Here is a 144,179-nt window from a genome sequence, read left to right on the forward strand (position 1 = left end):
CATCACGCGCTGCTTCGGACAACTTTTTTATGCGTTTTTTACATAAACACCCCGTGTTACTTATTGAAAAACTTCCGGATAAAAATGAAAAACCGTGAAATGTGTCAGAATGATTGCGGGTGATCCCGGTATTTATTTATTTTTTTTTATTTCTCTCCCCTCGTGAACAATGAGCTCTCCCCGCTCCTGCAGTCACTCTCCGTCGCGCGCTCCGCCTGATGCGCAGCGCCTCCCCAACTGCTCCCTCACTTTGACAAATTCCTGGACGTGAGCGGGTCCGCCGAACGGCTGCGTGCTGCTGAGGATGATGCCCTGAATATTTCAGAAGTTGAGCAGCCCTGACACACTTCCCCCCCGCCGGCTGAAGATCAGATTCGGAAGAACACAATGGGACTTTTCTCGTTTTGGAGTTTTTCTCTCTTGGCTTTCGTGTCGCTCTTCCCCTTTCACCCCAAGTTTGTGGCTCAAGCGGAAATAACTTTTCCCAGAACAGTCGACAGATTTTATCGCCTGGAGGTAACGCCGTGGGAGGCAGGTGTGACCACCGTGACAAAGGAGTTGAAAATCTCACTCGAAGTCGACAATGAGACGAAAGTTTTAAGCGCTTTTGAGAAGAGGCTGAAAACGAACAATGGCCAGCAAGTGGGGACCGAGGCGCGGAGTGGAAGTGATGCGCCGATCGACACCGAGCCAAACAGCCACGGCCATTTCCAAATATCTGTTCAAAAGTATGGCAAAATATTGGAGGAGAGCCAAGAACAGCCGGCCGTCAAGGTTGTATCTTCTGCCGGAAGAAAGAAGGGGAAAAGGAGTGTGAGCGCAACATACAGCGATAACGCGGAACGGAGTATAAGTGGAGAAGCGCAGTCAAGGGAGATGTTTGTGGAGACTGTCCAGGGTGTTTCCAACCCCCGAGCCGAGTATCGGCGCTCCGGGGAGGAAGCCCGAGGCTCTAACCAGAGGCAAAGTGAGCCACACCTGGACACTTCTACTTTTGCTCTGTCGGGAGACTCGGCACACAACCAGGCGATGGTGCACTGGTCCGGGCACAACAGCAGTGTGAGTTTCAGTTTTACCGAAACACATCATGTCCAAGGTTGCTTAGAACACGAGAATATCCCACAGGGTATTTTTTTTTTAATGTTTTTCTCTGCTTGAGATGTAAATTTGATATACGTGACACATTTTTACGCACAGCTGTTTCAGTGCGCGCGAAGGTATTTATTTACTGTGGATGAATAATTCTGGTCTAAAACGTGATTGAAGTGAATCGTTCATCTGTTCTTTTTTGGATTGGTCGTTATTTCCCCCCCTGGTTGCCTTGCAAAGGTCGTGAATGTATGCGCACTGCGCGCCTTTTGGCTTTTACGCCTGATGGATGTGACTGCGCACTTGCAGGATTCCCTCTCACCCACTTCAGCTAGAATATAATCACTCATTCCAACAAACTGTTATTCTCTTGAACTCCAAATTAAGAGTTTACCCCGCAGGTAGATTTGATATGACACTGAGAAGGTGCAGCATTTTGGCAGCAATCACGAGACATTAATTATTTATGGGGTAATCAAGTAATGCCTCTCAGGAAGGTGTAGTGGCTACAACTTAAAAAAGATTCTGTCCAGCTTGGCCCTTAATGTAATGCAGAGGGGACACTAAGTGACCTTTTGCCAAATTAAACAAGCTTTTGTCATTGACATTTAACTCACACTTAGCGGTTGTCCAATTTTCTGGGTGAATGCAGTGTTGCAGTGTGCTTGTTGTTTAATATGATTTCAAGCTTAACATTCTGAAAATGTTTAATGAGAATGTGCACAACTTAAATGGGTGACTGGACATATCAGTAGCCATCCAGGCTTGTTCATCTGAACCACACACACACACACACACATACACACACACACACACAGACAGAGAGAGGCATATCCACAGCACAGCTGCATGCACATGCTCAGGTTGTGGTTGCACAACATTTTACCATCACAAAGACAAAGCCATGGAGATTTTATCTTACTTTACATACACAGCGTGCAAAAGTGTTTGCAAGCAGCAGCATTTATCAGGCACAGAGATCTTAAAACTACAAAGAGCCCTGGACAAAAAAAAAAAAAAAAGCTGCTCTGCATTTTTACTTCAGGTAATTTAGATCACCTTAGTTTGCTGGGTAAAAGGGTGGGAGCATTAATCTCCGGCCACATCTAAAGATTTCAGTGTCCCAGATAAACAACGCAAATATTTTTCATTTCCGAGAAATTCAGGCATATTGTACTGGCTGGATTGTATAATGACGCCTCTAATTGCATGTTCTCATATGTTCTGTCTTGTCCTGCCTGTCACAGTGATGGAGGCATCACAGATGTGAGCCATGTGGATCCGTCCAGAAATACACCTTGTAAAATCTTATTTGAGAGTTGCATGGTGAAATATGCCTTTGGTATGAGATGTCTTCACCAACGATGGCCTTTTGTACTGCAGGACACTGTTCACTGGATCATCACTGATGGGCTTGTCACTGCAGCCAGTCAACATCTGAGATTTATACAGTCTGAACTCCTGTCCGTGCTCCCAAAAGTACGAGTGAGACTGCAGAGCATAAATTGATGGCATTTTACGACTAGATGTTAGAGCTCGGGCTGTATTAGATGTAAATGACTGATAATAAATCCAATCTTAAAGGGACATTTGAAGGAAAATTACTTCATTCTGGTGGTGTGGGGTAGTTCTATCAAATATTCACTTCGAGACTTTGCCTGTGATCTGGCCGAGATGTAAAACCCCACAGGGAGTTAAATAAAGAAAAGATGCAGAAGGTGACGGTGTAACCAAACAGTGGGGGAACTCCGGAGTTTGGATTTGATCAAGAAATCCATCTTTTAGAACCTTAAATCTGTCTTGAAAATCAGTCTGTCAACTATTATTAGATTTTTTGTGATTGTCAGAGACATCAAAAGCCTGGAGTCATCGCTCTCTGGCTGCAGGAGAGATAACATCGATTGGACTCGACCATGGGAATAAAACATACATGCAACACAAAATCATTTTTAAATCCATGCTTCTTAACTACATGTGGTATCGACTGGCTGTGCCTGTTTCTTTCTCCTCCCATCTGTTGTGAATGTGAACGAGCACGGTGATATGAAGTTGCCTGATTAGTAGTAATAATGTGTGCTCTGAATATGTGCAAAGGCAGAAATTAGAGTAATTAAAATACTTCTAAATACGCTTGGCTGGGGATGTCCTGCATGGCAAAACAATATCTTTTTTTCTTTTTTTGCTCAAGCTGCGGTATGTCTATGTTGGTAATCTTTTTAAGCAGATATTGCGGCGCGCCGTATACTCCAGGGATGCAGAAACACCCCACCCCCCTGGAGGCAAAAGTCTTAGTGTGCGAGCCAGCTGGTGATCGGGGAGCTATTGGCTGCCAAATGATTTTCAGAGTACTGACTGACCATTTTTGCAAGCCCCTCACACACGACTGACCAAAACTGGGACAGTGTGTTGATGCTGAGGACGGTAATGAGGTCTTTATCGACTGCACATCTCATGAGCTTCCAGTGCAGAACGACAGCGTGATTTGTGTGAATTAAGCCCACATACCGTGAAGTGACGTCTGCCCGTCTTCACTGGCCCGCTATTAGCAGAGGGGGCAGACCATTGATGAGGCCAGATGTTGTTCTTGGCCACAGAGTCAGTCAATCTTCTTGTTGTTGTTGCTTCTTCTGGTGTGGCTGTAGTCAACCCGATAAGTGAGCTTGGTAGCGTTGCCTTTTTTGCCGTGATGGACTGAAAACGAGACAGGCCCTCCGGGCCGTGTTGTTGGCGTGCTTAATCAGAATGAGGCCATTATTGTTGCACATAATCTCATTGGTATAAATAGATAATAAAAAAAAAGAGGAAATGGCACTGCCCTGGGGGACACCTGTGTTAAAAACCGGTTCATTAGACAGACAGCCTTTCCATTTAACATGCCAGAGCTGGTTGCACAGAAACTCCTTGATCCATAAAATCAAATGGAATTTGTTCCCAATTCACAAAGGCATTTGACCAGAGTTTGAGGCGAATTACAGGATGATGAAAAGTACATTAAAAAGCTGTCACTGCTCAAGCGCTTTGAATGCAACAAATGAGAAAGTTGCAATATGTGTTTGCTTCACTCGTAACGTCCCTCATTCCACATTTACATTTTACTAACACACATGCATTATTTTTGCTTTTACCGTCATGATGTGTGATGAGGCCACAGAAATAAACCAATCGCGCGAGCCTTGGTTAACGGCGCTTCCTTGTGGCCTTGTAAAGCTTTATGCATGTTTTATCCACCCCCCAGTTTCAACCCCAAAGGATTTTGATCCATGCTATGTTTGATGAAACTAAAAAGAGTTCATTTTCTCTAATTGTAAACAAATTACTTCCTCACTGTGCCTCATTTTTGCAGACTTTTGAACATTAGGGAATGTCTATTTTTATTCATAGACAGCTCTCTTAATTGTGTTTGTTTGCTTTTTTTTTTTTTTTACTGAATATGGATGTAAAAGTTGCAGCCTCAAACCAAAAATGAACAGCATGATGTATCAGTTATTTTTTTCCAACTGATAGCTTTTTTTGTTGTCTACCTGTTTGTTCCTGGAGGTGTCGGTACCACTCGCCTCTTCATTAATCCAGCCCGCCTCAAGCCTTTAGGGGTGCACTGTCCACTGATGTGATTGTAAGTTGCTGATTGAAACCGCAGCGATCCCTTGTACTGCATAAGAGGGCTCGAGCCAGGCTCTCAGAGCAGACAGAGTTAATGGCGCCGGCCGTGAGCCTGAGTGACTGACGCCTTTTCTCATGTGTCGCAGTTAACCATGGCTTGAATGATATTGGTAGCACAGGTTGTTCTGGTTCACTGGAGATTGTTGTGGTTGTGTAGTCAACACATTCAGCCATCCGTCATGTTACTTTCGCAGCGACGGTGACTTGAGACGGGGTTGTGACAGTCCGGAGGCTTTAGCAGTGGCGTGGAAATGTAACTTTGGCTAAAACAGCCTGGTAAAGCCAAAGGTTCGGGACTTTATCCTGGTGCCTCTGTCAGATATAATGAGCTTAGGAGGCCGAGAATAGCTTCATCATTAACACAAGGCCATCCAGACAGTTCCCACCAACATGGAGTTTGGTTAGCCACAATCAGAGCTGTGATCACAGAAACAGGAGTCTCCACAGCTCTTTAAACCGCTGAACCAAACGCCACAATCACAGATAAAGCCAAAAACACATTTATCTCATGACAAATGTTCATGTTTGGGTCCTGGAAGTGCACACAGTCGGTATGTGGGATGCATAAGAAAGGGGTCATTGTAGAAACCGGAGCAGCTTTGCCCAGAGTTGAGTTATTGTGTAGCCAGATGTAGCCTCATTCGGTGTCCGGGTTGCAGGGTGTTCCTCGTCTGCAGCGTGAGATAGAATGGGCCGTCTGATCTGAGGTGATTCCAATCCAGAAGTGTTCAGCTCTTCCAGGCTCTGCTGTCAACGTTTTGGCACCAGATAACACACACAGCACCTTCAGGTGTTCTGTAGAGTCAACGGCCCGACGGACCACAGCTGATCTCATGGCACACAAGCAAATGACAGGATGTAAATGGAGGACATACACTGCAGTCCTGGCCTGTCCCAGACAAAAGATAAGCAGCTGTAACAATATTTCTAGCTGTGGGTTAAAATCTGTAGTCTCAGGTTGTTTAGTGGGAGGGGTTGAAATATTTACCTGAGATAATCTTTCGGCAGTGCCAGAGATTGCACTTGGTACTCTGCGACGAGCTGCAGCGACCAACAACCAGTAGAAATGCAAAAAAATGTGAGTTTTGCAGATTCTCAAGAAGGTCAAATACTGGCTCATGTCCATATTCTCCATCTGCTTCCAAACCTGGTGGCAACAGCTGGACAGCAGCTGCCAATCATGTGAGGAAAAAAAGGGATTTTATTGATTTAGTTTAGTTTTTTTATTTCATTAAAGACGTGTCTTCAAATATATTTTAACTCTGCCTTATGTTTCACATAAAAATTTCAAGTCCTCACTTACATTTATGTGTAAGTGAAACCAAATTATCTCAAACACTCTGCTGCCTGGGTGTGTGTGGCGGTGACCCAGGTCACAGCATGCAGCTGTCAATCACAACCACACCACTTTTTGTATTAATAAATAATGATTCTCTGGTGAAGGCATCGAGATCAGTATGAGGAAAAATGGCTAAAATCATTTACCTTTTACTAAATATTTTACTTTTAAATGTACAATTTTCGCTTCAATCAGGTGTGATTAAGATGTTTTGATTTCACACTTGAAGTCTTGTCTTGAAATAACTGATCTGAACAGCAATATAGTAACAACATTATTAAGTTAGAATTAATTTCAGTAATAAATTTGGCAAACATGAAAACGTATAATGTCACAGCTAATCAGAAAAAGTAAGATTTCTACAAACACAAATCTACCAAAAATAAAACATGACTTTGATATTTTACTGGTATTTGTACATAATGTAGAACTATTAGAACTATTCAATATAACTCGCCAGTCTATAATATTTTCATTTGCGTTTAAAATGCTTTATTACTCTCACCACCAGTATATGATGCTTTGATTTGACAATCGGCGTGCCCCGCCGTCTCATAACATTTATACTCTGAGCCGCCACACGCTAAATGACATAGCAGCGTAGTTACATGTCAGCGTGGTTACCATATCTGTTAACACTCACATTAAATCTGTCCTACGCAGGGCCGTGGATGTGTTATTTTCAGCTTCAGACCTGTAGCTGTGCTCGCAGCAAGGTTGCATCTTGCAGGAGTTGGAGCTTGACCTCGCAGTTTGTTCGAGAAGTGTTCGGGATTGACCATTTTTGACCACATGCCAAGAAAAAAAAAAAAGAAGCATTCATAATGTTATCTAATTTTTTTCCTCTTTGCCTCAGTTTTATTTTATTGCACACGGGATACAAGTTCCAGCCTCTGTGTAGTAATAATTCAGTGAAATCCCAGTTTTTACTCCTCAAACGACATGCATGTGTGCCCTTTTTGTCATGAATCATTTGTGCTCGGGGACCATAATGCATCACATCAACATATCCTCTCAGCACTTCCTCGGCACTTACAATTTAGTTTTGCCTCACAAAGTGCATTTTAAGCAGCAAATAAAGGCCCGCCATCCGTTGTACGTTCAAGCCCACTACCTCTCCCTTATTTCTTTATTTCTTTCACCCTCAGACTCCTTATCACACACACACACGCACACACACTGTTATGTCTCAACTTTAATCAAACAGACGAAGCGGGTGCAGAATCATGTTTGACAGGTTTGCATGTGATTAATTAGTTTAATAAGTGTCGCAGTGAGGTAGACACATACTATAACTATGATTAGGTTATGAAAACAAATTTATGCATTTTCTGATTGGGGAAAATAATAAAATTGAAATTCAGATTGGGAGACAAGTTTATTAATCATCACGGAGATAGAGCTCAAACAAGCATTACCACCGAATGAAATAAGCTTTGATTCCTAAAGGTCACAGCTAATTTTATCTCAAGTTTCATCACTATTAATGTTAGTCAAAGTTAAAAACAGAGAGACTCTTCTTTGGTAATGCTGGATTCTGAGACTTCCTCCTCCTTGTATCAGTGGTTTGCTCGCAGCAACACGGCGGCGGCGATCACGTTTAAGGATGACTGGTATTGCTCGGGTGGCAGTCGGCTTAAATAATGGCTCGACTCGGCACTTTACAGTGACAGAAATGTATTAGTCACAGGGGGAAAATGGTTTTTTTTGCTATCTAGCGAGATACAAAAGACCCAACCTAAAGCACCACACGCACCGTGCAATCAATGGAGATGATGGAAAACTTCCAAACACAAAATGACACATTTGGAGAAAAGCAGAATACTCACTCAGTGGGTATCCTCTGACAAATCCTCTGAAATGACTGGCTGCTTTCACATTGTATGACAACAACAAACACACACAAAAAAAAAACACCCCAACAGAATGACGACAGATGATTTTCACAATGGAGCACAATATAAACAAGCAAATAAATGGAAATTGACGTGTGATGATATAGAAATTCAAATCCTGGCTGAAGCTGAACTTGACCAAACCTGATAGAAGAGTTTTTCACGTTCTTAATTCAGTGAAAATATAAGTACTGAACTTCTTTTTATACTTGTAAAAGTAAGTTTTGAAATGGAAAAAGTAAAAAAAAAAAAAAAAAAAATTAATCTCTCTTTAAACCAAATTCCTGCTCTGCTGTTATCTTTTTACCTATTGGAACAGACAGCGAACACCTGGGTACAATAATTCACTGATGAAAGGAGGAAAAGGAAGAATTTGACTTGGACGAGAATCGGCGTTTTGTAGCATGCCCACTTTTCATTTAAAAAAAAAAAAATCAGTGATAATTACAGATTGGTTAAACTAGTATTTATATTCCATTAAAAACAGTCACTGTATTATGTTTGATCAAAAACCCTCCATTGTAAAATTGGATTAAAATATTAAAGACTAATTAAAAGCATTCAAATAGACTTTGATATATGATCATAAGTATGGGGGGATAAGATAATTATACGCAATAAATACTTCGCATCCATTGACATACCACACCCCAGATGGTTATCTCGGGATGTTTTAATATCTTAAAGTCAGTGTACAACACCCCCGTGTGCCCATTACACTTAATAAAACCTGGTGAATTTCTGTAAAAAATTGGCTCTGTGTTATTGATCATCTCTGTCCTGCTGCAAAATCCAGAAAGTCCAAAATTGCTCATGTGTTTTTAAATGTACAATGTTTTCCATAGTTAGACATGTTTGTGGAATCAATCAGGTGAACTAAGTGGAATAACAAGAAGTTTTACTAAGATTATACAACAGTGGCAAGAATGTCATCAGTGTGTAGTTTCTAGTTTTAAAGAAACAGGCAGAAATGCAGAGGAGACCAAATATAGTCACTTGCCCAGTCAAGGCTTAACAAGGCAAAACGCTTTGAAATACACAGCTTGATTTCCATGCAAATTTGGAATCAGAGTTCTATTGTGAAACATCAGAAGTTCTCCATGTCGCTGGTGTTTTTCTCTCACTGGACTCAAGGTCTTTTCTCCACAACTGAGAGAATAGTTGAGGTGTGAGGCATGAAAAATTAAAGCTACAGATAAAGGCCAAGTCATTAATTCCACCAAGTTCTGCTCCATATGATAAAGTCCTTGAAAAATAAAAAAAAATCTACATGTTATATAGTTTGAGATAAACTAATGTTCCTGTTCTGCTTCAGCCAGGTTCTTTCATTTCTTTATATCTGATAATAATGATTCTTTCAACACAGTGATAATGGGCAAAGGTAAAAAAAAAAACAAAAAACAGGTGAATTATGTACACAGGAAAAATAAAGCTGCCACCTTTAAATAACAGAGAGCTATATGCTCCTATATACATTGAGTTCATAATTTCTCATTTAGCCTTTGTGTCACACAATCCAGGGCGTGATGTAAATAGTAGGAAATAGAGATATTAGGTTTCATGTGCTGGGGGAAAACAAAGTACAGAGACGTGAAAAATCCTGAGTGGAGAGTGTGAGAGTGTGCGCTCGCTCGCAACATGATGATTATATTGAAAACCCATGCAAATTGTCATCATTGCGATTGTCACGAGGAAATAAATTATTCCAGCCACTAAATGAAATCTCATTACAGTCATCATTTCACACCTCCTCTAAAGCCAAAGCCAGTAGATTTTAACTCCTGATTTCACACTGTGATCTTCTGATTGGTGTACTCTCTATTTGTCAAACTGTGATGATCAGAATATTAAAATGAGCATCATTAATAGTTTTATTTTTTATTATTATTCTTTTCCAAATTAAACCTAGTTTTTTTTCCACACTGGGATAATCTAATTCCCCTCACATCAGATTGTGCGTTTGTTCCCCGCCATGACTCAAACAGGAGTCGTTCTTTATGACATGCAGATGTTTCTGCAGACAGACGCCATTAGGATGCCGCGACACGAATCAGCCGCTCTCTGTAATGAGCGCGTTTTGAAAAGTGGGTCCCCCGTACATGAGTTTAAACACCGTTAAATGTGATTGTTTTTAAGGAGCAAATAAATAATTCACCAAAGCAAACAGTCAGATCACTCAGACTGTCACACTGTACACATTTCACGCCGAAGGACGTCACTGCAAGCTGCAATTATTCAATGAGCATGTTCTCAAATTCAGTTAACGCGATGAACAAAATGGTAAATAGTGCTGGATAAACTATCAGTCATGTGATCTGGAAATTACATTTGAAAAAAAAAACATCAAACAGATACAGTAGGAAAGCTGGATGGGAGACTTTTTCACTCAACTCAGGAATAAACCTGGGCTTCCTCTCATATTCGAGCTCCGTTTTTAAATATGAATGCAGTGTTTAAACAAGCCTTAAAGTTCAGTTATCTACTTTTTTAATGCGGTATTAGTCCTTTAAAGCCAGAAACTATAATTAAATTCACTGCAACAGATGATTTCTATTTTAAGTACAACCTCCCGCAAAGATTCAATCGTGACACAAGAGCTGTCTGTCGCATTTAACTCAATGATTTTATTTGGTAACTTCTCAGTTTGTCTGAAAATACCGAGTTATTGACAGCCTCAGAATACATGATTAAATAGTTGTGCTAAGCAGAAATAAAGGTGTTTGTATGAGCTTAATATTTGCATTTCTACAAACCTCCACCTCTACAAACATTGTTGCATTTAATCTCTTTATTGCTGCTCAGTGTTTCCATTGATTTGAACTTGAAATGATTTATAAACTGAATATGAGAGCAGAGCTACGAGGCTGACGACTGCTTTTTCATAGTACTGAGAGTGAATGTGTCCACCAGGGTTTCCAGTCCCTGTAATAATGTGGTAAATCAGGTTGGGAACTGCTGATAGAGTACAACTCAGGTGCTTTAATGCAAATATCACATTATTATAGGATAGCAGGCCTCCAAAGGACAGGATGTACTGTAAAAACGGCACAGTGCATTTATTGTGTACGGTAAATCCAGAAATGTATGTCATTAGTCTGGAGATTTTGTAAGCTTAGGGAAATATGTGACATTTTTGCTCACTTAGCAACAGATTTCAGTGTACGGAGTTGGAAGATACTGGAATCTGCGCTGCTGGTTCGAGTTCAGGTTGGCGTGGATGTCTTTCCTAGTGGTTCATGAGTTTTCTCTGAGAGCTGCGGTTGTATCCCACTGTCCAAAAACACACATTTGAGGCTAATTAGTGAGTCTAAATTGCCTGTAGGTGTGTGTGGCTGTGCGTGTTTCGCCCAGGGTGTGCCCTGTCGTCACCTATAGGCAGCTTGAAGTGACTCCAGTAACTTTAATGCAATTCATCCCTGATAAACATGTAGAGAAGACGAATGGATAATTGTAATGGTTTCTTTTTTTTTTTTTTTGACTTTGTGACGTAACAAATATCTATGTGTGTGTGTGGCTACTCCACGGCTTAATGCAATCAAATGTGATATATCCATTTAGTTTCCTGCCGTGCTGTTAATAACTGAGGAGGAAAACAGGCGGCTTCGCTAGACTGCCTGTAAAACTTTTCACTTAAAAAAAAAAAAAAAAAAAAAAGCCGAATATGGCAGGGCAGCCAAAAACCAAACTTACCCACCTAATTAAATTAGAAGTAACCCAACTGTGCAGAAAACCACCGACCGCCACTCTCCAACCGCCTCTCCGTCACTTCGCTTCACTGTGGGGACGTCACAGCCGCAGTTCCTCCAGACGCTAAAACAAACGTATCATATATATAAAAGTGTTTCTCATGTCAAACAAACCTTAACAAGCCGCCGGTCCCTGTCTGCATGAAAAATGCAAAGAAGCGACGGGGAGGAGAGACGAAATGAGGATGCGTGTGACACATTTAGCTCATGATCTGAGTCTCACAGCACTTTTGGCAGTGAAGGGGGTCATTTTAGGTGGAGGGCTTCTCTCTTCCAAAATCTCAATTTGGACTCGCCGGCGCCTTTGGCTCCAGCTCAGACCACCCCGGGCAGAAGCCAAACCATTAGGAGCCAGAGCTGTGAAGGAACAGAGGAGACCAGAAGAAATGTCTAAATGACATTAACTCCAGACGTACTTCTCTAAAAACGGGAGCCAGTTTCCAAACTCGTCAAAAAAAAAAAAAAAAAAAAAAAGAATTATTTGCAATTAGATTTCATAGTAATTGACTCGGCTGCATTTTCCATCTTGGTTGTGCTTTATGTCTTAATGAATCATGGGATTTATCACCAGCCAGAGAAATGCGGTCATGCTACTGTACTTCCAACCTCTGAACTCCAAATATGAGAGATATGAGCACGGCTCAAAAAAGGAAAAAGCTGCCAAGGAAAAATGTTAATGTTGTATTTTTTGGCTCTCCACACTACTTACAGTGCATCAAATTAATTTTAGATTGCGATGAACGTGCCCGAAACTTTGTCGGATGTGTCAAAACATTTAAATGTCTTCTAAAATTGCCATCAAATTTATCCTTGAACGCTGCGTTTCTTGTTTTCCACCTTTTTAAGTGCGAACTGCACCGGCGCGACAACATCAAAACAAAAGACAGGCAGAGAACACGGCACACAGACGGCAGTTTACATTTCCATACCCACTCCATTAAACAATCCTCCCTGACTTTTTACTGCAAGCTTTCTTTAAAAAAGTAATAATAATAATAAAGCAGACCAATCATAATCTTGTTACTTACTAAAGGCAAACAGATTATCCTGTATTGTTGGCAGCAGGAAAAAAGTACAACATAGCCCCACAAAAAAAAAAAAAAAAATCCTCACAATAGAGCTGTATTCGAAGTGAAACCCTTTTATATTCAGCCCATTTCATTAATTTCCTCTCCATAATGGGCTGAATTGATTGGTGAAACCTCTCAAGCTTGAAGCATCAGGGTTATATGACCAAAGCTCAGGACTCGGCTGGATAAGCAAACATACAGACAGCAGACTAATGCACGGGGGACGTTTCGCTGGGGTTTACTTGATGAAAGCTGCATCCCCGGAGTATGTTTTCACCCACAAAAGTACAAACAATCAATTTGGCCCACAGATAAGATGAGGACAGAGTAAGGCCTCTCTTCGACCGAACCATTTCTCTTAAAAGACATTTGTCTCTCTGCTAAGTGCTCTGCTTGGGAGACGTCCTCACCGAGCCACAATCAAGATGTTGTGTTTTTCTCCCTCCACCCACTTGCAGTGCATCTTGATTTTGCCCTCGCTGCTGTCAAGCCTTAAAGAAATTTATGCAAATTTGCAACCAATACTGTGTTTCTTTTCTCTGCAGGTGTTTGCGTCAGATAATTTCTAATGGATGCATGAATATATTAATCTTTAATCTTAGGGAGGAAAGTGGAATAACAATTTATGACTATCATGCTGGAGATGTTGTGACACTTAAGTGTTCAGCTCATTTTGATGTACAGATTACTTCCTGCGTCTGCATCGGTACTCGGTTTTAAGCATGTTTTTTTTTTTTCTTTCTTTCTTTTTTTTTTTTTCCTGAATCCCACTTGGCTTAACAAAGGAGACAATACAATCAGTTTTTATCGGCCGTGGATGGTGATCTTCTCCCCTCATGGCACAGGAGATGGAAATTAACTCTGATAGTCGGCGACAGACCTGAGATGTGTTCCGGTGCGGGTAGCAGATCTGAGACATTAATTAGATAGTTGACTTAAGGAAAGCGCGGTGTTTGTCAAATTACTCAAACGACTCTTTCTCGCCCTTGGTCTCTGTCTCCTTCCCCTTAATGAAGCTGAGAATGTAATGAGCTTAACAACAAATGAAACAGGTTTTATTTTTGTGTCCCCGGGATGGCGTCTGCGTTAACAGGACGGTGAATTGCCGTGTAGTGAGGTGAACAATGGAGTCCCGGCTCGCTCCTCTCGCTCTGAAATGCCAGTTTTTGCTGTCTGATAATGGGCAGGATGCATTAGGGGGTCTCCGTGGATCAGCGTTATTGGGAAGACTTGGCACCTCCAATCCTGTTGTACAGGTTTTTTGTTTTTTTTTTTTCATCATCCCGCCTCCACCTCTCACACCACTTCCTATACTTTATGTAAAACTGTAATCGGGGGAGTACATTTGAGGGTAATCGGCTCCTGTGCATTGACATGTAAAACATTAATAAATTATGTAAAAAGTAGACATCTCAAGGAAAATAATAGTCCTCATGGTGTTGCAGCAAATCTTCTAGAAATACCTGTAAATCTGTAGGTTTTTTTTGTGCTGCTGATATGATTGTGCACTTGCTGTTAATCATATATTTCTTCCACATTGTTTTGTTGCACACTTCTTTAATGTACTTGTTCAATAATGGTCTATAGCACGACCAAATATTCAAAACCGATTTAGTATATGGATTTAGGAATTTCCCGCAGTAATGATACGTTCATAGATTGGATATTTGACCTTTTGCTGCTGGATGCTGGGCTGTTTTCAGCCAGCTGTGTCGATCTGGTGCCTGCTTCTGAGCAGGTAGTGTGGAGGAGTAAGGGTGGGTGGGGGGGGGGGGGGCAATATCGTGGTTGCAGAGCTGCAGGAGCTACAAGAGCAAAGGAAAAAAAACAACCCAAAAACTAATTTCGTCATCCTGCAATTGAAATAATGTGTGTGAAATCATTATAATCCTTCATGGCACCCTTTTGTAAAATTAGCAATGAATGTGTTTTTAAAAGTTGCAGTAAGCATGAGTACTTACAGTGTAATGAATTTAGTGGTCCTCTGTGCCTAACTGACATAAAATTACACTTTTTTCTGAATTGTTGCAGCTTTACTGAAAACTTACAGTAGGAATGGATTTTTTTTTGTATGAGTGTTTCTTTATGAATGGATAAACACACGGCCCCATAATTTCACAGCAGCTTTGCTCAACGCAGTTTGACTGCGGGTAAAGACAATGCTGAGCGTTAGTTGTAAGAATGAAAGAAGGAATTTAAGATCAGAGGAGAAAATTGAAAAGAGCTGCAAAAATATATACATTGTTTTCTAACTTTTATTATAAATGTGTTTTAAACTTTGCTTTGAAACATAATGTCACCTCAGATGGCGTTTTGATTAATAGTTACTCTGATATCAGTTAAATGATTCTGCAGTAATTACATTTTTAATTTGCTGCTGTTGTCTAAAACCAACATTTGCCACATTTCACAACAACATACTGTATTTACAGCAGTTTGCTGTCATCTTCACTGGCTAGATAACATCTGTAATTTGAGCAAAGCAAACATAAATTATTGCAAAAAGTTGTTTTTTTCTGATAAAACAGTGGGTGAATGTTGTAATTTACTCCAGAGGTGGGACGGAACTGAAGCACAAGTGCTCCATTATAAAAATTCTCAAGTAAAAGTACACATTTCTCTTATTGGAGATTATTTAAAGAATCAGGAACTTTTTAACCACATTAGACTTACTCTGATCCTATGTAAAGAGAGATTTCAGATGAGGTTTTCACACGTGTCGTTGCTTGTGTTGGTCATGGAGTGACTGGATGGAGCGCTGAGTCCAGTGTGAACCTCCTCTTTGAACACGTTAATAAGAAGCACAGCACAAACGCTTCCAGAAGCTGTAAATCACAATGCTCACTGTAAATATGAAATATTACTAAAAACTGCTTGTGACGTGAGATGCACCTCGCAGCCTGTGAGCATTGTCTTACATGCCTGTCAGATTCATTCTCATCACACAGTATCAAATATGTGCAAACCTTCAGATCAGAAGGCAGATGATTCAACAGTATTCAAAGGTCAACTGTTTCATAAACATGTGCATTATATAGCATGGGTGTTTTTTTTATATATTTCTCATTTTACAAGTAGATCACCTGGTGTGAATTGCACTTATGTACTTGATTATAAGTGACAGTGAAAAATACACAAAGTGCCACTAACTGCAGCTTGATTAAAGCGACGAGATTGTGATTTAGCTCCACTCCTCAAACAACCTGCACCATCAAGACTAAAATAAAAGTTAAAAAAAAAAAAAAAAGAACTAAGGAAGAAAGTTTGAAACAATGCTGTTTGGAATTAAAAGTTCTCTAATTGGAAATGATGATTGTTTTCATTTAAAACAGTGAAAGAAACATTTTTTTATTTTTATTTTTTTTTTGGCTATACCGCTCATCCCACGTAAAAGCAGTGTCACAACCAAAGAAATTCTCTACCAAACACAAATTTGCTCCCTGTTTTGTGAATAGTATTTTTTTCCTTCCATACTTTCACAGGCCTTTGTTGGAAACATTTGTTTTCCAGCTTTTAACTGTAAACAATTGTGTGAGATCTGCTCTCTGCAGGTACAGAAGGAAAAACAAAAAAGCTTGTCGAATTATATTTGACTGAACCACTTGATGGATTCAAAGCCTACCTACATTCCTCTTCTTCTATTCTGATAAGATCACAGAAGCGACCTCTTCACAGCTGCCAGAGGAAGAGAACATTTGGTCAAAATCAGGCCCGAGCAGTAATGCTCTCTCTCTCTCTCTCTCTCTCTCTCTCTCTCTCTCTCTCATGCACTCTGTCTCTCTTTCCTCATGAAATTTCTTTAATTAGTGAAGTCACATTTCAGCGGGCTGTCAGACATTTTGATTTTGTGGTTAGACTCAGAGGAACGAACATAGACAGGGACGAGTCCCAGGAGGTGGCTCTTCTCTGTGTATGGATGTGTTTACAGTGCAACATACAAAAGCTCATGTGTATTCATGAGAGTGTAAACACGTATCGTTTTGATGGTGAACTTTTCACAGGATTAAAAGGTAAGCATGGTAAACCAGAGTCAAGCCTTCTCTGAGCATCAGCTGTTAGCCATTTTATTAGAAGGAGCCTTACATCATTCACTGATATCAACTTTGGGGGTCCCTTGGAAATTAATTTAGCTCATTTCAGTCATCCCCTCTGGTTAAGTTCAAAAACAGCGGCGGATCCACATGAAAGTGGCGATATTCCTCGCATTGCCAAAGATTGTTCCTGCCTGCCATGATGCGTTGCTCATTCGCAGAAAAGAGATGTTGTGGAGGTGTGATGTTTAGAGTACGGGTTCATTCTCTTCCCTTGGCTACCCAATTAAACGGAGCCAATATCTGAGGGGTGCCGTCGTAACGACGCTATACCGGCGGCTGAATAAGCAACAGGTTTCATTTGAAGCCTGCTGCTGGAAAGCACAATATCGCTGGGCTGATGTGCAGCAACAGTGTATTTCATTTTATTAATAACCGTATCGCGGTACAGTATGCAGAGATGATTCATATCTAAATTGCGAGCTGTGTTGAAAATCTCCTGCCCACCATCGCAGTGTTGAGATGCCTCTCACGTCCCACAGAGACTCCCTAAAATTTGAGCGTTTTTCTCTTTAAAAAAAAAAAAAAAAAAAAAACAGAGAGAGAGAGAGAGAGAGAGAGATTGGATTGATATGGACTTTGTGAAGACGTGATCCGGCCCAGCAGCCTGCGCTGCACGGCTGAGCGCCTGTGCGAGCGCAGTGTGCAGGCCTGAGACATTTGCGTCGAGCCGATACAGTATATCACCGTGACATTACGGCTGTAGCACCTGCGTTGCCATGGAGGCGGATTTTTTTTTTTTTTTCAGCTGTCTGAAGGGGTCAAAGTTTTAAGACGGTACACGATGCCCTGAGTATCGTGCCTGTTTACATTCTCTTCCACATATAGCGCATGAAATACGCTCCGTTTCAAACAAAATACCTGGTTTTAAAAGGATGACATGCTGAGTAGAGTGATGGAGTGGAAGTAAAGAGGAAGTAAAGAAGGAAAATAAAGTGACAAGAATAGAACGTCGGGATAAAAGGATGACTAAACCCAACTCCTCTGAGGGTGGGAGCCAATCTGAAAAATGATTGGTTGACTTTCCTGGGGCAAAGCTCTCTTTGCTCACATCAATAAAACATAAACATGAATAAATGCACTGCTTTTGGCCTTCCAGGGCCCTTACTTAATTTCATGTATGCAAGTGAGCGATGATATGCATGGAGAATTGTATTTACCTAGAAGGCTCAAAATAATTCTGGAAGCCATTTTGTGTTTGTTTGTTCCCAGTATTTACATAAAAGCAAGGCTGCACCATAAACTCTTTAGACTTCTGCGTCGAACGCGGCTTTATTTGTCGGGATCTCACAGGGTAAAGTCACACATCTGGCACGCTCTGCCGACTGGTCCCAGCATTTGCATGTATAGTAGCTGCTCCCCTTTCCACGGCGAGCCGCAGACGCACAGCCCATCAATAACGCAGAAGACGTAGGAGCGCATTGTCTCCGGTGATGTACTCTTGATGTATCCACTTAGGGACAAATCATCCAAACAGTCATCTGCCTCGCTAGTCTGTCGGTCCCTGAGGTGGATTCTCACTGACCCGATTCGCTGGGTCAGCTTTTGTTAATGAGCCAACCGCGCAAACAACGTTGACGACAGTTAAGGGGAGATCTCCTAATGGCGATCACAGCTCCACCGCCGAGAGGAGGCTGCTTCCAACTTTTTTTTTTCTTTTTTTTTGGCCATTCGGGGCTATTTTTCCAGCTTTTAAAAACATATTTAGCGACATTAGTGAGCACTTGATGAAATTGGGATGCACGTGCAAATTGGTACAAGTGATTGAAACCCATAAAACTGTTGGTTCATTCAGTTAATTTGCTGCGGTGGATATTTGAATCCCTGTGGCAACAAATGAACTGCCTCTAGTTTGACACTGATTAAATCAATTCCAGATTCAATTTACCTCTTAGTATTTATAATGTCCCATGACACGGAGCCATTGTTGCCACCAAAAGAGAGCCGAGGAGACAAACGATCAACAGTTTGGCAGAGTTTTTCTCTCGTATCTATTTTTCAAAGCAGGCAATTAGGCCGAACATCACAGCCATTTAACTAAGTCTGCACTCCAAATTGATTCAGACTCTAGCGTTGGACCTTGCAGACATGGTGCATTTAGTTATGCAAATGCTTATCTCTCTGTGTGATTGGTTAATTAACCTGTAATGCAGATAGTCCCAGCCATGCACAGTGGCCGTTTGATGGCTAAGTTGTGGGTCAATTGGGTTTTTAACATTTTCAAAGCAGACTTACAGGCGTGTCTTTGTTCCACTGAGTCTTGTGTGACTTTTTCATGGTTTAATGACTCGTTCCACGGGTCCCCTAAGGTTAATGTGTTTAAACTGACTGTAATTGAGCTTTTGACCCATCTTTCATGGCTTTCTTTTTTTTTTTTGGGGGGAAAAATCATCATATTATGTCATGTTTCTGCGCCTTGATTGTTATTCTCCGCTCTTCCTTCTTCCTTTCTTCACGCATTGCCCCAAACCCTCCACCCTACCCCTCTTTTTCCATCATGTGAGTTATGAGCATCCCCGTGGGAAGTCATTTATAATGCCATTGGAGTGACAATAATGCGTTTGCACACCATTTCACTCTGCCCTCTGTGCCTTGGCAGGCTTTTATTGGCCACTGTTTTGTTCCCCAAGAATCGCATTGTCCAACCATCCACAGAGAACATGCAAAATCATTTAGCTCCAAACCAGAGATGCAGTCTCCTGACATTATCAACATAAGTGACACAACATGTGCCGTAAAGCCGTTTAAAATTAGATTTGTTGATGCCGTCGCGGACAAACTAGCTGCTTATTGTGAGTGCAAAAGCAAGACCGAGGGGAGAAAAAAAATAAAAGATGAGAAAGAAAAGAGTAAGGAAATGAAAGAAGGTGGTGCAAAATAGCTTCTGACTACATTTCTTTTCATTGTTCACTGAACAATTATGTTCAGAGTTTGCTGTCATGTAGATATCATTCCACATGAGATGCAGACACAACTCCTGACAGCCCACATGGATATGAAAGTGAAATCCTCCCACCAGTAGATTGACATCCCCTGACAACATGAGGATCACTTGTCATTGGGATAACATACTGTACCAGGCAGATTTTCGTATAAAAGAAACGCAGCGCACGTGTTGTACTCATTCTGCGTCATTAGGTGTAGACAGCTAATGTGTGCTCTCATTCAAAAGCTTCTTTAATGCAGACTTTGGCAGCTAATGATATGTGTCTGTTGCTGCTGTGCTGCAGGTGATCTTGATTCTGACGAAGCTGTATGACTTCAACCTGGGGGCTGTGACGGAGAGCTCGCTCTGGAGGTGAGTTGCTGCGACTTAATCCTTGTTTTTCATTCCATCTAAATCAGGGCGACATGGATTGCTGTGAAGGCCACGGGTATGTCATCCTCACTACCAGGGTCAAACTGTGTTACTGCACTTCATGCCTGCTTATGTAATGAAAAGATCCGACCTCATGGCTCAAAATTACACATTTCTTCCTTAATATGCGTTTAGTAACAGCAGAAATTTGAATTGAATATCTACTCCAATGTGATTATAATGCATCTTCACCTGTTTGATGATTGATTTTTTTTTTGACATTGGCCTGCAAGCCGCCGGTTTCACATCTTTAATGTAAGTAGAAAGGTTACCACATCATTGCAGGAACTTTATCAAGATGCAAAAGCACAAGCGCAAAAACAATAAGAGTAATATATTCATAGATGGGGCTGTATTGTGTAAGTGTGATTTATAGTGCTCTCTCTGGATGGGATATGAACAATCAAGTTTCAGTGGAAACCAATATGAAGTATGTTTTAATAAAGCGATCTGGAAGTAGTTCAGATTGAACCCTCCTCTCCGCGCCCCGCAGACCCATAAATAACAAAACTAACACCACAACATTTTTTTTTTTACAAGAATAGTCCAACCTGTTTTCTGTCTATCAACAGATAAAAAAAAAAAAAAAAAAAACTTTTCTAGAAGCTATTTCTGAAAGAAAAAAAAAGAGAAGTTGGCTTTGAGGGATTCTTTGTTTGACGCTGTGATGTTTTTCCTTCTGACCTAGAAACTTTCTTGATGGAGTTTTTGATTGATTGTCATCTGTAACCTTTTGTTTCAGAAGCAATTGACATGCAATTGCCACTATATAGCTGTAGTAATTTCCTGCGGTATGTATTGAGAGATGACTTACAGTGCCCTGTCAGGCCATAAATAAGAACGGAATTCATTAAGGGTTATACCATCCAGCCCAATCCAGCTACTGATATGCCTTTTCTCTCACCTCTCCTGAAGCCGGCAGAGAACTCATTCCACTCTGAAATGCACGTGGAAGGGAGACCATCAGTCCGCCAAGCATAGAGTTTCAAATTAATATCGGTTTCACCAGAGGCGCCACGAAGATTTACACCCGACTTGACACATTTTGAAATCCCATATTGTGTACAGGAGGTCTTCCATCATCAAGGTGTCTGCTTAACAATGGCACCAGGAGTAAATTAGAGTGTACCTCGGGGGGAGCACCGAGGCTTTTAGCATGAGTATTAGAAAAGCGCAGATTTGAATGTTATGAAAAGGAAAAGGAGTAAATTATTTCTGTGATAATGCAATAAATGATTTATGGCGACAGCTGCCGGGGCCTCTGTTGGTGGCAAAATGCAGCGAGCAGATCAATGAGTTACTTGCAGAAGCCGTCGAAACACACATCAAGTCTCTTTTGTGTTTCCAGATGACTAAACCACCACCACCCCTCCCCAAAAAAAAAAAAAAACCTTCACAATGTAATAACATCCTTTAAGAGGCTTTTCAATCCGCTCCACAATAGGAGACAAATCTGCCAACCAAAAGGAGTGTTTAAGCATACATACAAATGTGTTTAAGGGTAAGTCTTTGAAAACAATGTCAACAGCAATTGGGATGATTCAAGTTAATGCACAGACAATGATCGCAGACACTGGGTGCCTATCCAATTATACAGCGAAATTACATTTGGAAGCACTCAGGTAGAACTGAGAGCGAGGACTGGGTGTTTGGTGGCGAGGTGAAATATGAGGATCGGGATGACAAACACATCTACCCTTGTCACTCGACGCAGCTATGTGAAGTGCAGCTACTTTAGCATTTTCTGACACGTCCACACGTCTTCTTTTAGTTAAACACCAGCCCTTTAATTAATGACACCAAGGACAGGATCAATTACTGTCATATATTTTTCTTTTTTTATGTGTCTTTTATAACATATTTCACCTTAAATTCCATTTAGATAATTTGTTACTCTGTAGCGAAAGTATACTGCACTTCAGCTTTTCCCCGCCGAGAGGGAAGCTGGCTAAAAGGGAATGAAACTAAATATCTAAATCAGTTGAAAGCAGAGAGAACAAAAGGCTATTCTGGCTGTAATTTAAGATAAAAAGCTATATGAAAGGGGATTTCACCCTGCACTTATAAGGATGTCTTCAGAATTCTTTGCTCACAGTTTTTAATGCGTGAACGTCTCCACACATGAAAGCTGGGTTATTCCTTCTATACTACAAGCTTATAGTATTTCCATCCCTCTGAAGGATGTTATTTTCACAGACGATGGACATACTTAATGGGTTTATCCCTTTGACTACAAATTCACTTATGCTACTGCTGACCATTTTGCAAAACAGACCTGAGTCTTTGCAAATTAATTTTCCTCAGAGGCAGCCACTGGTTTCATTGCGCGTCGGGGTTGCATGAAAATGAGCCTGCAAACACTGGTAAACGCTCGGCTGACATGTGAAGAATGGATGTTTGGCGTGTGCGCGATGTGTTTGTCACAGCCGCGGCCGCCGCCGTTGTTGAGCTGGAACGAGATAATTAATATGCCAACCTTTAAAATTACGAAAATTGAACAAACTGGGCTTATGCGTCTCCTGATGACCATATTTTCTTGTCCTGTGAGCATTAGAGCTTGTTATACTTTACACGCGGCAGCAAGGCTTTGAATTAGCCCCAGTATGGAAATAAGCACGTTTAAATCTTTACTAAATGCTAAAGGTACCTTGTGGAGTTTTTTTTTTTTTTTTTGTAAACACAAAGAAATTCTCACCAGGGGGCATGACGCACCTTCCTGAAGCATGAAAAGCCAATTGCAAGCTTCATCTATCCCATCAACTGTTTGCAGAGCTATTTCTTAAGCATTTCCAAAGCTGGACTCTTCATGCTAACATTGATTTTGCACCGTTTATTTTACAGGGAAACTCATCATCAATGAGACAAATGCATGAATCTATCATTATCACTGCTCCGTGACATGTGGCGTGCACGTGCATCACGACTGTATCGCCGACTGGTCACAGTCAGATGTGCCCACAACACATTTATCTGTATACAAGTCGACCCTCCAGCTGGTCGTACCAGAAGACACTGAGGAATGGACTGTTCATATGTGGCGTGCATCAACTTAGAAGGAATCAAACTGATCACAGAAATTTGGGGTTCGGTGTCCTAAAACTCGATAGCAACAAACTGACGAGACGACATGATGATAGGTAAATGAGCGATTATCTGGAGTATACAATGGAACTGACACAAATACAAAGATTTATGTCAGTGGTGTTCGTGTCTTCGTGTTTTAGGATTTGCTCTTCTCAATAAAAGTGACTTTCTCTTGCGCAAGTAGCAACTTGTTGAATCTCTTGTTTATAAACAGGTTTATTTTTTCTTGATTTTCCCTCTGCTGGAGCCCTCAGACATGAAATAATTAATGCTGTTCATTTTTTTAAATTTATTTTAAAATTAGTAAATCACACAATGCCTGTAATTTAATCCTGATTAATGCCACTTCACATTTCAGCTCATCTTTTCCAATCTGTCTTTGGCAGATGTTGATACTGCAATAATGATAAATTTGTAAGATTGAGACAGATTTTTCAGTCTTTTTTATACCATGCAAAAATGTCGTAAAATTGAGTAGAAATAAAAGTAGAAGTAGGAAACACTTTATTAATCCCAGAGGGAAAACTTCAAACATTCATTTTTATGCAGATCAGGAAGATTATTTCTGTTTTTCCCCAGTCGTTTAAAAGCTTATTCGTTCCTAAAGACATATTTTATTGTCATTTCAGTGCGTATGTAATTCAATACCATGCTATCTGTTGAAGTGAATTGCTGTTTTTACCAGAATTGGTCAATGTAGATTATGGTGGCCACCAGACGATTTTCACTTGTAATGATGACCCCGCACTAATTTGGCTACTAATGTTCCTTTAAATTTTATTTGAATCTTGTCATCTATATCTTGGTTTAGCGGTTATTTAGAAATCATATTGAAGTTTGGTTAAAATGACTTTATCACTGAGATGAGGTGAAGACGGGGTCAACCAGTTGCCCATGTCTGTTTTATACTTTGCAATTTATACTTTTGATTTCACTGATATTGACATTTATCGTTTATTACAGGTTCAATACTGTTTTCCTTTTTTTTTTTTTAATTTGCATAGATTATTCCTCGTGACATCTCACTTTAGAGTCAAGCTTTAGTCAGCCGAATGAGGACTCGAGGAAAGATTTCTCCATAGTGGTCAGTTCTCTTTGGCAGTGATGTTTCTTTATCCGACTGTTTATACAACACATTTCAGCTCTGCCACGCTGACTGCTTGAAAGGTCTGCTTTTTTATTCATCTGCCACCCACCGCCTATTTTACACATTTGCTCCTTTTTAGAATTTGAGCACATACTGTAGACAGACTAATGGACTAATGACGACGCACTTTTTTTTTCTTTTTTTTTCTTTTTTGGTGTAGCACATTTCTTAACACAGTCACAGTAGCAACGAAAACACATTAGCATGAAGCTAGTGTCTGCAAGTTGTTTTTCATCCCTTAAAGCAAAAGGCTGCCTGAATGGTAGAAAATCAATCTGAAAATGTATGATATGCTCCGGAGAGGCGGTCTTGTAAAGAACGACTGATCTGCAGTTAATGGGCTAAAACATGCCAAACCGCTGCTGTGGCGCTTCAAAATCTGTCCCTAATGGATTTTTGTCCTCAGACATGCCATGATGTTTTGGTTTTGTGTCCAGATCAACGGATTACGGAAGCACCTACAGCAAGCTGAATGACAAAGTGGGTTTAAGGACGGTTTTAAGCTACCTGTACGTCTGCCCCACCAACAAACAGAAGGTCGGTGTTTCCCTGCCGCTTTTATCCACCCCCCACCCCCCCCGCCTTCGTCTGATCTCTCACGAGCTTAGTCCTGACATCAAATTACAGTTTCTTAAAATTGCAGCCAAATGACAGTATCGCTGTCTCTCAGTCTCGCTCTCTCCTCTCCTCTTCTAATACTGTATCCCTCGCCTGGCCCTCTGTACTTTAGATAATGATGCTCAGCGACCCAGAGGTAGAGAGCGCTGTTCTCATCAGTTCAGATGAAGGGGCAAGCTTTGAGAAGCATCCCATTAACTTCAACATCCTGAGCCTGCTCTTCCACCCTGCACAGGAGAACTGGATCCTGGCTTACAGTCATGACAGCAAGGTAACTTCAGACCGAATCCTCAATGAACTTTTCAAGTAAAAAAATAACTTCATACATGATCCTGGACGCGTTGGCGTCTCTTACCGTCGCGTTTTCATGTGTTTCGGATGTGAGTCCGCTCATTACCAAAACCCCCCTCCTGAAACTTTAATTGTGATGGAGACTGGCCTAATTTTGTCTTGCAGCTGTACAGTTCAATGGACTTCGGGAGGAAATGGCAGCTCGTTCACGACAACGTGATGCCAGGCCGATTCTACTGGTATGATTACTTGCGTCACGCGTTCCGAGCCGTTTTGTGCCGCGACTGATCGTGATTTGCATAATGATAGTGTTCATGACCCTTTTGCTGTAGCAGGGATCCTCTGACCTCCTGTCAAAAACAGATCCCTCCGTCAGCGCCAGTCACTGATTACATTCGCGTCACGCACACCTGAAGGAATAGGATGTGTGTGTGTGTTTTTTTTTCTTCATAACGCTAACATGACATGCTGTTTTTGTTGCCGCTGTCATTTAGTAATCTCGGCTGCTCGGAAAGAAGGCTCGAATATTGATGCAAACCCGTTTATCCCTGTTTGTCATGGTATGTGTCAAACCGAGTGTGCTTTTCAGCAGCCGGCAAGGAAAGGACAATGGTTTGAGGACACTCTCTCCACATGCACGGACAGTGTGACGCTCGATAAATAAGATAAGCGCAGTGGGTATAGCGGCACCCGAAACAATGAATTATCTGTGCTCCTGAATACTATTCCTTCATGCGCATTATACCAAATAGTTATTTTTCAAACCGCTGTTGCAGCCACCTACAATTTCATAACAACACACATTTGCCATGGTAGATATTTATGGGGACAGCGGATGTTTTGTCACCCCCTCTCCTTTGTTGTTTCCTTTGTTGATGCCTTGGTGAATTGAGATTAATTGCTGCTGGTGGCGCAGATTCCACACTGACTGATTTACAGGATGATAAAAACACATTGTCGCGTGTTTCTCAGGACAGGGATGTCCATCTGCAGCGGTGATGCCGCCTCCCTCTCTTCTCTTTTAATCTCATTTTTCTTGTTCTCACCCGCCACCCTCCTTCTGCTTCTGCCCCTCTCCTCTCTATCTTTTTCGCCACACTTCCAAAGGGCGGTAATGGGGCTGGACAGAGAGTCGGACGTCGTCCACATCGAGACGCGCATCGCGAAAGGCCGTGAGTGCAGCACTCCTCTCTGTTGCAGTAGCAGGACCCTCAGGACCCCTTCGCCTCTCATTTAGAGCGAGGTCACGGGCAAGATGAGACTTGTTCTGCTCTTCATATCGGTCCCTGACGTCTAGTAAAGCAGCAAAGGTGTCCGCTGGCGAAAACGGAGAGTTTTAGCGAGCTGATGGATGGTTCCTCCCCTTAATCTGTCCCCTGTGTTTCATAGACAAACCTCAACTCTCCCTTTCCAAACGGCATGGCGCGTTCTGTCAAACCAATTACAGGAGTTTCTGTTGCTGAGGAAAAAAAAAAAAAAACAGTCACATTCCTCCTGTGGTGAGAAAATCGGTGTCTGAATTAGCATACAAACTCGCAATAACATCTTGAACTTTTTGTTGCTGCTGTGGTCTGGAGTCTGAGCTCGTTTGGATTTTGAAATTGTCAGCTGATTAGCGTCTGTGGCCGAATATTATTCAAGCCTGAAACAGCAGAAGTAGTGAACTTGGTGTGGATTCAGCGTATACACTGAACATCCGCAGCAGCTCCAGTAAAGACGGTTTTAAGGGTGAATTGCTGTACTTCTGATCATTAGTGAATAATAAAGTTTTTGCATTTTCTTAGTGCCCTGAAATCAACTTTGAAGGGATGTGTACTGCAGTATTTACTTACTTTCATTCAGGCTGATCAATTTTCCCATAAAAAGACGACACTAGATACATTATTTACTGAAAGATCATGTATCATTTTAAAATATTCAAAGTGTTCCTCCTTGTATAGACATACAGTTCAGCTGTGTGACAAATTAACAGTTGTCTACAACCAAATTCAGATCAGGCTTGTCAGGGTTTACTCAGCTCCATCGTGTTTAACATTCAATTATAGAAAAATAAACTCTGTGATTGAAATGAAACAATGCTTCTTCTGTTTAGACAAAGTAATTGCTCTCTTTTCAAGTCTCATTGGAAAAATGACTGAGAAAATATAAAATAATGTTCTCAAAGGTCTCTTGCGTGACTCCAGATCTGACCACATATCAGATTGTAGCTTTGTAAATAATAAAACTGCAGCAAACAGCAGCAGTCAGTTTAAATACATGTTAACAATCACTGGAAAAGCAATGAAAACAAGAGATTTTCATAACTGTATGAACCCGAGACAGAACATCCATAGTGGACATGTTCAGTCAGGTTAATGTTTCTGTACATTTCACACCTTAAATATTTATCATGCTCACTTATTTCAGCTTCCACAGATGATAATTCTGAGTTTTAGTGAAAGGATCAAATTAGCTGACAGGACAAGGTTTCAACGACTGAAGCTACAGATGGATTTAACAGTGAGGAGCTCCATCATTATTAGTTGAACACTACAACTTCAGAAACAGATTTGAGGTTTCTAGTGTTTCATTTAGTGAATCCGTTCAAATTTTTTAGTTTGGAAATGTGGAAAATGACTCTGCCTTTACTTTATACTGTGATAAATGTGGAATTGTGATCTGTTTCATTAAAAATTTCAAACACAGTGGATTATCTTTTACTTTTTGTATTTGAAGTACATCTTAATTTTACTTGAGTAAAAAGCCGATCATGTATCTCTCTTCATGTTTGTTGTATTCTGAGGGAGCTTTTCTCTCTTTCAGGCGCTCAGTATGTGAAGTGCAGAGCTCAGCGGTGCAGCGAAGGCTCCCGACAGTACCTGTTCCCCGGACACGTAGACACCAACTCACTGGTCGTGCAGGATGAATATGTTTTCACTCAGGTTTGCACAGCGGCACATGACTCCTCCTAAACACACCAAGGCAGTTGTCATCTTTTCATGCAAAGGCTGCTGTCTCTGTGAACTTTGACTTTCTTTCTTTTTTTACTCATCATTTTCCTTTTCTTTTCTTTCTTTTTTTTTTTTTTTTCTTTGAGCCCCTCTTGCGCACCCAATCCATGCTTTTCCATCAAAATCCATATAATGGCTTTCCTCGCCACACCTGTTCCCCCCGCTGGCCCGATGTGCGTTTTGATTATGTTTTGTCTCGTTCATGTCAAGGCACGCTCAGTGTCTGAGTTTCCGCACAGACATGCTTCGTGCCTGAAAAATGTGTTTGCTCGCTGAGTGCACGAGGCAGAGGAACTGTGAATAGACAGGTTGGTGTCCTTATTACCAGCCGCTCTGACTTTGACTCCAATTAGACAGCTGCAGTCAAGGTCATTATTAGAAATTTAATTTCCAAATGCCCTCCGCTGTCATTGATTTCCATCCACAGCGAAGTCATTTTCCCTGCACTGGTCAGGCTTGATGCGCTTGTTCGACTGCAGTTACATTTCAGGAAAATAAACTAATAGTTTTCCGGAGCTACATGCTTTCATTTTGAATTCAATGTTTGGTGTTGGTTTTATTTTTAATTTATTTATCCACAGATTTAATCTTTTGATATGATATGATGCTGCAGCAACGGTACTTCAGCAGTGACCCAGTTTCACTTTCAACACGCTTAATCCACAGACTCGATTGGAATGGCTGCGATTTAAGACTGAAAATGTATGAAAAAAAATGTATCTCAGTGTGATTCAGAAATGGTGATTGGATAAAAAAAAAAAAAAATGCCCAAATTGCATTTATAGCAGAGTTGAGATTGACCGCCGAGGCTCAGGCAGACGTGTGGAAGACGCCGGCGAAAATAACTGGACACACGGAGAGTGTCTGCACGGGGCTGAGGTGGCACAGATGACTTTCTTGTGACTTTCATTGCTCGGGGCAGTTGGATTTAACTTGACAAAGAGTAATGAGGTTATCGATTGGGCTACAACGAAATAAGCAGTCTTCAACACCTCCAAAGTCTCTTGGGAAAGGAGGAACAGCCAAGTGCAACATCCTCAAAAATGTGGCCTGGGAAAATGCAGCTCATTGATTTTCGATAGATTATTCCATTAGAGCCCTAATGTAGTGTGTTGGGGGACAAACACCATCCTTCTAGTTGATTAGAAAATAAGCAATCAAGTGGCGTTGGCCTGCCTGTAAGTGGATGGGAAAGTGGTAGTGCATTAAGATCTTCAAGACGCACTGTAGATAAAGCCAACACAATTTGCACAGCCTCTCAGCTTTGGACTAATTGAGATAATGATAATAATTTCTGTTGTGGCCGTGATTTTAGGTTGCTTTTCACACTGAAGAAAGGAGAGTAAAATTGCAAGCATTTTATCAAGCCGGTCATGCGTTGCGAATTAGCGCGCCTGCTGCAGGAGATGCTTCTGGTCCCCCCGTCTCACAATGGAGCTGCGTTCGGGACGCAGGATAATTCACGTGCATCATTGTGCCACTTATTAAGCAATCAAGACGTTTAGATTCTTATTGATCAGAAATACAGTCAACAGGGCTTCTAATTGAATCCTGGGAAAGTATCTCCTGTGCAAAACGTGGTCTGAAGTAACACCGAGCCTCAGTGAGCTGAAGCTGTGTGAGAGCGTAAGCCGCCCACTGAGTGGGTTCCAGGGAGAAGTGCAAGTTTCAACATATTAGATTTTAAAAAAAAACACCTAAGTATAGCAGCTTTGAGCGTTCACAGATCAGCCAGAACATTATGACCTCTGACAGGTGCAGTGAGGTCTTTTTTTCATGTTTGAAAATGTCTTTTAATTCATGTAATCTGCACTGAAGGCATGGCAGTGCACAGTAAATCACTCCAGTTCACACACCTCTAGTATCTGTACTTCCATTAGATTAATCCGTCAATTTGGAGCCAATCCACGGTGAAGACGGCGTACACCCCGCACAGGTCTCCAGCCCTTAACAGAAGAAATACAAAGAGACACACTCTGGGCAGTATTAGCATTAGCTTTTTGGACCGTGGGATAAAACGAGAATAGAGAGAAGTCACACGCCGTGAACTAACCACTAAAACACTGTGTTGCCCCCATTACGTTCCTTTATGTCCATATACAACAAAATGTCACTTTAAGACTCTGTAATTATTCATAGAATATAAATGTTCATGAATTATAGAGTCCACTCTGAGTAGCGCACATATATTTACTTGCAAATCTGAAACTGGCGCTTGTGGAAAAGTAAATACCAGACAAACACTCTGCCAAAATCAAACATCTGATAAATAAAATAGCAGTGTAGAAAAGAGTTGTTCAGCGCAGAATTTCAGGTGTTGCCTTGCTGTAGATTTTTTCAATAATGCTAACTATATGGCTTTCATCGTAGAATCATAGGTTAGAATCAGAAAATAAAACTGGATTTGAGTGAATCTGACAGTGGCCTGTTGCTGATGTGTTAGAGCTTCATAAAAACTGCAGCTCGTACGGGACGTCCCCAGTCCCATGTGGTCAGTATCTATTAAAAAGTGGTGCAGGGAAGGAAAAGTTGACAGGGCCATGGGTGGCCGAGGCTCGCTGATGCATGCGGGCCTGTGTGGGCCGACCCAACAAACAAGATGTGGGCCAAACTTTTACTGGAGTTTATCGAAAGCTATCAGAACACACAGAGCATCTCAGCTCGCTGCATATGGGGGAATCTACACGCTATATACAGCACGCAGTGGAGGAAGACACCACAGATAAATCTGTGACACACCGAGCAGTGGAGTTGCTGTTCAACATACAGACATCTGTTCATATGATGGACGATGCTGTGAGTTTGTTTTAAGATGATTACTGAGTAATTTTATAATATACTGATGCTCTCAGACATCCGTCACGTTCAGGCAGATGTGCAGAGAAGCTCGCAGTCCTCACCGCCGCTCTCACAGTCGCGATTGTCATATTTACCACAATTTTGGGCAAGTGGTCACAATATAATAGCGTATTCAGCTTTTGCACGGCTCAGCATGTCCCGTAAGAACATCCCTCTCCATTTTGTGTTATCACAGAAAACTCTGCTGCCCACAGCACCACGAGAAGTCAGAATGCAGAATACACACGAACACACACACACACAACATTCAACTGATTAGAGAGTGATTATATTTCTTGGACTTTTTATTTTGAAGGTGACCAAGTCAGGACGAGCGAGCTACTTCGTCTCCTACATGAGAGAATCCTTCAAGAGGATGAAATTACCTAAGTATTGTCTGCCAAAGGTAAGAAAGAAAGAAACCAGAAAACAGCCTGAATCGGATTTGTTGCTTTTTTTTTTTTTTTGTTGGTGAGACGTTGTACAACCCTTGTTTGTAGAGAAATGTCACTTCGTAGCTCTCGTTGTAGCTGCAGCTCTGTTTTGTTCGCTGGCTTGTAGCTGTCATTCAGGCTCACCTGGTCTCCCCTGCAGGACATGCATATCATCAGTACGGACGAGAAGCAGGTATTCGCCGCCGTCCAGGAGTGGAATCAGAACAACACTTATAGCCTGTACATCTCCGACTCCCCCGGGGTCTACTTCATCCTCTCATTAGAGAACCTGAGAACCAGCCGGGGACCTGCCGGCAACCTCCTGGTCGACTTTTATAAGGTGTGTAGTTAGCTTTGCTCCCGGACCCCCGCTGCCCCTCATCCCCCTCCCTCGTCCAACACACGCTCTGAAAACGCCTGTCAATATACCGAGCTGTGATTATAATTGCAGCGGTTCTTCATTGATCGGAAGCTTTCACAATAAATGCCATAACAGTTATGTGACAGTGTAAAACGCAGGTATTTGATTTTTACGTGACGTTTCTTATCTACATTTATTCACTGGTTTCCAGATAAAAATTTAAGATTTTTATATAACGTGTGGGGACATTTTATAAAATGTAAGGCAGGAAAATCCATTGACTATAGATAAAATAAACACATGCAAAAGCCAGTGGTGTTTTTTTTTTTTTTTAGTTCTACATATAGTTTGGCACATTAAGACTTACTGAGCTCCAATATTAATGCATTGTTTTTGAGATGTCATTTAAAAAAAGCAATCACTAACATAGTTGTTTCTAAGCTACGGTTTTCATTCAGTTGTTTATATATATATATATATATATATATATATATATATATATATATATATATAAATGAAAGACTGATTGACTGTATTCATGTATTCCAGTATACCAGCACTATCATTCATATTACATTCCTTTACAAAGGTAAGACAAACACAGATGGTATAATGTTGCTGAAATATTAATTTAAGCAAAAGCAACAGCAGCATAAGCCATCTAGTGTTGATAAATACGGAGCTGTTTTTTCCCCATAATTACAGTTGTTTAATGGTTGGATCATTTCTTTAAAAAAAATGTGTTTATACTGAGTCACAGATAATGGCGGCTAAATTCCATTCTGTGCTGATCTTTTCACCTCGAAGTCTTCAGTTTGCAGTAGAGTTGAACTGCTGCATTATAGATTCTGCCCCTTTCCTGTCTGTTGATTGAGTTGTCTAATGTGAGAAACACCTTCGTGCACTTCACTGCAGCAGAACGCTCATATTTTAGCAAAACCGATGTGTGGGTTCAAGACAATTTGTCAAACATCTTTACTTTGCTTATCTTGCTGAAGTTTTTTTTTTAATCCTCTGAAATATTTGTGGATTCATTTCTTGATCTAGACGTCAAAATCGCTGAGATAATAAAGCACCTTTGCTGTTTTCCTTCATAGGTGGAGGGGATTAATGGCATGTACCTCGCCAACAAACTGGTAGATAATCACATCAAGACTTTTATCACATACAACAAGGGACAAACCTGGGCCCTGCTGCCGGCTCCCGCCACTGATGTGGCTGGAAATAACCTTCACTGCATTCTGGTGAGCTTGTGCCTTTGGGCAGGACTGAATGGATGCCTTCATTCATGCAAAATTAAGCTTGTGACATATATCATTCATCAAATGTTTCAAGCTCATCGGCTGTGCTTGGGATGTTCTGGGATTCAGAGCCATGTTCTGCCTGCCAGGCGCCGGCTTCGGCATCGGCCCGTCTCTTTAGCCTCCTAAATGACCGGAGAGATGCTCAGCTGGAGGATTCTTATTATCGGTGTGGCGGCACAGGGTGCCGCCGCGTTACTTTTCAGGGGTCCAGACTTTCCATTAACCTCTGTGATTTCAATTTACTACCGGTAGTCACGCTGGACTAATGAATGTTAGATTACACTGAATTACATTAGGTGGCCGTATTGTTATTCAGCAGGTATTATATTCACCTAATCCAGCCAGTATGTTCAGCGGAGTCTGAAGTCATGTATATCCTTCAGGTTACAAACTTTCGTTGTGTCGTACACGACCACTCTGCTCCCGCCTGCGTTCTGAACCTCCCCAACCTCGGCGCTTTGAAAAAAACTTATTGATGTTTTTCTGCATGCTTTAGTCGGAGAGATGAGTGAAACGATTTGAATCAATTTTGCCAGTTTTATCAGTGCATCTTGGAGAATTTTAATTACATGCCTTGTTTGCTTTAGAATGAAACAATTCAAATGCCCTCTGTGTCCTCTCAGCCATTTTCTCGCTTTTTCTTTCTCTTTTCTTTTTTTCTCTTCTGGCAGAGGAGATGAGAAGAACAAAGTATCTTTGTTTTATAAATGGTCTCTGAAAATGTTCGCACTTTTCCTCTCAATGGGAAGAATGGTTTGAAAGCAAAGCTAATTATAATTGCTTCTGTCGAGATCTGAGATACATACTGTTTCAACCTGTGCTATATTGGAATCCATTTTGTTGACAGCCATTCTGCTCGCTGCATCTTCACCTGGAGATGTCTGAAAACCCCTACACATCCGGACCCATCACCAGCAAGAAGTCCGTCCCAGGAATCATCGTGGCTACAGGTGCAGTTCACCGAAACGACTCGTTTAACAGGAGTTTAGTTCAATCGTAACAGTTAGAGTTAAATGTCAGTGGCTCTGTGTTGATGTAGCTGTGACAGCGTGTTCATTTTGTTGATCGGTTACTGCCGCTGGTCGTGGCGTTACTGTAACGTGTTACTCTATCATGCACTCGTCCCAACGCTGCTTGTTTCCCGGGGTGAACTCACAGGAGCGCAAACGCACAAATGAATCACGCCGTGGCCTCTTTCTGCCAGTAAAATCGAATGTGGAAACTCCAGCTCCTAAAACTCGTATTTTGGGGCGAGATGATTAGGTTGCACAAAAGTCATAAACTGGTTTTCCAGCTGGTAAATGAGAACACATGCAAATTCAGGGAATTTTATCAGCTGATTTGGACATATAGGTGTGTTGTGGAGGCTTTGCTATGTAAATACACACCCGCTAAAATTATTCATGTGGTTTTTCTGGTACTCAGGGAATATCGGAACACAGCTGTCCTCCAGCAACCTTGGGATGTTTATAACGTCTGATGCAGGAAATAGCTGGAGACAGGTGAGAAACCGTCTGCACTTAAAGACGCGCTGTTTTCATGAAACGAGTGGAGCAAATCGCTTCTGTTCTCTGTGTGCCGATGCAGATTTTCGACGAAGAGCACAATATTTGGTTTCTTGACAATGGAGGGGCCCTGCTGGCTGTTTTACACGCAACAACACCGATTCGACACTTATGGTAGGTGTTGCTCGTCCTCAGCAGCCGCCGGCGCCGTAATGACCGTAGGCAGGAGCTGTAGGTGTTGGGAGTTGTAGTGGGAAATTACCTGGGCGCAATTTAGCTTCTTCGGTGTTGGTTTGATGCGGCGTGTGATTACATTTAATGTTTTGAAATGCTGATGGGCCAAGTTTGCATGATTATTGTATCGACAATGCAGCTTCAGAAGCGTCAGAGTGATTTCCAACAGAAGAGTGCGCTGAAGCTTTGTGCTCTTGGTTGGATATGATGGTTTGAGTGCTTTTATGTAAATGAGTGAGAAACAGGGTGGAAATATGAGACTGAGAATGCTCTCGTAAGTCCCTCGTTCTATTGGAGCTTTGTAACACCATCTACTTTGATGTCCCTGCACACTACAGCCCTGTCAAAAGTGATTAAGCTCAGAGAAAGGTGATTTGAAACCCGCCCAAATCTATTTCTAATGCTACAACCTGAGTCATATCTCTCTCTCTCTCTCTCTCTCTCTCTCTCTCTCTCTCTGTTTTTTTTTTCTGTTGTGTTGTCACCTTCAAAAAATTTACTTGGGCCCGAGGAACATTTGTTCTGTTGTTCAGCCTGTTGTCGAGATAATTTTTCACATTGAAGAGAATTCAAGGCGCTTCATTTTTCAGCCGCAGCCAAAGCTAAACGACCTCAGATCTCTCACCATATTTCTTTCTGCCTTGTTTTTCATTGTTTAACCTGGGTGCTTGTGAGGTTTGATGTTACAGGAACAGAAATAAAGCCCAACATATTCATTCACCGCGTGTTGGCAAACAGGAATAGATAGAAATCCATACATTGACATTTGTTTTTGGCTGTTTTTATGCAGGATCAGCCTCGATGAGGGAAAGAAATGGGACCGCCACAGTTTTTCCTTGGCCCCTCTGTATGTGGACGGAGTTTTAATGGAGCCAGAATCCGACAATCACATCATCACGTAAGCAGAGACGCGCAGGTACAGTCCGGGAGGAATAAAACAAATATCAGGCTTGACGAATTAGTGCCTCTGTTGATGTAAACAAAGGAAGGTCCGATGGATTTTCCCCCGGCGACTCCCGGCACTTGATCAGCGGAGACGCCGTCCCGTCTGTCAGCCTAAATGACAGATTTCAGTTGTGCAGGTGCTGCCTGTCGCATCGGAAATCTGCGACATCTGCGTCACCTCATATTCTCTGCTGCTGCTGCTGACATTTGCTTTTCCTTCCAAATGAATGTCGTTGTAGCTTTTTTGGACACTTCAGCCATCGGTCAGAGTGGCAACTGATTAAGATCGACTACAAGGGTCTGTTCAGCAGAAGATGCATGGATGGAGATTATCAGACGTGGTATCTGCACAACAAGGTAACGGGAATCACATTTGATATATTGCTGACTTCAACAGATGCACCTTCTGAGATGGATCTTTGTTTCAGCCTCTTTTTGTTAATGATCTAAGTTTGTTGCTCTAATCTTTTTTTTCTTTTTTTTTTCTTTTTTCCTGTGGTAGGGCGAGCTGTGCGTCATGGGTGAGAAGCAGATCTATATGAAGCGCAGGCCGGGGAACCGCTGCATGTTGTCCCAGGACTACTCCAGGATTTATTCCTCGGAGCCCTGTCCCTGCACAGCATACGATTTTGAATGGTAATGATTTATTCTCCACATCTCCCAGCTTGGATTGTACCGTTCCTCATGCTTTTTTTTTTTGTTTTTTTTCTCTCCCCAGTGCCCCCCAGTTTTGTTTCATTACATGTTTACCAAACAGCCCCTCCGCTGTGAACATGTAATTCAATTGTACTTAATCAGAGCCGCTTGTCGACGTTTGTAATAAAGCACTCCGGTATCAATTTGCAGAACTTCACAGGCCTTAATATCTATCTTCTATCGCAAATTTACTGGATAACCAATATGACTGCATTCATCCAATCTAATTATAGTTTGAAAAATGTGGATGGGACTTGAAAAACTTTTCATCACGCTACTGTAATCTGCATAACGTCAAGTGACTTATTAGAATTCAATTAATAATAAATCGTTAAATGAATTTTAAATGTCTTTTATCCATCTGTCTGAAATTCCGTTTGATCCCGCTTGTCTGACAATGTTTCTCGTTCTGGTCTTGAATTATGCTCCAACCGCAAAGCGTTTGCCCCACTACAAGCGCTTGTCAGAGCCAGATTATTTTGAGTCGCGCCGTTTATCATTTCATGAAGTGCCGTTGTGTTTTGTTGTTTTATTTTACTTTTTTTTTTTTCCTCTTGGCAGTGATTACGGGTGGGAACGCCAGACGAATGGGAAGTGTTCCCCTGCTTTTTGGTTTAATCCAAATGGTGTTGCTAAAAGCTGCAGCAGCAGCCAAACCTTCCTTAACAGCACCGGGTAAGTGGCCCCCAATGTTCAGCCCATCACTAAACAATATTATTCCATTCCACCTTGTTTGTCATGGTGTCCTGAATTTCAACAGAAAACGCTACTTCGCTACCTCCTGCCTCAGAAATAAAGCACCGAGAGGAGGGAAAGAAAAAAAAGTGCCGTCGCTCACACCGCGCTGCGATTCTGTAATATGGAGTTATGCACAGCAGCCTTTGGTCAAACTGGTGAAAAGTGACACATTTTCAGGAAAGTCAGTGAAGCTGGTGTGGATGCTAAATCTGTGTGTTGTTGATAGACACTCTCCATCCTGCAGTGAACTGCAGAAATTAAATTGAAGAGCTGCTCACAAGTTGAAAATATTAACGGTGGTGGTGACACCTTCAGGAACATTTTTAAAAAAAAAAGTGTTAAATATTTGTTGTTTTTTTTCTGTGCTAAGTATATTTGACTGACTGGCACCAGTCTTGTCTCTATGTTTGTGCACTTGCTGGTTTATTCATCAGGTTGTACTCTGATCCAAGAGTGCTCTTCTGTCAATTATACAGTTGTTACAATCGTGTTCCTCTTTGAATTTATTATGGAGGCTGTACTTTTCTGTGCTGCTGCTGGGTTATATTAAGTCAAGGGAGGTTTTTCATAATTTTGTCTTAACCTATCTGAAAAGGGGAAGAATATTCAAAACAAATTTCAGAATAACACACTCAGGAATGACACTGACACCCAATAACAAACTTGCTAATTAAAAAAAAAAATCCTGCTTTTTATATTCAGTTCACAGCAGGACTGCTGCACTGGATTGTATTACATTATAATAGGGTTCCTGATGAAGTGAGGAATGGAATCGCTAATATATGATGAGCCTGAGCATCAAGATCACCTTTGACCTCATAGCGAGAACATCGGCTGGAGGGTTTTCTCCTCCCACATAATTAAAAAAAAAAAGTATTTTATATGAAAAGATGGATCTATATTGTGAATCTGAATGTGTGACGGTTTTTCTGGGATTACCCTGTGAGGGATTGACCCCTATCCAGGCTGCACGCCGCCTTCACTGACCGTCAGCTCCATGTTGGTTAAATCAGTTGCTCATCTGGCGACTCGGACCGCCCAGATCAGCCGTTTGCTGCAGCCGTGGTCGGTCATGATCCCGTCAGCCGCTCACTGCTTTTAGCTCCCCGGACCATTTATGATAGATACTGACAACTGCAGAATGGGAACAAACAACAAGAGGTTCACCTTTTCCAGAACGCTCTCATCCAGCTGTCCTGGCTCTCGTCAAAGTCGCTCCGATTCTTACACCTGTCTGTTTTTCTGCTTCTAACACAGGAAATGATAAACAAGCTGAAGATAATCAGTGTTATTCACTTCACTTAAAAGGTACCGTAAGGTGTTGTCCAATAACTGTAAGGAGGGAGGGAAGAACCTGTACTCGCCCAAGAGGGAGGCCTGCCGGCCCAGACCGCCCCGAGGCCTCCGGCTGACCACAAGCCAGGGCGAGCTGAGCGCCGCCGTCGGGAGCAACGTTACCTTCATGGTGTATCTCGATGATGTGAGTCACTTAAGAACCACTGGAGAGTTTTCAAAAAGAAAAAAAAAAAAAAAACCTGATGTAATTCTTTGTGCCTTAACCCATTAAGAACTGGAGTAAGCGCTCCCTTTCCAGCCCGGTGTGACACCAACATTACACGGCACTTAAAGAGCCATGACCGCTGAAGTGCTCTTTGAACTGCAGGAGTGCATGGGAAAAAAAGGAGTGAAATCTTGTTTCATCCAGCTATTTTTATTGTACAGAAGGTTATGTAAGTACCATTTAAAAAAAAAAAAAAAGAAAAGGAAAAAAAATCAATGAATAAAATGTTGCAAAAATAATGCAGGGATAGATACAAACATTGCCTCAGGTCTTCATGGGTTAAGAGTTCTGTTCAGTTAACTATTTCTGTATACTGATTTATGTTTGTTTGCATGTTGAATCGTGAGCGAGCTGCTTGAAAGTTTGGTTTAACGACGGCACTGAATGGCAAATTGAAGTTTTTCCGTCTCATTCTGAAGCGACGACGACACTACAAATGGATCTGTGGAACCATCAACAATCTCCGAGATTTGTCCTCAGTCTGTTTAGCAAATCTGAGATTTATCACAAGGAAATCGAAGAATTTGAAATCTGAATTTGAAGTACTTGTAAAGCGTTCTTCTTCTGCAAACTGTGTAGATCTCTTCCACATTTTATGGCAAAGCTTCCAGCATTTATTGAGCCGTTCATCCAAAATCATTCAGTGTGCATTAAATATCTCACTTTTTTACTAACGCCTCATGTTCGTTCTGTAACCAAACAGAAACAGTGTCGCTACCCAGGATAATCCCATCACAGCTGGAATTATTTTTCTCTAAAACAGTCAGAAATCTGCTGAGCTGGCGGTTTGCTCCAGTGTCATTTTTCACTGCTGTGAGCACCACCTGCTCCGTGCTCACTTCAACTGTTTCTCCAAAGTCTGGCTAAAATAAAAACCAGGCGCCGGCGATAGAAAAGTTTGTGAAATCAAACAATCTGAACTTAAATGAATTCAAAAACTGAACTCAACATGTCTGGAGATTAAAATCACATCTCCAGCGTGTTCTGCAGACACACCTCTGCAATCAGCTGAAGGAAGTTATACAAGGACTCATGAAAACTCAAGAGCCAAATCCAGAGGATTTTCTTTTTTGTGGGAGTTTCCCAAAAGGAGAAGTTGAGGTTACCAAAACTTCTGAATAATCAAACATGTTTCTGTGTGACAGGCCAAGGTTATTTTACTGCATTCTGTTGGCAAATTTTAGATTTACCTGCAGCAGAGTTACTTTACAGTAATAATACCAGCGATATCCCCTCATCTGCTGGATGTGCCACGTATTCAAGCAGACGTTCGCATGTTTCCCTGATGGAATACGCACTTATTAATGTTATTCCACACATTCTTCTTCTCAGTTACTTATCTATATTTATTTTGTTTTCCGCGATTTTATGGACTTTCGTGACCTTCTCCTCCACTGCAGCTCTCTTTCCCCATTTTCTCTCTTGAATTTCTGTCTCTTCCCATTCACACACACCCATAAAGTGTTTGTGACACCGCTCATAAGACGTCTCTGCGCCGGCACTTTGGCGGCGGCCCGAGCCTTCTCCGCTCGGCTGTGGCCTGACTGAAGCGTCCTGACCTAAGCCGTGTTGACAGATACTGTGTCATACCTGCCGTCCGCAGGGAGACGCGCAGAGGACGAGCATCCAGCTCGACTTCGGGGACGGCATCAAGATCACGTACTCCAACCTGAGCAGGACTGACGACGGCATCCGGCACATCTACAGGACGACCGGGATTTACCGAGTGACAGCCTCGGCGGAAAACAGCCACGGATCTGACAGCAGCACGCTGTTTTTACACATCACCAGTATGTGAATGAGAAGCGTCATTACAGATTCTTGTGGCGGTGCATATAAGACAGGCGCTTCCTTCTTTCATTCCCACTCGGGTGGATTTCATTTCAGTCGTGGCTGTGTTACCTTTATGCACTTTAGCCCTGGAAAATGCAAAGAGCGCACACCTGAAGCTAAATGTGCAACAGCTGCCAGCTCAGTTCGGCTCGCTGTTTTCTGCGTGCATTCATTTGATGCATATATGGATATGTGCTTGTGTGTGTGTGTGTGTGTTGTCGCCTCAGGTCCAGTCGAGCGCATATATCTCTCTGCTCCGATTGTAGCCATAAGGGGGAAGGAGGCTAATCTCACTGCGTTGGTTTGGCCGAGTCACACCAGAACTTTGACCTTCTTCTGGTGGTTTGACAACAGCTCCGAGGTGAGAAGCTCCTCCTCCTCCTCCTCCTCGTCCTCCTCGTCCTCCTCCTCCTCCTTCCTTCCTTCCATCTTCTTCCTCTTTCCCACTCCTCTCCTGAAGTCCTTGTGTTGTTGTTTGCAATCCAAAAGTGTAAGTCTACAGAGCTTTCACACAAATCATGTAAAGTGGTGACTGCACGTGCGCGGCCCGTGTCTTCCCGGATGATGCGGCTTGGATGGCTGGTCATATTTATTTATCACGTTGATTGTGTTCGCTGCAGCAGCCTCCTCCTCATTATACAGTGTGTCAAGGGCTGCTTGTACATTGCGTTCTGTATTCATCTGAGAAGACGCGGCTTTTCCTGTGCGATTCTTTTTTGTTTTTCCTCTCTGCATTCCAGCCCATTGTAACCTTGGAGGGGAGCATCTCGCACACGTTTCAGAAAGTGGGAAGAAACAAGGTCACGGTCCAGGTTGCTTCTGGGAGCACCGTGATGCAGGATTCAAAAGATATAACTGTTAAAGGTGAGCGGGGGAGACGGTCTTCAAAGCGCTTTAATTGGGGAGACGCACGTTACATGAATATGCAGGGTGATATCTGGGCGGGGGGGGGGGGGGGGGGGGGGAGTGCGACGCGCGTCTCGGTCAGCGCCGCGCTCCGCCGATGTCAACGTGGACTCATCTAATGAATAAAGTGTCACGGTGTGCGAACACGAAATCTCAAGGAGCAATTAACTTCACAGCGCATGTCGGCAAATGAAAAAAGACAAAACTGAACATCATATTAATCAGAAACTAAACTGGAAGCAGCGTCGGCTCATAACAGATATCGCTTCACCTCTTTTCCCAGAGTTCTTCAGGTCGCTGCTGTTGTCGTTCTCGCCGGCGCTTGATGAGCACAATCCTGACATCCCCGAGTGGAGGGAGGACATCGGCCGCGTGGTGCGGACAGCTCTGTCACAGGTACATCCAGTCCCGGGAGAGCTTTCCTGGAGCCCACGTCCAACACAGGTCACTTTTAGGGTCATTACTGTTTTATGCCTGTACGCAGTCCTGACTCGGCGGTCCTGACTCGGCGGTCCTGACTCGACAGTCCTGACTGTCCAATGAGATCCTCTATGACGACAGTCGCCACGCCAAAGCAGCTGATCTGAGTTTCAAGATTTCTAAAGTCCAAACTCTACGATGTCTGCTGCAGGTGTCCGGCGTTTCTGAACATCAGCTGCTGGTGTCTCTTTACCCGGGACTCCCGACGACGGCGGAGCTCTTCATCCTGCCTGATGAACACACGTCTATCGAGCACAAGAGGAGGAACGAGGAGGCTCTCGGCACGGTGGGGCCCTGTGTTGGACTTATTAGATACACAACACCCCACAGACGTGTTTTAAAATGGAAACTAAAGCCGGAACACAGTGCAAACCACTGCGCCATTAAATGTTTTGGACTTTTTGAAATTCTTCTTTTGTTTTGCCAAACATTCAGCTCTTAAACCTATTAAATGGCTTTGAAGGTCTGCAGCTAGCTAATTTAATTAAGCACGCACTGGACACAAAGAGAAAACATACAATAAAAGTATTGGGATTTTATGGCTGCGTAAACAAAGCAGAGTCAGGCTGAGATTCACAGAGGTGGAAGACAGAGGAGCTTCGTGTATATTTTTTTTACTTGGACATATTTATGGTATTAATTTTGTTTTAATATTGCTCGACAGACGAAAAAGACACCTTCCATAATGTATCTTGTTTCTATGGCTCCAAATAGTCTAAATTTCTCAGTAACATCCTGCTGTCGTGTACGTTACACAAAACCCTGTTATCCAAAAATAATGGACCTTAAATGAGATATAATGCTCAAATAAGCACAATGGAAATGGAAACCGCGCGCGGATTCTGTGACTGTCATTAGTGTACTATTGTTAGATTGAAAGAAATGTGGCAGTTACCAAATATGGTTACTCGCCTAATAAAGTTTTAATTTTAACTGACATTAGGGAGAAATTATGGAGTCATTGCTTTCCTTCACACTAGCGCTAATTTCAACCTACATGGATGAAAAAACCTCACAGAGAAAGAGGTCCTTTTTTTATTTCAGTGAGTGTTTTTCATGTATATGGTGACAAAAAGGGCATCTTTCCTCTTAAAAAAAAAAAAAAGCAGATAAGAGACACAGATCAGATCTTGAAGAAAAATAATGTGACTGCGTCTTTTTCCGGGGGAGCCAGCGATAACAGCCAAAACAGATCCATTTAGCAATGATGACGAAAGACATTACTCATCCATGACCCTGTTTAAGTTTGAGGAAGTGGCCAGCGGAGATGTTTTTCAGACGTCAGATCATGTCCTCTTTTTCCTGAAGTGGCCATTCTTCCTGAAGTGGTGATGAAATGGGTCTTATCTGAACTCATCTCCATTAAAATCGAGGCAGATTATAAGAAGTTGAAGACATCTTCAGTAAAAAAAAACAAAAAAAAACAAACTGTAACTAATAGTGATTTAACATAAACTGAGAAAAAAAGACATAAGTAAGAGTAGCCTGTTCTGTTAATCCTAATGAGTTCCTTATTCGTGTTAAAGGAAAAACAAAAACTATAAGAAGAAGCATTATAAACGTGTCCGAAACTGAACGTTTGGTGTTATATTCAGTAAACTGGCGTCACAATCACGTCGCTTCTTTAAACTCTCTGCAAAGAAACATTTTGTCCACATTGTTAAATTCATGTTTTAACAGCAAAGTGTAGATTAATGGTTTGTGAATTAGTGATAGCATCATAAAATGCTATAAACTCATTGCAGTATCTGTTTTTTTGTCCTTTTTGATACTTACTGACAACAGATCGCAGATATTTTCGTCACTGCCCTGAACCAAGGCCTCATCCAGTTCGAGCTGAAAACTGACATTCGTATTATTGTGTACATGACTCAGCAAACCTTGGGTAAGTTTTTATTTTTCCTTCTTAATCCTGCTATTTCCCATCACCATCGCCTGTATTTGCTCTTAAAATCCTTTTTCCAGGTACATAAAACAAAACATCCAGATAGGCCTTAGGCTTAATGTATGCCAGTTAAGTACAGCTTGTCTTCCAATCTGCAGTGCATTTGTTCTGCTTGCCAATGTGTGAAAGATAAAACAAGTCTTTCTTAGAATAGTTTGACATTGAGTTTTACTTAAGAGCTACAAAAAAAAAAAAACAAGGGAAAGACAAAGAAACAGTGTTTCTGGACTGAGATTTATACGATATTGTAAATCACAGCTTTCAAACATCCTTCACAGCGTGCCAGTTCTGTACCTGAGGCTGTGAGACAGCAGCTCTCTTTGAAATCCGGCGATCAATGACGTGATTGACGAAGGAGCCGTTTGGTATGCGCCCAGGAAATTGGCAGGGTCACCGGGTCATTAGCATATCGCAAAAACGTGTCGATCAAGCCCACCTGGCTTTACCCTTTTCATCCACCGATGGATCTGTCTTCATTTGTGTCTGCATACAAAGGTCTGGGTTGCCTTTAAAATGATCCGGAAAGGTCACAGACTTCATACGCTTCCTCTGTGAAGGAGAGAAAGATGGGCGGCCAGGGGAAATACTTTGAATATTGCATCTCAGCATTTAAAAAAAAGCCATGACTATGCATAGGCTACTGCGTGCATGACGGACCCCTGGGAGACGGAGCGGACCTCCTAAAGGTTCCCTTTAGTGCCCTGAGGGGATAATGTGCAGGGAACAGCTTTTGAAACTGTACCTGTGCTTTTTTTTTTTTTTTTCTCCAATGCGCAGGGTAATGAAAGTCATATTCTTTGAATAACACATGGCTCGCGCACAAAAGAAATTGCTTATCACATTTGTCTCGGTCTCTCGTTTGATGTGTTTGCGCTGCAGCACCACTTGTGGACTCAAACGCCATCCACAGCGGGTCGGCCATGCTGATGCTGCTCAGCGTGGTGTTCGTCGGTTTAGCTGCATTCTTCATCTACAAATTCAAAAGGTGAGGGTAAATTATTTCAAATTCGCCGGTAAATCACAAATTACTTGTATTTATTGCGCCGCTGCGTCCTTCAGGAAAATCCCCTGGATCCACGTTCAGACCGAGGACAGCCACGAGAAGGAGCCCGAGGTGATCAGCACGGTGGGGCAGAATGACACCATGTCCAAGGTCAAGCTCAGCGAGTTCCCCTCCCCTAAAGAGCTCATGGAAAAAGAGATGGAGGCCAGGAGCAGAGGTACTGCTTCACACTGCGCTGCTGACAGACACGTCTAAAACCCACAAAGAAAAATCAAAGTTTGGATAAACTTAATTATGCTATTGAGGTTTTTACCCTTTTATAATCAAAATTACATACAGTGCAGCCAAGCCTGTTCCTGTGACGTCAATAAAACAAACTGCACAAGAGGTGTGGATCTTTTTTCACCTGTTAAAGTCCATTAAAATTCAGTGGTCAATTATTTGGTTTTCATAATGCATCTTGATGCTGATGAATCTGTTTTTGGAAACAAATTGTCATTTTATATCTGGACATCAGTCTCATTTATTTACGCATAGATGGAGGATAGGCGCAAAAAACAATGAGTGACTATCTGGATCATTTCTTTCTCACAGGAACAGTTGCTGTGTGGGGCATATTTTTAATATTTTGTCCTCAAAGTACCGTGAGGATTTTTTGAAAGGTGATGGCTGGAGGACTGGGGCAGAGCTTCTCTAATGCTGTAGCTTCGTGGGGTGTTTCCAGTCTGGAGTGATCAGCATCAATCAGAAGTGGTCCAAGGGAGAGTGATGAAACAGCAGCAGGGTCGCAGGGGGGGTTAAACCTCATTGACGCATGTGAGGAGAGAAGACTGACCTGCGTGATTCAATCCAACGACAGGACAACCGAGCCGCCGTAGCTCAAACTGCTGCAAAACATAGGAATGTCAGAGTATGGCAAGTGGAGAGATCTTAGCAATATTGGTCATAATGTTATGGCTGTTTGCTAAAATATCGCCACAAAAGATCAGAGCACACCAAGAAATCCAGCTGTTTGTTCAGCATCCCAACATCTGTCATCCGGATGTTCAATGACGCGAGTTTATTTGAATTTAAGAGGAATTAGTTTTCTAATTCTCCGATGCTCTCAGATATCCATCATGTGCAGGCAGTCGGTCGCTGGTCGCCTGGCAGCTGCTCAGAGAGCAGCGTCGAGTCTTCACTGTCATTCACCGGGTTCCCACTGCAACTGTCACATGGCCAGGAACGATCTACCTGGTTGGGTTTATATAATCAGCTGGGCAGCCACCCAAACGCAGCCTATGTGGAAGAAACTCCGGAGTTTGGCGGCATTTCGTTTCGTAACTCCATTGATGCAGCGTCCTCCTTGTCCGCACTGAGACTCTCTGCTATTGAGCCTCGGTTGTACATAAAGGCAGTATAACACAAAAGGTGCACTTTAATGTCAAGGTGAACTCATAAGTTTTCAATTCCTCTCCTGCGGTGTACCTGTAGGCACCGAAGAAATGAAGCACAGCAAAATGTAGCGGTGAAGATAAATAGTGGAACGTGGAAATGGTTAATAATGTCAACAATCTGCCAAAACCAGTGTGTTTCTGCAGTGAAGCAAAGTTTTAATGCCAAGGCAAAGTTAAATTCAGAATATTAATATGTTTGAACAGCACTGATTCTTTAATACAGGATTTAAAGGATGACTGTCACTGCAAGAGACTGAAACCGATTAACATTTTATTGCCCCCAAAAACACACCGCCGAGCATCTCAATGCTTTTTTGACCATGTTTGGTGTCGACATAAAACACGGTGACGTTGTCTCAGCCCTTCTTTTTTTCTTTAACGGCTCCTCTTTGAGGGGAGGCTACCGAGCCGCGCATTGGCGTGCAGCGCACGTTCTGAGGTGCCGGAACATCTTTATCACTGCAGTGTGTCATATTTTTGCAAATTGCACATCGCGAGCACAACTGCAGCATCTGCACAGAAAACCAGATATCACAGTGACAAGTTAACTTTTTGATTGCCGTGCCTGACATCCGTTGTGATGTCTCTTAGATGAGTATTATTCAGTCCCCGCAGACGGCGCGGACTATTTGACAAAAGTAGCATTGCGGCGCTCCTGACACAGACATGTGGGCTGCAGGCCTTTTTTCTGGTCACTCAGCACTTTGGCTATTCTTCACTTCTCAGCTGTTTCTACCTCTCCTGGTCCTTGCTGATCTGAAACAAATTAAGCCCCTTTTGGTTGCTTTCAAAGGTGTTTATTTACAAAAGGGGCCGAGCGGCGCGGGGTCTGTGATCCGAGTCTTGGTAGATTAATGGAATTTCCAACCTGCTGTACAGAGATTATATTAATACTTGTCGGCTTGGTCACATTTTCAGCCATTGAGATTTTGGCTGAGATACAAACGCTGCTCCAAACTGGAGAGTTTTGTTTCTAGCTTCTGCTATTTTACAAAAGCATCATATAATGTGGACATTTTGCTAATTTTAGTCACTGCTCATTTACTGGATTTTGCGTTCTTTGAGAAATCAAATTTCTTCTGACTATTGCATCCTGGGCCCGCTCAGATATGGATTTAAAGCTTTGAGGGGCTTTTCTTTAATATTTCTTTCAGACTCTAATGATAAATCAATGGCAGTCAGAGTATATTTGTTTTGGCCAGGCATCCTTTATGCCCTATTAGTGCGCCACTGTATCATTCTGTGCATCTCGGAAAGTTGTGTTGATGTGAAAGTGAGAGATTCACCCTATTTAAAGAGCATTTTGGGCTATCGATGTGAAAATACTTGATTTTGGTCAGTTTTATGCTTTCCACACCTTTTAATTTATAACCTAAAACTGCAGGTATTCTTTATTATATTAAAACCATTTCTAAAATATTAATTAACACCGTGAGTTAAAACCTTACGTTTCTAAGTATTTTCATTGTTGCCTTTAAAGACTTTGCTGGATTTATAAACACAATATCCCCTCAGATGAATGTTTTCAATTTTCCCCTTTTTTTTCACCTTCTTTTTTTTTTTTTTTTCCTCCAGCCTGTGGGAAACATGCCCCCTACTAAAGGAGAAAAGCATTAACTAGTTCTAATTTAATTAATGTCTGGGTTCAGTGACTTTATGTCTCCTCATTTTGGGCCAAATGGCTTTACGAGCTCGAAGAAGAAGAAGAATCTGCTAGTTGTCGCTGTGCTGCCAGGGCAATTAAGTAAAATTACAGTCAGATCTCCGAAAACTTGCGACAAAGACTCGAACATTTCGAGGAGGATCAACAGACCAAAATGAAAATTTCCACGTCGGCTTAGCGAAAGATCACCGTTTGATTTATGTGGATGCCGAGTTATTAAAATGACACCTCCAGTTTTATTATGAGCAGAAATTTACAGTGAAGCTGAAGTAAGGATTAATTAAGCTGCGGAGGAGACCGGGGCGTCTGTACGATAAATCGCGGCGGGCAGGAAGTTGTCAGGATGGATCTTTTTAACAATCAGAGTGGTGAGTCGAGGAAAACGTTCAGTTTCCTGATTAGGATCATCACTCTCAATATCCACGCTCCGTGAAGCCGGAGTAAACTTCTTTGAGAGGAGTCAGGTCAATATTATCCTTCCGAGTTTGCTGACTTGCCAGACTTTGAGCTTTATTAGGAGATAATATTGAGCAGGACCAACTTTAAGAGCAGCTGACGTCCAGTGACTAAACTGACCGCATAAAGGCTGAGAGCACAGCGGCAGTGTTGGGAGCAAAGTCAACAGAATCTCAGTTACACGCAAAAACTAAGCAAAGGTGTGTTTGGTTGTTTAATTCTTTGAATAACTGTTACACCAGTATAAAGATGGAATGTTCTCCTTTCAAATGGTGGAATATCTGTTCATTTGTGGGATGAGCGGCAGAGTCGAGTCTGTTGGTTACGCCTTTGAAAAATTGACCAAATCTCTGTCGCCCTTGATAAAAACAGCTTGTCTTTGGTGTTGACTCTTGTTTGTTGCTGTTTGCTGGATTGGATGGTTAAAATTTGGGGAAGAAAAATAAAAATGTGCCAAGATGTGTTCTAAAATGCAAGTATCGGATGTTATTCAGTCAATCCTGCGTTTTTACTTAAAAAGCAACAAAATAAAATAAACTTGTGTCCATTGGCTGGTTGTACATTTATCTCCTCATCTGTGTCGAATAATTGATTACAAAACTGTACAATAATGTGAAAAGTCCAAATCTGGAGCGCACCCAGTCTACTTTAAGAGCTTTCATTGGTCACACGTAAATAAACAGAAATTTAAACTCAGAATTTGTTTCAAATTGTCCCTTAACTTCAACACAGTGACAGATGCTATGCATTAGTAATTACCATTTCTCTTTCCGGGTAATTATTGGATGGCTGTAATTAATCATTTTGTTCCCCACAGGGTGAAAAGAGGTTGTTCCTATTGTTGAAGCTCCGCTGAATTAATATCTGAATCTCCAGCTGCTCTCAGATTTATGTTTATCATTTCGATGTCCAGTCCACAACTTACACATTTTCATTTACTTTCACTGTTCCCACTCACTGCACAGCACAGCAAGAAACACACAGTTGCAAACAAGATGATGCAAATGGTGTATTATTCAGTAACTGGGGAGAAAAAAGCTAAATATATATGTATGTAGATTGTCCACGTCGAAAATAGTGCTTAAAGAGAGTGAACACTGGTGAACACGACTTGATGGTAATGCTGTGTTGTGGCATGTTGGTCATAAAAGAAAATAAGTTAAGTGGCGCACACAGAAAAAGGTTGTTGCAGTCATATCCATCCATCTTCTGTACAGTTTTATCCAATTGAGGATTGCAGAGGCTGGAGCAGATCCCAGCTGACTCCGGGTGGAGGCAGGGCACAGAGTGAGCAAATACAGAGAAAACGACAGACACACATCCCCACCATCATCTTAGGGCCAATTCAAAGTCACTAATTAGCCTCAGACGCACGTTTTTGGACTGCAAGTCGAAGAAAACCCACACGTGTTGAGTTAGAATGAAGCAAAAATGTAAAACAAATCTGAAATGAGGACAGAAATTATCCAGGAAAACTTGTCTGCAGTGTGCCGCCATGAAAAACAATTCTTTAAATTTAACTATTACGTTTGTGAGTTGTAAAAAGTGAAAAGACTCCAGTCGTGCTTTGATTTGTAGACTCTGCTGAGTTTTACAAGACAAACATGACATTTAACCTCTCATATCATTTTGATCTTTTTTCCCCCTCTTTACACGACAAATTGTAATTCTGAAGCAGACCGCAGGGATTTTCATTTTAAAACATGCTCCTTGTAAAAGGCAATCTAAATCTCATAAATCATTACTCCTTTCACAAACCCGAGCCGACAGCCGGATCTTTACGTTGATGGATTTACTGTCAGGTTATTAGTTATACGGGCGAACATGAAATTAGCGTCACGCTGCTCCCCTCCGAACGACCGAACCCGGGCTACTGACACAGTTGAGACGTTAAAAAGTTCCACCTTTGAAAAAGCCCGTGTCTGCACAATCTCAACGACCCCACTTGTCACGGCGATCCCATCTTATCTGGCCCTTCCATCGCCAGCTCAGCCCGGCGCCGATAGACCGCGCTCCTTTGGTGTGACAACAGGCGGCTTTTCAGCCAAAATGCACGGCTGATGAATTTGTAATTAAGTGCAAAAAAAAAAAAAAGGCCCTACAAGTCATTTGATCTCCAAGTGAAAGCGATTAGGGGAGACTGCGTTTAACTTTGAGCCGTTTGGTCGATGTTAAAAGCTCCCAAATGTCATCGGAGTGTCATGTAGATAAAGCCGAAGTATCTGATGGCAGCGGCCTGTGATGTGCGTGTGGTGTCAGATCAGCTGATTGCCCCTGTATTGACACCGTGTTGTGATTTGTTGCCTTGTTTCCAGGAGGAATGGGAAGAAGTATGGAGAGAATTGTAACCAGGGAATTTCCCAACTGTACTAATGTCTAAGACATGAGCTGTTACTGAGTAAGTACAGATTGTTGTGTTTCAATTGTGCTGAAATAGTTTGCAATGTTGCCATTTGTTTTTATTTTTTTAATTTATTTATTTATTCTTTTGTTCATTTCAGTTACTGATTTCACGCTAATAGCTGCTATTGTTCAAAGTCATGTTTTTAATTCACATGGATAGAGTAGGCATCTAGTTTACGATACTTGATAAGGATCAATCCACTGAGCCAGACTCCGGGCCGTCTAGTTTCAGGGCTGTGAACTGCTGAAATTAGCTGATAACAGCACAAAATGTCCAAACAGCATCAAGACTCCCGAGCTCTTTACCACTGCCATGGATCTCTCATCGCTAATATGGGTATTTTATGAATATTCACATGACGACGTGCATTGTTAATTTCATTTTTTACTCCATTTGACACGTCTACATGGCTCCTCATTTGGATAATCGACAGATAACAAGCACTGAAATGAAAAATCCCAGGAGCTTTGACAGTGCCGCGATGTAGAACAGTGGTTCACAATCCGGGGTCCGGGACACCCTTGAGATCATTTAGAAGGTCTCAGAGCTTCGCCTGCTCTGGGATTGCTCTCACATGTCAAAGAAAATTATAATAAGACACTTTGTTGAATCCAGAACAGATCTGAAAACAAAAAAAAACATTCGGTTTGTTTTGTGGGAGTGTCCCCCTGTGACGTCTAGGTAAATCAAGAATAGAAGGGGACGTCTCCGCCCTTCCTTCAAGGCGATCCGGGGGTCCCTGGGGAAATAAAGTTGGGAACCACTGCTTCAGAAAACACTCTGAGAAAAATAATGACATGATGTACATATAAGGAGTAATATCTTTTTCCAGATTTAAAAAAAAATGCAGGTTTTATTGTAGTAGATGAAATCAGCATTGTCCTATCATGACATGTTATGATAGTATCTGTCCTTCGAGGGACATTATGTTGATGACATACAGGATTTTAAATGATGAATTCCAATGTAATAAAACACGTTTGTTTCCTCTATCTGGTAGCGCTTGTCTGAAATGTTGTCCTGCCGCTCTTATAATTGCCACTTCCACTCAAATTGCTAAAAGCGATGAAATCTGCCAAGTGTATTACTTTTTATTTCACATTCGATAACTTGCCGTTCCCTTCCACCCTGAAAGGATAATACAACCAAAGCAACAAAGAGCTGTGGGTTAAACCACTAAGACCTGTTGGAGCAGCCTGAGTGTAAATCTCGCCTTCAGAGCCGTCAGGAGCGCGAGCGCTTTCAAACGATGCCGTCATTTTTTAAAAAATCTCCAATCGATGATGCGCACCGTGATCTGCGGGGAAACACGTGGGAATTAAAAAAAAGACGGTGAAATCGCATCGTGTTCACCTCTGAAAGGGAGAAGAGCAGACATGTTGAAAACAATCATAAAGCGATGAATACAAATGTTGCCTCAGGTCTGAATAGTTTAGACGGAATACAAATGGCTCCGGCTCCATAAGACAGAAATCAAATAAACACCGCGGACGGGAGGCGTGGAATTATTACGCATTTTTTTTAAAGTATGTTCTGAATTTACATTTACTGCCCTAAAACTAGATGTCCAGACTCGAGATGTAAATACGATATACTGCATTATCTGAAATGTATTAAAATGTCCACATGAGACTGTGTTCGGTTCTGTTCTTGTAAGATACCACTGCACTTTCAACGACTGTTTCCCAGATGATGGTTCCCAACAGGAAAGTCTGGCTTTTCACAAGTGGACATTTTGACAACTTGTACATAAGAATAAGAGGGAAATTTAAATCCTGTACACTAACTTCGTCATATTTCATTGTAAAGCCAGCCAGCAGCCGTGTGTCCACGACTTTAAAGTCTCACAACAACATGTACGTCCCTCTTTTTTAACTCAGTATTTTTTTCTACAGTAGCATGCCCTAATTATCTGTGATGGAGAACTATAAAAGATCATATTGGGGTGAGCCAGTACTGTATATGTATCATGGTGATTTTAAAGTTTACTTGACTCATTAAACTAATTATTAAACACCGTGTCTGATAGTCTAGTGGTGCAATTGCTCAAAAGTTGTGCATGATATAATCTATGATATTGTTCCCTTTTGTTGATTATATACGAATTTGTCTTGTTTTCAATCACATTTCTTACTGTGAACAAATTGCCATTTTGAAATTGTTCAAAAATAAATGTATTTTTATAAGAAGAAATCCCGCTTGTTTCTGTTCCTGCGTGCTCGTGCAGTCTGCGTGCCGGTGGGGAGAGACGGATTACATGGTGATCGCACGCCGAACTCCCTGATGAATGAATGAATGAAAGTGTGTTTTCATTACTCAGATTTGTCAGCGTCACCACGGCCGTGTTCTCCGAGCCACAGGTGCCCCGTGGCGGCCTCCGCACACCGCTTTTAATGATCCCACCGAGGCTCTGGAGCCACCTTTAATAGGAAGAAGTGTGATAACACCCATGTGAAGGTTCCCATCTGACATTTAGAGTGAGCTCCATTCTACCTCTATCAGTCTATCACTCACGTTGCCCATTACTGATGGTTTCTGTTTAATGGAGACAATTACCGAGGCTGTTGTGAAGTGATGAGACACAGATGATTTGGTGAAGAACCGCGGGTATTAGAGCCGCTGCTTGTCTGCCTCCTGGCCTCGAATAAGGCATTTGAACATCACACGCAACGAGGTCGGAGGACAACACTGTGCAGTTGATTGGCTGAAACGTGTCTTGTCTCCACACACACACGCACAAACACACACACATACACACATATACGCGTGGCTGCAGCAGGCAGGCCGGCGCACGCTCGCCTGTTTTGCATTTTGTTTGCCACTTCAACGGCTCCGTATCTCACACCAATCTTCATCACCCGCGCCAGCCATCAGCGCCCCGAGAGTCTTATTCTCGCTCCTGCTCTCAGTCTGAATTAACACCAAGGCCTTTTCTCGAACTGCCCTGGGATGTACGGCGGCCCGCAATCAAATTGAACGGTGACAATCACTAATGGATGATTCGCTGCAGCCAGACACTGTAATGTAGCACTCAATGAAAGGAAACATGCTCATCAATTTCACACTGTGGCTAACACAATATTGCTGTGGGTTATTGTTGTGGGACATTTTTCATTCAAGGTGCTACCCAGACTGGGAAAATCTTCCTTGTCGAGTTTGTGTGTGCGCGCCTGTGTGTGTGTTTGTGCGAGTTGATTTCCTGGCGAGGGGATAATTAATTTGTTGCACAGTGGGAGAGGCAAGGAACCAGCCCATTAGAATCACTCCAGGCTACTTGGTGCTTTTCATTGTCCTCTTCTCACTCAGCCCCCATTGTATCATGCAAATAGCTGCACTGAAACTTTCGGCATGCTAAGCAACACTTGTTAAGAGACAAAAGCGGAAAAAGGCGTCTAATGCCAGACCGCGAATACGCAAATCCATCAAAAACCGGCAGCTGAAGTGCAGACATATTGCTTTAAAAGCAGTGGTGGACCGAGTATCACGGGCCAGACATCAAAAATAAACTGTTTATGTTTTTGGGAATGACTTAAACAACCAGCCACACTGCTTTATTCCGCAACCATGTTTACTTCTGCAAGATCAAATGAAAACACAGTAACAACCCACTGAGCAATCACATCACTTGTAATGGATGGCTGGTCTAGCCTCTTGATAAACAGAAAATACTGCAGTTCACATTTCTGACATTTTCTTTTTTTTTTTTTTTTTTTTTTTTTCCTTTTTCTAATTTTAAGTAACCGGAAAGAGGAGGGAAAAAAAAATAAACCCATCATGCAAATATGTTCACAATCATATTCACAAGTTAATTATCGGGACTTGAAAATCTTCGCTGAATAACAAGCACAAAAAAAAAAAAAAAAAAAAAAAAAAAACTCTTCTGATGATCGTGTGAAGAAAGAGAGTTCGTCTGAACGCGAGTTTATTTATGCTTCAGGCTCAGTCGGAGGGAAGAGGTATGGAGAAGCCCGTAGTCAATTTGTCTTACTGACATATGATGCTGACAACACTTAAAAAGAAAAGTTTGATGAAGAAGAACTTCGGTACTTATCCCAAAGAGACAGCAGCTGACCGAAGCTGTGTGCGTAGGCTGAGCCTTGTTGACAGGAGATACGTCTTCTCTATCTCTGTGTCCCTTGCAGCGGAGGAGATGAACAAATCTGCAGCCTTTTGTCCGCCGAGTCCTTGGGGGCAAACTTTAGGAGAGGCTGCAGGCTCCTCTGCGTCACTGTAAACTGAGGGAACGTCGTGCGTCGACGCCGCCGCCGCTGCCTGCCGTCTCCGCAGACAAAACACTCCAGAATAAATAAAATGACTTATAGCGTAACTCAGAGAGAGACAAAAGAAAAATGCATTCAAAACCCGCTGTAGGCGCCACAACGTTCACAGTGAAATCAGCTCAAAGAAAAGATGACAAATGTGTAGTAACTGTGTCGAGGAGTCTGTGGCGTTGCACTTAGTGTCGCCGTCATCTCAGGTGACAAATAGCAACTGGATCCCTTCCCTTTTTTTTCTTCTTCCAAGCACAGATGTGGCAGCGAAGCTCTTTCTTTGCTGCATTCCAGTAACTCCAACTCTGTTGTCTACATAGGAATTATTCGAAAAAAAAATTTACATTTTGCTTTCAATATAGAAACCAGAAATGTACATGAAATGCTGCTGGCAATGAAGAAACACCGAGCACAAGTTTAAAAGTCACAGCATTGCTTAACAGGCGAACTGGCTGCGTAAACAACTGAGAGCCTGCTGCTGCAGCGCGAGTCCATATGAACGGTCTCCGTTAGCCAGAAGGTTTTCTGCATAATTGGTGTTAAAGTGGATTTAACATGTTATGAGGTCGCCTTTCAGCTGGGAGTCCTTCAGTGCCTCTAAAATGGCACATTTCAGTCTCCTGAACAAAGCCAGATTGCTCCGATTCCCATCTCTCCTGCGCACACCTATCTACTATAATCTTCTGTTCTTATTTTGTTATGACATATATAACATTTTTGAGCGGCACAGAGACGGGCCTGATGGAATACACAGATCTGGGACTAGGAGCTCTCCTTCATCTCCTGGATATTGCAAGCTTTCATTTGATGAGAATCTGGTGATAAGATTTACTGATTATACAGAGCTTAATGAATCTGCTTCCCTCACTGTCTTAGTCAGATAAGCCATTTCCACATAGTTAAAGTAAACTTCACAAACACAAGTCTAAAACAGAAAAAAGAAGAGTATTTTTGAGATATTATTACACATCACCCCCCCCCCCCCCCCCACCCCCCGCCTCCATACTGCAGTTTGATTTTTTTTTTTTTCTTCTCATATTGGAGCAGACGTAGCTGTAACCAGCTGAGACAAATTACTTATACTTCTTCCATTATGGATGTACATTATTTACATAAAAAGATCAACGTCCTTGCAAAAATACAAGTATTTCAGTCAAAAAGTGTTCCTTTTCAAGAAGCAAGTATAAATCTGTACAGACTCCTCGGAGGGATTAGGCAGCACAGTGTGAACTGGTCCATCCATGCATGGGTAGCAAAACACTCGAGACCATTCATTGTGACCGTGGTTTCATAGCTTGCTGGAAGTAACTGCCAAAGAAGATGTATTGCTTTCGAGTCGGTCATAGACTCTCAACATTAAAACACATGGGGCGCTTCATCAGAGAGCTTGATGTCTGTGTGCGATGGCAGGTAGCCTGGCGAGGGAGAAGAAAGAGAAGAGACAGAGGAGGAATTTTATGTTGCTATTTGCATAAGGGTGTATTTTTTTATTTATTTAGATCTCTCCTTTTTTTTTTTTTTGCAGACAAACACATTTATCTTGGACGGGTCGATTGTTTAGCTACGGGTGGAGGTAAATCAGCTGGAACTTCATAGATATTCCTTGATGAAAATGCTTTCACCACTCTGCGACTTTCCTGGTGCACTAATTATTTTATTGGGTCAAATAATTCACCTCGACAATCTCATCACTTTAGCTCTCACTTGATTGTGCTTCACTTTACTTGTGCATACTAATACCTCGCCGTGGAAAACTCAGGAAGGCAAGCACATTAAAAAAAACGCAGCATATGATAGTTTTGCAGGTGAGGGGGATATATGGCGAAGAGGAACAGCTCGAGTCATGTTTCACCTCTCTGTCAGCGAGTGTCAACAATCTATGAACTTCATTTGCTGTGTTAAATACTTGTTTTTGCAATAAAAGCAATGTGGTTTGCAGAAAATGTGTCACTTATGACGTTAGGACAATGGCTGTCTCCTCACTGCCACGTTACTGTTTTTAATTCAGTGACAAGCCAAACATTTAAATCATCTAATGTGACAAAGAAAGATACAGAGCGATATCTAACAGCATGTCATCTTGCAAATTAAACAAAATGTTTATGTGCGAGCCAAAAGACAAAACTGTTGCCGCTAGGAGCAGTAATTTACAGAGTGTGAAAGGTTATTTTTCTCTCCTCAGTCTATTTTTTGCTGCCAACTTTGTGTACAAGTCCTGCTTCTCAAATGAGGCTACCAGTACCTCTAGGGGTGTCTAAGAGTACTGCAGGGTGAGTGGAGGAAGGAAAAAAACACTACTAAACTATAACTTCTGAAATAATTATACTAAACCACATTCAACAGGGCTAATAGAACAGACTGAAAACAGTCTGACAGCTGTTTAATGAAAGGAAGATTCGTTTTCTCATATTCTGGCTGTAAACTTCACACTTCCTTTGTTTTCAGTTCTCAGGTCAGTTATTGAGGACGACGGAGAAACTAAATGTTTCAGCTATAATCATAAATTGCAGTGCAGCTTTGTTGTGTAACTAAAAAAAAAAAAACAACCTGTAATATGATGACACTGAATGTTTTCCTGAAGGGGATCATTGGATTATCTCAAGTAAAGTAATGAAGTTTTGCAGGAGACGAGCCGTACACGTTTTAATTTTTGTCATTTCAATTTGCATCATGAATTGTAACCTAGACACCGTCATATCAGAAATACACCGATCAGCCAAAACATTATGACCACCTGGTTCGAATCTGTTATATCTCCGACGTGTCGTTACAATGCTTAATAATAGTTAACACAATCTGCTGCAGTGACTGACATAAGGATGTTAGCAGGGGATCATTTGAGTGCTGTCAGTGGTAATGTGACGCAGCCCACGGGACCCTTTTCCTTAATGAGCCGTCGCTGTCCATAAAGCTTCAATGCTTTGTCTTCCTACACTTCTGCTCGAAGCTGACGGCTGCAGCACAAAGTTTGGAGACACTCCGGCCGAGTCGTCTAGTCAAATTGCTGCCTGTCAAATTCACCCTCGTGCTGATGTATGTTTCTGTTTCTCAAACACAATCTTGACTTGCTGAGATATATAGTCCTCCCACTAACGGGTCTGAAGAGATCAGCGTTATTCACTTCACCTGTCATGATGTTTTGACTGATCGGTCCATCAAACGACACGATATCTCCCAGAAAAAAATGTACATTATACAAATTGTGTTTTGTGTGTGACTGGCCAAAGCTGTGTACTGGTTCTGAAATCACTAAAACCGAGTGTGATGTTTTGAGCAAACATTTGAAACTTAAAGAACTAATTACCTGCTTTAAAAATGATCCATTTACGGAGTTTTCGGAATTACAAACTTACAATCCTCTTTGGATTGAATTCCACAGAAAGATGTGGTCGGAAGCTGTTTTAAATAAATAAAGTCGAAACTCCATTTCGCTACACGAGTTGAGAAAGCAGAAACCTGAACAGACCCTGAAGCTCGAACAAAGCATACAGACACATAGATACCTCTGCTGTTTGAGTCCAGCTGTACGTCCACATGGTCCAGCGAGGTCAGCTTGTCTCCCTCAGGGTTTGGGACGGCGATGGAGGTCACTGTCGGGATGACCTCTTGTTCCTTGTCGGGCTGCTCGGCGGTGTATGTGTTCATCCCAGGGATCTTCCTGCAGGTCATGCAGAGCGGGGAAGAAGGATTTTCACCAAAAAAAAAAAAAAGGAGCAACTTAATGGAAACCTGCCATCAGGTCTGTTTCGCTAATGCTTCCACTAAGCATAATGTGCCACACACTATTTTTAACTGTTAAGGATGGGAGAGGATCGCTTGAAAGCCGGAAACTGGGGCATTTTTTTGCATTCCGCCGGGCATTGCTCTCTCACTTTCATATTGTTCACCTCAGTTTTCAATCAATTTTTCATCCCCTCAGATGCATCCCCAATTCTGCTCAAAACCAACATCTTGCATTTCTAATTTCAGATTCCCCCCCTTGTGATTTCTTGCTGCAGCTGGTGCTGTGACATTTGAGGAAGTTCTCAAAACTCAAAGCTGATTTCTTAATGCAGTAATTACAATCCAGAAAGTTAAGCAATGTTTTACTTTAGCATGATTAAAATTCCACGCTGGAGAAGAGGAAAACCGGTCAGGCTGCCATGATTGGCATGGGATTACCTGCAGCGGAGGATGCTATTTACTGTATGTCCCTCACTGTATAATATATGTTGTCTCAGGACTTATCTCTTCAACCTTTCCTGCCATTCTGCAGAGTATGCCTCACCTTGAATGGCTGTGTTTAGCATTTCCGAAAGGTCAACCCTCACATTGTCAGATAGATGAATATTGATAACTGCAGGACCCTGACACCCATTCAGCACTCAAACAGAATTGATTAGACTGTCATTCCCTGTAATATTCTCCGGATTGAGACAGAGGGGAAATTGCCGTATTCCTCAAGCTATTATTGTGTTGCTGCTGTCCATAACTCTGAATATGACGAGACGGGATGGCGGAAAGTTCCCGAGCGGAGGATATCTTTTTCCCAGAAATTTCCACTGATGTTTCAAAGATTCATTTCCCTTTGGCTGAGCCATGCGGTTCCCAGCCTGCCGTACCTTTTAAATTTATATATTACAAAGACAGCCAGGCCCATCAGCACGACTGACACCAGCATGATGACTGCAGTGCCGCTGTGGGTGCTGTCACTGCTGTCCACCAGGGGAGCTGTGAGGGAGAGAGAGATCACAACGGTGTGTCCAGGCGCACTTCAGAAAAAAAAAAAAAAAACCACACACACTTAGCAAACATGTTGAGCCATGTGGAAAATCATAAAATTGAGACCCGAATATCCAATCAATGCTTAGATTACAAAAAAAATGTTTGATGCAGTGTGTAGAGTCCTGAAATGCACCATTTTCCCCTGACCCAAAAAAAAAAAAAATGTCTGGGCCTCCTGTCATGGTTCAGGCAGGTGGGTGGCGGAGACGTCTCACCTGGAGACAGCCGCGTGGCGAAGACGTTCACCTGCACCCCCGGCTTGAGTGTGAACTGGATGAGGTCCTGGTTCAGAGCACTTAGCAGAACCTGAGAAAGCTTTAAGGAGGAGTGACAGAGGAGGGGAGGCCGTTAGCTGCAGCATCTGTACAGCAATAGTCCGCCGTCATCAATATTTCAGCCACAGTCATTTCATCCAACAGCCTGAATTATGAATCGGAATTTTTGCTTCCTTCTAAAGAGGAGCAAATGTTGGTATGACACAGAGAGAGAAGCCAAAACCTGCTGCGACGACACCTGATAGGCTTTTAATGGCGAGGGAGAACCTGGCAGGTAAAAGAGCGTCCTGCTCCATGAGGAGGCAGCGACATTTAAATAAACATATCATCCCATCGTATTTAATCACAACAGGACATTTCCCCCGCCATATTTCTATTTTTTGGTGGTTTCCCCATTTAAAAGTTCGGTGAGATAACATTATTGGAAATCAAAGTATGTTCTAATATCCTAAAATTGCTGTTTTAATGGTTTTTTTTTCCTCCCTGAGGAGCCTGAAGTCCCCTTGCTTTTCACACCTTGATGAAGCAGTCATTTAACAAGAGACCAAAAAGCCTTCCCAGTGCCCATTTGAGTCCTTAGCCATGCCTCACTAATTCCATCTCGCTCTTTCTGAAATCTTTCCACTGGTTAAAATTAGACTGCTCTACACAGTATGAATAATTACTTTTTGTTCTAGTGGCATATCAGGGTCAGTAAATCTATTACACATTTTAATAAGCTGCTCCGCACATACACTCAACACGCGCACGTGTGTATGTGTGGGTGCCGCGCTCACATAATGCCTCCACACTGCAAGTCATTCACTGGAGATGAGAACGGTGAACTGAAGATTTATTACCCTATTGTCTCGGAGGTTCTGCCAGGTAATCAGACAGGCTTTAGATAAATACATCTCTTTAATTCCCAATCCAGGCCGCCTGCCCCAGTTTGCCTCCTTTCTCGATGGTGCCAATTATATGATGCATCAATGTAATTAAATACCTATTAACTTCATTCAAGACTGACTGTGAGCCAGCAAAATTATGTTTACTTGTGATACATTGTGGCTCTCTCCCCTGTGATAAATAATTGAGCCGGCCCGGCCTGTGCTTCAAAAACTGCTCTGCTTTATGCTTTTGTTTACCGATCGGACGGCTTCGTGATAAAAGACGCATTTCCGCAAATCTTGTTTTGCAGGAATACAATAATAACTTAAAGTGATGGTGTTATCTTTGCCCAAAGCTCTATGCAGGACTTCTCAGAGATTTCAGGGAGTCTGTGATACCTTGCTGTGATGCATGGTGTTGTGATGGGCGCAGAGCTTCCTGTGCTTTTTTTGCATGGGAAGACAGTGCCCTCTAGTGCTCATTTGTTGTATTACTCCTTGGGAGGGATTAAAAACAACTTGTGGAACTGCTGAAATATTCATCACTTTAGTCATAAAGACACAAACGTCTCATCTGTGAAGCAATAAGAGCAATCAAAGAGACAAAAATAGTTTTTCCTCTAATAAAAAACACAAATCAAGAGTTTAATTCTGTGTGATTAAAAGGCAATGAATGCACAAAAACACTTGGAAGCAGCTATTTCAATAGGGGAGCACTGGTATATTCAGCAATTAATGATGGCATAAGAAAGTGTGGAGTTGGTATTAAAAGTATTGAGCCTCATAAAATGTGACTGAGCTGATGTACAACGCCAAACTACGAACAAAGGAACTATAGACAACATTTTCTCTTCTTCTCTCTGTTTTCACTTAATGGAGCACATCAGACTCTCAGAGTGTTTTAGCCCAATTACCACCTAAAAATGTACAGTGCTCATTACTGCTGACCTTTTCCGAGGCACAACATGGTGTTTTTCCTCCCCACCATGCAGCCAGTGGCATCCACTCATTCCACTGTGATATGAAAACACAATTACGCCGACTTTAAACTTGGCTGACTCTGGTAATCCATCACCGTGAGCATCATGTCCGCATTTATTTTTCTCAAAGTTAACCTTATCGTTGAGCGCCGACACCCTGAATCAAGATGCATTTAAAACGGCGTCATTGCGCAGCGCTAATGCAACTCTGACAGAAATAATGGCGGCTCACTGTGACGTTTCGCGCCACCGCAGCAAGTTTCAAGCCTCTTATGTTGATTTTACTGACTGCCTGTAAACTGTAAACCATTTAACTTCGACTGGTGACTGTAAATGGTGAGTGTGTGTGGCCGTCGCTCTGAGTTTCTTTTGTAGTGGGTGGCCTTCGCCCATAACTGGGACCAGTGACCTTTGACCCTGAGCTGGAAAAAAGCAGTGTAGAAGATGGATGGGTGTTTAAAAAAGCAGAGGAGGAGTGTAGAAATGGAAAATAAACAGTGAAAACACTTAAAAGGATGACATATTTGGTCTTTTGAAATAGCTGTTGCATAAAAACAAACCTACTCAAATATTTTTTTCAATAATAATCACAAATTTGTTTCAGTGAAATTGAGCAAGGAACTGGGGGAAAATGGGGGAATGTGCATGGGTTGGGAGACGTCATGAGAAAACCTAGAGTGACTTTTTTTCATTGTGCATGTGAGTAGGTGTCATTTGGTTTTATGGCTGTTATAATGTAATGGAAATCAATGTATTCAGGCAGTTTTAGGATTTCTAATTAATTAACCAAAAGCCTATTTTTAAACTGTAGGAGGAAACTGAGATACAGGTGGAAAACGTCTCACAAAGCACAGGGAGAACATGCAAACCCTCCTAGAAAAACCCAGCCAGGCTCTAACCAGGGACTTCTCTCTGTGAGGTGAGAACAATAACCACTGCTCCACTGCGCAGCTCTTTGTCTTACTCATCATAGCATATTGATGCAAAGTTGCAGAAACACAATTAAAAGTTTCCCAAAGAAAAGATCAGAAGACATCACACACAGTAAGGTTCTGTTTTCCTCCCTCTCTCTCAGAACAACTGTCTAACACACATATTGAAGTGCAGACTATGTTTGATTTTTATCGAAATGTGTCTCCTAAATAAATAAAGGGGGGAAAACTGGGTCAAGTTACAGTATTCTCATCTCAGAGTGGAGGAATGTAAATCTAGTAATATTATGTAAACTTGTAAATTTAGCTCTAAATTGAAGTGCACAAACAAAAGTATCCTTCTGTTAAGTGAAACATCATGAAAGCGGTTTTCTTTTCAGCGCAGCGATAGAAGGTGAAGCCCGGCGGAGCGGTCTGACACTCTAAAGTAAAGGATGAGTTCTCCGGGGACGCGCTCCTAACTTCTGCAGCGAACCACACTGTGCCGAACATCTGCCAGAGGCCATTAAGATGATTTGATGAGACCGCACCTGATCGAGGTGCGCCCACTTCTCGTCCGAGGCTCCGTCTCTCGACTTCCGCTCGGGCACGATGAAAACCTCAGCTGTGGTCGGCAAGCCCGGGAGCACCGTGACCAGGAGCTGATCCTCGCTGATTCCTGTGACCTTTAATAACGACAACAAAGCCTCATTAAAAAGCTTCTTTCTTTATTTTATTACACTGTCATGGTTTCGGGTGAGTTTTTTCCCCCCCTGCACGCCTTAAAGATGGCCCTCCTCGGCTGTATTAATAGGTAAATACTCACCTCTCTCTGCTTCATATGTCATTTGCCTAAGTACCAGTCACTGTCAGGGTATAATGTGGGTGAAGTGAAACATGCAAGTTCAATTTGACAGTCTTTGGTAAAGGCCAGGGCTTTTAGTGCATTTATGCCATAACCAGAGGTCTGCTGTCAGTTTCCGGGTGTAAAGCAGGGTAATATCTGACAAGGCAGAAGGTCAAAGTGGATGTTTCATACTGAGGGCTACTGTAGGATATATATAGAGCTCAGTATCCAGGTCTTTTACATAACCTGCTGCTTTTCCTGACATTACTACAGGGAAAACCAGACATATTTAATCACTATTACATCCCTTTTACTTGCGTTTTTGATATTTTCTCAGTAGTATTTAGCACTTTAAAGAGCAAACGGCAGCAGCCATAGCCTTGCTCTCACTGCCCTTTTTACAGTTTTGACATGTTTAGAGGAAAAGACTGCACTCGGAGTAATGATTTCAGGAAATGTCAACATCAGCACGAAGAGGTTAACAGCTAATTACACGGCAAGGGCTGGTTAAAGACGCCGCAAGAAGCAGAGCGAAACACGTGGAAACAAAACAAGAGGAATGCTATTTCCTCCCGTCAGACTGGAAGTTTTAAACTCTGCTGCTAAACTGCATGATTGAAATGACACTTTTGTAAAGAGAGGATGCGTAAATCTGCAGACCTCACCTGAACCATGCAGTGCTTCACGACTCTGCCGATGTCCTCCCTCCACTCAGACACCCCCGGGTTCAGATCGTCCAAATTAGAGGAAAAGGCCAAAACATGTGACCGGAAATAATCTGAAAGCCAAGCAGAGACAGATAGATCCCCTGTTTATCTGCGAGAGACAGAATGTCACTGTACAATAATGCACCTGGTGTACTTTGCATGACCTTTACCCCGACGGTGAGGCCATCTGCACCGAGTCAATACTGTATTTTCATCAGAGGAAGCGGTCGCAGAGGAAGTAAAGACGTGTTCCCGTGTGAAAGTTCACTTCCTTCTGCACGTGTTTTCTGCCTCTGACCTTCAAGCTTCATCCGCAAAATTAGTTTGATGATATATGTGCGCGCACCTTTAGCGACTACTAAATCCTCAACTTTGTTTATCAGGGACAGCGAGTCGGGACAGTTGGAGTTCCCATGATGAAACGTATTGATCATGCACCGCTGGCAGAAAGAAAATGAACTGCTGCTCACTGGAGACCCGCTGAAACTCCTCATCAGCCGCAGGATTTTGCAAAGTCTGACTTCTTTTTTTTTCTTTACGAATCAGATTTTCGGGAACATCTGTGACGTATTTTTAAAAAGTAGCCAAAGAAATATGAACGCTGATCTCCCGGCCCGGTGTCACCCTGCATGAAAACAGCTTCCAGTTTTATGATCCTCACACGGATTGATTTTGTCAGGTTCCGTAGTCGGTGTTATTAGGAGTGAGAGTTTTTCCATGAAATGGCTTTTTGGCTGAAGATTGAATTCCTTCATCATCTCAGTGATATGAAAGACTCAGCCACGTAGCGGGAGGTGTCTCTTTACAGCTTCAATTCTTAGAAGGTTGAACGATTTATTGAAATGAAATGGTAAAGATTCCCCAACATGATCAACCAATATTTTATTCTTTCCAGCAGAGCACAGGCAACATATCAACTGTTTGCAATCAGACAATTTATCAATAACAGAAACAACAAAACAGCCATTTTTGCTGAAAATGTAGAATCGAAAATTTTGTTTCACAAGCTTCGAATATCATCCCTTTAAGGAGTTAAATGTCAGTGTGTTTGTTGTACAAACCGCCAAAAATGTGACAAACATTTGAGACATCGGCTCAAGACAATACAACTATTGCTCAAAGTATTACACTTTCCATATTTAAGTTTTACTGGCAACAGTAAGATGAGTGGATATTTAAAATATATATATATGTCGAAGTTTGAAGAAATTCAATTAAAAGTTTGTAAAGGTCAATCGGCACCTTTTCTGACACACACACTGCTGCCACATGCCACAGAATATGGTAAAATGTGTCACTTTAAGCAGCTATCGGTTATACTCATATTTATAGAAAACATGATTTACACTTTTTTGTTTTTTGTTTTTTTTTGCAAAAGTTAACCAACTTTATAGACAAAAAAGCTCGAACTGCTCTTAGTGGCAATGCAACATGTTGCAATAGCATAGATTCTGAAAGCATGAATTCAGTTTTGAAAAGCTTTGAGAGTTATATATTTTTTTTACCTAATATAATTTTTCTATCAGAATTAAACCACTCAGGTATGAAAAGCCCGTGAAATGATTGTGCAGGTCGTTGAAAAAGCCAGTTATTATGATGTTTACAGATTTACACGAATTAATTTATTTTTTTTTTCCATTTAATATTAGCAGATTGCTCGGTGGCAGTTGTGTAAATAAATCAGTGACATTTACCATAAACGGCTATCTTCATGTGGTCCTGATGGACGGTGCTCCCAACTGAAGCCTGCACCGTGACGGAGTGACCCCCCTCTCTGGAGAAGGTGAAGGACATGGTTCCATCGAGAGTCACGACGGGCTGAAACACAGAGAGGAGCCCGGCGATTTCTAACTGTCCGCTGTTAGTTTGCTGCGCCACAGAGCAGGACGCGAGGACGAAACTTACCTCCGTTTTGTTGTCAAACCACCAGTAATAAGTAACCGTTCCCACATTACTGGGTTGCAGGATTGTTGTGAGGTTCACCGCTTTGTTCTTGACAACCACAGAAGGAGCCGAAAGCTGCACCTGCTCGAGTTGACCTTTGAGAGAAAACAGAATACAAAAAAAAAAAAAAAAAAATCACACCTTTTGATAAAAATGTGGCAAAAAAAAAAAAAAAAAATTCCCTTCCACTTTCAGCAAAACCCACGTGTTTAATGATATTTTTGCCTGCTTGGAGCACAATGAGAGGCTGTGTTCAAGCTGATCACACTTCTCTTTCAGATGTTTTGATGCTTTCTGCACCCTGGAAAATGTCGCCATTACAATCCATTCTAATGAGCTGAATCCGAGCTGACCACTGCCGCTCTCCTCCGTCAACGAGGAGACAACAAACAGCTGTCGTTTCCACCCACGCAGCCTGAACGACCTCTCAAAGCTTATAGAGATTCTGAATGGAGACTCGCATTAATGAGCACATTTGAAGCTGCAGAGAGTCATGAGCCAATTTGCTCAAGTGTTTGTATCTGTGTCTTTCCTCCTAAAGGCTCGCAAGCTGAACGATGTTGACCTTTGTGAACGCTGTTGGATTTGAATTAAAAAAAAAAAGAATGAAAACAGAAGCTTACAGTGTAGCTGTTTTAAAATATCAACCATATTAGAATATTTCTGAACTCACAGGAGACGTGGAGGTAGAGCGTGACCCGGTCTGACCCCAGGCTGTTGCTCGCCGTGGCAGAGACTTGGTAGATGCCCACTTTGTCGTACATGTGCTTGACCCCGTCGTCGATGGAGCTGATGTTACCGTAAGATATGGCCGTCCCGTCGCCAAAGTCCACCGTGACGCTCGTCATGGAGCCGAGACCCTGCAGAAGGAAAGCAGGACGCTGTCACTCACGCCGCAACCCCACGCGACCACCGCGCTTTCCTGAACATCCACCGGAGCGAGGTCGTGTTGTAAATCATGTCACTTCGCATTTATTTGATACGCCGGTGCCTCAGCCCGTGCGCCGCTTTCCTGTCAGCACCTCCCTCCCTCCACGGCGCGCTGAATAAAAGGCGCGCGGCCCGTAAGTATCGCGTGAGGCGCGGCTCAGCGTCTGGGTTTCAGCGGAGTCAGCACCTCTTCCAGAAAGACCAGGAAGGTGACGTTCCTCCCCAGAGTGGCCACCAGCGTTCCCTCGCTGGTGAAGAGCTGGAGGCCCCTGGGAGCCTGACTGGGGCATTTCTGCCGCCTGGGGCTGTACTTCAGCAGAGTTCCCGCGGTGCAGTTGTTAGACGAAGCCTTCCGGTATCTGGAATTCATGTCGGGGAAAAAGCAGATACATACAACGATAAGACATACGCGGCGGTCTCTATAGCTCCGTCGGATTACAAGTAAAATCATTTGAAGTGGCTGTTATTACAGCTGTGTCAGTCTTTATCATTTAGTTCATGTTCTGTTTCCTGACTTTTCTACTTTTGTGATTCTGATTCTGTTGCGACCAGGAATGGAACGATGTGGGAATACAATCAAAGGCTCCATCCCATCAGCCAAATACTGTATGTTAACTTACAGAAAATGAATGTACACTGGAAGGAAGCAAAAATCTATTGCAATCCTTTCACTATATGTATATTATGAATAATTGATAATGCGGTGATGAAAGATTTGCCATGTATTGTGGTGTGATAACAGGAGAAACAACTTCTTCACACCCTCACCATGTTTCACAAAAGAAAAGAGCGGATTTTTCAGTTCTACCACAAAAACAACCTCTTTAATCTGACAATTTGCATGGAATAAAATGTGCTTTACTCATGATAATACTGACAAGAATAATGAACAGTGAAGCATTTCAGTCTTTACTTCAGCAATATCACCAAATTCACACGAACATTTATTCTCTTCCTGCTGAAAAATTTCAATCATACCAAAAACGGCCAGATGAAGGTTTTCTGTTCCTTTTAGGGCAGATAAGGATTATGCAGTTTATGCTTTTATGCTCAACATTTTGTTGAAGGTTAAGAACTTCTCATGGACAGTGCATACTAGTATGAAAACAATTTCCACAGGAAAAAAAAAAACAGCCAATTTGCCAGAGAGTTGAGCTTAAACGAAAGCAATTAAGTGTATGTGTCCAACGCATTTTATTTCTCTCTCTCTCTCTCTCTCCCGAGGGCGGGAAACGAATCAGGCGTACCCGGTGGTGTTCAGGAAGCTGTCCCCGGTGATGCAGTCTCTGGACGCCGCTGATGGAACAAACCAGAAAGCCGGAGTGCAGCCGCCGTCGAGCTGCCTCTCAAACCCATAGTCACTGTTCCAGTCGGAAAAAAAAAAAAAAAAAAAAGACACACGGCGGTCAGAGTGATCAAGATTAGTTATCATTCGTTTAAAATCACATATAGAGACGCTCATCTCCGATCGAACGCGCTTCTACGAAGCGCAGTGTTCTGTATTGAATTTCTGAAGCACAAAAAAACATTGTGTGTGTTTACACAAGATGTTATTATCTCTCGGCAAACTCAGTTGTAGCTGTCAGATTTCTCTTTATCGCGATCAGGGAAGGAAAATGTCAGGAGCCGAAAAGTCTTCAAGTACTAAAGCAGTGTTAAGCTTGTAGCCGGCGAGATGAGAGCAGATAAAAGTGAGTCTGAGACAGAGGGATGTGAAGGTATTAAACTGATACTTGTTAAACATATTAAAGAAGCCCTCCGAGAGGATGAAAAGACAATTAGTGTCTACATTCAACGTCTCTGATCAAGTAAGTTAAGCGGCAGGATCCAGTTTCAACATTTTCTCTAATAATCAACCAGCTAAGCTGTGATGTGACCATAAGATCATGAAACTTCGCTGTGCTGTTGAAGTCACTGATTCCGGTTTCAGCTTGTTAAAAAACTAATATTTCCACATGAGTCATAACCACAAAGATGTTTGTTAGGCTTCTGCCATGAGCACGAGAACCAACCAGCAAACAGGGAAACATAAAATACCCAAATCTAAAACAACCTTTAGATTATTTTTAAACCGAGGTGCGTCTTAGCCACACAAATACACTCCAGAAATAAGAATAACAAGTTGTGAATCATGAAATACACCATCATGAAACAGTGTTCTTGCTGTGCCTTAGGTTTGCTTCAAAGACTCTGCCCCTGGAGATTGATAAAGTGTTGTGCATAGGATTTAATGAAGTGGAAGTGAGTGTAGCTGCAGAGAAGGGAACTCACCACTCAAAATCAGCCTCTGTGCATGGGCAGGAATCTGACATCTGGGAAATATACTGATCTCTGGCCTTGACACATCGAGCGTTTGCTTTCAGTTTTTGGAAGATTCTCTTCATTCCCATGATGCACACTTCTTCCTGTGATGAATAATGCATCATAAACATTTCTGCAGCTCTTTTTTTTTTCTGTTCTTCTTGCTTTTTATTGTATTGCTAAATCAAAGGGACTCTCTTGAGTTTAATCAGCGGCTGAATTCTTTTAAGTCATCAGCAGTCAAGTAGTACAAAGTTCTGCTTAACCTCATTATGTAGCTGCCACGTCAGATAATCCTCAGACGTGCACCGGTGTTGAAAGATGGATCGGAAGTCGATCTTGACGAGCTGCCACTCGGACCGATGGCTGAAGTGACCAAATATTCTGCATCAGCAAGAAAGAGAGAAAAAAAAAACACTTCAACAATATTATATATATGAAAATCTCATAATCATGAGAAAGAAATTAATTTTCTACATCTTGGGCTCATGGAAACCACTTTATTTTCATACACTCAGCATTCATGACCATATTAAGCTGAGCAATTATCCAGCACAGCAATTAGCAGCTGGAGACATGTAATCTGCTCACGGTTCCTTCATGTCTTACGTCACGATGAGGGTGTCCTCTCCAGGCTCCCCGAGCACCCCATCCACAAAGAGCGGCGAGGAGGTGAAGCTATATTTGTCCCAGTTTCTGCCCTCATCAAAACTCAGCCTGAGGGGGGAGAACAATGGTTGGATCAGAGACAGACCAGCCACAAATAGAGCCCGACTCAGGAAAGAAAAAGCCCCGGCAGGGAAGCAATCTCGCTCCCCCGTTTTGAAGATTGAATGCGGTCTCTATAAAGATGTGGCACATCCTTGGAGAGCCTCACCAAATGTGTCTAATTGGCAGAGGTGTGTGTCGGATGGCCACCAGAGATCCTCCTTGATTCAGGAAAAACACACTGTACTCCTCCTGAAAAACCTGCAGAGACAATCGGCTTCACTTTATCACAGCGGTGAAAAATTGAAGTCCACACAAAGCAAGATGTCAATGACAACATAAGGATTATATATGCTCACTCCTACACAATAAACAAGATCAAAACCACAATCGGTCTTTACAGATTCTTAGATGTGTGAATAAAGGAAAGCATCAATCCAGTTTTGCTTTTTTTGCTGATTTTTTTCTTTTTTTTTTTTCTTAGAGTCTGAAGCCAATGGCAAAAATCTGCATGTTCTTTTTGTATTATTTGTTTTTTAAAGATCACGGACGCACAAGGCTGGCTGTCAAACTCACTTCTACATTTCATTGCAAATGTGACTACAGCACCAACAACTGAAAAGCGAGGAATAAAAGTTGGCACTGAAACCTCACTCTGCTTCTTTTTTCCCTTTCTTCTGTTTCTGTATTCAGATGAAGCTTGGCTAAAGTCAGCTTTTATTTATTTATTTTTTTTTTTCTTATTTCAGTCCTGTATTGCATTGACTGGAGGTTCAAGGCAAACTCATTCCCTATTTGGCTGAAAGGATTTGAAGAATGAATGATTATTCTGGCCGCGGTGATGTGAGCAGTGTACCGGTGACGACCGTCACAAAGTGAACGCCGTCTGCATGCTGTACCTCTCTCCAGGTGTTTCCAGTGTCCGACGTGATAAAGACGCTGATATTGGTGGAGGTGAGCTCAGGCCCGACCACACCTGCAACGTAAAGGGCCGTTAGTCAAGACAGGACTCATTTCATGCTGTTAATTGTTCAAATATGAGGAATACGGCGGTCTGAGGAGACCAGATCAAGACTACGAGCGCAGACGGATATGATCAAAGAACCAACACGTTCAAATTGGAGAGCAAATCAAATAATCTCCTCACCTGATGCTATTATAATTCCTGGAGCCGAGTCTTTGCTGATGATGTTACCCGAGGTGTAAGGGCTCTCCGACACATGCAGGTGGAGGTGCAGCGAACAGTACGGCTGCGAAAACACCAAGGAGATTAGTCTGCCGGAGTCAAAACATGAGAATAAAACCCTCCGGTATCGATCGGACTCCAGTGAAGTGTCCCACAAACGCGATACCTGCACTCATTAACTCTGACCCTTTCACTAACGCAGAAGGTTTCCTGTCACGGTTCTGGCAGCCCGAGTTTCGTTTCACTCATTAGTCAGTGAGAATAAACTTTTCAGGTGTGCAAACATTTGTTTTGACAGTAAACTGGACTGTTGGAATCAAAATAATAATAAAAACAGGAAACAGTAACTTTAATTCTTTGCAGCTTTAGCACAGCCGGAACAGACTAATTAAGGGTAAGTTTCAGTTTAAGGAGCTCAACATTTCCCTTTTTCACTTTGGCTTACTCACACACCCAACACAACACAATGTGTGTGTGTGTGTGTGTGCGTGTGTGTGTGTGTGTGTGTGTGTGTGTGTGTTTTATTAACAAGGTTGGCTTTATTACAGCTTTCAAAATTAATTTGTCGGAGTGTTAAAGAGCTGGAGCTCCGTATTTAAAAGAGCAGGAAGGTCCTGTGGTGGAGATAGCATCTTCTGAGAGGAACTGCAGGAGATTAAAAGGCAGTCTGGATGATGGGATGTGTACGTGGGGCCTTTTTTCCGGCCTCATAAAATAGATGAAGTGCCCGTATTTATTTCATTTATGGCTACTAATCTCCTCCATCTAGGATTGTTGATTTGAGTCTGCCATTTTTGTTTGTGCTCATAATTACATCCACCAGGTCTTTCAGGAACGTTGTTTTATTTGTTCTATAAGGTGATATGAAGCTCTCAGCTGTTGATCACCAGTTATATAGCGTAATTTATCAGAAGAGCCTAAATGTACTGTACTTCAACACAACAAATATGGTCGAGAATGTCATCCATCCACGGCGGGTTTTTGCAGGCAGGACGGCTGGATCTCCCTTTTCTATTCAGCGGTAGATCAATCTCACAGTTATTAAAGCCGCATCACAAGGAGGCCAATAAAGCACATCAAGTGAACGTAATTCAAAATCCAAGTACAGTATGGGTGACAACTCTCACTATTACATCCAAGATCACACGCTGCGCCCACTTTGCCGAGGAGAAAATGTTGGCTGACGTCAGACGTTCTGAAGAATTTCACAGCGCCGCTGGAGGCTTGCTCCTCACAAGCTTTCCCCTTTAAAAAAGGGACGTCAGGCTGCAGCCATCAGGATTTACAACTTTTTACACTGTTTTTAGTGTTAATTTTTCCCTACAATCTGAGGATGAATCAAGCAATCAAATAGTTTGTTGTTGTTATTACCACATATAACCAATAAGCCAAACGTTCCCAACCTGGGGAAAAGGAAACCTTTGTTATGAAGGTCGGTGCAGCTGCAGATCATGTCAGACCTACTGTGCTACGGCACAGGCGGACTGGCTGTATCTGACCACAGCGTGGTCAAAACGCCGTCGTTTTGAGCCCGTATGACAGAAATCCAAACAGCCGGATCCGTCTCTCGTCAGTGGCCCACTTACTTGTTCACAATAGACCCTGTTTCCCTGGAGATCGGTTGACGGAGCCCGAAGAAGACGCCAGTCTCTCCCCTTGTTGTACGTGATATAAGTTTTCACTTGGTTCTCAACAACTTTATTTGACAGGAACACCCCTTTAATCCCGGCAACCTACGAACATGAGAGAGGGAGAGCGGCGGGGGGAAATAACAAAAAAGAGGGAGAGAGAGAGAGAGAGAGAGAGAGAGAGAGATGGGGGGAAAAAAATAACCGTAAATTATTCAAACTTAAGTAAAGCTGAAGACCTAGTTCGGAAAGGAAGAGATGTCTGAAGAGATAGTTTTTTTGACATGGAGCACTATTTTGGACCATCTGTAGGACTCTGCAGAATGAAAACAACATATGGCACAGCCCTGAGATATTCCTTGTTTGTATTTTATGTGCGCGGAGACAGAATCTCACATGCGGCTTAACGTCTCAGTTTGTTTTTCTCCGTCCTTCCATTTCGACGAATCTTTGTCAAAGGAAGAGGGGCGACTTGTTTCCGGGGTTAAATCGTGTGTGGAGGTCGGTGTAGCCACTGCAGACAGTTAGTAACACTGTGATGCTTTTACTGCTGGCTGGAGATGACAATAATTGAGAGTGATGAGCGCACGTGCAACCTCAAAGATAAGCCCGCGCATGTGAGGACACATGTTCAGAACACAAGTTAAAGCTGCTATTTTGCCCGCCCGGGGACTATGAGATTTTCCTTTCTCTTCGTTTCTTTTTCTTTTTCTTTTTTTTTCCTTTCTTAATGTGCGCTTGGATGGAGCGTTATCCAAACACTGAACCAGCCAAATGCTCTTCTGCGCACCAATAATGTCACATGAAACAGAAGATAATAAAAGCAGCCGTAAAGTGGATGTGAAAGAGACACTCGGATGCGGCGGAATGAATACAATGTACCAACATCTGTTCCATTATGGTGAGGACATCCAAGACATCTGAGTGCAGGGTGAGCTTAAACAAAAAACAAAAAACAAAAAAAAAAAAACAGAAGAGAGGAAAATCAAGAGTAACTCCGAGGAAAGTTTGGAGCTGTCTGTTGGTACTTTACTTGTCAGAGTGTCTTTTATTGTTAAAGAAAGCTCACAAACCAGGAATTTAAATTTGCATGGCGCTCCGAGATAAACTCGGTGAATGGGAGCTCTTTGTCTTCGCTCCACGATACCTTCAGCGTCCTCGACCAGAGGGAGGACACGCAGACAAAGGAGGCGAAGGTGCCAGTTCAGCAGTCAAATAAGCAAATTAATTGGTAAAGCTAAAAGTTACTTTAATCGTACTTCACAGCTGAGATTAAACCGTGTGTTTTTTTTGTTTTAGATTTTTTTTTTACAGGTAAGTGATCATTTTAGTTATTTAACTAATATCAGAAAAGGCCCAAACCAAAAACAAAATTGGAAACATGTTGCCTGGAGCTGCATTTCAATTAGTTGAGAAAACAGAAAATTAGCTAGTGAGGAGCGAGTATTAAAATACATATATCTTGATAATCACAAAGAAAGGAAAAACACCAGGAAAACAAAAAACACCTACACTTCACAAACAGGAGTGTAACTGTGTAAACATGGCAGCAAAGCTAATTAATTCTATTATCCTAGAGTTCACTGGATTGAAAAAGCGAGGCATGTGGTGATTTCACCTATCCTGCAGGATATTACGTATATTTCACTATTTCTACAATTTTCATTTCTTCATAAATTTCTTCATACTTTGAATTCTCCCAAAAATCTGAGTCATGTCATTTCAATTTTTTCACTCTGAGAAAATTAAAATGAGATTGAAGACAAGTGATTCTACTGGTAATGAAAAAATACCCTTATTTACTATTTCCACATTAGATAATATGTTAAAAAGTATCATACTGACAAGTATCACTCAAATTTCAGCTTAAAAAGTGTCTACATTAGTTCTACTTATCATTAGATTTATGTGAAATACTGACTACAGCGTATCGAGAATCACCGTCTCACTATAATGTATTATTTACACACACAATGGCTCTAACCATGGCCTGCTAAAAGCACTGGGCATATGTTCGAAAACTTGCACTATTTTTATATGTACAATACTTTTCTTAAGCGCAGTCTATAGTTTATTTACCACATTTCCAAGTTAAATTCATCAAAAGTGACTGAAAGGAAAGCTGCCTTGCAGGAGACAGAGAGCAGCAGAAACTACTGTATTTTACATAACATAACAACTGAATCGTGCAGGGTAAGAATGTCATCAATGCAGACTTGGAACATGACCAAATGCATTTATATTAAATAGCATTATTTCACTGTTGTTTTGCTACTAGCTGGTTTTTGTAGGCGTCGTCTCATCCGCCTTATGAGATTTAATGTCAAACACAATCAGAATATGGGGACAAATAATCCTAAACATGAAGGAGCATCGTCTCTTCAGTTGAACTAGCCCAACAGGATGATTGCTTTTACAAATACATTGAGTGGATTCATTTTGTTTTTATAGTTTCAAACTTTTCAGCGCTCTCCCAGAAGACATGACGCTTCTGCCCATTTGACTAAGACCGCATCAATTTTCAATATCTGGCACCTTATTATTCTTGCGTGTGTTTTTGACAGCACCAAGAAGCTGATGTTACAAACGTCTGCGAATCTGGTCTGCAGGCCACTGTGTAATGGTCAGTGTGAAGCTGATTTTTCAATTTTCCAGAAATGAAAGGCCTCCGTGTTCTGGTAACGAGAGGTACCGTCAGCGGTGACGCCGCAGGAGTCCACGGGTTAAGTAGTGAGAAGACATGGCGCCAGATGAAAGGGATCTTCACACCCACCTCGTAGAGGTCGATCATGATGTTGCCCTCTGGACCGCCGCTGCTCATGACGTCGGCCTGTATCAGCGTGAAGAACAGCCCTCTGGACTCCGACATGTACAGGTTGTAGGAGTCGTTCTGATTCCAGTCCTGAATCGCCGCCACCACCTGGTTGTCGTCCGTGCTGATAATCTGCAAGTCCTTGACACACACACAATTCATGAGAAATTATTAAAAAGGCTAAAACAAAGAAGTGTGAATCCTCAGACTGGTATCCAGACAGAAAAGGGCTATTTGTCACTTCTTGACATCCTGCAGTCAAGATTCTGCAGCAATTAGACCTCGGGCATTTCATGCTGTGCACTAAAAATGAAGGCAGGCTGAATTTGATTGTACTAAAATCCATAACCGGAGTGAAGCGTGGTGGGCGATGCGCGTCCGTCTCGGTGAAGTTTTCACTGTGCACACGGCTGGATGGACGGAGAGGCAGGTTTATCGGAGCAGCAGTGTGGGCATTCGCTTTTTCCTGTTGTTACGACGCGGTTCCTCAAAGCACGAGCCCCCCCCCCCCCCCCCCCCCCCCACCCCCACCCCCACCCCCCCTCCGCCCCCCCGCTGTGCTTATAGTGAATGAAAATCACTGCCGATTTGTGCCGATGCAAATTGACTCTTCTGCCTGAAAAAGTTTGTTTTGAGTCGAGGAGGAGCACTTACTGTGCAACTCCACAATCCTTTTTTTTTTGTCAGTAAATTTCTGCTCATGCCGATGAGAGGGAAACCGGAAAAAAAAAAAAAAAACGATGAGTGTGCCGTACATAAACAAACATCTCAGGATAAAATTATGCAGGACTGAGTCAGTTTAGTGGTGATATAAAAATGGGGGGAAAACAACTAAATGGATTAGTCAAAAAAAAAAAAACACTACAGCTTGTACTCAGTGAAAAATCAACCCACATAAAGTCTCTGTGACAAGATCTATTCAGCTTGTTAACTGTGTGGCTGAGCTTTGTTTGTGGGAACAAAACATCGAAACTTCTCTTCAACTGTTGCTCTTCCTTGACGAGAGTTCCTAATAACAATGACTGAATAGCAACGTTATAAAACAGCAACATTTGCATGTCTGAAGCAAGAAGCTCATCGGGGACGATGGCGCCCCAGAGAAAAGAAAAGTGAGGAAAGCCGAACATCTTTCAGGACTTCATGTCCATGACACCCTAACGAGGATATTTCAGTTGAATGGCAGAAAAACTGGAAAAACTGTGTGACTGTCTGGGTCATATGAAACTGAACCTTCCAGTAACTGAACATATAAACATACTGGACCAGATAAAACTGTAATCACTGATGACATTGTGTGTGTTTCACCTTCAGACCAGAATTTCTATGAGGCCATTCACTCTTTATATAATAGGATCATAATGAGGTCTTTATAGGATAAGAATGTGCTCCTGCTCATTATCCCTGTCTTAGCCAGAGTAAATGAGCCTTTTCAATTATTTTTTTCTGATATACATATTGTATTTGTATGTTGTTTTTATGTGTTGACCCTGTTTTGAATCCAGGTGGGGGAAAAAGAGCATACAGCATATAAATTAGATAAAATTGTTGTGCAAGCTGCATCGAATTGCTGCGCTGATACCAAGGCAGCAGCCACAAATTAATAATTGACATTTACGATTATTTTCACTGTTATTACTGTTATCAGCAGTAGCATTAATTATAAGAAAGCCAAAAATGTTCCTTGGTCACCAGATGGACCTGTAAGTGTTGTGTAATCTGGGAACAGATCAATACCGCGGAGAAGCTCGGTGCAGACAAATCAATCAGTGAATCATTTTTACAGGAAATCATCTTTTTAGCATTCGTATTACAGCAGGGTGAATACAACCTGTTCCTCTGCATGCACTTTCCACCACTGAACCCCCCCCTCCAGCGCTCTTACCTTTGGCAAAGTGTACTTGGGCAGCTTCATTGGGTAGAAAGCATTTCTTTTATAGGACACATAATGGACGGACTGGCCACCTACCGGCACCTACAAAAGTCAAACGGGGAGATTTACTGATCATCTCACTTCAGGTAAACATTTATAAACATTACCGCACACAGCGATCGCTGTAAGCTTGCATCAGACTATTTAGATTGTCATCAAAACTCAGAGATTGCTACTAATTGGGATGTTTTGCATTACGGCAGAGTGGAGTTGTAGTAATGCACAACACAGTGATTTCGATTTCACCCCATCCTTCCCCGGGATAATGGCCCCTTTTAGTTAATGAAAAACATGACTGTACATTAAGATGCGAGTGGCTGCATCGGTTTTACAGCTTTTAATTGTATTTTAATGAAGCTGGGCTTTGCAATAAAAACCCACCTGGATGAAAACGTATTCATCCTGAACCACGAGGGAATTAGGGATGATAAATCCAGGGAAAGGCTTGCCCTTGTTTCCATCAGAGCAGTTCTGAAGTTTACAAGTTATGTACTGTGACCCTGCGGGTAAGCAAGAAAAGACAGCTAAAAATACAACAAAGACAGAAACAAACAACCTTCTGGAGTCTGCGATCAAGGTTCAGCAAAATGCTCATGGTATTAAGTGAGCCAAATTTTGGAGGCCAAATCCTTATTCCCACTAATAGATAAAGTAGAGAGAGCTGTCCCACTACGTTAGCATCAGCCAAATGAGGCAGTCTCCCCAGGGAGAGGGCATTAACACACAAGGCCTTATGGAAGTGGCCCCCTCTCTCTGCACCGTGGCCAAGAAGAGAGCCAAGTCACAGCCCGGCCCTTGAAAAATGAATTAGCTTAATCGTATGAGGAGTCTCCGCGCAGCCTTCTCACAGACAGCAATCTCTCAGCAGTTTTAAGTTCAGGCTTAAGCATCGCGGCTCATTTTGCTAATCTGATGTAAAAATTTGTCCTCGTTTGTCATTTTCACCATCGTGCATTTTGGCGACGCCAAGGTAAGGCGAGGTCAGACTCACGTCCGTCCGAGACGTTGATCTCCAGGTGGATCATCCCTTGCTCTTTGTCCAGACCCAATCTGGACCTGCAGCATCAAGATCAAGCTTCAGGACCAAACTCATTCCATATGACGTTCATGCGACTTAATCCACATTTTCTAAAACAAAAGATCAGTGTGTCTCCTTCTTATGGCTCCCATTTTACTTTTTGTAACTCCAGATTTGTGCACACAGTGAAGAAATTCTTCAAACAGTAAGAAAGGCTGATAGATTAATAAGCAGTGTCAACTTAAAAGGACATATCTCTTCTAAAGTACACTATTAAAACTGGCAGAACTGGGTAAATATTGACAGCATCCTCCAGTTTTAACAGTTTGACCTGCTTGCTCAATAAAAATAGTGACAAAACAGTTTGCTTGCCAAGATTAGCCAGGTTGATAAAAAACAGTCATACAGAGGACGATCAGAAGATTTTAAATGTAATTCAAAAAAAAAGATATTACAAGTTGGTAAGTGTTTAAATATTTCACTCATATGAAGCATTAAATTACACATATTTGTTATTTACACACGTTCACAAACACATATAGAGTAGATTTACACTTCAAAAGGCTTTTCCTGAAAGGTATATGACTGTAAGATTAGATTTATAACATCTTAGGAGAGCCTTTACAGCCTTATTAATATTTTGTGCACGTGAAAAAAAAAATCCTTTGTGTGACAAAGCATCATATTTGTTCTTCTGTTATCTTTTTAATTACTGAAAGTGAAGCCTCGGTTTTATTTAGACAACAAGTCTGACGAGCCAGCTGGGAGCCGCTGATTTAAATTATGACTTTGCATATATCTAAACTAACCCTTCAAATTATTCATTTTGAACATCAGGTGCAGGAAAAGCTTTATCAGCAGTGCTGCTGCTGTACTTCGATAAAAAGAAGCTGTGCAAAGAGGTTAAAAAAAAACCACTGTTAAACTGAGAGTACTACGCAATAGGAGCATGTTGATGGCCATTTTCCTGTTCTCAGCTGTTTTAAATCAGCCTGTTTTAAATTACATTCCCATTAGTATTTCAAATAATCAGATGGTTGTACGAAATAAGAGCGCTTCGCTGTTCTCATAGGGGGTAATAACACAGCACCCTTTTCTTTAAACACCGTCCTAAAGGACGTCCGGCCTGCACGAGCCGGCACACGCACGGTGCACTTTGCCATTTCATTCACTTTCACCGGAGATTCTTCATGGTAGCTGTTAAGTGCAGAGCGACAGGAGTGACCACTTGTTGTATTAATAGCAGCTGTTGTGACAGAAGATGGGTTTCTTCTCATTTTCCATACTGTGTCTGAACTATAATATAAAAAGCCCCCATCCTGCTTCCCTCAGCACTCTGTAATTGCTTCACAGCTCCATCTCTTTTAATGGACTTTCTGTCAAATACTTCATCCAATTCTATCAGTGAACAGCAGCCCTCGCTCTTAAATAAACCCCTGCAGTGTTACACTATGTTCCCCCATAAGTAACACATGCAGCTACCTCTGCATATAGAGGGGGGCGCAGATGTGTAAATCAACTTTGTCAATTTCTTTCTTTCTTTTTTTTTTTGTGTTATACATAAGTCGAGGAGTGCAGAATGTTATGAAAGTCCCTCCTTCTTAGCGAATGTCGATGAAAAAAGGTTGTTTTAAGATTTACATCAATTTATTTATGTATTGAATCTGTCTATTTATCAAGCCTATAAATAATTTATGGCGAGAGTGGAATTAATGATTTAAAGGCTGTAAAACGCCGGACAGATAACCTGTGACAGAGAGGGGGGGGGGGGGGGGGGGGATCAGTATTTTTGGGTGTTTATTTCTTAAGATGTGCTACAGTGCAGCACTCAGGGTGCTCAGAGCAAACTGTTTGAGATGTGTTGGGAGGACCATCTGTCGAGGTTTGGTACAAACTTAAATTATGAACACATTTTCTCAAGAAAAAACAAAACATCTACAGTCTTATATGGGAGGCGGATTTTTTTTCAATCAAACACTATGTTGGAAGTTCGCCAGTAAACCTGGAATTAAGATCTCCTGAAAGCAGTGGTTTGTGTGAAATAGGAGCTCCATTTTTTGTTCTATTTCATTCCGACTGACCACCAGAGGGCGCTGCCGAAAGTACGGAATGTTACTTAAGTGCCTGCGGGTTGGAGTATGTATACTGACCCCTGGGTGACCCTAGACAGTCATAAGTTCCGAACTCAATCCCAGGTTTGGTTCCTTGTTTTCTTCTCGCGTTCAGTTCGTTATAAAGCTTGAAGATCACGGGACGAATCTACACGGATTTAACAAAACTCCAGTTCTGGAAGCACTGCGACTGTGTTGGTCAGAGCAGCAACCTTCTAGAGTCACCCAGGGGTCACTAGTGACGTTGTTGCCATACATATTCGCACTGCGAATGCACAAAAGGAACATTTTGTGCTTTCATCACCACCCTCTGGTGGTCAAGAGGGATTCATATAACCATAGTTACCCCCGATGCACACTGGATGCGGTCCGGCTGTGGAATGGCTGCGGTCCGGACACCAGAGTTAATCCGTAAGCATTAAAATCAATGATGTGATGCACACCGGCTGCGGTCCGGCTCCGGTAAGGCTGCGGAAACGCAATACTTGTTCCAAAATAAGTGACTTCAAAATATAATCTGTGTTGTGTTTTTGCCTTAATATTCTATTTTTTTACTTCTTCTGGTAGAATACAGAACAAACAACGTGATGTAGTCATTATACGATCAATCAAATCAAGCGTCTTTTTTGAACACGTCGAACGGGTTGATGAAATGATTATGTGTTCATGAGGTGTTTTTTTATCATACAAATACGGTTTGAACGTACATTTTCAACCGAGATGGTGGTTTGAGCTGCTTTCTATTGAGTAAAACGGGTTTCATATTGTTTACGGGGGTTAACGACAGATCTGGCAACCTTCTCCAGCAGACTGCAGAGGACCGCAGCCGGACCGCATCCAGTTTGTATCAGGGGTTACATTCGTAGAAAAATGTAGAGGCTACAAGTCTTGGAAATGTAGATTTCTGAGGTGATTTTCTTGAAAATTTGACTCCAGAAACTGTTTTCACACTGAAACCTACTCATCTTCAGCCCTCTTTGGTGGGTTTTGAGATGTGTTCAATCAACATTGGTAGAAGGGTCAGTCGACCAGTCTACTTTCTAGATCAGGACTGTGTTCGGTGCTGTAATAAGAAAAAAAAAAAAAAAAAAAAATCAGATAAAAACCGAGTGACTGATGAAGTTATCCAATCATTTTGATGATGTGTGCAAAATGGAACGAGACTGGTTTGAAAATTCAGTAAACTTTCATTTGCACAGCAAGTGTGGTCAACCAGTGGCAGCAGGGGACATGGGGCTTCTCCTATCATCCCAAAAAAAATACAAAATAAATCATAAAAATACAGAGAAATTAATTTTTGTACACTGTCGTGTGCTATAAATCACAGTTCAGAAAAAGACTTCCAGCTTTGCAATTTATTATTAACCGAAACACACGTCACCTCACGAGTTTCACTGTGAAAATGCTTTATGTGCGGCAGCGGGCCGCCATCCTTCCAAACGCTCTGTGATTTGGATAAATATTAAGGTGAAGCCAAATGTTTTCAGACACATCCACTCTCAGAACCTTCTGCTGAATCTCATTTTTAAACCTCAGAGCAGAGAAAGTCTGTTTTTTTTTTTTTTTGCTTTTTTTCTCGTTCTTTTTGCCAGATTCTATTTAGGAACAGGAGGCAGGATTTCTTTCTCTGTGGGGTCATGTTGTGCTCAACTGCGCTGATATTTTGGGTGTGTGTGTGTTTTTTTTTTTTTTTTACGTCCAATAGTAACTAACCACATACATATACAAAGTGAATCCCTAAAAATCTCAGTGCAGATTTAAGGATATGCAAATGTTTGGCAATAACTGCAAAGGAAAGAACCATTACTCCAAAGTTTACCCCAAAAAAAGCACATCAGCAACTTCTATATTACTCCTGAACGTCCATAAGAAGAAAGTGTCACACATCCTGTTTCCCTTTGAGGATAAAAGTATCAGCCTCATTAAACAAGATAATAAACAGCATTTTTCATCGCTTTCTCTAAAATCCACTGAGTCATTTCTTGAATGTTTTTACTTACCGTCACAGCGTTACGACGCTGTACATCTAAAACTCAGCCTCCAAAAACACGTGTTTCGCTGAAGTCCTTGAATAATCTGTGGTTGTGTGTTTTCACTGGATTTCACAGCCAACAACTGTTAAGCTATTACACATTTAACGTTTATCCTTGCCACAAGTGCAGAACCGTGATCTGATGGCGTTAAAAGAGTCTGGTAGCCACCGGAAAAACCCCTCTGCTACCTCCTCGCTTCTCATTCAGAGACGTGCACACCAGGTATCATCCAAAATGAATGCGAGGATGAAGGGTTGTGATTAGATGCGATTTGATTTGTAACACACTGTGGTACCCCAACACTACGCCAACGTTTTTTTATTTCTTTTTTATGAGGAGGCATTCAACGGATCAAATATTAATCAGTGTGTGTGAGCCAGACACTTAGTACATTATGTAAATAAAAAGAGAAAAGAAAAACATGCATTATTTATCTCGATCTGCATTCCTGAAAACATTGTTGTAAACGGGTGGGGTGAGTTTCACTCCTTTATTTGCCTTCACTGGAGTAAAGAGGGAGACTTTATTTAATTGTCTTTGTGTTTCCTAAACGGTGGTGCAGTGGCCAGCGGTGGGCCACTAAAACGCCGATAAAAGAGCACATGCCCCTACAAAAGCCTGACCACTTTTATCATATTTTCAATATAACAGCATAGTTATACAGAATTTTTCATCAGAGCATCGACAGCTCCTAAAAGGTCTTCTAATTACATCCAGTGTTTTATTTCTCGTGTCCCCAACTAATAAATTACTCACTCGAATCACATTTATCTGTTCAAGTATGAATATTCAACGATTCCCTCCTTTTTTTTCTCGTATTATCGGCTATCAAACAACCGTTTACTGAACTTAGGATTTTTTTAATGGGCCTTTAGTGACGATCACGTTAACAAGCCAAGTTAGGATCTTTATTCATAGATAATATCCATGTGATCTGCATATTGTAAAAGCCTACGCCTGAAATCAACACCTCGCTCACATGGCTTCCACTTAACTAGAAAAATAGACTCTGGTGCAGAAAAAGTACACATTGTGTAAAATACACCTAACCTTCACCTTGACCTTGATGCAGTTGTTTACTGGCAGTGTGGAAACCACGGTTTAACATTAACAAAGCTAAAGTGTCATGTATTAAAGAGGGTATTATAGTTTTGAATCAGAGCCTAAGCCACAGGATGTCTTGGCACTGAATGAATAATAATGCAACTCAGTAGTTTTTTTCTATCTCTGAATGTTCAGTATTGATAACTGCTGCCATCAGCTGATTTGATTCTTTTACTGATCAGCTGTAGAAGTTAAAACAGCAATGAAAGTACAGGTATTTGAGTTTATATGCAGGGGCTCAAAGTGAAAGGTCAAGCAAAATACAAGTAACAGAAAAATCTAAGTAAATACAAACAAAAAAGTAATAATACCAAATGCAGTCTCATTGCGTTTCCAAAAATTACTCTTGAGATTGTTAATGTTGAAATTGAAAAAGGTTTAAAGTCAGATTTCATGACATTCTTTCCTAACTTTGCTCTGCCTGATCATTTGCCATCTGTGCAACAGTTCTGGGAGGAAGATGCACACAGTTTAATGAACATATTTAGTCTGCATGTTGAAATATGTGACGCAATTTCCATCCAGAAACATAAACACTTTGCAAGTGACTGATGGTTGGTCTCACCAGTAGAATCTGTTGGGGACGACGTTGTCGTGCACAAGCTGCCACTTCCTCCCAAACTCAACAGAGACGTAGAGCTGAAAAATGGAAAAGCATTAATCAGATAGATTTGGGATACAGAACAGAATCAAGCAAGAATTTTCAAGATATCTTTTTTTTTTCCTTCTCAATTTTATGTCCAGCTGCATAAACATTGAACTGTCAAATTTGTGCACTTTGTGGCATCAATACCACTGAGTGGGGACTTTACGTGAAAACATTTCTGCTATAAGAATAATCCATCAGTTCCTGTAAAAACACAGAGATACTGTGAGGCCAAATAAAGAGAGGCCCGTTCACATTATCTGTCCTAACACCTTGAAGAACAGGCAAGAAAACGACGCAAAAAAAAAAACAACTGGCTTTTGTGTTAAAATCAAAGAGCCTCGTTCGCGCACTAACTCATTTAGCTGTCATTGTAATTTCTCTCTATGAAGCCATTTTACTCGTGTTCGAGCACAAGCGCCTGTCATCTCGCCTTAATGATCGCGCGCAAAGCATCTAAAGCCCTCGGCTTGACAGGGATAAGCAACATCATTTTGACTCATCTAAGAACTTGCAACTTTTAACGGACATGACAGCCAATCAATAAATGCAAAATGAAACCGGGCGCAGATTCATTTAACCGGAGCGGCGGTGAGGGGAAAAATGAAATTTGGCTTTACAGAGACGTACAGAAAAGACCCGAAGGCAGGCTTCGCCGGAGCATCTTTATTTTGACCCATTGATGGCTCTCAACCAGGCTTTCATCTTCCCCCCCCCCGCTCCATTTATCTCACTCCTCAGACCTTGACTGTTTTTCCCAAAGAAAATCAAGTCTTCCAATCGCGGGTTGCCGAGGCCAGGTCTGATGTCTCCGGAGTTGAGCGGAGAAGACAGCGGGGTTCTCACACGGTGTAATCAAGGGTCTGTGTTTGTATGTGTGTTGTCTGTGTGTGTGTGTGTGTGTGAAATCTGGATTGTCTGGGCGTGTCTCTCTTGTTAACGCTCCCTCGTGCTGTGTAGGACACGTCCGTTCAAAGCCCTCTGAAGCTTGACCCTACGACTTGTTTAAGGGGTTCGGGTCATCAGCGGCCTTTGCTTTAGAATGTGAAGACCACGTCCCGAAACGACCTACAATTACTCAAATCAACACTTTTGACAATGACGGAGAACAATACTTCCCTGTCCAGCAATCAGGCAGACCCACCAGCAGCCCTTATTCACACACAATACTGCTTATATGCCACATTTCCAGTTGTTATCCCGGCTTGTTTCACGCCGGCCGACAGCTACGCGTTACCTTTTGGTCATGGCTGTAAGCCAGGATCCAGTCCTCCTGCTCGGGGTGAAAAAGCAGGCTGAGGATATCAAAGGCTAAGCTGTGCTTCTGGTAGGACGCCCCCTCGTCAAGGCTAATGAGCAGGCTGCTCTCCACCTCCGGGTCGGTCAGCAGCATGATCTGAGACGGGGCGAGAAAAGCAGACAGAGGAGTCAGCAGCCCACCTTGACAGCATCCGTGCTGCAGGGCTTTCAGTGTGCCTGCACCCGGAACAGACACCCGCTGCAGAAGCGCGCGGGAAAATTACAACAACTCTGCCATGCCGAGACGGTAAGTGTCAGATTTATTCAGCGCATTCGGGACTCTTCATGTCACAGATGCTGAAACTCACCTTCATTTTATTGTTGGGGCTCACATACAGGTAGCTCAGTATCGTCTTAGTCCCGACTTCCTCGTTAAGTTTTTCATACGTGGTCCCGTAATCAGTTGACCTAAAATTCAATTACAGGATGAATGAAAGAGGTTTTTAGTGGAGAGGAAAGGAGAGCACAGCGACACCTACTAGTTAAAATGCTGATGGTATCATTAAGCATATCAGGCAAGCAGAAAATTGCAACAGCAGAAGTCATGAAGTAATTTGCTAGATGAATGGAGATTTTTTTAATTATCCAAATAAACAAGGATATCCTGTGTGAAATGCATGGCCACAACATTAGATATTATGATACTGACACTTACCAGACTAAAGTTTTCATGTAATAAAAATCAAATATGGGCCTAGAGGATATTTCCACTGACACACTGGATGATGGCGAGTCTTGAAAACTTTTTAAAAAAAAAAAAAAAACATGCACACTCAGAAATATGGATTTCATTTCATTCTTTGTTCTTTGCTGATTTAGTCTTGAAAGTTTTTCTTTGTTCCTAAAATACTGTAATACTGGTCTCAGTTGCTTGGCGACATTTAAGAAAAAGAAGAAGAGGAAAAAAAATGGCATTAAATAAAACACTGAGTGGATTTTACACGCACTGTGTTCAAAAAGCACGGGAGAAATAAGCTGCCAGTAATTTTTATTTTATTCTTGTGTGTGGATGACATTGGCTCCAATATGTCATCAATTTGTGAAGTCTTACAGATGCCAGTATACCAGAGATAATGAATTGCAAAAAATGAAAAAGTCTAACACTATTTTCCACAAAAATACAATTCTGTTTTGTAGTAGCTGTAGAAACACTCTAATATTAAGAATATAGAGCGTTGGGAGGTTTATATTCTCTGCAAATCAGTATCACACACGTGATGAAGGTCACAGTATCAAAAAAGACTTTTTAATGTGCTGCATACAGTAAAGAAAAGAAAATTGGAAATGAGAAATGGTTGGTGATCCAATAGTTGGTGATTCAATGTGATTTTTTTTTTTTTTTCATATATAGATTCTTCAAAAACAGCACAGCAGAGTGCCATTAATTAATTATACTGCTTTGAAAAACAACAACAGCTTGTCCTGTTGTATCTTTAATGGACTCGGTCTTACCTCCATAAAGAACTCTCCGTAACTCTTCCTGAGTTGAAGTCGTAGTATTTTGTCAACATGAGAATCACCTGCAACGCAGATCAAACAGATTACTGGCTTTCAGGCGGCGAAACATCTGACGTGAACAGCAGCAGTAAAGTGTCACGCCGCCGAGCCGCTCATGTACACGTCTATTAGGCTCCCTGACAGGCGGCGCTTTATTAAAACCCCAGCGCAAGTGTGAAGACACGTCACCTCGCCGGCCTATTTGTGGAAAAAAGTCATGTGCATATCGTCAGGGGATAAGCCGACGTGTGGCTTCTGAGACCCCAATGGACGACCGGCGAACGCTGTGACTAAATGAATAAATAAGTCAACGCCAGTAATTTATTCGAGGCACACAAAGGCAGGCCTCGTAAATATCTCGGACATCTTTTTGGTGGGGGACCGTAAAAAGTGTCAGAGTCATATGTGGTTTACAGTTCGCAGGCCTTCGCTTGCATGAAAAGCTGTAGATTTCAAGATGTAAATGTAAATTACTATCAATATACAGCTCACAGCGGACGTTTCAATCCGCCTCTTTTTCACATAAATACGTGACTCTAAACCAAAAGCAGCTTCTTCGTATTTGCATGTCATTTTTCATGCATGGAGAGCTGTTTACCAGCCTTTAGTCAGGAATGACTTTAAACTCTTAACGACTAAATAGCAAAAGGAAACTTGAGTATACATGCTTTCGCTGAAATGAATGCAATTAAAAAAAGTCATTCACACAAAAAGTGTTTGTTTGCATGTTTGTCCTTCATCTCTTTCAGAAATTAATTGCTCCAGAAATGTCCTGTCTGCACCGCGCAATCATAAAATCTGCAGATCATATCGCTCTCTGGGGACGACTCTGTGCATCTCTCCCTGCCTTTCATAGCTGCCGTCTAATTATAAAGTGCTATGAGTGTTTGGGGTAGCATTCCCCACCATGAGTAAAAAAAACTGCATCATGTAAACAAGAAGTTTAGATTTCACCATTAGATCCGATCTCACAGAAGTCTCTTTCTAGGCCTGAATAAAAAAATAAAAAAAAGTCCATCTTTCTCATCCTTTGATGAAAATGGGACCCCGGGTTAAAGCTAAATTCTGAAGTGAAACAGAAGTGATAAAATTAAAGAGTGAAATACATAAAAGAAAAACTGCGATTTGTGAAACACCACCAGGAAACCGGAAAGAAGACCAAACTCACAGAGAGACAGTTCAGTTTACAGTCATCACCAAAAAGAAAAGAAGAAAAAAACAGCATCACAGATTAATTCTAATGTCCTGTCATGTTTGTTGGTGTGTTCAGTGATTTCTGCAGTCGTGCAAGCTGCAAACGTTTTGCTTTGTTGTAGCATGGCTGGAACAACAAGGACTGCTTGAATCTGTTGTTCAGCTCGTAAATCATGGTGGGAAAAAGTGCTTTTCTACAGATAAAGGCAGCATCCGCCCACCGGTAGTGTCGCCACAAAAAAAACAACAACTCTTACTAACTTTTTCATTATGAACAAGCAAATTTGAACAGAGATCATTATTTTAATATCATTCTACAAATCAGCGCAGTAACTAATGGAACTGCTTGGCCTCATACTCTGTCCATAGCTCCCTTATACTTTGTGAATATTAAATACTGCCACACTCGCTCTTGCTGTTAATAATGTGCTCATATTCTCTGTGTAGAGAGGCTGACTAAGAAAAATCTGACTCTGCTTCTACCTTGTGCTGAATGCATGAAACGCTCTTTATTAGGGCTCCTTCAGACGTTCCTCGCGCCGCTTCTTATAACTTTGGTACCAAGTGTCCAGAAAGGGCTGCAAAAGATTTATGGTCTCCGGGTAATACGGCCTTTCTACCTTCCAGAAGTCGTACCCTCATGGACACTGTCATACACAATAAAACAACCAGCAGCAGTCTGGAAATTAGGAAAAATTACACCCACTCACATCCTCACACCCCTGCTTCTGTATCGCAATTAACTTTATGCGTTTGCTTGGGAAGACGCCAGATTTACAGTGAGATGTACTGTAATGCGTGTCCACCTCGCTGCGAGCCAGGAAGCCTTCCTGTGTTCTCAGTGATATTGCAAAGAGGAAGGTGAAGCTTTATGGCTGCAGTCAACGCACAAATACAGCGATTCGATATTCCCTTTGTAGATATTCCTGTGTCATACAGGTGTTTGAAGCTCAGCGCGCCGCAAGTACAATTAAATTGTTATTTGAGATCGCTGCACGAAGGCTCCCCTATTAATGATTGCACTACAGACTAGATGATGGAAACTGAATTTAAATAATCATGGCATATGTTGTGGTACATCTCTCACTTTGAGTTACAAAAAAAAAAAAAAAAACCTGACACATTTGGTGTCAGCTACCAAGCAGTACATCGCACATGCGACTGCAGAAGCACCAGCGTATTTCCAGACTGGATAACTTGACATCCAAGAGCAAGCAAATTGATTTTTTTCAACTCTAATCCTTTGTAAATCTTAAACCTTGGAGGTAAATGGACTGGGATGAATTCGATCATTATGTAAGAATGAATCGGGGCTTAATGGTGACTTAAAAGGCTTAGGGTGAAGAGATTACTGCTGTGAAAGGAAGGTGTTGTGTGAAGAAGCGTAGAGGTGGGACAGAACTATGCAGAGAGGCGGCGGGGAGGAGGGTGGGTTCTGTTGCTGAGGGATGAACACCTGAGACAAATGAAATGAGCAGCAGAGCACGCGCATTGCAATTCATCCCCTCTCGCGGCAACCCGTTGATCCGGCCTTATCAGCTGTTGGAATTAAGTCGCCTCATCAATAAAACTGTCATCACATTTAGCCACAGCAATTAAACAGATGGATGATTCCATAAAAGCAATTGTTACAGGTGTTACTGACTGGAATATTAACAATAAGGACAAATGTTACATATCAACACTTTGGCATGTTTGTGAGATTTTTTTGCCCTTTTCTCCTGATCCCCTAATCCATTTTGAACCCACACACAAATAAACACATTGACAACTGTGTTATACGGGCTGTATCTCAGTATAAAAATGCATGATACTCTAATAGATTCAGTAATCACATTGCAGTTACCGATCTTGTGTTGCAGACAGTATTTGGCTGCATGATGTGCAGATAATCAGCCTTTTCTACACACTTGAACAACAATCATCCAAGCCCATGTGGGAAAAAACTTGGAAAAAAAAAGAGTTTCCACCTGGTAAGCCAGAGATATGAACAGATTTGCAGAGACAAAAATGTGATGGTGAATTTGTCAAACTCTGAAGCCAACTGTGTCTCATAGTTATCGCTGCATGTTTCCATTTGGTGCTTCTCGGGCTGGTTTCTTTAGTCAGCTTGTGTTGTTGCTGTGGAAATGTAGGAAATACAGATGATCCTCGACCAGACATGTGCAATTAGGGTTCCCCATTCTGTGCAAGACACAAGCTAAATGATAGAAAAACAGAAATATTCTTTTTGGATGGAAGCTGCATACGACCCAGATAACAATTGTGATTATGCTGTATATACTTACATACTATTAAAGGTGAAAAATACAAAACAAATGCATGATGCTTCAATAGACCTAATTTGTTGACATTACCCTTAATTCTCAAATATCAAAACCTGGCTCTCGTGTTGTGACCGTGTATTTCTGTGGCGTTATCAGTCCTCAAATGTGCCATCCCTTCCCTAGACCACGCTGACTTTGTGGGTAATTATTCTAAAAGCAGAAGCATTTTGAAGTATTTTTACAAGTCAAACAAAAGCAGGGTTCATAACGTCCTGCAGTGCTCGACGGCGAGCGTCCTGCAGCTGGAGTGCAGCTCCCAGGTTGTTATCAAGGTTTCGCAGAGCCTCATAGCGCCTCGGCGAGAGCTTCAAAACAACTTACTCAACACAAGTTGGCGTATTAAAGGAAGGAGACAAAGTCTCAAAGATAGATAAATAGATAGATCAATAGATGGATAGATTTCCTTTTTCCGTGACTGTTTGCCGGCTGTGTGCATATATGGTGTTGAAGTGGCAGTGATGCAACAGTGCATCTACAGTCAGATGATGCAAAAGGAACATACAGATTTCTTTCCACAAAGAGCAATTAGGTGAAAAAGTAATATTAGACATTTTCAAGGGTTTAATTAATGGGTGATACATTTTTTTTTTGGCCGCACGGTGGCGCAGTGGTTAGCGCTCTTGCCTCACAGCAAGAAGGTCCTGGGTTCAAATACCGGCCGGCGCTCGGGGCCTTTCTGTGTGGAGTTTGCATGTTCTCCCCGTGTGTGCGTGGGTTCCCTCCGGGTACTCTGGCTTCCTCCCACGGTCCAAAAACATGCATGGTAGGTTAATTGATCACCCTAAATTGCCCCTAGGTATGAATGCGTGAGTGAATGGTTGTTTGTCTATATATGTCAGCCCTGCGACAGACTGGCGAACTGTCCAGGGTGTACCCTGCCTTCGCCCACAGCAGCTGGGATCGGCTCCAGCCACCCGCGACCCCGAAAGGGAAAAAGCGGCAGTGAATGAATGAACTTTTTTTTTTTTTTTTTTTTTTTTTGCTTTTGACCAATGACCTCTTGCTTAATGCTAATAGCGTCCCTGGTTCCAATCCAGGACGGGCTCTGTGCGTTGAGTGGGTGTTCCCCCAACAGTCTGGCTTCCTCCCACAGTCATATATGATGCATCTGAGCCTAACTGGTGTGTGTGTGTGTGTGTGTGTGTGTGTGTGTGTGTGTCTGTGTGTGTGTGTGTGTGTGGTTGTCCCTCTCTGCTAGTACTATGATGGACGCCCGTTCTTAATCCAGAGCTGTGACTTGTTGTTATTATTATACACTAAAACTATATGGGAGACTGCAAGATGAGACATCATGAGACGTTGCAACTTTGTGTAGTAGTTGGTGACATTAAATGTCATAACAGAGGCAAACTAATTGGAAGATGGAAAGTGAGAACGCCAGCTTCCAAGTCATCAACACCAGTGAAGTGTTAACAACGTGGCGACGAATGCAACCTCTCAACAAAACAAACCGAGTATAGCGGGCAGATTTAGAGTCCTCCAGGGACCTGGACGGCATAAACTTCACTTGATAAAATCACCACATTAAACAGCATCAGTTAACATCTTTAATAAAGCGAGAATCGTCTTCCCCCCATTACGGTGTTTATTATTGCCCCGCGACTCTCTCTGCGGCGACAAAAGCCTGCAGCGGGGCCCACAGTCGTACACTTCAATACCACCTGAGTGAGACACATAATGTACAGAGGCTTTAGTGTGTCACATCAATTTATATCACTTCATTAACAAAGGCAAGATTTCCTGGTGGGCCAGATGCCGTGCTGGAGCGGGGCTGTTTGAAGTCGGAACTGCCGGCTCTCCCACGGATAGCAGGTCACTGCAGTCATAAATTATGAAACAACTTCACAATATCACTTCGCGCAACATAAACTATTCGGTGTCCCGATAAAGCTGGAATATAAACACAGGCAGGAGTTAAACTGTCGTAAATGCGCCGAAGATTTGGGTAAATAAAACATTTTCAGTCGCTGACTCCATGCCCTGCGCGGCGCATTATTACGGGTGTGTGCGATTTACTGTCATTCTTGAAGCAATAAAGTTAAGCTCTAATGTGACTGATGACAGCACTTTGTTGCCTCGGCAGACGGTAATTCAACTGATCTGTGAACGTCAAATAAACACCGTTTCCATCGGCGCAGGTGCTTCAACGGTGAAGCTGTGTCTTTCAAGCAAAACAGCAAGCGTCTGAGTTTATTGGCCCGCTTGTGCGGAGACGGCAGCACAGTGTCGGGGGAGACGCTCGGTTGATAAGTCATCTGAAACTACTTCCGCCCTTCCTCCAGCTTACATTCTCGCATCATTCGCTTTTTCGCCATGAATGAAAGCCCCGGCCAGTTCAGCAGCCGCGGCTCAGGCGGCCCGCTGAGCTCGGGAGCCTCGGCGTGCGTGAGGAGGGGGCTGGATCAATGCCGGCAAGATTAGACGGCGAGTGGGTCGGTTTTTTCCAGTCCAACCGAAAAGTTGTGCCCACTGTGCAAGTTTTTCCCGCTCAGCAAAATAAAAGAAAAAAGAAAATATCCTTTTAAATGTTCAGCACTTGAACTCAAATTTGGAAGTGCTGAGTGAGATTCTAAAAGATTAGTCACATGTTTAAGAACTAAAAGCTTCCCAGGCTCTTTAATAAAGTATGCTTCCTTTGACATAAATAAAATAAAAACAGCTGATCAGATAAATATGCCAAGGAAGGATTTCTCTCACCCATATGCCTTATTAGTCTCACCAACTGTGTTTGACACCTCCTGTTTGCCAAAATGCATCACTATAAATTAAAAACGTACAACTTCAGTGAGTGAATCAAAGTTATGGTTTCAAATGTAAGGCCTTTCTCGCAGCGGCCAGATGGCATAACTCATGTGAGCGAGTAATGCAGGTGGCCTCGGTGAAATGAAAGTGTTGTGAGGCACAAAATGAGACACAACCTGAGCAACGAGCAACAAAAAAACACTGCAATAAGCAACCAGGCGAGCCTTTCTGATTCATCAGGGGCTCGCCAAGCTGCTGAGAAATCAAAATGCTTCTCAAAAGGCATACTTAACTTTTTTTAATGCAAGACTGACACAAATGTGTCAAAGAAAAATGACCAAATGTCCGTTCATATGCACACATCCATCCTGTCAAGCTTAACCGGGATGGGCTGCATGAAGCTAGAGAGGGTCAAGTTTTAACTGTTTTTCGATGGACAAATAAATGTGTATTTAAACTGAATGGAGCTTCGTGCAGAATCTGTTCGGTATGGTGTTGCATGTGATACAATCATTCACTAACAGGTAACCTTGAGGGTAGTTCTGTTACGCTCACCAAACAAGAGGAGCAGACATTTCAACAGCATCGTGTCCGATCAGCTCACAAAACTCCAAAACAGGAGCTGCTTTCCTCAGGAAGTGAAGCAAAAAATGTCCATTTCTATGTGTTTCTGTCCAACCAGGATTTGAATTGTGGTAATTTGCTTGTCTCATCAGAGGAGACATTATTTTTTATAATACTGCTATTATTAAGACTCCATTTAACCTTTGAACATCATGTGAGAGTATTGAGGCCAGGTCAGACGTCCTCACTATATGTTCACCCTATACAAGGCAAGCCAAGACAAATGTGACAGGATGATATAATGGAGCGAGTGGAGCCCAACAGTTACTGATTTACTACCAATAAATCAGAGGGAGCAAGAGATGACGCAAGAAAATGAGAACAGGCGGTGTAGATCGTCGCGAAAAGTTACACTGTGATGTTCATTTCTGTTCTATGAATGCACTACAGACACTTCAAACTGCTTCAAACTAAAAAATACCACTGCTTTTATATTTCCATGCATTCATCGCCTTGGAATGAGTTCATCATGAGGGCAGCACAATGGAGGACAGCAGTGCAGCTTACAAGTGGTCTTTCAGTCTGCTCAATACCTCAAAGAGACACACAATTGTGCTCGAAATCTTCCTCCATTTGTTTCCATCCTTAGTTTAACAAAGATCCCAGTGACTCCTGGTGCTGTTGAAATGTTTCTGTGTATTCAGAAGGTTCCAGGAGAGACAAATATCCAGATGTAATGAATGCAGAGAGCAGACGTATGGCTCCGAGAGTATCCGTATGCATATTTAGCCAAGAGCAATGATGAGCCTGAACACCACTTCACCGTAAATTATTGATCTCCAGAAATGTGGGAAGACCGGCGACAGAAAGTGGTCCATAAAATGTGGGTGAAGGTTATAAGAGGAGCACACCTCATGTCTTCACCGAGGGTCCCGATAGAAGCCGTTGCGTCACGTGGATCACGCATGAGAGCGTTCGTCACACTCATCAAACATGCATGGCGAAAGAAAAAGAAAAAAAAGGTATGGTCATTTTTTTTTTTTACATTAATTGTCAGAACGTGATTTCATTTAAACAATGCAAGTGCAAATTAAGAAAGAGAGTGTTTGGTTAACAGCTGCAACTCCAATTACTCTGAAGCTTCAGCAGATGTTCCTGAAATGACAGTGAGTCACGGCGACAACAGGCGGAGCACACAGAGCAAACATCAGCTGGATTCAGGCAAAAACAAAGAAACTGAAAGATGTGCCTGTGTGATAAAACAAACCAAAAAAAAAAAAACTGGAAAGAGGTACAATCCTATTATACAGTGTTCCTCTCAAATTAACTTTATTCTGGACGGGAATAAAATCTTTACCTGATTTGGAGTTTCTGCTGTGTTATGCGCTCAGTGGAGAAGAAAGGAAACCCAGGAGGGGAACACAGCTTGCTGATAAAAAAACACACTCAGCAGGATTTCAAGGCGTTAGAGAACCTCACCACAGGAAGGCTTGGTGGCTTGGCAGAGCTGAACCCAGCCTGCCAGTAGTTTCTGTGCAGCGATAAGCTTTAAAAAAAAAAAAAGAGAGAGAAACCCGGCCTCTCTGTTTATCCGTGCAGCACAGGAAACGCCACAGTCACACATCTTCTAAGAGGAAATAACTCTTTGTCTTATGTGCGACTGAGTGCAGGAGTTGCAATCCCGATGATTATGTATTACATGAATTTATTTATGTGCGTCATTTTCATTCCCCTGAAACAACCAGGCCATCCTGCTGTCCATCACGGCCGCCCCGGAGAGCAGGTGAGCCGGCGGAGGTCCGCTCCGAGAGCATCGACTTGTCTGAGCACATCAACATGCTTTATGAGGTAAACCCGCCATTGTGGTGCAAGGCTGAGGAAGTATGGTCAAGGTGGCGGGGAGGGCCGGGCACGATAAAATGGCAGAAAAGGCACTGAGGACTAAATTGAATTCAGCTATCGACCATATTAAGGCTCCTCTGCGCTCCCCTATGGAGAACCAGGAACAAAAGGTTGCTATAAATGCCAAGACAACCCCATCGTCAGCCAAAACACGCCGTTCTGTAATCGGAAAAACTGCAATTTCTGTTAATAATTTCCAACTGTGTTCTCCTCACAGTGGGAGGAGACATATTGGCAATTTCATGAACTAGTGCAGTCAATATTTGAAAGTTTTCAAAAAGCTGAAGTTGTCTATTCATGTTTATATCTAGCAGGTTTAATAATCTGTAAAGAAATTTAAAAAAAAAAAAGGTAAAGACACTAATATTGTCACTGCCAACACTATTTATAAAATTGGCTCTTGTGAAGTGGCACTTTAATTAATAAACCGGCACATTGTTAGTTAGATTTCAGAAGCAACAACAAACAAAAAGGAGAACACAACAGGGGCGGAATCTGACTGCTTCAAGCTCATGCAGGTAATTTTCAGTGGGGGAGTCGAACACAGGTCAAGTTAAAGGACCTCTAAAAATGAAGACACAAAAAAGACTGCAATTAATGTCTATTTTAATTCTTTCGACTACTAAGTGGAAATAAGCTTGAATATCTTTAGTTTTCATGTGTGCTAAGAGTGAAGGACAGCACTGGGAGCAGCTATGCCGAGCAGTTTTTAGGGGGACAAAAGACAGGAACTGAACTGATGTTTATGTTCTTACTGGCATCAGGTCAAATCTGCAGTGACATTGAGATGAGAAGAGTTTGAGTATTTATTGCATCAACTTGCTTTGTTGCTGTTTCTCTCTTCTCCGGCATTTCCTGCCATCGATCATAACATTTTGACTCTTTGGTTACATTGTTTACTCGCAGTAAGAAAGTCAACTGACTGCAAACAAATAGCAAGAGCATCACTACTATTTTAAAATATTCTCTGATTACACACTGCATTCATTTATTTTACTACTCATAAATGAAACGATGAGTGGTCGCTCCCCTTCGTCCCACCGAGGCTGCTCTGCCTCTGCAGTAACAGGTGGGGTTTGCTTCGCTTTGTTTCGTGACAACAACTACTTCAGTGGAATTTCTTTCATGAAATAAACATTAATTAGAAATGTGATTAATGACTGAATAATGTTGCATTACTTTCACAAATGAAAAATTGTTCCTGCCTCTAAACAAACGTAATATAAATTTATACTTCAAAGCAAAATTACTCATTGATTGTTATATTCCATTGTGTGTGGAATGCATTGTCAATGAAAACATAACATTAAAATGTATAAAAAATGCAATAAAAGATACAATTTTTCTCTTTGCATTTTCTTCAAGTCCTCAGTCTGTTCATATGTAAAGACTGCGGCCTCCAAGTTGTTAAAGGAGGCTTCGGTTCCGCGACTACTTCTATATTTTCAGGATTATAATTCGTCGCTTTCTTGCCAAGAGCTAAAGAAGACGATCAATACCACCCCGGTGTTTCTCTTTTATCTGTGACTTATTTAGTTTTCCCCCAACGCACACCTGTGTCCCTCGTCTCTTTCACAGCAAAGGACTGTTTTTTTTTTTTCTTTCCATTTCAGGCTCTTTTATCCCCCATATTTAATCATGCTCTCCATTTTTATATGACATGCATTGCATTTTAACATTTTTGTACTGAGTTGGGTCAGCTTTATGTTGAAAGTATTGCAGTATTCCCACTCACTCTGACTGCAGGATTATCTATCTATCTATCTATCTATCTATCTATCTATCTATCTATCTATCTATCTATCTATCTATCTCTGCCTGTCGATCCAAATGTATTTTCTCATTGTTAGCCTCAAAACTAACATTTAATTTAAGTGATATTAAGGATGGTTTCTGACTCCAGGCCACAATGCATCCTGCATACAGCAGTTTCAGCTTTATTTTCAGTTCTGTGAGCAGATGTCAGGAGAGTCAACACAACTGACAAAACTCATAATGGGGAAGATTTATATATATATATATTTTCTTCATACTGAAATACTCCTGGCTCCGTCTGTTCATTAATAGATCATTTGCTTGTTTGCCTTGGACTAATGACACTGGTGCACACAGACTGAAATGTGCCCGGTTAATTACAGCATTAAGAACTTCACATTTATCTTTGCAGCACTAAATCCAGCCGTTTATGGATGTTTTTTTTTTTTTTCAATTTGGAGTGTTTTAAGTACAGTAGCCTCCTGCATGGTGTAGCTGTTAAAAACATCTGGGCCATAAATCTGACAGTGTGGATGTATGGCGGTTGGCTACTGTATGTATGTAACAGTCTGCTTTCAGGCTGAGGGCATTTCTTCGGGTATTCTGGCTTCTTTACATTTTCTCGAGGCATGCGAGTGAGATGGATGTCTAGATCTAAACTTGTGTTGGGTCAGATCTGCTTGAAATTTGTGTGGGTGATTTTGTTTCTATATTACTATGACCCATGTGATGGGGCGGCCACCCGTTCTACCTATGGATGGATTGATGGATGAAAAATAAATGCACTGACAGCTCACTCATAGGCCCGGCTAAACTGAAATATAAATCATGCAAGCTCAAACGCACTGGAGTGGAACTTGAAGCCGACACCTAACACAATATTTCATCCACAAATCGCTCAGTAGAACCAAACAGGCACCGGGTAGCTGGCGACTGCACACCTGGCCTGTCCTGAGTTTGCAGAGGACGGATAAAACAAGGCTCTCAGAGCTCGATGGAGCAGATGCGGAGAAGCAAGACACTAAGCTATTAAGCGGGAGGTTTATGAAGACGATGAAGCCTTCTGCAGAAAGAGAGAAGCTAAAAATACTACAAAACATGGATTGCGAAAGGAGGAGAGGCAGCTCCTCGAGGCTGCTCAAGGCAGTGAAAGGGGTATTTCCCCATGAGCAGCAGGCTGATGGTGAAACTCTACAAATATTCCAGGCAGAAGCAGGTTTTGAGTACCCACAAGCATGCAATTCAGCTAAAGGCAAAGAGAGATTATGAGAGCCCGTTTGCCAACAAATGCAAAAGTGGAGAGATAAAGTAATTCAGTTTAAATACACTAACTACTGAGAGCAAACTGTAGCTCAAGGCCTCTGTAGACACAGGCTCCCAACAGGGGGCGGATCCTCAAAGTGAAAAACGAGCTTTATTCACGGGTTCAGGTACAAATCAGCACAAGGGACCGGTGTGATCCAAAAAGCAGGCAGTAAAGTAAAGTCCAAAACCAAAGAAAGTAACACTGGGAGCAAAGCTGGAGGACAGTGTAGCCGCAAGGATGAAATGGAGAAACTCTGGCAAAGAAAACACTGGAGGAAGGATGTTGTTGTTCGCAGTTTTGACCAATTGTGGCACACGCCTCAGCAGCTGTGGACAGTCAGGCGAGTCCGGGAAAACATGAGGGATAAAGTCACAAAACAAACTATCCAGCTGTCTATCTCTCTATCTATTAATTCATTCATTTATTCATTCATCATCCTGTTCTGGGATTTAGGCCTTCAGTGAGAAAGATTTAAATATCTTCCGGTGCCAAAACAAATTTAGCCTTTTCGAGGGACGTTTTCCCATTGTGAACTCTATTGATTTATTATTGATCTATTGTTGAGGCCACCGGACCGGAGTGGAGAGACACAGACAGTGAGTGGATTACACTGACACGAACAGCAAGAGCAAGAACAACAAAAATTACAGCAAGAGTGAAAATATTCCCCCAAAAAATGAATTATAAAGGTAAAAAATGAGCGTGTGTGTGCATGTGCATGCAGGTGGGTTTGGCACCCTCCAGTCCCAGTAGGCATGTCGCTCCGCATCCAAACCACCACAGCGCCGACGTAACGAACAAACTCCCCCAGAGCACAACATCCATACAGCCTGCTGCCCCGCCGGGACCCCGGGGAGGCAGCAGGTCTCCAGCTGAGGAAGGAGCCGCCAGGTTGCCAGAGGTCAAGAAAACCCGGCCGTAGCCAGATCTATCGACTCCAGCACAGCCCAGGTCCAAATCCAAAGGGCACCAGGGAGCGGGAGCCCGACGGACCCTCAGAGCACACAGACGGGGCCCCTGGAAGCCCCGACAGCCCACTGGGCAGCCGGTCAAAGCCCCCGACCCACACTCAGACAGACACACACACAAAAGAACAAAACACAAACAAGTCTGTGAATATATTATATTTTTCACCTGACGAAATATGATTATACTCTCTCCTGCCTGGTTAGAATTTAACCAACATAATCAGGCAACATGCAGCATTTAAAACACCTGGCGGAACAGAAGACGAGGCAGCACAGATGTGCTCAAGTTCATACCGGGTGAAACAAACGCAGCGCACGCTGGATACGGCCGAGGACGAGCTGACAGCTCAACAGGGCAAACAGGATGTCAAGCGCTTTCACACCTACAGGCAGTTCAGACTTTCTAATTCACCTTGCTAGTCTTTGCACTGTGTGACGAAACTGGAACACTAGGAAAAAAATAACCTGCGATGAAAACACAAGGGCAACAAGCAAACTAGGCCTTCTGCTCTCGCCAAAGATAATGTTCAGGTGAGCTTAAATATGGTCATTTTAACTAGTATAAATATGATCCATACACTGTATTCCTAAAATAGGCTCTGAGAAGATAGAAACTGACTTTAAGTTGTACGAAAATAGAGGCGTGATGTAGCGTGTTCGCTACAAAATACTTGAAAGATCAGGTTTGGAGGTGGATAGAAGGGAGGATGGATCATACTTAATACTCTCTTCTAAAAGACTGCTGTTTGCACATCCAAAAGCTTTTTTTTTTTTCCTTTCAAGTATGGAACACGAGCCCAGAAATATAGCTGTTTTGATAAAAATCAAACATTGGAGAAGATATCTAACATGCTTGTAAATACTGAGCCTACAATTTCTTGTGCGAGCTCATGAATCCAGCGAACAAGCACCTGTTCTTTGTATTATTAAAGAGTCCATGTTGACGCAATGACTCAAGCGATAGCTCTGACCCGAGTGAGGCACGCGGCTTCATTGGAAGCCCAGTGAAGAGTGAAAAGGAAACCAGGGCGGCAATGGACAGAGAGGAATCCTGAATCAAAAACCTCAGTTTCATCTAAATCCAGAACCACAGATCTCCGCATCATCTGCACCGACACCAGACGAGAAACAGTGTAGGAAAAGCCAGTGGTTTGACAAAGATCAAATCTGATTTCCACTGACAACTAAAAAAATTTGTTATTACACTGTAATGATTTTTTGACACTACATTGGCAAATTCTCCAGCTATTCAAAATATGTGTGATCAAAGCGCATAAATATCCTGACTGCACATTACAAGTCTGTAGTTGCAATGTCTTAGTCTGCTTTAAAACATGTTCAATGCTGGCAGTTCATTAAGGCCCGACGTGTCTTTGACTGAAATGTGACTGAAATCCTCCATTAGAGGTGTGACTATCCTACAGCAGGTAAAGCGTTCAAGGCCGTGGTGGCGGCAAAGCTACGTCAGAAGTTCTTTCAAAGTTTTGATAGCGCAAAACACTCATCAAATAAAGAAAAAATGTGTATACTCAAATGAAATCCTTGAAGTGCACCAATTAAGTGCTGCGGCGGAGTTGCTGGGAGTCCAGCGAGGAGACAGTTGGAACTGAAATGTTGGACTGAACAGACAACAGCCATGTGAATCAGCGTGGCAGCTGCTTTGTGGCGTGCGAGTAGTCCTTCAAAGTCTTGATTGTATTCAAGTTGACTGAAAAGCTAAAACAACTCAACAGCTTAGTTTTGAGACTGTTATAATAGGAGGAATGATAAAAGGAAGGGGAAGATCCAACGGCTGGGCTTTAGCAGCAAAACGAATTCTGTAATTGGACAGGAAAGCTAAATATCAAGGCGAGTCGATAACAAGCTTAGAGTGTGTCTCACAAGCCGCACAAATTGGCCGATGTCCTCCTGCAGACCTGATGCTAAATTACTTATCAGATTTGATAATTTGCAAAACAGAAGCAACAGACATCTCTCAACTTGAGAGAAGTGAAGCTTGCCTTAAAACATTTTTTGGGTTGTACATGTGACAAACTCCGCACGTGAGGGCAACGGTGAGAAGTGTCAGAACAGTCTCCCACACAAACAAGCCTCGAGCCAGAGGAGACATTTCACGTGCGGCTAACGTATGAACATTGCAGGGATTTTTCAGCCCCTGTGCTCTTTATCTTTCTTTGTATTTGTAGGCCAATGTGTCTGCAGTCTGTCTCTTCCTTTATCATTCAGTGTTGAAGATGAGGGCGTGTACTGATGTGGAACTGACAGCAAGATGTCTTTTTTGGACGCATGAAAGCTGAATAAAAAAAACTTACAAGTGAAATTTTAATCACTGTAAAGTTAAAGTGATGCAGTTCATTCTGAAATGCACCGCTCCTTTCAACGGATTTATTAAAAGCACACCAGATGGATAATCTGTGAGCTTTCTTGGTGAAAACCTGGCCTGCTGCGAAGAAAGAAAAGGGTGTGGCAAGTTTAAAAAGTGGCCACACACACATTACAATGGCATTATAGACAAAATGCATGCATTGGTCCACCTCGTTCCAATCAGTGTAATGTTATTCCTAAAATATGGTAAATGCGGGGATCATCACTTTCCAAAGAAAGTAAGTCTGACACAAACACACACACACACACACACACAAACATGTAGGCAGATTGCGAGATACTAAGGTGATGTTCCATCATGGAACATTTCCTAAAATAAACTTTCACAAGAACTCGTGAAAACACTTCTGCTATGAGCTACTATATTCTCATCATAATGACTCGAACCAAAGCCTTTATCGTAAACTCACTCTTACATGGCTGTCGCTGTTTGCTATGATAAACAAAGATGCAATCATTATTCAGATTTTAATAAATACTAAATGACTTGTTCTCCTTATTCTTTACACAGAGTAATGAGCCAGGGCCAGCTAATCTTTCTCCTGCTCCCCGATGTAATACTCAACCTAAACCCCAAATCTTGCTTACTATAGCTTCCTAAATGCTCAGCAAGAATCCAAATAAGTCTCATTACCCAAAAGCTGAACTGTTACTTTAAGAACGTGAATAGTTTCAAAAGTATAGCTTGCCTTAAACCCTTGTTTTATTCTGTTTTGGAACCTTTATTGCTCTTCACTTATGTGTCAAAGAAATATACAATTTCTTGAGATAAAAGGAGCCTGCCTTGGCTCTCTGCTCTATCTGTGTGCATGCAGCCCTCAGATAATGTATTCAAAATGTGGATTTCCACAGTTATGCTGATGACACAGAATTATACATATCTCTGCTGCCAAATGATACAAACTCCCTCCAATCCTCAATGTACTTTCTCTATATATAACTTTCTAATATTCAATAAAAGGCAAATAAGATATAAATACATTTGTTTAGCCCTAGGCCAAAGGGGATATTCAAAGATCTTGAATCTGTGCTTTTCCAGATCAAACCGAGGTATTATAAGACAGTGTGTAGGGCTTTGATCAGAGTATTAAATTACACCTCTAAATCATTATTCTTTCTTCTCTGAAGTGTAGCCATGTCAAAAACTAAATTCATGCATACATCTGCAGCAGAGGACGCCAGGATACATTTCACTGGTCGGACTAGAAAGTCTGCCGGAGGACTACAGATGATTTGAATTCTGCTGCAGACTCTTGACCAAAGCCAGACAAAGAGCACACTGAGTGACTATGGTCTTAGTTGGACTTGACATGCCTCCACACAGCTTTTAGAATTGATTGTAAAGTCTCTTTGCTGGAATATAAAGATCTAAATGGCGCGGGACTGGCTTACATAAAGGCTCCCTGTTGTTTTAACTGCTTTCACGCTCGCTCATATTCTCCACTGTGGGTTGTTTGAAGTTCAAAACCATATAAGACATTAGAAAATTGGATCCTCCCAAACTGCAGAGTGATGCTCCCCTTGGATATTAGGGAGACAACCACTGTGGGCATTATTAAGGTACACATCTAGTCCTCTTGTCTGCTCTGTTCACTTCAAGCTTCACTTGTGTGCATCATCTGTCTGCATGTTCTTATACTATATGTAGCACTTTATTGTATATCATTGCTACAGCATAAAATGTTATTTGTAGTTTATTTTTCAACTGATTGAATGTTTTACGAGATACTTCAAATTGAATCTACTGAAATTTAAATCTACTCTATAAATTCAGTTATTATTATTATTATTATTATTATTATTATTATTATTATTATCATCATCATTATTATTATTTATTGTACTGTGTTATCTGGTTTTGAACAAAGTGGACAGGCTATGAGCTCAGGTTGGAAAATTCCAGATGATTACTGAACAAATATAAGCAGAATTTATCCACAAACCAAACCAGAAAAAAAAGGGGAGGAAACAAAGAAAAAACCTGCAGAATGCAAATCTGTGCGTGTCAGGCAGTACTTGAATTGAAAAAAAAAAACAAAAAAAAAACAGGAGCATCTGAACATCAGTCTGGTATTAAATTCACATCATTTGCTTTAGTTTTTCCACTTAAAAATGTATTTATACCTGCCAAGTCAGCTTATCAATAAACAATATCCTCAGAGAGAGAGAGAGAGAGAGAGAGAGAGAGAGAGAGAGAGAGAGAGAGAGAGAGAGAGAGAGAGAGAGAGAGAGAGAGAGAGAGAGAGGCAGGGCACGACAGACAAACGAGATTGATTCCCTCAAACTCTGTCAGCCCTCAGCAGAGTCAGATTCAATCTCTGTCTCACCAAAACCGCAGCTTCAGACGTCTGAAAGTGCCACACAACATCTGCGAGTGAACGCTGACCACACTGCGTCAAAGGGGGTCCGTGCGTAAAATGTGGAGCACTCAAAGTATCTTCTACTTACGCTGCTGTTCTGCCCGGACCAGTGCACCATCGCCTGGTTGTGAGCAGTGTCACTGGCGAGCGCAAACGTCGAACTTGTGAGCAGAAACTCCTCCGGGTCTGAAGGCGAGGCGTCCTCCGCGCCCTCGACTCGGAATTCGGACCAAGTCTCTGCGCTCCTCGCGCTGCGCGGTCGTCTCCACGCGCCCACATCCTCCTCCTCTGGCGCGTTCAGATCGCCGTTCTCGTCGTGAAAGCTTTTATTTTTGTCATCCCTTGTGCTATTCTCGGTCACATCAGCGAGAGGCGGCTCGGCGGTTTGAGGAATCACTTTGCAAAGTTTGCGGCGGTCGCCCAGAGCGTCCTCCTGCGCACAGCTCGTGTTATTTTCTCCCAAACGCGGCTGCACTTCGGACCAACTTTCTTTGTGCTTTTCGTCCCCCTCGGCGGCTGGCGACCCCTCGGTAGATCCGACAAATTCTTCATCCGGCGGCCCGTCGAAACCGGTCGCGTCCAGCTCGGAGAGTTCCCGGGGAAAGGCTGCGATGAGCGGCAGATGGCAGGAGGGGATGCACCTCACCTCCGCCGCCGTTCCGCCCAGGATGGAAGTTGTGGTGAGGAGCCAAATCCACTCGGAGAAAACGATGAAAAGGCAGTGGCCGAGGCGCGTCTCCATTCTACGTTGATTCCGGTCTTCAGGGGTGTTAGAAACATGTCATTTTTGGCGCTGCGCGGTTGTCGGTCATCACCTGGTAAAGTGGAGCCCGTGAATGCGCGGAGGGGAGGCGCAGCGGTAGTGCGCGGACAAGTCTTCCCAAGTACTGATGCAAACGATGCATCAGAGGAGGAGCTGGAGGCTGAATCCTGCTGGAGAGGAGGGGAGCGGGTCCGTATCCCCGCATCCTCATCTCAACCTGAATGAAAAAAATAGAAATCAAAAAGATGACATGGGCGTGCACTCTTAATGAAGTTATCTCCATGCGAACGGCGCGTCCCTTTCTATTGCTCTCTGTTTTGCTTTTTGTTTTTTTTTTTAAGTGTGCCCAATACTGTGTGATATCTCATATGCAATTACGCACAGAATTAAAAGAGTCTGAGAGGTCCTCCGACACCCGGGGGGGGGGGGGGGGGGGGGGGGGGGGGAATCCAGAAGCTGGTCCAGGAGTCTGGAAGCTGAAACGTTACTGACAGGGCGCTTTATGGAAGATACAATGAGGTTTTGCATTTTCCATTAGCCCAGGTCGGAATAATCAATTAACAAGATTGCCTGTGTTCACTGTCAATTATACCATGCAGGTAATGACTCTGTTGTGGCCTGCCTGCAAAATGGGCTGGGAATTGTTTCATTGAGGCTGCACTGCTGTATTTTTTCATTCAACGCCGCTGAATCCAGCCAATGCATACTACCCCAAATTCTAGCATCTGTTTTCTGTGGCCTTTTTTTTCAGGTTAATGGAGGCTTGCATGGCAGGAAATAATGAGGAGGATTCAAAGCAATCATTCTCACTACAGGCCTCCTCTGATCTTTGCTGTTGTGTGTAAGTACAGAGGAGCATGCAGGTGAAATAATGGGGAACTTGCTATTACGGTGCGCTGCAGACCCCCTTAAATATGTTGTCACATTTCTATATAGTTCAGGCTTTGTCCCACTAAGTTAATGGCGAACCATTAGAAGGACTAGAATATGTCCAAACTCTGTGATTAGATTCTATTTCTGGGCAACATTTAGTCAATAGGATAAGGATGCTGTTGACTGGTGACTGATGCCGAAGAGGCTCCCTATATTGAGCTGTGCTCTCCCCATCGCTCTGAGCTGCGACGTGATCCTGTTCCACATACGGGTCAACTGCACAGAGACGTCTTTCATTGCCAGCCATTAGTGATGCAGTGAGCAGGAGCTGTCTCAATCTGTTTCAGTTAGCCCCCACCAGACAAGGGGAAACCAGTCTATAATGCAGATTGATGGCTGACTGAGAATTTCAATCATGGAGAACACTGGCTAAAAAGCTCAGGTCTCGACTGTAACGCAAACCCGACGGCACAGTCCAACCACAATGCAGAGTATGCTTTCAAAAAAGTAACCACTACACGAGCGTGTGTGTCACCTAGCAAAAACATGCAACATTTTTCACCTCATAAAAATATTGAAGTATTCATAAGTTTTCAATAGTTTGATTTCCTCTGAATTCAAATGTTGCACACTCTTGTTGAGGCCTGTTCGACACCCGCAACAGATCTCTCAGTTTCAACAGGATTTGATCATGAGCAAGAGCAGTATGATGTCTGATAACCTTGAAATTAACATTTGTAGACAATTCAAAAAACAGAGTTTGCTGCACTTTTGACCGAGAACACCACGAGTGGTCAGAAATCCCAGGAGATTCAGAGCTCAGTCAGGTAGCATCGTGTTTGACTTGGGCTTCTCAGATTCACACAGGAGAAAAGTGAAATGCCAAGTCTCAGGAGGACATGGTTTTGAGATGTGCATCATTTTAATTTATTTTTAAGGATCCATCTGCAGCAACAGCTGAGCGATCATATTAAGTTTCTTCCTTTCCTTCCTTTTTTTTTTAACTCATATTTCTCCGATCATTCGTTTTAAAAAGAACACAACTACTGATTACCAACATTATTAATTTATCTGCTCATCATTTTCTCAGATCACCAACTAATTGGTTAAATCAGAAAACTACAGAATTGGTGACATTATCTGAAAATAGTCCCCAATTCCACAGATATTACCTTCAGGATGATATTTATGGAAAACACACTTCTGGAAAGATGAAATTAAAGTCTGCCTAAAATTAAATGTCAACATTTTCTGTTGGCTGACAAGTGAGGGAATCATTGATGCTAAAAGGAAGCTTTACTTTTTGTTTTTATTGATAATGTAGATTCTTTGAAACCACAGTGGAAAGACAAACCTGTGTAACCATCACTCGGTGTGTAAAAAGGTTCATATTTTCCATTAAACTGAAACAAAACTTTTAAAATCACACATTAAATTAATAAGAGATAAATCATTAAAGCCTACTTGTACCTAATTTGAGAAAATGTGTTTTAAAGTTGGACCTAAAACACAGGATCCATTTACAAAATGTGAAATTGAATTTTCAAGGTGACAGATCTCAGAACTGATGTTATGAAGTACATTTACCAGCAGCACGGTGTCTTAAGGGGTTCATTTCACATGGATCATTGTGAAAATCTCCTGTGATCAATATTAAGAAATAAAGGAGGCCTCTAATAATGGATCTCCTCTCAGATTAATGACTAATTGGTTGAATTTAAAAATAAACACTGTAAAGTAGGCCTGGCAGCACCGCAGGGACAAGGATGACCTTTTCAAGTAACTTTTTCTTTTAAAGTAAACTAAAAATCCCAACGTTAACATCTACATTAATATACATTTAAAAACAGACGGACGATTGTCTTTTTGAAAATGTGGCATCAAAGACAGCTTGAAAAATGACAAACAGTAAACAGATCATTGAAGCAGAAGATGAAGTTTTACTTCAGTTTTTATTGATAATCCTCAGCGGGAGGATGATCTTGTGTGAATGTCACTGTGTGAAAATAAGTAATTATTTTTCTTTTTTTCAAACAAAAACTAAAGAAAGGATTTTGAAATCACTCTTCAAAATCAATCTATGCAGGGAAAAGGACATGCAAATGGTTAGGTGCATATTTAATAACAGACATTAGTCAGTGACTCAATTCAGGCAGTGACGGACGGCAGGGCTGATAGTAAACAGTCCATTTACATGCATGTTTGCAGCATTTCATCACACCTTCGCTTACTGAACGTGCGTCGTCGTACAAATCGTGCTTGCTTCTTTATTTTCTCGCCTTCATCATAGTTATTAAAAAGAAAGAAAGAAGCTAATAATTACCGGCATAATTGATCTGCTTCTCATTCTCTGTGATTACTAACAAATTGGTGCAATAAGAAAACAGTAGAAAACATTCAAGGTTTGCCTGCGGGGAGTGAAGGGACATTTTCAAATTACTGCTGTTTCTAAAAGGAATCTAAATCCCACAGATGTAACAAAGACAATAATATAAATTGGAGAACAAAGAGGTAATTGTCACTTTTGAAAAGACGGAATCAAAGACGGCTCGAAAAATGACAAACAAATCAAATATCACCATTTTCTGCTGACTGACAAGTAGTCAGCGAATCGCTGGAGCTGAAGATGAAAGTTGACTCCTGTTTTTATTGATAATGCAGATTCCTCCATGAAAGCACAAAGGGAGGATGAACTCGTGTGAATGCCACTCGCTGTGGAATAAGTAATTATTTTTCACTAAACTGAATGGAGGCTTTAGAAAACAAACTTCAAAATGAGCCAATGCAGAGAAGAGAAACATAAAAGCCGACTTGTTGTGGTATGGAACGGAATCTGAGAAAGTCCAACATCCGCAAAGCATCTTTTTTACATGCCACAGTCAAATTCGAATCTGAAGGTGACAGACAGACGGATTTACAGCAGCAGATTCACGTGTTCAGCATCACTTCTCATTTCTGCTCCGGATCGTTTGTAAATTCCACTCGGCTTTTGTTTCACTCCTTATATTTATGTGATAGATATCAAGAGAGGGAAGGATACATCTAATAATTACTATCGGTGGAAAAAGCCGACTCGGCTTTGCCTGCAGGGACGAAGGTGACATTTTCAAATTTCTGACTTTATCGGAAGCATAGTTCCAAATCCAAGAGATGTCACATTTGTGTCAATAAAGGTGGAATACAAGGAACAAAATGTGTCTTTTTGACAAGAAACAATGAATTAAATATCACCACTTCCTGTTAACTGACAAGCAGTCAACATATCATTTAGGCTGAGGATGAAAGTTTACTTTCGCCTTTATTGATGTTAAAGATTTCCACTTTTATCCCACTGTGGTGGGACAAATGCTTGTAAATGTCACTCGGTGTGAAAATTATTCGAAGCTATAGAAATCACACTTTGAAATCAAACCCATGCATGGCGGAAAGGGACATAAATGCCAACTTTTTGGTGTAAAGGTCTCAAAAGTGAGAGGAGTCAGGATCCCTTTGACTTCGCACAGACTTTAAATTTCACTTCGCAAGGTGACAGATTGCAGGACTGATGTGGTATAGCACGTTTATGTGTGCAACATAGCAGCTGAGTGGAATCATTGTCTTTCGACAGACAAGATTGCTGCTTTGCCGCCTGTCACACCGACTGAATACAAACTGCGTTATGCTCCCCGAGCTCCTGCTTCTATGACGGGAACTTGTGAGCAGGCAGTGTGAAAACACAAAGGAGCGAGACGACAGCTATCTATGTTGTTGGATTATTCTGTGTTTTTAATTAAAGGGAATTCAGCGGAAGGAGAAAAGAGCACTGTAAAAACCATCTCAGAAATTAGTCTTTTCCATTCGAATGTCTAGTTCACTTTTCCAACTGTTCTTATTAGTCTCGTCTTCATAACAGCAAAAGAAGAAGAAGAAGAGAGAATAGGAAACAGGGACGTTGGTTATGCTCTGCATTGTCTCACCCTTCTGCTCCAACTAAAGGGCCAACATCTGCCTTCCCTGCTGAATATAGGTGGAGATACGCATATAAGGACAAAAGCTGCAGCAGGAAAAGGATTTCTAGTATTCCAAAACTGCAAACCCACATTTTCTTCCTCATATCAAGAGACGGCAACTGGAGTGCAGATACATTACACAACCACTCCTGTAAAGTCAGAGAGTTTAAGGTAGCAGCAGAACAGCTCAATCTAATGATAGACACCTGAGACGTGCACTCCAATTAATGTTCAACACACCTCTGGGGCACCAGCAGGAAAAAATAAAAAAAAAAATCACCTTTTCAAATAATGATTTCAATTAAATTATTGAAAGATATGGTGAAATGCAATACAGGCGGCGGGTTAAGTGTTCTGACCCCTGGTGAAATGCTGCAGGCTGTTCCATTCGATACAACAAAGCCCTTTAGGTGCTTTTTCCAGATATCTGATGCACTGCAAGTCCTCTGTTAGTGAAGTGGTATTGCCATGCTTCTTCCAGAGAGGTGCAGATGTTTCCAACATTTAACAAATAAGTAACAGAAACATACAATCCGCTGGCTGCTCTAACACTGGGCTTTATTTTCTGCCGATCTGAGTGTCTGATTGGCTCCAACCTCAGAAATGCACAAGAGGACAAGTTAAACAAACATGGTTAATCGAGCCCAGTCGCAGTGATCATGGATGAAAGTCCCTCCTCGCCATTATGTTCATTTTCATTCTTCTCAATATTGTGTTTAACCTTCAGTGAGCAGAGTTTGCCTCAATGCATTTTTGGGACAACAACAGCCTAATAATATCACAAAGCTCCATTAATCCGCATCCAAAAGAGCTCATTCTTCACACAGTTTAAAGAAATGCTCAGAAAGTCATATTCTGAGCTATAGGGCATGCGTTTATCCTCATTCTGCTCCCGCCAGAAAGTCAGCTGCATTGTTATTGCATGACCTGAGTTCAACTCTAATTTAGTGTGCTTGATCTTTGCATATTAATTGCCTGAAGTGAATGCAGATTTAAAGAAATTAAACCACAGCTCTGGGCGCCAGGTATCAACATTTTCACTACGAGCAATTATGGGGAATTATGCCTTTTAGAGTGATTTTTCATAAGCGGTTTCATTCATTTGCAAATTGTCTTAAGTCAGACCTTCAGCACAAGCCCTGAAACTGCCATGCATTGTTTATCGTTTTGCTGCAGGGATATATTTGGAAAACTTCTCACATTTTGTCAGAAAAATAAAATACCTTAGACCTCAATATCCCGCAAATATGCAATGTATCTCAAGTTTAATAATCACTCAGCTTCTCGAGGAAGTAAAACAGCTGAACAGTGGCTGCTGCATTAGAGGTACTTATTCCTGCATCATTTCTATATTGATATTGAAAATATGTTTACATCCATGTCTGCTTCCATAAACAATCAACTCACTCAAGGCCACTCAGCGCTATATCTTATTCTGAAGTTTTGGATGCTTGATATTGCTCGCTCTCTCTGTTGACTCCCCGGTATGTTTAAAAGGTACAAAGTAGGGAAAAGTGGAAACACTCAACTAAAGTATCTGTACCTCTGAACTGTGCTTCAGTGAATACTTTGAACCACGACGGCTTCATAGTCTGACGTCTCTGTGTGAGTCAGTACACCTGGTGATGTCCGCATCTTTCTCTCTCTCTGTTCATTTGAAACCAACAATGGTGAATATCTGAGCGGTCAATAGCTGTATGAAACATTGAGACAGCTGCTTGGATACACGTTTACAAGCTGAAAAATCCCGACAATGCACACTATGCCTTATTATTCTCCCGTTGTACTGTGACCTATTGCTTTGCTGAAGTATCATTCACTTCTTCTCAGTCCATTCATGCATTTAGCTTTGAAGAAAAAAAAACAAAACAAAACGTGAGGCTATGCTTGAATAGTGTAAATGTACAGTGTGATTTAAACAGTGAAAAGGAGATAATATGTCTTTATATAACTTTTCCATTATATTTAGTAGAGAAGAAAATCTTTTTTTTTTTTTATTTCAGAAGCAGATAGGTTGGCCTTACGAGTAGGAGTTGGAGGATATGACAGAGACAGAGGGCACCAAACAATTATCAGACTGCAAACTAATTCGATACGATGCAGACTTGAATATAGTAGGAGGCACACAACCCAAACTTAAAGTTCCACCGTGAGAGATCCTGCAAAAGGGAAGACAGGAGCAGAGTCTGTAGGAAAAACACACGCATTAGAGAAGGCCTCTCAGCAGTCTAAACCTACAGCAGCTTAACGAGGAAAGTGGTCCACAGTGATACCAGCTCCTGCTGGCTTCATTCAAGAGGAAAGTTTTAAACCTGATCTCGAGAGTAAAGTGTGTTTTAATCTGCCGAAATGAAAGTGGGAGCTGGTTTCATGACAGGGGAGTACTGTCTGACACATTAGGCAGTAGGATGGCAGTACTTCATAATGCAGGTGTGTCAAACGTATTGGTCCCGATTGACTGAGAATCCACGTATAGAGAACTAAATCACACAAACACAGTAGATTGCACTTTCAGTTTATGTCCATTCAGCAGATGATCGTCTCAGAATGACGCCATGAGGGACAGGAGTGTTCGAATGAGGGTTTTGCATGCATTAGGCTGGGTACACTGAACAATCAGCTGGAAATCTTCAGTCTTTTTTTTTATTATTCTTACAATTGCAAAGTGACTGGATGAGAGTTGATTGGTCACAAAGTCAAAATCTGAAGTAGGTCATAACAAAGTACAAAAATAAATGTGGCGATCCAATATAGTACTACATGGACCGTGTGTGATGATTGATTCTGCTGCAACATTTATGTTTGTGCCTGTTTTTAAATGTGCACAGTCACAGCATGGATTTGACGCAAATGCTACAATAAGGCAGTTTGTTATCACCTAAGCACGACTCTGACATCTGAGCACGAGTCTCGGTGTCGTCGTGTCTGATACTCACCCTAAAAGGTGTTATCCCACCAAATAAAGTAGAAAGTGCAGTTACTTTTTACATTGCAAAATGCATCAGGATCATTATATTGAAAGGACTTAAAATAGTGTTCATCATTACCGATTTTGATAACCAATGAAAGTAGGAATGCAGCTTTACTCAAACATCAAGTTAAAAACTACTTTACGAGAGCCAATAAAGGTTTTAGCTGTTCAGCAGCTCTGACTACAGAGGTGGTCAAATTCACTGCATTATGTTTCAAACTTTGTGCAAGAGGATATGCACATTTTCTCCGAGAATCAAAGTCTTTCTTCAGAAGCGCACCACCGTTTTCAGAAGTGTTTGTACTGATAGCTTTTTCTGCATCAGTGTGCAGCCTTTAACAAATATAATTTATAAGTGGTGCCCTGGATAAAAGGCGAGGTGGAATTGATTTGTGAGAAGACGCCTCTAGACTTGAGGTAAAGTTAATTCTAAGATAACATATTCACAGATGAGGGCTTTGTGTTTTGTTCTTTATGAAAATGGACACCCTGGGAAATGACGGCGAGACGATTCATCCCGTTATTAGATTAACAAATTTGATTCGTGATGGACGGATTCGGGTGGTCGGAGGAAGCAGCGGAGCGGAAAAAGTAAAACAAACTTGAACCTGTGGCTGAGTGTGCGCTGGCAGTAAACATTAATATCTGAGAGAAATATTGAGAAGTTGGCGCAGCAGGGCTGAAGTTCACCCGAAGGAGTTTGTAATTAAAACTTTTAGAAATCCTTTCTGTCCACTTACACTCCGCATGGCAGTGACAGAACATTACCTTTACCTAAAGCATCTTTCTATTTTCCTTAACCTGCTCACCTTGTGGATGGATCATTGAAGCCATTTGCAACTCGATGGGCCACTCTCAAGTAAGATTAGAAAAACAACCTGGATAAACATTTTTGAAGGTGCTCCTGCAGTATCTTTAAAAGACGTGCACGATATAACTGATCTGCCTTCACCAGCTGGTTAAATGAAACCATTTTTCTACTTAGTGGGAGTTACAGTTTTTATCAGGCCTTTATTAGCCTCCAGCTGCAGAGTCACAACCATGACGCACAGCCATGTAATTATCAAATTATAGATGAGCCCATTCAAACTGTTTCCTCAATTTTGCGTGTGACATGAGTAATAAAACTTCATCCTCTGTGGCACTGCTGATTACAGAATAATGATTAGAACAGCTACCGTTGTTGAAATTAGCTCGGCATCTTCACAAGAAGCGAATCCACGGCGGTGGAGACGAGGCTCATGGGCACTTACAGGAATAACAGTGCAGTGGGAAACACTGACAGCCGACATCAAGTTCTCCAAATGACTGTAAACAATAAAACAGATGGATGTCCATGCCTGTGACCTCCAGAACAGCAGCCAAGTGTCCTGCCCACTTGATGCCCAAACTGGCAGAACAAAATCATCAGTCAGTCCCTTCTTAGGAGGAAACAGCCAATCTGACTGGGACCACAGTTGCACTTCTAATACTCTTGCTTTTGATTCGATGATTTTGATAAAATTTTAACTAATACCTGCTTACAAAAACATAACCTAACACCCCAAACTCGGGTGTCTGCTCAGGCACACTTTCAGTGTGGAGTTTGCATGTTGCCTGTGCTCTTGTGCATTTTCTCTATTTACTCTCAATTCATCCCTAAGTCCAGAAATATTCACTGGAGGTTACTTCAAAATGGGTAAAATGCAACTTTTTGTCAATGTTTAGGCTCATTCTACTGTCTACTGTGCATTACAGCGATAGTGAATAGTTATTCTGCACATGTGCGAATCGATGGACGACGGCTTCCAAAGCCACAGGACTGATGATCCTTTTTCTCCTGAGACTTGGTAGTTTTATAGTTGAGAGTCACTCTAACAGCAATCCAACTCTGTCACCTGGCCCTACAAATGTCTGTGTACTCAACATTGTTGACGTTTATAGCTGCAGGTACGTGTGTGTGGTTTCATTCCAACAACAAACAACAGCACCTACTAGTGGCCCTACAAGAAAACTACATCTTTTTCAGAATTTTTGCCATTTCTGCGAACACTTGATTTAAAAATGTGTCTGCATGAACGCAAATGTTCTCTGCAATTAAAATGTTTTTCATTTGAAACATTGTAAATGAGCCTTTATGCAGTTTTTTTTTTTTAACAGTACTTCCATGTTTTTTGACCCAAAATAAAACAATATTTTCCTGTAACTCTAAGCTCTGCTTCCTGTTCTTCAAAAACATTAAATTATTCCATGGAGGAAGCCTTACCTGTCATCCGGTCGCAGCTTAGCTTAGGTGGCAACACACTGTTGTCATGTCTCACTTAGCGATGCGGGTATTTAATGGTCCTCCCTTCCCTGACTTAATTAGCCACCAGGAGACACGTGAAATCGAGAAGGTCATTTTTGTTGTTTAGCATACAGATAGAAACTTCAACACACCCATCACGGGCGTCATGAAGCTCGCCAATAAGCACTAATGAGGTCATCTCAGCCTTTTCCTTTACCCGTCAAAAGGTCGAGGCACGCTCGAAAACACTAAAGTCTGCACAATAATCAGGCAGCCAGGAAGGGCTGGGAACACCCACACAGCACATCAGTAATTCACAAAGTGAAATATTTCATCCTGTAGAGGACCCCTCTTATTTTCAGGAATGTCACTTTTGAGTCATATGAAGGAGCCGGGGAGAGACATCCTTCCAGACATCAATTATTAACCAAAGGTTATAACACAACCTCATAGATCAAAACAGCACGCTTGTAAGATACTAGAGGGCATCTCATATATTTAGTGCTGCCAGAGAAACATAAACCCAAAACCGAAAGGTTAGGCGTTTGAAATTTGACGCGAGCTCACGAGCCTTTGTAATTTCCCTGACAGGTACATGATACGGCAGAGGAACACTGTAGGGTATGCAAGTCTATCTTTGTACTTCTCCATCACAGGCAGAGGATTTTTGCACCACCACAGAATAGGGTTCCTGTGAAAATGAATATTTTATGACATTGCTACCAGGCTATGATTTGTAGCATAAGAGTAGATTTGCATTCTAAACTGCCTGTTGTGCAAAAAAAATTCATCATTACTGAACTTAGATGTGTCAGATGTACCCAGCAGTCCAAAAAAAACAGGTTGTATGTATGGGGGTTTCCCGTTGTCTCTCCCCAGGTTAAAAATACAAGACAGGTAAAAATATTTACCCTCAGTTAAAAGCTCACGATTCCCTGAATCATTACAGTGGTATTTAAGGAGGAGAACGTTGGATTTCAACTCCTGCACTGCTTCAGTCTGCAGCCGCCGGTGATGATGAAAAGACACTTCCCCTCCTTGTGACTGTCCCTAATAACGAAGAGACGTCTGCTATTTGCCATGGCGCTTTTATTATTGTATATTTCCAGCTGAGAAACCCAGTCTATTTTTATTCTTTTTAATGCACTGGGTGAACTTCGTCTATCTGTGCTTTTGGCAGCTTCCCATTGGTCGCTGGGCATCTCGGAGTCAAGGTAGTGGTCGTCAGCTTTAAGCACTGTTACAAAACAAAGACATTAGAGGTGAGATGAATAATGTAGAGTCATTTCTCTGTAAGATGTCTGGACACTTGCCCCAGAGGGGGGGTGGCTGCATCGTTCTCTAAGCTCCTGTAACCTATATTTGTTTGAATCGGCTTTAACGGCCCGTCGGGGGGGTAGAACTTCCGGAACGACAGACGATTCATCTTTGTCCTTGCGCTGTAATGCAGGAATGTGATACAGCGTAACACACCTCTGAAGTTATTCGAAATGTATTTTTATGTGTTTTGGTGCAGTCCCAGATATACAAGGAGCTTTGTAGCTGAATCCGGGAGAAGCAAAGTCGATGGATTCCTAACCGTTAGAAGTCTACAGCAAAAATAGCCTCCTTGCTTCCTGCATTCCCAAGCTTGCTCGCTCCCTTCCAATGTACCTGTCACTCTCCACCCTGTGACACAAACAAACTGGAACCACCTCAGGTATTGGCTGCTGATTTGCATTTTGTATCAAGTTCCTTGGTCCGGTGCCAGCGCAAACATAAAAAAGTCCTGCTCGCCAGATATGGAGGCCCTGATTGAAGCTGTGGGGAGAGTGGAGGCTCTCTCTCTGAGCGCTCTCTATATAGAGAGCTCATTAGCTGGAGAGACCTGTGTGCATTGTTCCAAGTCTGCAGAGTCAGCGAGGGAGCCACTCATCACTCCACACAATCCAGACTCATGCACATCTGGTCTGGCAGCTTCAGGGTGACCTGCTCACTCTCACACAAAATAAATAAATAAATAAATAACACACACACACATGCACATGCAAATGTTGCCATCGGAATAAACATAAACATGCGCCATTAAACAAAGAACACTTTCATACTCAAATGCATATAATCTCCTGGCTGATCGAGCATGTAGGCAAAACCTCGGAGGATGAAGATAGAAGCTTAAACTGCATTGGTTCTCTCTCTCTTTCTCTCTCTCTCTCTCTCTCTCACACACACACACTGTCCTGTATTGCCTGTGATTTACCGGCCGTTTTACACTCAGCTGAGGTGGCCACCTCCACCGCTGACCCTGCACTGCAGCTCAGGGAAGCAGGTGCAGCATTTTGCGGCACTTCCAGAAGACTCCCCGGAGTCGAGCGCAGAAGGCAACTGTGCTGTCAATCTCAACTTATGAAGGTTTTAATTTTGTCCCTTCTTGTTATTCCCAGTTCCCAACAGTGAATGAACTGGTCCGCACTGCAGCGCTGGTTTACCAACCGTCCTTTTCGCGTCCGCGGCGTCAAAGAACTGTGGCAGGACATCGGCTGCATGCAGGTGACTCGTGAATCGCATATGAATGGAGATAAAAATGAAATAAACCTTTTCAAGGGAGCGGGCATGTCTGTATTGAAATCATGTCAGTGTGCATTCTATTGACAGGCTGGCTTTATCTGACGACGTCATTTTCGAGTCACACTGAGCTGTGAGCGGAGGAAGAAGTTGCCTGAAAAAGCAGAACAATAGTGCAGAAGGCCACATATTGACTCGCTGGATCAGTATAAAAGAAATATACTTACTGAACCCACAGCTGCCATTTCAAAAGACAAAATTAATCAATGGAGTTCACTGGAGCAGCTTTCAGATAATGGCACTCACAGAGAGCCGTCATTTAAGATTAAAGCCACCATTAGAAATCAATAGCTCGGAGTCTTTTTGTTTCCGATGCCAGTGGCGAGACTTGATCGTGGCTGCCTCGCGGCGCGGCCCAGGATGAGGTCACCTTCGTGATTCAGGCACAGTGTGGAAAAAAACATAATCGACCTCATTTTTGAGCCCCATGAAACTGAAAACCTGCGACAATTTAGAAAATAACTTAAAGTTATATAGCGTCCTGCTAACTTTTCATTACTCCGTTATCAGAGTAAATGACGTGGTGGGGAAGTAACGCCTTTTTCACAGGGGGATGCGGTCACAGCCGTGTCTTCTCCTGCTGACAGTAGAGGACGACCTCCGTGTCCTCAGATAACATACGGCGGCTTTTCTGAGTCAGCTCCGCATCATTGACTCTGTCGCCACCAACAGTGAAACAATAAGCAATCTGAGAAGCTCAAAGGCTTATCAGTACTTCAAAGGGAGAGAAAGAAAGTATGAGACACTTTATTAAAGGAGGTGGACCTGATTCTTTACTATCTTGAAACAGAAATTGAGCCGAGTCTGATGGTCCCTCATTACCACTTTACCCAGCTAGACGTATAACTTCACTTTGTATTTTTTTTTTGTTTTTTTTTTTTTTTGCTATTTCAGGTCAGACGTCTCCCATTCGTCTGTCTGCCGGAGAGTAATAACTGTTTCAAAGCAGAAAGTTTTGACACTTTACAATGAGCTTATTCTCTTCACTGCTGATTGCACAACAGATTCCCCACGTTTTCGTCTTTATGATAAGACTGAAAACAGCAGGCAATGTCCACGGGCAGCAACATCCACCGCGGGGGAGCTGCAACCTTGTATCTTATCTCAAAGTCATGTAATAGCAATCGATTGTTATGTGAATGTGCTTTGTGTTGATCGGAGAATACGTTTTTTTTTTTTTTTTTTTTTGCTTCACTCTGGCTCTACAGACATGAGAGCACAAGACTTAACTTGTGGTAAGAAAATAAGTCTCTTTCTCTTGCATTATTTATTTTCCAAAGATCTTGATAGGAAGAAAAGGCACAGCGCTCACTCCCACATAGACTCGTTAAACGAAAGGAATAACTACCCGACCAAAAGTGTTGCATGGCTGAAAAATGAGGCGATGCTTCTCTCAGTGCAGGAAACCCATGATTAACTTGTTTTTGGTGGAGAAATTACACGAGAGGAGGTTGTGAGCTCTGTGAAACGGCTTTTTTCATCCACTCGCTGCTTGCCGGTACTTCTAGGAAATACAAGCAGCAGTCGAGCTTTTCCTTTCTTCGCCCCCCCTTCTCTCCTCTGTGACCACGTCCCCCCGGCTCTTGGCTAAGCTGTGCAGGTCTCCAACAGTCTTACAATGGCCAGGAATGATTTGCTACTAGTCTAAATTATCTGGCAGCCGGCAGCGTTTTCAGCAGGGTTGTTTAAGCGGCTTGGACAGACGCACCGCGAGGATTAGATCACCTCTGATTCCAACATGCCCTATCAATCATCACAATACATTACTTCATAGATTTCTAGATTATCAACAAGCCTAATATTACCTTTGTTAAACAGTGACAGCGACTTCAGACGCGCTTTAACAACTGTAAATTGTATTCCCTGGCTGTCACAACACCTCTTCAGAAAACCGCTAATTGGGAAGACTCAGAATATTCTCAGTAGCTGAGGAAGAAGGGGGGGAAAAAAAGAAAGATAAAGAAAGGAAGAGAAAGTGTGAGACTTCCACGTATCAGGCTCGACTGTCACAGCACAACGTGCTGCCTCTCCTCCGAGATTTGCCTCTGTGAAAAGCACACACAAAGACTCGCAGACTCCTCAGTCAAGTTTTATCGAAGGTGTGAGGGAAGAGAGAGTTGTCAAGGCCATCAGAAATGAATTCAGAAACCTGGTGTAGGTTCACATTAACGTGTGTGAGGAGCTGTGACGTCAATCGACTCGCTATTTATGGAGGCATCGGTGCTCGGCGTCGTTGAGATGAGGCTGATACTTTATTTAACCGCATGACCTCATCATTATCCGTCTTTATTCTCCGCACTTTGTTGTGAGAGCCCGAAATAAGAAACACGTGACAAATGAGGTGCAAGCATCTCACATGGGAGACGATCAGAGTTCACTTACTGCTCAGAACATTTTTGATGCGACAGCATCGGAAATGTTGCTCGCATCAAAGTCAGACATTTTGGGGGGAAAAGTTTTCCTAATGGTGAATTTCAGAGTTATTATGTTTCAACAAATTGAATGATCTTCGCTTGCAATATCAATCGTAAGTCTTCATGACTATCTCTCAATAACATGATATAGAGAGTCTCTGAGTTCAGAGGACTGTTATCTCATCTGAAGTCCGGGCAGAAGTCTTCAGAGACCTGTTAGCGCCACATGTTTAAAACATGATCATGTTGCACTGAAGTAGCCATTTGCTCCTGCAATGAAACCGCAAGGATCCTTTCAATTCACAGGAAATAAGGTCTGTGAGGGAGGTTCAAGAAGTTAGCATGTAATCCTACATTAACATCACGGAAGGGACTGAATCTCAAAGAAAAGCCGGTCAGATGTGGTTACTGGGGCATTGCCAAAGTTTCTGATTTCTATTATGAATGGGGACGGAGGGTCCAGAAGGGGATACTCTCGGAATGCTCTATGAAATATTCCCCTTTTCTTGGATATGCAGTGAATGTTTTCCAAGTTTTAATGTGAAATGAAATAATTAAAGACAACATGTCTGAACTCTTTCATTCTGAAAGGAGCTGAAAGTTTTATGAGCGCCATCCAGTTTTTTGAAGCCTGACGTAGGAAGCCAAGCCTTCTCCGTGGCACACTTTTCAGGCTTTATGAATAAAATATTGCGTTCACATGGGTGTGCTTAAGCAACAAAAAGAAACACTGTCTGGGTTGTTCTACAATGATTTCAAACGGATCTTTTGCTATAGAGAAAGGGAAAACACACACACACACTCAAAGTCATTGTCAATTTCAAAGTGTGCAGCTCTTCTGAGGATTAAAGCATGAGTAAATCCCAGAAAGTTCAAGCCTCACCTGGATTTTAAGTATGCATTGAGGCGTCTGTAAATACTGTCCTGATGTAATGAAATGAATCACTAGTGACAATTTTTATCGTTCTGGATTCAATATTTAGTGATTTAGAGCCCTAACTGTGCTTTAATTGTTAATTGTGATGCAGTCAGACTTGATTCAGTTGTTCATTAGTTTCTGAGCCCGTGGCGTTCTGTATAAAACCATGTAAAGGTGAGCAAGATGTGAATTCTGCTCACAGAGGTCTGAGTCGCTGTAGCTGTAAGTGGCAATGGACAAGAACAACACTAACATGATGCTAATTCAGTGCTGTTCAGGGTCCAAATTACAACACCAAGGTGAGTTGTTATTTGACCAAGACTTATGAATAAACCTGCGTCACATCACATCCATCTGTCAAAGTAAGTGGTCCGTTCAATTAGGTTAATGAAAAAAATCTTTCTTACCATGCTTCTAATGAAAATGAGGGGTTCTTTCAAGCAGAATGGGGTTGATAAGGAAATAATTCAATGCACATCTATTTAAAATATGTATTTAATGTGCAGTTTGTGAGATTCTCATATGAAACCTTAGAAAATGGCTTAATGTAATTAACCCAATGTAAAGTAAGGAAAGCAATCGAGTCACTTCAAAGACATTCAGGCAATATGCAGCAGGAAATTCATCAACAGGCAGTTCATTAGGTGAATATGCATAATCCAGTGCAATAGCTCTACCATAAATTCCACCATAACAAAGATCAGAACGTTTACTGTTGCATAACCTCGTCAGTGGTCTGGGGTTTAATTGAACCATATGCCGATTGAAGTTTGCTGCAGTGCTTAGCCAGGATACATAATGCACATAAGATGTGTGTCTCGTACTGATGACCGTCGAAGCGCACGCAAACAAGGGCAAACAGTAGCTATTGCTGAAGCTGGAGTGCACGAATTTAATGTGCATCAATGCAATGGCCCTGTAAAGTAATGGCCTGGATTTACATTTTGTGCAGATGTGCGTACATGTGTGCCTTTGTAATGCATGTGTGCATGGGCTGCTGTGTGAGTGCATGCAGGTGCACGTTTGTCGTCACTGTCTTTTACAGCCCTCACTGCTTTAGCTGTATGTATATGTACTCATCAATCAAAGCCACTACCATGTATGTTTCCAGCCTCCTTTTTTTCCTCCTATTTCCTGCAATAATCAACCACAGTGTGCAACATCCTGCTAGTATTTATCGCTGCCAGGTTGCCTTCTGCGTCATAGTCCAATTTGTGTGTCTTACCTGTTTTTTCATCTCTTTGAATCTCACATGTCTCGTGTCTGTTTCAGTTCACCTGTCTTCCTGCCTGCCCCAGCGTGCTTGATTACCCGACTCCTCCCTCATGTGATTCACGAGTGTTTCCCCTCCCCAGTGTAAAGAAACCCTCTTCCCTCATGTTTTCTTGCCAGATCGTCTCAGTTCCTTTATGTCTATCCCACAATTCCCCTTGTGTTTTCCTCGTGTTCTCTTCATGTTTTTGGACTCTTGCTCGTGTTTTGGATCACTCTTTTGGATTCCCTTTGTCTAGATACTTTCCCTCGGCTTGTTGAAAATTTCAATTTCAAAATAAACTTTTTGAACTTTGTTCCTCGTGTTACTTGTCTGCATTTGGGTTCCGCCAGTGAGTCGTGACGATTGCGACAAAGTCTGTTGTGAACAAAAGAGGGCTAATTTTCAGTAATGAAATAAACTAATGATTTCTCAATTGCTGTTAGTGTTCAGGAATCTGCATAAATAGAACTCATTAATCAAAATATTACTTTAGCAGCCACATTTCTCCATGATGCATAAAATGATACATAATCATTTTATGCTGAATATGACCACCAAATTTGTGACATATATCACTTTATCATAAAAACCTAGTAAGTGAATGTGGATTTAGAAAATCATGCATGCATTTTCCTTTAAAAAGGACACAAAGCTGCACATGCTGTACACACTATAAATAAAGTTAATTCACCAATTGCAGGCAACCCATCTATTTTTCTCTGTCCATTTTGCTCTGGTTCTCTGGTTCCAGACATATTATACCCCTAAACTGTTGGCATGGCAATGTGCTGAATTATGGAGGCACACTTTAGTGCTGCATGTTCTCATTTTGACAGTCTGATTTCACTGTTTAGCTCAAACCACCATTGTGCCAAACTACAACCCCACCGAGCCGCTGGCACGGCTGCAGACTCCTAAAGAGAGTGCATATATCTCAAATGCGTGTCAGATGGTGAAATAGCTTCAAAAAAAAAAACTCCTTTCTTCTTTCTCTTGTGTAACTTGAGAAGCCAGTGATCTGATGTTCAGACCCACTTCACACTGTGACTGGTCAGCCAGGCAGAGGTGGAGAAAGGCCAGTGCTCTGTTTCCACTCTTGATCCTGTTATTTCTTCCACTTTTCATGCAAACAACTGAGTTTGACGACTTCCATGCTTTTCAATTGACACAGCCGGTGAAATATATTCTATCCTTTTAACTGATATCACACCTACACCTGGTTTCTCACCTCATCTCCTGTTAACATTCAGGGCTTCCAGCAGAACCTCTGACTGCAGCACATCTCAACATTCAGTCTTGTTATAGTAATGCCTCAAGCAAAAAGCATGGCTGTTTATTATCATTTAATCAAAATTTCATCTTCTTTCCCCCACATCCGAGTATCCTGAAACCAGCATGCGAACCTTGTCTCCGGTGCTCTGCTTTGTATGCCTGCTGTACAGCCTGTAAAGCATCCTATCAGGCTGCGCCCCCCTCGCTGGAAAATCCAATGCCTGCGAACATAATCCATCTAAAACTTTTCTGACAAAACATATCAGGCAAAAAGTAGATGCATATGAATGAGATTTTTTTTTTCTTCCAGCAGACTTGCTTTGACAGGCTTTTAGACTGTGAGAAATTGTACATAAGCTAATTACCTCCATGAGGACGAGGGGGTTGTTTTGGATTCTGCCAGAATGGATTTTCTCCACCTTTAACCTATATATAGCTGTGTAGGGGTGTGAGCAGCCTTGTGGATACTATATGTCATTTTTTTGATTGCCTCAGAGGGCCAAGGTGGAGACCTGCATCATTAAAAATGAATGTATCAGAGGAGGAAAAAAAAATCAATGGTAGCAACAATGGAATATATTCAGCGCGGACCTGGCGGTGACATCGGGGACATCACAGTCAGCACTGATATGATGAACTCATTAAAATGATTGAAGCCGGTCTTCAAAGAACTACAGTTAAAATCCCAGGACGAGGGGTCGGACATGAATCAGAGCCAAGATACCGAAGTCACAACCTCAATTCTTTCGTTTAGCCATGTTCTTCTTTGATAATGACGATGACAAGCAAGAGCGCCTGCTACAGCGGCCAACCTTGGGCTATATCTCACGGACCTAAAGGGCTTTCGTTTCCACATATTACATTAATTATGGTGAATTATAGGTGGAGATAGCAATAGGGTTCTGTAAAGTCTTTTTTTTTTTTTTTTACAGACCTGCTCTTTTTCTTGAGGGTGCAAAACAAAGGATGCAGCAGTGGGAGAGGGGACACAGGTAGGGTCAATGAAAGGTTTGGTTCTTCTCTCCTGCACTCCTCCAGTGGAAAGAAAGACAGTATACACACAGAGATGCACACAGTGCCAACAAAAACCCAGGCTGCAATAACAGTCTTCAAATTGTTGATGAAATACCATTTATCATGCTGACCCAAAATGACCCCAGGCGTTAAGTTTTGAGGTTCTGCAACTTCAGCCTTTACTGACTGGGGTATTTTAGATCACTGCAGCCCTGCAGAAGAAGACAAGCAGGTGCTAAGTGGATTACAGCTCCCGAAATCACATTCCTGCTCTGTGACAGCGAGACTGCGAGCCTTTAAAAGATACACCTGAATCCATTTCCAGTCTTTAACATAAGTCAAGTTCATTTGTGTAGCACATCTCGACAATTTGCTTTAAATAAGACACAGAATGGGATTAAGATGGCATGTAGAAAGGCTTCTAAAATAAAAAAGGCTGAAGGTAGTGGCAAATACAGCAGATCTAATTCCGAAGAACGGAGCGTTGAAGCGGAGTGTGAGTTTTCTGGAAGTTTTTCCCAGATGCATCGCTCACGGAAACGAGACGCTGCCTCTGCACGCTTTGTTTAGACTCCAGGGAACCTAAGCAGATCTGGGAGGTCTGGACGGCGCGCAAAATAGCACCAGATCAGAAATGCATTCTGGCCTTAAACCATTCAGTGCCTCACAAAACCAGTGGTGGTATTTTAAAACCAATTGTTTGACACACAGAGAAGGGCCGTGCAAAGAATTGAGAAGTAAAGGTCTGGTTTTCAAGGTCTTGGGAGATTCTTGCAGATGGAGATGTGTGTTTGAGATTTTTTAAGAGACCTGTGGCACTTGTGTGTGTTCTAAAAATGTTCCAAGCTGGTAAAAAAGATTATTATACATTTTTTCTCAAACAGCTGTAAAATCAAGAGATTATCTGACCTATTGAAAGATAACGGATATGACAGTCATGTTAGCAGCTCACACAACATAAACAGGATTGAATTGGATGTTGAATGTTTGTTTTATTAATGTAAGTGTGCTATTCCTATCTATAAATAGAATCCCGTGAAGAGCAAAAAAAAACCGCAGTGTTTTCAGGGAGCAGATTGAGCCTCACCTGATGCTGCATCCGCCGTCTCCATTCACCGTGTGCTCTGATGCTTCCTTTATGTTCTGTGAAAAACATCTCACACAATACTTACCGCACGGTAAAAACTTTATGTTCAGTTCAATACGGAGCAAAATGTCTTACACACTGCAGCTGCTCTATGGAATAATGGATATCTTCAATATTGCAGAGTTCCACACACTGTTTACCAAACTCTTGCAACATAAAGGGGGGGAAAAATCATTAAGCCAATTTATTTGTTTTCACTGGAGTGTGAACTTTGAGATGAATTGTATCAGAGAATACAAACTGTCAGCTGTGGATGAAGTGAACTGAAGCTTGAGTTCCTGATGGTCTTTTTTGCTGACTCCTGCATTAATGCTCTCATTCCTTTCCACCGCCTAAAAGTATGCATTCCATTTTTACTTGCATTGTTAAAGTTGCATAAGCAACAGAGGTGCATGTCAGTCAGGAGGCCTGCAAGCACCACTGGTCCTCTTCTGGACCAGCTTTTTGCTTATCTATATTCGATCCCAGCTTAAAGCCAAAATATCACTATACAAGCCAACGCAAGAGCAGGGTGCACTCAGCTCACAAAGCTTTGACAGCTGATAACAATTACAATAAATACATTAAGATCAAAACCATGAGTGTTTTGCCCTGTGAGCTCTGAAAATTCCAAGATTCCTCGACCCTTCACTTTGATAAAGTAACAATAAAGATCATCAAATGCCTCATGACTATAGAAGTAGTTAGATTTAATGCTAAAAAGGGTAAATCAGCTGTTTCCATTTCTAACAGAATTTTCCTGGCGACTTGTTTTGGTGCAAGTCTTGCCTGACAATTACAGGTGAACCGGCGGTGGCGTGAGGTGTGTGTAGTTCTGGTCTGCCATACGTGTTCTCATCACATTTAACACTTGATTGCTTTCTTCAACTTATTCTGAGCATGAATTTGTCCCGACAAATCAGTGGAACAGGCTGAGAGACGGTGCTGCATCTGCCATCCGTTCTGAAGTGGTGCATTTTTCGGGAGGAGATAGTTTTAAATGTTTGTTTTGGCTTCGCTTCGTATCATTTATCTCCAGGCAACGGCTTCAGATTGGCAGCAAATTTGTTTGAATGTAACCCAAAACAATCAGTGGTCTCTTATCAATTTTTCATGCGCTGGATGAGTCAATAGCATTTCCATTCACTCTAAAGAGGCATCTTATGTTTTGTTTTTTTGTTTCCTACATCAGCAGTGTCTACACACCTAGAAGACAAACTCAAAAATAATGGGTTTTTTTAAGAAATATGACCTTTTTTGTGTTTTTCAAATTATGTTATATTTATTTCCAGGATTATCTTCATTAAAGCTCATTTCAGCCTGAATTATGGTGTTTGAACCGTTTTCATATCAAAAATTAATGGAAATATTTGGAAAGAGGTGCATTCTCTTTCACTTTGTCATATAAAGTGCTTTCATCGTATGTACACGTGTATTATGTGCCAGCTAACATTGGCTTAAAGGAAGTTAAGAGACTGGATTGACGCATAATGTGACTTTTCCATTAGGTCTTAAAGCACTTATTTTAATCCATCAATTCTTCAGTCACAGGGAGTCATAATAATTACTTTGGAATTTAAAGGTTCAACCAAGATGCTGCAGATTTTTATGTAACATCAAATTTTCAATCCATCCATCATCTATACTGCTTTCTCCAACTTAATGTCAGAGGCTGCTGGAGCTGATCCCAGCTGACTGGATGAAGGCAGAGGAAACCTTGAAGAGGACCAACACAGAGTGAGACACACTGTTTCAGCCACACTGCAGGAATTCTAGATTGCCCAGTTAACATTAAATACAGGCTTTGGACGGTGTGAAGGAACCAGAGAAACTCCTCACACTGATATAAGCTCTGAACAGAAATAGCTCAGACTCAGAATCCTCCTTACACTAACCACCACACGATTCCCGAAACTAACTCCATATATAACCTTTAGCGATCCCATTACTTCTCATCCAAGGCAAAAAAGGGTTTAATTTGTCCAAAATTTAGATTTATGATCATATTTTTCTAAGACTCACACTCATGTCAGCCTCAGCTGCACAGTATGCTCAGAGTTGATAAACTTGCTGAATATCAACATGCTAATATTCTCATCATGAGCGAATCAGCACTGAGAGCTATCATGAAAGTAGACACTCGGTCTTGATCAATCATAAACAGATTGCCTTGCATTAGGGGGCCTACTTGACACCCAGCAAAGAAAAATGTTGCCGCAATCGTGGCTTTGTGAAAAAGTACCGGTCTGATGAGGGGCGACAAAGCGCAGCATTAAATTAAGGTACGATGAGCTATAAATGCGAGCCAGAACTGAATGGTGCTGCTTTAGTAATGTTATTTCTTCTCGCACAGTGCAAATCCAGAAATATTCAATGATAATCACATCAAGGGCCTCCCAGGGATCAAGTACGGGAGCCAGTTTGACATTGGCTGCCAGAGCATGTGCGTAGCCCAGCAGACTGAACTCGCTCTTTGAGGATTTTCTGAGAGAAAATAACCACGAGACAAATGCATCAATGTCATTGCATCTGCAGGAGCACTTAATCAGAGAAGAATAGATGTGTTTATTCAAATCTTTGAGGTTGAGGGGACTCTATGCCGCAAACAAGCCCAAGATATTCTCTCATCTATCAGTGGAAGGCTGCTGGAAAACAGTTTTTGATCTCTCAGATCTGAGTCCAAATGACCGGGCGCTTTACGTGAATAACACAGCGTGAAATTTAAGATCACAAATGCGTTTGTTCCTTTGAAACAGCCCGGGAAGATCAAACAAATAATTGAGCACGCTGGGGACAATAAAATGGTAACAAGTTGCGTCGTCTGCGGGAGAACCTGCTTTTACACGTCCGAATATTAAACTCCGTCCTGACATTGCTTTACATTAGAAAGTTCTTGTATCAATTTTATGGGCGACTTATATGGCGTTTTCAAAGTATAACGGCTCTCAGAGGAGTGATCATCCACATCATCATCTCAGTCATTAAAAGTCAGCCAAAGTAACTTTTAATGACATGTTCCCTTGTTATTCTACTAGAAATAACTTGAATATAATTATGTTTTAAAAGCCAATGGTAGAAACTATCCTCTGACCTAGAAAATAAAGAAAGTTTCTCAGCAAGTGTTAAACAGTTATCACAAACAAACTCTTTTATTCTTTAATTCAATGCCCAGGTTTCTGCCTCTACTCATCATCATCATCATCATCATTAATATTATCATCATTATTATTATTTTTATTATTTATTTAATCTGCAATGCTATTTCTCAGTATGCATAAATGGACTTAAATAATAATAGTTGGACAGGTAGGCCCTGAGCCAAAGAACAATTGATTATGTTTTGGTTGGGCTCCAGGTCAATTATTTTTCCACCGTAAGACGGTTATTGTTTTTAATCCATAACAATGAATTTAAGGCATATAGAAGTTTGATTCTGATTCCCGGGGTTATGTTTGCAGGGTCAAGGAATCAAATTAACTTGGATATATAAATAGGAATTATTGTGTTTAGCTGCGGGAGCTGTTTGCTCTGATGCCTCTGCGAGTCTGGGCTTCAGCCAGGTTTAGCTGGAGATCCGCAGTACAAGAAAATGATGATCGCGCTGGGGGGAAGGGGGGGAGGGGGGGGTGCTTTTAATGCTTTTCATTTTAATGAAGTTTGCTTTCCTTTCTTTACCTCTGCCTCATGATTCTTTGCAGAAGTAGTAATTGCCTCACAGGGATTCGGAGACAGTGCGGCTCGCCATGAGACGCTGTCTTAGATATCCATCTCTGACTCTGTTCCTGGGGTAATTAAGGTTCGGAGTCACCTCAGGAGTTATTGTGGCTTCTCAAACTCGCTGCCTTTGGCAATCTGCGGCGGAGCGTGGGGGGTAATCTACCAACGAGGCCGTGTTTGTGGGACTCCGCACGTGTGCGCGCATGGCTGTAAGGCCTCTTATTAAACAAGGGGATTTAGAGGGCAGCTCCCGATGTGTCGTGGGTGATAAAATGAAGAGCTTTTTATCGAGTTCAACGGCAGGCTAAGCCAGAGTAGTGGAGTTTCGAAAAGTGCCTCGTGTCCTCCTGAGTGAACATGTCTGAGCCCATTGCTATTGTTTGAAGTGACTGAGGCATAATTGTTTGAAGAATGGGGCTATTTTTGTCTTTAATATGATGTTGCGGATGGAAATTACACCATATACTCAACAGCCATTAAGCTACTTTGAGTCTCCACATGAGCGAGTCCTCGGCCATTCACATATTAATGAAATAGGTCTGTGTGTTGTCAAGCAAATTACCCGGCGTACAAATGTAATGAATCTCATTACAGAAGTGAATGAAAGAGAAAAATTTGTGAGGCTTATCATAAAATAAGCAGCGGATATCAGAGAAAATAAAGCATGAGGATTGTTCCATCAGTTGGGATAATATCAATAAAGAACAAAATCCATCTATAATTGAGAAAGCATCCCAGTTGGCTCCACAGCAACCGCAACAACATTTAATTGCTTTGTGCCTGAGACAGCTTCTTCAAGTACTTGGGAATCTGGTCTGACAGCACCCTGTCCTTTTCCCAACATAAAGCAAAAACCCCAGTCGGGGCTTTGCCTTTCAGATCGGAGCCATTTCTCGCTGCCTCTCCGGCGGTGAGCCGAGAGCAGCCCGGCCGGCCGGCCCCGGCTTAACATTTTCACCCGATCTGATCATTTCCATGCAAGGAGCAGCCGATGTTAATGACCAAAGCAGACGTCTTGAGTGACACGAGCACTACAGAGGAATGGCACAGCGCAAAGGCGCCTGAATACAAAGAGCGCAGCCCTGCATCCCCAAGAGAGGAGCTTTGATTTATTTACAAACTGTTGAGCTTTGTGATAAGTAACAGCAGCAGAGTCAAGCGCTGGTGGTGCACGCTCGTGTTGATGCCAAAATAAAAGAAAGAAGACAAAAGAGAACTCTCATCTCCCTTCCACTGGCACACTCCTCTTTCCCAGAGTATCTGCTGCCATCACAAGATCACCCTTTCATTGCTGGAGGTGACGCTCTGCACACACCAGCTTTTCAAAGGTGCATGTGATTGATTGCATGTCTTGAAGTGACGCCGAGGTTTGATGCCAGTGTTTCTGACAAGTCGCAGTCGACAGTACAAATAATTTCCTCGGTTCATTTTTTTTTTTTTTTTTCTTTTCTGAAAAGTCACAACGTGCACTTTCCTCCTTCTGCTTCTTCTGAGTCTTATAGTTACAGCACATTGCATTACACCATATCAGTTAAAGAACTTCACTGAAACACTAATATTGCAGATTCTTTTTCAAAGGAAACTTTCAGACCTACATCTTGGCGAGGAAAAAGTCTCACCCCTCTCCCCAAAACTCCTCAGAAATGTTTTCTCTCCGCTGCTCATTAATTTCATTCAAGCGTTTTAAGGTCACAGCGGAAGCTTTGATACAGTATATGTCAGGGTAACAGAAGGTATTTCTGCGTTTTTCCTGTCTTTCCCGTCATGCCAGCATACCTGACATGTTTCCTCATCTGCTGAACGATGTCCTGGTGCAGCCAATTTCTGTGATCATGTCACCACTTTCTCCTGTGACCTGAAAAAGATATTTTTATACAGTGAAGTTGGGTTCATCCTGATCGTCTCATGAATCTCATATGCAGGGTTAACAGCCAGTTGCCGTCTCAATTATGCATCCACCTTCTATCAAACATGGGGTCACGGAGGTCGGTGCTGATCCCAGCTGATGAGAGCTAAGTGCCGGGGTCCACATTGTCCATTAAAGGGCTAACACAGACGGAGAAACACAAACACACAGTTACAACTACAGGCGATTCAGAGTCATCAATTAACCTCTAACGCATGTGTTCAGATTCCACACAGAAATGTCCCCCAGCCCTCAATTGAACCAGCAATAACCTCATTGTGATGCAAGAGAACAAACCGAGCAGCTCCTGGATCGTGTTTTTATTTATTTATTTATTTATTTATTCTCTGAAGACTGTTGGATCCATCCATTGTTCTTTGATGCCACTTTATCCCGTTCAGGGTTATGCGGTGCAGCAGCAATCCCAGCTAACTCTGAATGAAGGCTCGGCACATCCTGAACAACTCGCCAGTCCATCACAGGGCAAATGAAGACGGATGGACACACACATATACAAACACACACATTCACACCTCTGGGCAAATTAGTGTCACTAATTAATCTCACATGCAGGTTTTTTGGTGCAAAACTGAGAGAAAAGCATGCATGCAGTGTGAGAACGTGCAAGTTCCACATAGAATCACGTGTATCTGAACTAACAATTTTCTTCCTATACGACAGGGATTTTTAAGTTTCTTTTTAATACTATCAGTGTTTTTTGGTAGATGTGTGAGTAGCCTGCATGTCCTCCCTATTTACTTGTCTCCATTTATTCAGATATTTCTCTCATGTGTTCAAAGCAGTATTCAGATGGATGACGGATGGACGTTTGCATGAAATCTTACCATTTACTCACATAAAAGTTCAAATTAAAAATGCACATGCCCGAAGCAGTTGTCTTCTCTTTCCCCGTGCATGTCAGCAACTGACACCGCTCACTCCGACTCCGACTGAGGGATGTTTTTGTCCACATGAGAAGCCAGAAGCAGGCAGCTTCCAGAGTGACACGCTGCTTCCAGCTTCTTATTTCCTTGATTTTCCAGACAGCTGGTTCAGCCTGCGCAAAGCAGAACAAGACAGAGAGACATCAGAAGAGGGTTTTTTGACAGGAGGAGCCACTGCAGGGTGAAGTGATGCCTTCTCCTGTCATCCTGTCTGCCGAGGCCTCACTAGATGGCAGTGTAGTGTAGGAATAATGCTGGACAAGCATTACCGCACACTGCTTCCACTGAGGAACTTTCTCAGGCCTGTTTCTCTTCATCTTGTGGTTTCATGTCCGGGGTGGGAAGCCACTGAAAAAAAAAAAAAAAAAATGCAGACTATACAGTTACAGTCACAGAGAGGAAGTTTCTGAGCCTCGCCATATTTATGTTTATTTTAATAACGTGCCTAAATCAGACCGCGACCCTTGACCTCCCCGGGCGTGCGCTTCTCCTGCGGGTGTGGCTCAGTGATTGCAGAGACCTCAGGAAATGAATGTTTTATCAGCCTGTGCAAAGACAACAACGGCGGCAGCAGAGTGGTGGGTGGGAAAATACAGAACGTCTAAATTTAACCCGTCAGCTGATGCCAAAGTAAATAAAATCAGCGCTGAACGGTTTCCTGCTGGTTTTCAGTTCCATCACGGCTCAGATTTAAAGATTTAATGGCGTGATCACTAATCCTTCATTAACAGCATAAATACTATCCTTGCACGTTGGAGCAACCCCAGAGAAGCCGTGTTGGCTCGTATATGAGCTGCATTTGAAGTTATAGCTTATAATGTTTCTTGATACTTTGCTGAGACAGTCTGTACCCAGACCCACCATGCACCATGGTTTTCTGTCTCCCCTTTATATTGTTTGATCCTCCGTCATTGTGGCGCCTCTAACGCAGACTCTGTAGCATACAATTACCTTGTATTCCTACCATCTCCACGCTCCCCTCTCTGATGCCTGATGTATTCAGGTGCTGCAGCAGAGAGCGAGAGCAGCACATCCTACTCATTCACCGTTAGAGAGTATGTGGGAGGAGGTGAAAGCAGGCGAGCGTTCAGCGCGCGCTTTGCCCTCCTCGAAAGCAGAATTTAGAACATGAGACACACTCAATATGCAGGGAAAAAAAATATGCTCGGCGGGGAGGCTGCTGCAATTTCTCCTCCATTTATGGTCGGACACACACGTAGCAAGTTGTTCCTACTCAAGAAAAGACGATAGGGTAGTCTCTCAAAAACCCTGATGATGTAAATCACAAGTGATTTTTTTTTTTTTTTTTGGAAATTAGCCAGCACAATGCATGAGCCGGGGGTGGAGATTGGTTCCTCCTCTTCTTTTTTTCTTTTCTTTCAAAGGCTAGTCCCATCCCACCTAAAATGTTCAGTCTCCAAAACCTCCTCTGTGAAGTTTCCCTCCTCTCCTGTGAGAATAGGCAGCCGCTGTCACGGAGCAGCCGGGGGAGTTCAGGAGATCAGAGGCAGAGCACCAGTTCCCCCTCCACTGAGAGACCAGATGACCCTCTTCAAAGTGATAATGTAAACAGCTCTGTAGCAGCGACAGGAACTGTGGGAGTCTGAAATAAAACGTGAAGAAATCTGCAGCACGAAAAGTGTAAAAACCAGCCTCCTCTGTAAGTTCTATTTTTTTTGTACCTTTTTCTTCTTGTAAATCCATTTGAGATGGAATTTGCTGGAGCAGAAATGTCGTGATGGCTGTGGTTTGAAGGTTTTTCAGCATGGGAAGCATTCTCCTGTAAAATGATAAGAGATAAGGCAAACTGTCATACACTTTTTTGAGGCATTGTTTTCTTGTGCGGGGTAAACAAAGGACCCCAGCGTGATGGATTTACTGCCTGAGTTGTACCTGTTTTGTATGAAAACTTGTTTGTGTCTATGCCTACAAAGTTTTCCCAGATTTACCATTGCCGAATGTCTTTATTGCCTCGCTGGCGTGTCTGCAGCTGCACTGTCAGCTCCAGCTGCAGAGCCTTCAAACAGCTGCTTTCAATTAATGTCCCCCTCCAGAAACATTACCCCGAACAAGCATTTGTTGACTTTAGATGTGGAGCTGGGAGCCGCACAAGGATTTCATAATACCTCCGCCTGGCGATGTGAGTTATAGACAGCCATAAAAACGGAAAAGGCAAGTCGTGACCCAAACCCTTTCACCCGTGCAATCGATTACACTTTACACTCTCGCACAGGCTTCCTTTTATGACTTCTACGTGAGATTGGGTTTTATGCTGTCGTCAAATCCTTTGCTAAAATTCACATCATAATAAATTGTGTTTTTTGACTGCATTCGGATGTTTTTCAGTTTTGCGGTGGATGTCAGGTTTTAGCACAAATCTGGGAGGCTTACAAGAACTTTACGGCTCGACAAAATCGAAAAATACCACTCCGTGTTTAGTCGTTTTGATTTGAACGTGACAACGTAAAAGAGCCGTTTGAGCCAAACCGCCACCCCAGTCAAAATTAAAGTGAACCACATGCTAACCACTGGATCTCCAGCATGGAGGCCGTCCAAACACAACCGCGGAGGGATCTGCGGCCAGGCTGCTCCACCTAACTAAACAAAGTCTGTTCCTTCTCCGCCCCTCTGCCGTGCATGTGTGTGCCGTTACGTTCATGTGTGTGCCGACGCAGGTCTGACACGCCAGTGCTGTTCAGGCACCCATCCAAGCGTAACAATGTAAATTGTTTCAGGTTCAAGGTTTGCTGTGTTGCTGACTCCCGCCCTGCTGAGGGGGTGGAGCGCGTCCATTTTTAGCAAGTAGTGGATTGATATATTCTGTGTGAAGCCATCAAAACAATGGGATTTTTTTAACTGAAAAAAAAACCTGGTGCTGGTTCTCCTTTCTCTGTTGGATCTTTGTGCACAGGTTTGGTCGAAAGCTCAAAGATTATGTTATTGTTAAGTTTACCTGGAAATCTACAGAGGGGAAGTTATTGTTCCCTGTTAGTCAAATGCAGCTTGACCCATATTACAACTGTTATGTTTAAATTTAACACAATCACATAATCAGTATCAGATCAGTTTCAAACTCTCACTCTTCTCTGATGATCTCAATCATCTGTCTACATTGCATTTTCAAGTATTGGAACTGTCACATCACACGATGTGAACTAATATGGTGAGATCTTCAACATCTATATATATATATATATATATATATATATATATATATATATATATATACATATATATATATATATATATATATATATATATATATATATATATAAATCTATGAATACAGCATCATAAAGTTATAATTAATTCTTATTTAACTGCAAATTTTGGCAGAAACTTGATAATGTCAGGAAATTACAAAAGTATGATTGAAGTGCTGTGTGAGTGAAGTTTAGTTTTGTACTGTTACTCCTGTGAGTTCTGCAGGGCTGCTGAGTCTTGCTGTGCTACCACTGTTACTAGTTCACCGAACTCCTGTTTGCTGGAGGACCTTGGCAATCCTGGCTGGGGAAACTTTCGCATAAACCTGGCTCCACGTAAACGTTACCTTCCCCTTTTCAGGAACTCTCTAAGACCACTTGCAGTGGTCTGTATGTTTGTTTGTTGCTGTATCTTCTTGTTGTCTCCAACTAATAAATAGGTTTCTTTAGATTACAGAGCGTCCTCTTCCAACTGATTGTTGTATGCGCTGTCAGCTCAGATAATAAGTCACAGTAACACCAACATAATAGCTATGTGCACAATATCAATAACTACAAGTAATGTTAGAGCAGTTTTCCAAAGGAATTCCTTGCTGCAACTAATAACATAAGTCAATTTTCTTTTAAATATTGCTTGAATCTCTTGTTGTTGTTGATTTTGTTACTTTTCAGTAATTTCCTCAGCAGTGTTTAAAGAAGCAATCAGAAAATGTTTGGATAATTCCAATATAATATCAGCATGAGAGACTGGATCAGTACATTTACCTTTCTTTTAAATTCGGAGTTGAGAAGATGTTAAAATTTACCACTATAGGCCACCATATTTAACCAGATCACCACTATATATGAGACTGTACATAATACAGCCTGTGTCTATAATGCTGACCTACCTATATTCATTCATTGTGTAACTTTATCAACCTATTCCATCGCTCATTTGCACATTTTAATGTCATTTTATTCTCATTTGTACTCTGCTCCCTAACTACTTCACCTTAGGGCTTCACCTCATTTCACTTTGAACTACCACAGGACTGCCTGTAGCCTGCTGCTGCTGCTGCTGCTGCTGCTGCTGCTGTTTAATCTTTGTAATTGTTGCACTACTTACTCAATATGCCTTACTTGCCCCCTGGAGACTAAGAACATTTTATGAATTTGAAACTCAAGCTGCTTATAGACATGTAAGCAGTTAAATCGACCCACCAGCCATTTCTTCAGGTTACTTCCACATTTTGACCAACTTGACACATAGAAATAGTAGAATTACCTCCAAGCTCCCGATAAACTGTCTTGTCTAATGATGTGGAGCAAAACTAAACATTATCACCTTTGTAAAATAATAATTTATAACAGAACTGTTGTACTGGGTCCCAGTGGATTTTATGTGTAACTAATGAAATGGTCAGTGAATGTAGCTCGAATAAAAAAATAAGAATCCCAGTTCTCTATGTTATTGCATCCAGATTTAGGGTCGATGTGGTTATTCCAAAAAAGGTGCATCAGAGAAATGGGTACCTGGGAGGGGACTTGCTGGTCGAGGAGGGCTGAAAGGAATATGTCCAATATTTCAAGTGTGTTTCAAGCAAATCGTTGTAAATACACTATTCCTCAAGCAAATCCTTCACAGAACGGGTTAGGAAATACTACAATCTCTCTAGGTTGTGATATAATTAAGATGAAGAATAATCAGTCAAGCAGGGACTGATAGTCACTGTTACTTTTTTTTTCTCTTTTAACAATGTGAGAAAGTTCTCATCAGAGCGTTCCCATAAACCGGCCGGGTCCTGGTGTTTCATGCCATGTGCAGATAACGCCCTCTTGACTGTAAAAGTGCATGTTATCTGGCACCCATTCACTCCTCTCTGACTAATTTCGCCTCAAACTGTAAAAGCATTGGTTACCATGGAAACGCCGCTTGAACAAACCTGAGACACTGTTGTCATTTTTCCCCCCCCTCGCCGAATTAATCACAAGCGAACGTTCACAGTTTCAGTTCAGTGAGAGTAAACCTGGATGATGGCTTTAACGAGACGTCGGCGATAAACGTCTCGATTTGCAGCAATCTGAATAACAATAGTTCACACTATTAGACATCAGCCCTCTCCCTGACAGCTGCAACAGCAGAGGAGAAATTCGCCGTGAACAGTTTTTATTATTATTTTATTCTCCGTTATGTTATCACTGTAGAAGAAAACCCGAATAATTTAACAAGCCAGTTTTATCCCCAAAAAATGTTTTTATTATACTTTACATATGCTGTGCTTTGGATTCAATATGTAATATTATCTCGCGTACCTCACGGGACCGAAAGTCAACATCTCTTGAACTTCAGATGTCCTTTTTTCTGTTGTTCTTTCTCTTCGAAGTCTAAAAATTCTAACTGAAAAATAATGTGCATCGAATTAATATTTGGCACCCCTAATAAAGAGATCAAACTCTATTAGGAGGCACTTTGTGATGTCTTCGTCCACTTGCATTGTTCAGCTGCACATGGAGAAAGCACCCAGATAAAGCACAAACTTCAGTTTGGATTGCAAACATCCTCAGCAGAACAGAAAAGAAGAGATCTCCACAGGTCATAATACATCCCACTTTTTTTTTTCAATGCAACATCCTCTGCCTACCACAGAGCCAGAGTGTTTTCTTAAGCTCAGCCAAAGTTCAAGCCACAGCTCTGCTTGTTGTTCTTTTCACTGATAAGGATTTTGGTTCTGGTTCACCAACTCATTCCTCATCTGGCACAACACCCCGATGGTTTTCCATCACTCGTCTCTGAACCTTTGCAGTGGGTGAATCAACTATAACTTGTCCTTCTCACTGGTTGCAGCTTTTCTCCAGCTAACAGTCCACAATACATTTCTATTTGCTGTGTTGATTTTGCCTTCCAAGCCCTTTCTTTCTTTTCAGTTTTGGCCTCACAGCTGTTGATTATCTACCAACAAGTTATCTGTTAATAAATATTAAGAAAATACTGACAAAGTTGTTGAGTCTATATCTGGAAAAAATCTTTTTTTATTCATTTTATTGCAGGGAAATATAATGACTAGATAAAACAGGTGAAGGTGGATCTGACTCAATCTGCTTTAGTTTTCTCTCTTTGCCATGCATGCTGTTTGGAAATCAGTAAATATATCCTGAGAGCATTTGTGCGTCTGTATTCTGAGCTTTTTGTATTCTGACAAGATCAGGGTGCATTTCTATATTTTAGCCATCAATTTCCTCAGCAGTGATCTGTGCATCTGGTCAGTGCTTGAAGATAGACTGCCCTCGCTGAAAAGTTCAAATAGTCAGCAAGAATGCGGGGGCTGCAGGGTGGGAGGAGGCCGGGCCCAGACGTTTAGCCAGAGCTTGCATGTGGTTTCGATGGGAACCCTGCCAGAATCAGGGAGGCAGGGTTTCGGGGTGTGTGTGTATGTGTGTGTGTGTGGGTGGGTGGGGGTGCTCGGGAGTGAAAAAGTTCTGCTTTTCATTACATCAGCCCATATGTCTACATATCTGCTCCACCTCCCAGACGCCGCTCTGTTTCCTGGAATTGTTATGTCAGTTAGTGATCCTGTCTATTTTCCACTCTTTCTCCCCAAACCTATATCTCCGTGTGTGTGTGTGTGTGTGTGTGTGTGTCTGTGGATGTGTGTGTGTTTGCATCCCTAGCTCCCTAGCTGTATATATGGAGTGCATTTGAATATTGCTACAATATTCTCCGGAGAGGTTGACCGGTAAGGCAGAAAATAGTGGAGAGGTGAGAGGAGGAGGAGGAGTTTTTTTCCCCTTTTTTTCATAATGAATCCAAACAACTTGACTTTCACTTTATTCTTGAGCCTTCTTGTTTAGAAGAAGTGGGACAATTTAATTTTCTTGAACAAACTCAGCACGCAGCTGTTACTTTGAGAGCCGAGCATGAGGCTGCATTAACTGATGACATTATGAAAATACCGTTATTAGATTAACACAAGTGCAGCTCCGTTCTCAAGAGACATCCAGTGATGGTCAATTCACCTTTGAAAGGTGAAAAAGTGAAAACAGAAGTATTGAGATTTGTGGGAAAGAGACGCCGTTCTGATTTAACTTTTTCACTTTACTGAAATTTTTTAAAGATCTTAAACTCTAAAATACTCAAAATTAGGTCAACAGCAGGACGTAAGCTCCGGCTGTTCTTCACTTTCAGTCTTTCTACCCATTAATCCATCCATCCCTCATTTACAACAAGGACTTTAGAAATTTATGAAGCATTCCTCATTTTTTTAAGAGGAATTTTAAGATGAAAAGGAATATTCATGTTTTGAAACTGATATTTTTTTCACAAGTCAAGCATTTTACAACTAAATTTGAACTAATGACAGATTACAATCATTTAATAAGCTCTTGAATAAGGCCAGAAGTGAAACAGATCTAACGGTTGCAGGGCTTCATATAAAAACCTGTTTAGAAGCTCAGTGTTTAAACCCACAACAGTCTTCTCAGGCACCTGTGAATCCAGGATTCACAAGTAAATAAACCATTAACAAAACATGTAAACTGAACTGTGACGTGAGAGTTGTCTATTCTTTTCTGTCTGATGCTAACAACATCCTGACAGATGAGGCTGGAAGCTGAAGCCGTTCAATATGTAATGATAAACCTAGAAAGTCCGTTCATTCAGGTCAAGATGTTGGGTGTAAAAAGTTGACACGACAACGAAACCTCAGGAAAAGTGCTGATACTGGGAAAACTATTTAAGTAAAGATTTGAATTCCTATCGATGTTGAAAAGTGGAATGTACATTGGTGCAGTGGTTAGGTGGTTTGCTTTTTTCCTTGTATGTGTGTGGGTTTCCTTCAGGATGTGTTTTCTGCCCACAGTCTGAAAACATGGATCTGAGGTTAAACGGTTGTGTGTGTGTGTGTGTGTGTGTGTGTCTGTGTGTGCGTGTGCGTGTGTGTGTGTGTGTGTTCATACGTGCCTTGCTTGCCCTGTGATGGATCGGTGACCTGCCAAAGTTGTGCCATGGTTGGATGTGTATAGAAGATGGATCTATGATTGAAAGTGAGAAAGCAGGGGATAAATAATTTATTCCAAATCTGAACTTGCTATGTATATGCTCGGCACATAGAAAACTTTGTTTATTAGTGTGGGAATGACTGCAAGGTAAATCAAACCAGCAGAAATAGTCTTTCCTCTTAGAGACAACATCTGTGATCCATCGCTTCCTGTGAGCAAACACAGAGTATTATGGAAAACTTTCTTTTTTTAAGGAAAACACTTGTTCTAGCTTTGAAGTTCTCTGTTCTAGTGTGACTGGGCCTTACAGCTTTGATGAAAACCTCTGCAGAGCTGCAGTGGGAACACAGGAGCCTGGGTTATTTCTGAAATGAGGTGGCAGGAGTTAATGAATCACGCATTCAGACATGGAGGGAGGCAAAGAACATTATTCATCTAAAAAAATAAAAAATAAAAAAATCACGAACTTTTGTTTCAAATAACCCAAAAAACTCGAGGAGGATGATATATACCGAGTTCCTTCAGAGGCATTAAGAAGAGAGCAGCATATTAAAGGGAAACTCCGGTTCTGGTGGTCTTCTTCCTCGGGATTCTTTTGTCCCGCTGAACACAGAAGGCCCGGTGGGTGGATGAAGTGAAGTCACATGGTTACTTTTCCTTTTTCCCACACAAACACACCCACACCCTCCTCCTCCTCCATGCTCGCAGCCTCTCTTCAACTCTCGTCTCCCCGCAGCGGGCAGTCCGCTCCGCTCCGTCTGGATACCGGAGCCGCGCACGGTTCAGTCCTGCACGCGGGTTTTGTTTTTTTCTTTCTTTTTTTACTTCCCCCTTCACGCGCAATGCATCCAAATCGGGAATAACATCCGCGTTCGTTCGTCTTCCCTAGAAGAAAGTCGAGATCCCGCCGGCTCGGAGCGAGTTCGGAGTACTTTTCTTTCAGGTAATTTCCAACTTTTACTGTAACACCCCTCACTCGTGTGCTCGTGTGTGCGCGCGCGCTCCGTTTTCCCCCCTTTGATGCGCGTTCTTTGCCCGCAAAGCGCGCCTCCTCCTGCATTCGTGTGCTTCTTTTTTAATTTTTCATTTTAAGTTTCGGCGTTTCGAGTAGTTGGGCTGCTAGAAGTGTGTGTGTGTGTGTGTGTGTGTGTGTGTGTGTGTGTGTGTGTGTGTGTGTGTGTGTGTGTGTGTTTAGTTTGGTGCTGCCCCTCTTTTCATGTGCAGGCCCGACGCATCTCCCCCCCAACACACACACACACACAGACACACACACACACACAGGTTACCCTGCAGCTCCAACGGTAGAAACAGCATTTCGCATCATTTCCAGGAGGCCCACCTTTTAGTTTGCTGTCCTGTTCTGCAGCTCCATGCTGCTCTCTGCTCACACACACCCCATGAGCCGCCCTCAGGAAAACCTCAATTCAACTTAATTCACACGTTTAGGAAGTTTGTGGGAGTTGAAGAGTTATTGTAACTTTATTCAACTTTAATATGACACCCAATAAACTGTTGATTGTAGATTTTAACTCATAAGTGTTGTTGAAGGCCATTTCTATGCTTCAAGTTAGGCAAATTTCATGAAAATTGGTGTAAGATTAAATAAAAACACACGTTTGTAGTTTCTCATAAATGGCCTCGACCCCCTTCCTGTACTGTTAGTTTAGAAGGAACCTAAAGAGATGCAGAAGTAAAGGACTATAGTCACTTAAAGGGTTAAATTGTGAATGTCAGTATGAGAAAATCTTGTGTAATTTACCAGTAATTTCACAGCAGCTGTGACTAACTCATTTTTGCACACCAATAGCTCTGTACTTGCAAATCCGCATCACTCACATGACAATGCTCGCCCCTCTTTTGTCTCCCATCACTGTAATTACGTGAGTCACCGCTGCACCCGTGCACCGTCTTTTCAGCTAAAACAATATCGGTTGCCTTGACAGCCCGAATGTGAAAACTGCGATTGTTTTGCTGTCTCCTCTCTCTCTCTCTCTCCCAGAGGACGAGTGGGAGGCCTGGCGGCGAGGACATGAGTTTGGTGGACGTGAGGCAGACGGCGGGGTCCCTGACCCTGCCCCTGTCCGGCAACGACCCCAAAGAGCGCTACTTTGACCGCGTGGACGAGAGCGACCCCGAGTACCTCCGCAGCAGGAACATGTCGCCCGACCTGAGGCAGGACTTCAACATGATGGAGCAGAAGAAGAGGGTCACCCAGATCCTGCAGAGTCCAGTATGTGGCACGCAGCCCCATATAAGTGCCTCCTACGCGCAAGCTTTCACGATGCATGAGTAATAAAACGCTGCTTTGAAAGTCGCAGAGACAAACTGCATATTCACCCAACACTGACTCAAACACACTTTTTTTTTTTTCCTTGCTGGTGTGAGCATCGCTGTATATACTGCGCCTCACTCCGATATGTGTTCAGCTCTGATGTTTCTCTGAAAACTGTTGGAACTGTTTTCACTTAACATTACAGTGAAACGTCCTGGAGTTGGAGATAAACCTCCAAATCCTTCTGTATGTGTGTAATTTTTTTGCTGTAGGTTTTTCTTACATTGCAGATAAAACATAGTC

General features: G+C 42.0%; 3 protein-coding genes and 1 long non-coding RNA gene across 6 annotated transcripts in view; 3 read left to right on the forward strand and 1 right to left on the reverse strand.

Moving 5' to 3' along the window:
- Positions 1-209: 209 nt before the first annotated feature.
- Positions 210-52,581, forward strand: LOC115398862 (VPS10 domain-containing receptor SorCS3-like). Its single transcript, XM_030105854.1, has 27 exons — positions 210-1,059; positions 20,121-20,188; positions 24,917-25,016; positions 25,210-25,368; positions 25,554-25,627; positions 26,496-26,560; positions 28,191-28,309; positions 31,533-31,622; positions 31,811-31,990; positions 33,109-33,255; positions 34,163-34,265; positions 34,741-34,817; positions 34,903-34,994; positions 35,845-35,952; positions 36,239-36,356; positions 36,502-36,635; positions 37,257-37,370; positions 38,742-38,913; positions 40,598-40,784; positions 41,055-41,188; positions 41,568-41,691; positions 42,017-42,129; positions 42,365-42,499; positions 43,999-44,098; positions 45,038-45,143; positions 45,218-45,378; positions 51,032-52,581. The coding sequence occupies exons 1-27, from the start codon at positions 388-390 to the stop codon at positions 51,094-51,096; spliced, it is 3,717 nt and encodes a 1,238-aa protein (XP_029961714.1). The 5' UTR covers positions 210-387; the 3' UTR covers positions 51,097-52,581.
- A 3,807-nt stretch (positions 52,582-56,388) lies between these two features.
- Positions 56,389-106,334, reverse strand: LOC115398863 (VPS10 domain-containing receptor SorCS1-like). Its single transcript, XM_030105855.1, has 27 exons — positions 105,480-106,334; positions 87,844-87,911; positions 86,700-86,799; positions 86,330-86,488; positions 85,012-85,085; positions 79,172-79,236; positions 78,562-78,680; positions 78,133-78,222; positions 76,212-76,391; positions 73,397-73,543; positions 71,772-71,874; positions 71,524-71,600; positions 70,794-70,885; positions 70,526-70,633; positions 70,183-70,300; positions 69,887-70,020; positions 68,863-68,976; positions 67,803-67,974; positions 67,359-67,545; positions 66,647-66,780; positions 66,436-66,559; positions 64,700-64,812; positions 63,739-63,873; positions 60,371-60,470; positions 59,993-60,101; positions 58,895-59,049; positions 56,389-56,806 (listed from the first exon to the last, which is right to left on the reverse strand). Exons 1-27 carry the CDS (start codon positions 106,131-106,133, stop codon positions 56,748-56,750), a joined length of 3,690 nt encoding a protein of 1,229 aa, XP_029961715.1. The 5' UTR covers positions 106,134-106,334; the 3' UTR covers positions 56,389-56,747.
- Positions 104,666-116,006, forward strand: LOC115398864 (uncharacterized). The gene is made up of 3 exons (XR_003932612.1): positions 104,666-104,675; positions 113,884-113,886; positions 115,911-116,006. It is a non-coding gene; the product is annotated as an uncharacterized LOC115398864 (long non-coding RNA).
- An 18,856-nt stretch (positions 116,007-134,862) lies between these two features.
- The window catches only part of LOC115398931 (gamma-adducin-like), a 24,005-nt gene continuing 14,688 nt past the window's right edge, over positions 134,863-144,179 (forward strand). The window contains exons 1-2 of one of the 3 annotated variants that reach the window (XM_030105992.1): positions 134,863-135,084; positions 143,604-143,834. In XM_030105992.1, the coding sequence (XP_029961852.1) occupies positions 143,634-143,834 (201 nt within the window). In that variant the 5' untranslated portion in view covers positions 134,863-135,084; positions 143,604-143,633. Of the gene's footprint in view, positions 135,085-142,376; positions 142,548-143,603; positions 143,835-144,179 lie in introns of those variants that run through there. The other 2 variants (XM_030105993.1, XM_030105991.1) reach the window with 2 other exon arrangements.

Source organism: Salarias fasciatus, chromosome 13 (assembly GCF_902148845.1).
Source record: "Salarias fasciatus chromosome 13, fSalaFa1.1, whole genome shotgun sequence".
NCBI classification, from domain to species: Eukaryota; Metazoa; Chordata; class Actinopteri; order Blenniiformes; family Blenniidae; genus Salarias; species Salarias fasciatus.

Bases quoted from the DNA above. Each gene is read 5' to 3' on its own strand.
- LOC115398863 (XM_030105855.1), bottom strand. From the start codon at position 106,133: ATGGAGACGCGCCTCGGCCACTGCCTTTTCATCGTTTTCTCCGAGTGG. The intron at 85,086-86,329 runs GTAACGCGTAGC...TCCATTTTTCAG, and splicing joins CTTACAGCCATGACCAAAAG to CTCTACGTCTCTGTTGAGTT. The intron at 59,050-59,992 runs GTACGGCAGGCT...CATGACCTGCAG, and splicing joins GTAATATATAAATTTAAAAG to GAAGATCCCTGGGATGAACA.
- LOC115398862 (XM_030105854.1), top strand. From the start codon at position 388: ATGGGACTTTTCTCGTTTTGGAGTTTTTCTCTCTTGGCTTTCGTGTCG. The intron at 26,561-28,190 runs GTGAGTGCAGCA...TCTCTCTTTCAG, and splicing joins GACGCGCATCGCGAAAGGCC to GCGCTCAGTATGTGAAGTGC. The intron at 37,371-38,741 runs GTAAGTGGCCCC...TTCACTTAAAAG, and splicing joins ACCTTCCTTAACAGCACCGG to GTACCGTAAGGTGTTGTCCA.